Source organism: Calonectris borealis, chromosome 9 (assembly GCF_964195595.1).
Source record: "Calonectris borealis chromosome 9, bCalBor7.hap1.2, whole genome shotgun sequence".
In the NCBI taxonomy this organism is placed as follows: domain Eukaryota; kingdom Metazoa; phylum Chordata; class Aves; order Procellariiformes; family Procellariidae; genus Calonectris; species Calonectris borealis.
Genome location: NC_134320.1, coordinates 1,306,600 through 1,435,156, shown reverse-complemented (window position 1 = coordinate 1,435,156; position 128,557 = coordinate 1,306,600). Strand labels below are relative to the sequence as shown.

Sequence of the window (128,557 nt, the reverse complement as noted above, 5' to 3'; positions counted from 1 at the left end):
CGATGCCAGACGGCTATGCGTAGCCCCTTTCCCAGGCTGCTTTCCTCCTGGGGCTTTCGGCTGATGGCTCCAGCCTCTGGGACATCGCCAGCACCAGGATGCATCACAGTCTTTAGGGTCAAACGTGCAGTTAGTTATTTTTTGCTCCACACGGAGTTGTCCCCAAGTGACAATTTCCCCCTGATTTCAGTGCTTTTCCCCTAGCTGGCCACGTTACTTGTTTTAGGCTCTGGATGAAGATGATAATTATTGTATCTTCCCTGCCAGAGCTGGACGCATGGAGAAATAGAGTTTTCCTTGCTGATGGAGGGAGCATCGCTGCTCTTCCCGAGCGAGTATCTGCTCTAGGGACCCCAGGCAGAGACCCGGCTGCTCCCCCCAGAGCCGCTGAGCCCTTCCACCATCCCGTGTGCCACTCTCGAGGAGTCCCATCTGGCTCCCAAGTGAGACCCACCCCCCCATCAGCCACGGACCCCTGCGCCGCGGTGGTCCCGCACGCCTGACTCACCGTCGGTCTCCGAGAGTCCCCAAGGATGCTTTGAAAACGAGCCGTGCCGGATCCGTGCCTGCGGGCAGGCAGCTGCTAGTCTTTTTCCGCGACTGGGAAACGTCTGCCCTCACCGCTCAATATCCCCCGCTGAGGCAGGTCAGGGTGAAAGCAGGTCACGCCGAAAAGCCCCGCGGTGGTACTGTAGCCCAGGTGGAGCTTCGTGCCCGGGCGCAGCTGGCCGGCCCCAGGTGTTCGGCTCCTCTCCAGCACGTGTTTTCTCCAGCCTGGCGCTCTCGGCAGCAGGCAGGGCACCGGAGGGGCTGGCACGGCACGGCAGCCCTCCAGCAGCCAGGTTTAGGGGGTGAATGGGGAAGGGGGTGTCCCCACACTCAGACCAGCTGCAGGTTTGGATGCAGTTGGGGACAGAGGTCACTGCAGCCCCAACGCCTCATTTCTACCCAAAAAAAAAAAAAAAAAAAGCCTGGAGTGCCAAATTCCTGGGGGGAGACGGATAGGCACAGCCCCTGCACCCCGTGGGGGGGCAACCACCCCGCGCCCCGCCAGGACGAGCAGCAGGGGACGTGGCGACTGTGCACCCAGGCCCCCCGGCACATCCAGCCCCCCCCCCCAGCTTCCCCTGCCCCCGAGGAGAGGGCAGAGCACAAAGCCGCATCTTGCAGCGGAAGGCAGGCTGCCAGGTCCCCGGAGCGAAGAGGCATGAGGCGAAGGGGCCAGCCTCCCCCCGGGCTGTGCCCAGAGCGAGCGGGATGCTGCGGGGTCACCCTGCAAGGAGTGGTCCGGAGCATCAAGGGCAGCTTGCCTGGCAGCGGGAGCGCCCGCACCAGCCAAGTATGACAAGCGCGGCACGTAGGCGGCGAGCTCTGCTCGGGGACAGTTGTGCCGTCGGGGATTAACAGCTCACCTTCTCCAGCGGAGAGAGGAGGAACTGGAGGAACTGGGCCAGAGCAGCCTCAGGCCACGGCGATTGCTTCATTAACCCCCTTCACCACAAACGAGCCCTGATGACAAACGATGACGCTTGCTTTCATCACTCTCCTCCCAGCAAAGCTGGGGGATCCAGCACGCCCAAATGGCAGCTCCCCTGTTCCCCGACGCGGACAGGCGCGTCTTCTGCCACCGAGCAGGCTGTCGAGGCAGCCTGGGAGAGGAATTGCCCTCAGCGCAAGGGCAAGATGCAAACTAGATGATGGGTAAGTCTCTCGGGCCCTGGCTGTCAAGGGAAGTCTGGCATATTATAAATCACACTGGCCATTTAAATGCAGCTGGATTTAATGCAAAGGCAAGAACTAGGTCATCTGAGGAGTTAAAAGCATCAACAATCTTCACTCAAGTGACAAGGGTCAAGCTGTGCCCCCTCCCACCAAGGTCAAGTAAATAGGCTTGTGGGCACAGGGCTGTCACCATCCCCAAGGAGCGTTCCTTCCCGGTAGCACGACCCGGCACACAAGGGCTCGGACACCTGTACAAACAGGGAAAGCGGGGACACAGAAAGGCCACACGGCCCTGCGCAGCACCGGGGCCCGCAGCCGAGTGGCACCAAGGGCTCGTGTCCTATGTCTGAGGGGCCATCGTCCTGCCTGGGCAGGTTTTGCACTTCTGCGTGAGCAAGCGAGCTTTGCTCACAATCTCTTTTGCTTCCTGCGCTGGGTGTGGACTTGTGGCTGCAAGAATGTTCCCAAATAGCACAGGGCTTTTGAAAAGCAGCCCTGCAGCAGCTCGGGGCAGTATCAACCAGCACTGGAGGCGGGTGAGGCATTTCACGGGTCCAGCGAAGCGGGAGGGCGTGGGGGCCCACAGCCCAACTCCTGCTCCGCAGGGCTGACAATGCAAGCCGTGAACCAGACGTAATGGAGCAATGCCCAGAGTCAGTTGTTCTCACTATGTTTGCTGAACGCCAGCCACAACTTACACGTCCTAGAGGGGTCACTGGTTTTATTTGGTATCTCACAATGTTTTAGTTTGTATTTAATGGGCTCTGTAAAATCTTAGTAAATGCAGCTTTTCCAGTTAAAGAGAAATGCCACCGCTGATGCCTGTGCAAACTGGACAGCAACGCTTGGCTTGTTTTCTCCTAACTTCAAAACACATAGGGGCTTTTTACATTTAAGTTTCCTTAAGCTGCTCTAATGCCTGCAGGGGCACGTGGGGGTGAGAGTACAGCTGAGCATTCAGGACCTGGGAGAGAGTAATTTCTGTTTCACCTAGGCTGCACCGAGCTTTTCTGTGGGCCACCTGACCGCCAAGTCAGATGCTGCATGCGCTAACGAGGACCAAAAGTCAGGAGTTGAAGATAAGTTAAGAACTTGACATTGACCTTCACAATCTGCACCAGAGAGTTCTTGGTGATCATTTCAGGCAGTCTCTCCTCGACAGACTTCACAAAAACAAGTCTTTGTGGTAGAAGCTGCCTTCAGAGTCTACTACCCACAAAGAGAGGCTGGCCGAGGGTTAGTCTGACAGGGAGCCATCGACAAGCAGTGACCTTTCTAGCCGTCAGCAGGCTTTGCCATCCCCCTTCGATGGCACAGCACAGCAGCACCTCTCACTGCAGCCCTGCTCACTTTTGCTTTGTTGATTCCCCTGCAGCTCTCATCAAATAGCCCCAGCGACACGAGATACAAATGTTAAGGGAGCCTGCTACGCAAGCAGGAAAGCTCCCGAGAGCCAGATCAGGTGCTGCCAGCCCCAGCGTGATGTGCACAGCCAGGGGCGATGTCGGGAGCTATGGAGGCAGCCAGCAGCACCCCCTCCCAGCCCCTCCGCAGGGGAAGCACAGCGGGAAACGCCGAGGCCGTAGCCAGGGATGTGTGGGAAGAACGGCGCTGCGGGTCTGGGGCTGGCTGGTGCTCCAGGGAGGTTTGTAATGGGCACCGTCACTCCTCCTGCAGCTCCTTCTTCCGAAAGGCCTGGAGCCTCCTCCCCACCGTCTGCTGGATGATCTCCAGACCCTCCGCGTCCAGTTCCTTCATGAGAAGCAGGATGGCATTCAGGACATTGTTCTGTTGGCACAAGACAGGCACTGCTTTATACAAGCACGTTAACGCCGGCCCAGAAAAAGACACCTGATTTTCAAAGAGCTGCTCTTTCTAGGAACTCCACCGCCACCGCAACCACCGGCGGCAGTTTGCAACAGCCACCTGCAGCTACAGGGAGAGATCAACCAAGCCCTCAGGGCAAACACCGGCAGAGGCTGCATGTGACGAGGCTAACTGGAATGCAGGACAAACCCGTCCGCCCAGTCCCGCACAAACTGCCCACATGCCTCCTGGCCACCCTCCCAACTGGCTTCTGTAAAGAGCAGCCGCCCTCTCTCTCCAGCGTGACCGCATGCGATGGGAAAGGACAGGAACCCTCTGATCTGAGGAATAAGAAGAGCTGGTAGAATTACAAAAGCACGAGCTGGAAGGAACTCTTGAACATCCCCAGCCCAGCGTGCCACCGATGCAGGACTACTGCCAAGACCAGATCATGGCTCTGTCAAACCACATCTTGAAAAACTCCAGGGAGAGATTCCGCAGCCTCTCTAAATAACTGTCCTAGGGAAAATCTTTTTCCTAATGTCCAACCTGAACCCCCCCTTGTTTAATATTTTCTTTTCCCAAAGGCCAGAGCCTGCAGTACTACTGATGGTGCTGCAAAGCAATACACTCAAGCACGTTTAAAACACGAACGGAAGGGAGATCGCAGGCAACTAATATCAGAAGGAGGCAGAATGTGGTCTAGATCTCACCCTGCCGATTGAAGTGATGGCACTGAGCCCAGCAGACAGCAAATCCCAGCTGAACAGCCAAGATCCATGAGGTTCATCCGAGGCTACACCACGGAGGGGTCTGAGCAACCACCTAAGCTTTCAATTCAGCTGTCCTGTCCGCCAGGCCAACAGCCTGCCGGCTGCCCAAATACCACGTTCTTAGCTCATGTGCCCAGTGAAGGGACACACATGTGCTCACGTGCAGACAGATCAAGAGGACAAACCCCATCAGGCTTTCTTTACATTGCGTGATGTCTTAAAGATGAAAAGCAATTTGGTCTTTAAAGGCACTCACTCTCTTCTTTCGGTTGCAGTCTGTCTCTCGAGGTGAAAAGGAGGAAAATTTATCCCTGGGAACAGGCTTCATACCAAGCTCCTCTCGAATTTTGCTAAAGAAGGGGAGGAAGAGCAAATGTTATTACGACCAGCTGGCAGAACCTTGCTCTGCCAGGCCAATCCTTTCTAATGGTGGGCAACCATGCAAGAAGTATCCAGCTGAAGGACTCGGGCACATCTATTCACACACCACCACTGCCTGCAGACCACAACACTCCCAGCAGAACTCCCACACGTAGTAAGAGCCTCACAGCCATAAAACGTAAACGAGCGCGCTGCTACAAGGTGTCTGCTCGCAGCCCCACCTGGGACACATTCCCATGCCCGATGCTAGCTGGGACTGCAGACCGTGTAACACTGCACGTGGACAACACACAGTGCCACAGCGCTGACATGCGCCAAAGCGTGTCGCAGAAGCGGAGCTAAGCGGGAATGGACTGGAGCTCACACTTGAGAGAGGATCCATCTCTGTCTGCACATGCAGCTGACACGCTTGAGAGTCAGTACCCACCTACAGAAGAGCCTGTTTTGCAGATACAGAACCAGACCCACAAGTGCTATTAAACCAGCACAGCTCCACCGCGGTAACTGGAACAACAGGAATTTGCACCAGCTGCAGGCCTGGCCCATGGAATATCAGGGTTGGCTGGCAGGGTCCTTTCATGCTACACGCGAGTTCAGCCCAGAAATCCTAACAGCTCATGAGCAAGCCCTCACTTTGTCTCCTCCAGACTGAAGTTCAGCAGTTCACTCTCGGTCTCCGTTGTGGATTCAGCAGCACTGGATTCAGTGGACTCGGGGCAGCCGTTCTCCACGCTCCTCCTGGCTGGTGGGGCCGTGATCTCCTCACCATCAACCAGGGCCTGGGACAGTTCTTCCTCTGTCACAGCTGCAAAAGCCAAAACAAAACCCGGCTGCAATGAACTCCAGCAGCCCAGGAAGACAGCATCTGTAACGAGGCATGTACTACTGCTGCTGCAGAGCTATACCGCAGGGGTTTGGTCCAAAAATTGTCCTTTGTACTGGCCTTTTGCTTTCATCCTCCTCCTGCGGTAAAAGCCCTGCAGGAGAACGCCGGCAGCCATCACCAGTCTCTCAAAGTGGGAAAGATATCAGGGAGGGATGCAAACGTGCTTTGCCATTTCTTGTCTCTGGAGAAGGCTCCAAAAGCCACCAAATTACTGCTACCAGATGGAAAAGTTTCTCATTTTTTTTTTTACGACAGCAGATCCAATTACAGAATCTTTGTTTTGCCACAGCAAAGGAGAGAGCTCTAAAAAACCACTAATTAGTGGTACTGTCTCAGCTATAATGAGGCTCTCTCAGCTAGTGTTAACTCTGGCACTGCAGGGAAGGGAAGGGAGAAAACAGCTTAGAAGGGGCAGATCTTGCAGAGGGGACGCTCAACCTCCAACAGATCCTGACTGAAGGAAGAGTCAGAGGATGCCTTAACAAGAGGAACCAACGCGCCACTGCTTTCCAGTTCACCCGGCCCACGGCTTGGGGCTGTTCGTTTACCCGCAAACACCTACCTTGGTTATCAAGCTTCTGCAGGCTGGGTAGGTTACGCAGCACCGTCATTCGGTAGCGGTGGGGGTCCGACCCACAACAGGGATTTTCAGACAGCCACAGGACCCTCAGCCGGGGTAGGTTTTTGAGGTAGAAGAGCTCATTTAGGCTTGCAATGTTGTTCTTCCTCAGGTAGAGTTCACTCAGATTCTGGCACTGATTCAGCGGCTCGAGGTCCGAGATGCCATTGACACTGAAGAGAGATCGTAGGATCAGAGACCAGCGAGCCCATCCCTCCCTCGCTGTACTATTCAGGTGAGAGCACAGCAGCCCCTGCAGCACAGCAGCTTTCCAGCCCCCTTTCCTGCAACAGCTTCACTGAGGAGCCTCACCCCGGCACAGCACAGCAAGGGGCATTCAGGGGCCCATGTCTTTGCACAGAACAAAAAGACAGCATTTCGTCTTTTTAAACAGAGGAAAGAATTAAAACAGCAGGCTCTCCTCTCTGCTGAAGATGACAAACAGCCTTTGCTTACCCCAAACATCCATCACACTTGCACCCTTTTCTGTAGCAGTTTCTCAGACTCACTGAAGGAGAACCCATTTAAGATTCCCAAGCTAAAAAGCTCAAATTCGCAGACAGCATTGGCTCCGCAGGATCCCCAGGACAGATGAAGGACGGGTGTGTTGGGGGGAGGCTTACGGAAACGAAAAGCTCTGTGAGATCCAAGAAGCAGTTCAACAAGCATTCTGCAAACTGGCCCTATACGGAGGCCCAGAAGATCCCATTGAAACTACGGAATAGGACTTAGGGAGCAACAATCCTAAGAGGTTTTAACACTTCTCAAAACAGGGATTGTTTTCTCGAGTAGCAAAGGGAAAGGTGCAGAGGAGCTAGCAGAAGAATAATCACTTCTGCATCTCTGCCGCTTGAGAAATCAGGCACGAAGAGCCAGGCAGCTCAGACACACCACCACAGAAAGGTGGTAAGAAACCCACAGCCCTATGAGAAAGGCGATTTCCCCTGTCCCCCCAAGGCCGGCAGCCTGACATTCACCTGAACGTGATCACCTCGATGTTGGGCAAATCCCGGCATATCGATATCTGGGCAGGAAGAGACAGAAACAGCATGTTGGCACTCCCAGGGGGGAAAAAAAAAAAAAAAGCAATTTAAATCCCAAACAAGCAAGATAAAAGCAAGAACAGGAATTTAGGTTTGCTTCAGTCTAACCCAAGCTTAACACCACCACAGTCAGTGCAGAGTCAGCAGCTCCTCCACCCTCTCCGCCCAGGAGTGGAAGCACAGATACCAGCCAGCATGATGTCGTTCTTCTGCTCCAGCAACTCTGCAGTCTCTGAAATGGTTTTCCAGCCACCGCACACAAGAAGGGATCCCTCTTAACCCAGACAGCCCTCTCCTAACGAGAGCACATCATCCAAATTCCCAAATAGATGAGGTAGGACTCAGGGTCCTGCTCTCCGGGGGTCTGTGCAGGGCCTCGGAGAGGAATTTTCCAAGCGCTCTCTGGAAACATCAAACCCTTTTTTTTTTTTTTTTGTATGAGATGCTAATCAATCCTGAAAAGCAGTGCAGCTCGCTGGTACTAGGCCAGCCCAAACCCAGGCCTGCGCCTTCCTCAATGCCTCACCAACCCCATCCCTTCCCCGCTCCGGCTGCCGGCCCAGGCTAAGGCTTCCCTCCGGCAGCACCCCACGGGCTGCAGGCTGGGGCTCGACGATGGCAGCCGTGGGGCCCCTCCTCGCTGGCTCGTCCTGGCGGGCTGTGCGGTACTTACATCCGTCAGGTGGCTGCCCCTGTGGGAGGAGAGCAGGGGGTCACTGGGAGCACGGCAGGGCCCAGCCGCCCACCCGCTGCCCCCACGCCCGGGCTGCCCGGCCCCGGGCCCTGCGCCCCCACTGCCTCCATCCACCAAACTGCTCCGACACGTCCCACCATGGGCCTTTCCCAAGGCCATCTGCCCCCCCACCTCTAGCCCTGCCTGCCCCCCTAACCCCAGCCCTGCCTGCGCCCCTAGCCCCAGCCCTGCCTGCGCCCCTAGCCCCAGCCCTGCCTGCGCCCCTAGCCCCAGCCCTGCCTGCGCCCCTAGCCCCAGCCCTGCCTGCGCCCCTAGCCCCAGCCCTGCCTGCCCCCCTAGCCCCAGGCCTGCCTGCTCCCCTAGCCCCAGCCCTGCCTGCCCCCCTAGCCCCAGCCCTGCCTGTCCCCCTTCCCCAGCCCTGCCTTCTCCTCCCCTAACCCCAGCCCTGCCTGTCCCCCCTCCCCAGCCCCGCCTGCCCCCCTAACCCCAGCCCTGCCTGTCCCCCTTCCCCAGCCCTGCCTTCTCCTCCCCTAACCCCAGCCCTGCCTGTCCCCCCTCCCCAGCCCCGCCTGTCCCCCTAACCCCAGCCCTGCCTGTCCCCCCTCCCCAGCCCTGCCTGGTCCCTCACCCAGCCCTGCCTGCCCCCCTAACCCCAGCCCTGCCTGCCCCCTCATCCAGCCCTGCCTGCTCCCCTCAGCCCCAAGCCTGCCTGTCCCCGCTCCCCAGCCCAGCCCTGCCTGTTGTCCCTACCCCAAGCCTGCCTGCCACCTCACCCAGCCCTGCCTGTCCCCCCTCCCCAGCCCTGCCTGTCCCCGCTCCCCAGCCCTGCCGGCTCCCCTAACCCCAGCCCTGCCTTCTCCTCCCCAACCCAGCCCTGCCTGTCCCCCCAACCCAGCCCTGCCTGCCCCCCTAACCCTAGCCCTGCCGGCTCCCCTGTGCCCCCGGCCTACCCGTCCCCCCAGGCCCAGCCCCCCCCGGCCCGGCTGCCCGCCCCGCCTCCCGCCGGGCCCGCCCGGCCCCGAGCCGTCCCCCGCCGACGCCCACCAGCAGTTGAGGCGGCGGACGCCGTCGAGCGCAGCGGCCTTGGCCCGCGCCAGCACGGCCGCCCGCGTCAGCCTCATGGCCGGGCCGGGCCGGGCCGGGCCGCGGCGCCGCCGCCGCCGCCGTCGCCAGGGGCGGGACCCGCCGCCCGCGCAGGCTCCTCCCGGCCGGGGCGGGCCGGGCTGGGCCCTGGCACCGGAGCTAGCGGGGCACTGCCCAGCCTTCCCCGCCCCAGCCTGCCTCCGGGGAGCGTGCCCGGGGAGGGCAGGCCGTGAGGCGGGGACCGGCGGCAGCCACCCGGCCCCCCGGGTCTCCTGCTGGGGCTCTGCCCACTCTGAATTTAGCGGTCTCGCCTGCAGCGGGCTGCGCGCCCTGAAGCTCCCCGAGGTGCAGTTTTATTTAATTACCTCATATTTCCGTGTAAATTGTATTATTCATTTAATTACATCTTACTAGGGAATGTTCCGTACATATAGTTACATCTTTACGGATATATATTTATATCTAACTTTACACGTGAGTGCATATACCCCTGTATCTATATATATACACAAAGTGTGCATAAATAAAATATCCATTTATATATATTTCTATGTTATATATTAATATATAGAAATAACAGGTAGCACTGCTGACTGCACCCACACCAGGAGCCCCGAGGCCAGTCCTCCTCCATCGCGTTTTGGGGTAGAATTACTGTGATGTGCCTCGGTTTGTATCTTGGGGCTTAACACGCAGCTTGGGTGGTTGAACGGGGATAGCTGTGGCCTAGAGAAGCGGTGTGGTTAGCAAAGACTTACAGTTCAAAATAAAGGGTTAATGCAGAGTTCCCTGAGGTTTTTCTGCATGTTTCTGCCTTATTCGGCAACAGAAACAACTGCAGGATGGGGGCTGGCAGTTATTTAGTTGTTTACGCTGGTGTTTTGGTGCAGCGGTTCAAATACGTTGGAACCGAACGCTGGGTTGTGGTGACGGGCTTGTGCTGGGGAGAGGAGATGGGTGGCACCGAGCTCCCTGCCTTCCTCACTGCCACGCTTCTGGAGGAGCGAAAGGCCGAGAGATGCATTTATTGGGATCGATGGGCATGCGCTTTTCAGGAAAAATGTGGGATAAGCGGGTTAGGCAAATCATCCCTCTGCATTTTCTTCTTTCTGTCTCTCGGCGCTGGGCTGCCGTCACATCCATGGACAAGCTAGCCGGGACCTCGGGCTGGGAGGCCAGAGCGCAGGTGTCGCACTGAGGTTTTTAGGGTTGGATATACAAGCACTTGGAGGCAGTTGAAGCAATTTTTGGAGTTCCTGACTCTTCTGTGTGCAGCTGTTCACAGCTGGCATGAGGTGGCTGCTGAGACATGGGATTTGGCTGCTTGGGCCATGTGTCGGTGAAGGCAGCTGCAGGATCCGAATCCTGGGCATCACGAGAGGAACAGCAATGTACACGGCTTTTCTGTACTTTGGTTCTCCAAATCCCAGGCTGTTTTCGCTTCCAGTGGAATATGGAAACACCCAAGCACACTTTCAACGGCTCGGCTGCACAATCCCAGCCCCAGCCATGCTTTGCTGCTCTGTTGGCAGTGAAGCCTGGCCCTGAAACAGGCTAAGTAGATTAAGGAATCTTCTCTAGGTGCCACAGAGAGATTTTCCTACTCATCTCACTGACAAAAGTACAGTTCAGTCTGTTTAAACATACACATCCTCCTCTGTCTGCTCTGACTGAAAAGATTGTTTCGTTCAGGTTAATTAGATAAAATCCATTTTAATCCCCAGTTTAATATTGCAAGTAGTATCAATAACAATCTCAGGCAAACCTCCTACCCAGCCTTTTAAAAAGGACAGAGCTTAAATAATGCATATAGACTTGTAAAGCGCATTAAAGTAGCAGCCTGGAGAGAAGAACAAAAGAACCACTGAGGTCTGGGACCACATGGCCTCATACGGCTGCGTAGGATCACCTACAATCCCTGGCATGTCAACCTCCCGTTCGCAGGCCTGCAGCGTCACCTAACAGATCTTTCAAGGCTCCAGCGCAGAGATTGAATCTCCCCACTGCGAGCTCCCAAAGGTCTCAGCTTGTCTCATACTCAACTGTGATGAGGTCCGACTTGCCCGTTAATTCCTGGTGGCGGGTTGTGCTTGCTTCTCAGCTCCACGTGAGCACATAATCCTTATGTATTTTCTCATTTCAGAAAAGCTCTTTTTTTCTGATCAGTAGCTTTTGCCGTGACCCGTGATTCCTCCACGCAGGGTCTCATGGCTTACTTGCAATGCCCTCAGCAACTTTCACAAAGAGGTGTTTGGAACCCCCGAGCGTCCTGGCTACTAAACTGAATGTGCTGTGGGATTGCTGTTGGTGTGTGTCACGGCAAAGGGAATTTGAAGGAGCTGGAGCTGCCACTGATGATGATGACAAGAAGAGCTGCTGGTAGTAATCCCGAGTGTCATCGTTGCTGCCAGGATCAGCATCTTCATTCTTGTCACCACCATCACCTATGGGGTGTCTGCCGTCATGGTCATCAGCAGTTACTTCCTCCGTTGGCCGTGGTGGTATTCCCTAACATGCCCATGCAGATGGCAGTGCCCGTACGGACACCCTCCTCTTGAGCCTTGCAGTAGGCAGCCTCACTGCTGCAGCTGGGAGGGCAACCAGAGCCACCTCTCTTGGTGCTATCCCACTTGCAACGGTGGTATCTGATGACAGCAGTTTTATGTGGCCCAGAAGCTGACCCCTACCGAGCACCACCCTGGTCAGGAAGATCTGTTAAATGGGGTAGAAGGAGCAGGATGGATTTGGGGGAGGCATTCAGAGAACCTGTTTTACCCTGCTGGTATCACCAGAGAGGTGGTCAGCACTGCTGGAGACGGGCTCTGCTCCCTCCCCTCCTGCGTGGTGTGGGGCAGGGAAGGGTGAGCACGCCTTAGGGCAGCCACTGGGGTGTTTTCGGGAAAGCCCCACTTGTTTGAAAATGTCTCAGCAGTCGTCTCTGGGCAGCAAGTTGTTCCTGTAACTGCTCCAACGTAACTTAGCGTCATGGCAAGTTTGACCATGTTGTGGTTCAGAGGATGCTCTGCTCACGGCAGCCCTCCAGTAACTATTCCACCCACAGGACATTCCCTCTGTGCAAATGTCACTGCTCCGGGTTCAGCAACACCAGATGGGATCACGGTTTAGATGTTGGCAGGAAATGCCGTGGTTTGGTAAGAGCTAATAAAAAAATCTTGTTGTCATGGAGACAGGCATGTCACCATAGACCTACGCAGGCTCCATCAGAGGCTCAGTTGCTCTCTTTGGGAAGCATCCCGTTCAGCCCTTCTGAAGAGCCAGCCAAGAGGAACACCAGTGTCTACAAGACACTGCCAGAGCCAGTGAAGGAGATGAGCGCTCCTGGGGTGCCGTTTGTGCCAAGGTGACAGAGGAGCTTCTGCAGAAATCCTGGAAAAGAGCTTTGGAGAGGACTACCAGGAAAGCTCCTGCTACCTGCAATCTCTACCTGCAGAGGTTTTCCCGTATGTTCACACCAGCATTAGCACGGCTTCACTGGAGAGCTGTATGGACACCACGGCAAGCGCTCCCGAACCCACCTTGGGACATCAGATCACTAGGTCCAGTGATCTGACCAGGATGAGGGATTTCATGACAGCCAAGACCCATCTAACCCGACAAACACGAATTCTCAAGACAGCCATCCACAATAAAAGGACATCAAACTGGGCCACTTCAATAAACCATAGCTTAAAATTACATCCCTATCATGTCAAGCCAACTAAAACACAGAAAGCATTAAATCAAGAACTTGCAAGTTATTTATGTAGCAAATTGCTATATTATTAAAAGCTTATCTCATCGGAGCAGCTTGCTGTCCTCATAGCCAATTGGGTGGAACAAGTATTCAATTTACTGTGTGGACTAAAAATTAAGAGTGAAGAGGCAAAGGCCACTAGATACGTGGAAGACTTCTTTCTTCAGACTCTCCTTTGCAGGAGCTCTGTCGGTATTTCTTTCCTTTGTTTTATACACTGTCATTATACCAAGACAGAAATGGCACAGCAGCATCGCAGTGCTGTTGCAGTCTGGATTTTAGTGCTTTGCCGTGTCGACAGAGCTAGTCCCTGGTTACAGCTGAAATGCCAAAATAAGGACCATCTGCAATTTCCACTGCTCACAGTGCTCTGTAGAGACCGTTATTATCAGTTCCTTTTGTCAATAATACACATCATATGAATACATTTACATGGGAATTGGGATCCTGCCGATTTGCATATAATCAAGGTAGAACACTACGCTGCTTTATGCAGAGCGTGCGATGCTGTGAGATGCACAGGAAGGAGCCTGAAGGGATCAGGGTGACATGTCCCTCCCTTATAAAGAGACCAAAAACCATGCAAAAAGGGCAGAACATTAGACTCAAGGTGGGTCAGAAAGCTCCCTCTTGCCTTCCTCCTTTCGGAAGAAAAAACCCACAGAATTAGTGAAGCAGAGTGAAGGGAGCCAAAACACAGCAGGAGCTGTAGTGAACTGAATGCAGTCAACTTACTGCAAGGGAGGTGAATAAAATAACAAGTATTGGGGAAGAGAGAAAAGGGAAAAAAGCAGAGAAATCCTTCAAAAGGGTTTATTGATCATTGCAGACATGGGTGGATTATAGCACCAGCACTACAGCCACACATAATACTCTAGATTTTGAAGTCACAACCAAGTGGCAAATCCGGTAGTTTTTAAAATTACACTTTAAAAAGGATCTGGAGAAGAGCACAAGGAGGTACAAGGAGGTGAAGGGAGTTCACTGTCTTCTCCACCCGGATCTGCCAAGGACAATGCCACTTTGCAGGGGAAATGTCCCTTGCAGCCCAGTTGTTGTACCTCTCAATCCCGCTCCTTCCTCACATCCCCCATTAGGAGGTCAGTGTCATGGAATAACAAAGATTAAGTGAAGATTAAGAACATTTAAGTGAAGATTAAAGATTAAGAACAAAGAGTAAGTGAAAAGTCCCGAGGAGAAAACACCCTTTCGTGGCAAGGAGCTGCTGTAATAGCTCCCAGAACAGCACTTTCATTCTGTCCAGCAGCGGGAGTTACATATAATCCCCAAAATTGATCCTGAGTGGAGCAGAGTGGCTCATGTCTACACTGCTCAGGTCTCTGGAGCAGACTGCGCGGCTCTTGCTGCTTCAGAATCATCTCATGGTGGTAACCTTTCGGCTGTTCGCCAGCTGGGCAAAGTATTAAATTCCAACCGTAGATCCCGCTGCTCCTGCAGTAAGGTGGACTCAGCGCCGTTTGGACTGCCGCTGTTTGCATTAGTCGTATCCATGCTAATCCAGTTTGACTTTTTGGTGTTAATATTTTCAGGGTTTTTTTCAACAGATAGTGGACAAAGGAAAAAATGAAAAAACAAAGGTGGAAGTTCCTTAAATTCCTGATTTCAAGTGCATTTGAAGATTTTTTAATAAATCCACCAACACAGTTTCTTTTCAGGATTGATGGAATGAAAGTCACCTGATATATTAGATATGTTTTTATCAGTATTTTTCTGTTCCTAATCAGCTGTCCTACTGAATTAGCGAATTACGTGCTAATGGAATTTGTACACGCTGGGCACAGTACAAATGCAATAGCTCTTGTAAAACATGTCGCAAATGAGAGGTTTTTATCCTGTGCTGTTTAAGGCTGCTGAGCAAGAATGATGAACCACCTATGATCAGCTCCAAATGACTAATAGATATCATATGTAATTGGAGTAAAGGAAAAATCCACTCCCATGAGTAATGCAAGATGAGGAAAAACGATTATTTTGACAAATAGATCTTTATGATGTAAAAGGCAAATAGCGATGCTTACTCGGGGGTTGCTAATTCTTTGGCATTTACTTACTGCATTGCAGCCTATGAAAAAAGCCGCACTTCTGAAAGTTATGAAAACGCGGGGTTTTTCAGTGGCGCACTCTGATTCCAACATGTCTGCAGCTGCAGAGCCGACCTGACAGCTCCCCGCTCCCCCTCCGCCTCCTCTTGCCCCCGCACCGCCCTGCACGGCACGCCATCACGCTTACTAGAGCACACAGAAACCACATTAGGGAGTGAGCCAGCTCAAAAATAATTAGTGAACAGGAGTTAGACAGCTCTGCTGCCAAGGGTGACAGTCCAGTTTCTCAGACAGCTTTTCAGTGGCAGCGCGGGTGTGAGGTCCCACCACCACCTTGCTGCACCCCTTCCTCCTGGCTCTGCGCTACCCAGAACTGTGCCAGACCAAGCACTTGTGCGGTCTTCGCTGGAAAGGGATCAGAGAACCGATCCTGCTAAGAATAATAACCTTTTTCCCTGAGTGGCGTCTCACCTTGCCGCTGAAAGAGCAGATGGAAATGAGCACAGAGGAGAGAGTCACTGCTTCAACCAGAGGCATGTCTAAACATGCTCTGAAACCAGAGTGCACGACCTGAGCTGTTTGCGGATTTTGAGGGATCTCTTCTGAGGAATGAGTTGCACCTGAAGATGACGTAGCATGTGTGAGACTGCTACTTTAGCTGCACAAGTGGCTTTTATAAAATCTGTCAGGAATACGGCCATGGAGAACATAGTCAGGAGTCCCATGAATGCATATTCATCTTGTAGAAATGCAAGCTGGAAATGGCCCAAGCAAACCAGAAAACATCTCTTAAGTCCAATTGCCCTCCCCGCGCAAAGGGAAAAGAAGGGTTGCATCTCTGGGTGCCTCTGGGAGCAGGGAGATAATCTCCTTGGGATCATCTCACACATCTGCGTCACTGTTGCAGAGGCTAAGAACAGTGGGTTCAGATGTTTGCCGAAAGGTAGGTTGCTTCTGTAGCTCTTGGTTCATCAAGTTTAAATGTGAGTAGAAAGGATCAGAGCATGCTCTGATCGGCTGTCCCTTTTCCTTTGCACCCTGTTCTCCTCCTCAGAGCATTTTCAGGAGCGTCAGGGTGCCTGACCCTAGGACAGGGGAGCTGCAAGAGGCCCTCGTCCCTAGCAAACTCCAGCCGATTTATCCTTGGTGGTGTCTCCTCGGTCCTGCTGGTGAAGGGGAAGAGCTCAAGGAGGGGTGGGCAGACCCTGCCTGGTTCTGCAGTGGGTGTTGTGGGCAGAGATTTGGCTTTTACAGTCACAGGACCCTCTCTGAGGGTCGAGGACTACCTAGCTTTATAAATAGAGACCAAGGGCTGGAAAACAAGCGGCCAGTAACAGTAATTTCTGCAACAAAAGCGAACCAAAGGAGATTCCCTGTAGAGTTCAGGTGCTTTTAGTCAAAACTCTCTGCTGCACAATTTGGGCGAGTGTTACGGTTTCTAAAGACAACCCAGAACTTTGATGTCATGCTCCTGAATATTAGCCAGCTTTGACAGCTCGTGTCAGATGTATCTCCCTGCCCCTTCAGTACAGGATGCTGCTTCTCCCCCTTTTGTTACAAGCAGCATATAAGGAAAAATGATTTTTCTGAGCTTGAGTTCTCAGTGATTCAATAAACACAGTGGTGCTTTCTGTAACTACATCCTTCCACTCTTGCTTATGACATTGTACAGCGCAGCGTATCACTAACTGTGCTAGAACGCCAGCAAAGCATTGAGATTAAACCATTGAAAAGCGGCATTAAAAAAAGCTGCGGTATCTTTAAATCAGCAAAAGCTGCGAAAATACTGTTCACTTTCTTCTTTGGTTGATAAATTCATCTTTGTGTTCTGGGGCTGGGAGGGAGAAGGAAGGCAGCCAACCAGCCTCCAGCTCGTCTCTTCTCATGAGCGTCAAAGCTAACAGAAACGGACCTGGTGTCCCCTCTGGGTGTTTCAGGAGTCATCACCTGGAAATCTGCAGTGCCGGAGCTGCTCGCCACACAGCAGAGCTCACCAATGTTTAAAGCTGTCAGTCAAATTGCTGCCTTCACTTTGCAGTTTGCCGCCAGCCTGCTGTCTGGCATTTTCAGTTTTACTGCTCGAGCACGTGGCTGCCACCTTTTAAATCTAGCAAATGGCGCTGGGAATAACCTCGGCAGCAAAAAATCCACGTTAAAAGAGGTACTGAGCTGTTCAGCTCTGATACTGAGCTGTTCAGCTCTCTGCCTCGCTGCTTGTTTAACAGCACAAATGCAGGGGTGTGCAGAGCGTTATCCCAACTCTCACTATACAGAAAATGCATTTAAGTGAAGAAAAATAATTGCTGCTGGCGCGTCAAATGGTTATGGGAGCAGTTGTGGAGTGGGATCGCATCCTTCAGCGGCAGCGTGCGGGGTAACCGGTGCACTGGGATGTGCCGAAAGCGTGTGATGACTCCTTCTGTCTCCAGACTTCAACCCTCGCCCAGGGCTGTCGTTTCAAGAGCGTTGAGTAAGTCGGTATTCTGCTTAAACTGAAGGAGTGTCTTTCAAGTCATGGCGGTCCACTCCGTTTGGGTATCCTTGCTTAATACCTGCACAGTCGGAGCCGCGGTGACCCTCTGGGGATGATGGTGATTTACTCGTGCTGCTTGTCTTGCCAGGGTGAAATAAAACAGGTGTGACAACAGTCAGTGACAGCCGGAGTGCCTGTGATGGAGAACAAGGTGTTTGCGTCGCTCCTCGCTGACGCAGTGGTACGTGTCTCACCACGGAACTAGGACTGAGCAAAAATGACTCTTCCGTGATGCTACGCTGCCCTCACGTGGGTATTTTAGAAATATCCCAATCTTCAGTCCCAACCTGCACTAAACTAATGCTTTACAGCTCTTGGCCATCTCCTCACTTGCGATCACAGGGATTTTTTTTAAACCGTTTCCACGGCCCGCGCGGCCTGTGGAGGGTGAGGCCGGGCGAGAGAGGAGATCCTGGCCTTCCCCGCAGCCGGCCGGGCAGGACCACCTCCACCCGCACTGGAGCTGGCTCTGCAGGGGTCACTCGCCAGGCTGTGACCTCCCGGGACCGAGCAGCCCCCGAGCCCGGGGCGGGGGGACACCGGCCACCGGCCACCGGCCACCTGCCACCGGCCACCGCCGCCAAAGCCCACGGCCTCCCCCTCACGGCGGGGGGCGGGGCCTCACCTCAGGGCCGGCGGCGGGGGGACGGGGCCTTCACCTCCCGGGCGGGGCGGGGGCGGGGCCTGGCGCCTCACGGCTGGCAGCGCGGGGGCGGGGCCTGGCGCGCGCGCGCGCGGGGCGCGTCACTTCCTCTGCGGAGAGCGCTGGCGCCGGGGACGGTCGGGTCGGGTCGGCGCGGCGGTGGCGGGGAGCGGTGCGGCGGGACGATGAGCGACAGCGGGGAGCAGAACTACGGCGAGCGGGTAATACACGGAGCCTGAGTGCGCTGCCCGGCCGGGCCCCCACATCCTCCTCCGCCCTTCTCCGGGCGGCGCGGCCGCCCCCGTGTCCCCGTCCCGCGGCCTGGGCGGAGCGGGTGGCGGAGCCGCCGCGGGAGGGGCCGCCGTGGCGCGGCGGGTGAGGAGGCCCCGGCGGAGGCGCGGGAGGCCCGGCGGGGCCGCGGCTTGGCGGGGGGAAGATGGCGGCTGGCCCGGCCGGGAAGGCGGTGGGGGCGCGCGGCGGGGACGCTCTAGCTGCCCGCCCGCCGGCGCGCTCCATGGTGAGTCTGCCCGGCGCCATCTTGGGCTGGTGACCGGGCGCGCCGGAGAGGGACAAAATGGCCGAGGGCGGCGGGGCTGCGCGTCCCGGGCCCTGCCGCTGCGCCCCCGCCGGCGCGTCTCTCCCCGGCGGGGCTGCCTTGTCCCTGCCCCGAGCGTGGTGGGGCTGCCCGAGGGGGTGCGGGGCACGGACTGTGGCGGGGCGGCCGCTGCCAGCTGCCGCCGCGGCGCCGGCGGGCGGGCAGGGGGCGGCCGGCTGCGCTCCCCCGCGCCTCCCGCAGCAGCGCTGGGAATGCACGGTCCTTCAGCCCCCTCCGAGCTCGCAGGCGGGCCGCGGCGGTCTCGGCTGGTGCCGTGGTGCCTCGTCCTCCATCCCCCAGCCCTGTTGGGTAACGTCTGGGTAGGGAAGGAGAATCCCGAGCCGGTAGTAGTCTGAGCCTTTGTTACACTCTCTCCAAAGCTGCATTGCAGTTCACTTGTGGTGAATTACTTTCTAAATTGAGCTCCGATTTGCTGCTCCTCGCGCTTGCTTGTAAAATATTAACTCTGCTTCTTGATGTAGTTGCAGCCTTGCATCCAGGTGGCTTGGTCTCTAATTTAATTTTAATGTGATTGCAATAGTCGAAGGGTTAAACCTCAAACTGAACGCGCTCAGTGCTAGGGCAATATCCTTGCTTTGTGAAACCTGCAGTAGATGTTCTCTTAAACTGCATAGTTACTGCAAGGTGTTACTGGATGGAATTTTACTAATATCGCAGTAGATGACTTGCTAAGCTTCACATTTGTGATGTACATCTGCAATACAGATTACCTATAGTTGGTTTTTCTGTAGTGACTCAGTCTTGTTTTCCTTTGAGGTCTTTAATTTTTACTGCAACAGACAAGTGCAGCGCAGAGGTCAATACTGTATTTTGTTTGGTTTTTTTTTTTTAGCATCAGTCTTTTTAACTTATTGCAGCATCAGAGGGAGTTGTGGAGGTGATAAGTAGTTTCAATTTTAAACCTTCACTGGAGGTGGCAAAAAAAATTAGAGAATGTCGTAATTCTGAGCACAAAATTGCAGTGTCTTGCAGTGTCTTTCTTTGAATATGGCCTTTTCTTACTCAGATTCACTATAATAAGCTTTAATAGTATGCGTGCTTCTGCCTCAAGGTAGGTTAGGTTAGAAAAATTTGGTCTCCAGGAAGCTAAAAATGCTAGATGGAAATGAATGCTGAAAGATTAAAGAATAGAGCCCTACCACCCCCAGTATTACCTTTCCATTGATGTCTTCATGTCACTCTTACAACTGGTATATTTTTAATGAGGGAGCAGTACTTCTGAATTGCTCAAGGTGGATTTCTCTGTGTTAGTTTTTTAAAAAGTTGATTTAATTGCTATTGTGCAAATCAGACTGAAAACCAATTTAAGATGGTGGCCTAACTTTAGTAAAGTTTGCCAGGGCAACCTGCATTGTATTTTCAATCAGAATGAGTGGAAATGTAAAATCTTTATAGCAAAGTCTTTTTGAAACATAATTGTGCAGAGTATTGCTGCCCCACCTTCTTTTATCTTTTCTGTACTTTTATAAAAAAAAAATAAATCACGTGCAGGCAGTCTTCACCAAGGCTTAAAATGAGTTATGTCTGAACTTTTGTGAGTCGTAAGTAGGTAAGTTGTATGCAATGTACATGTTTGTAAAACTAAAAGATAAAAACATAGAGCTACAAGCCTGCTATTTCAGACTAGATCAGGGAGTGGCTTTTCTAATGCTATTGCCAGTGTTATTTATGATGGTTTTTGCTTACTTAAGGCTTACATTTTACCGAGTCAGCGGCTTTCTTTTTCAAGCTGGAAGCGCTAAAGTCTCCGCAGAGTAGAAACAGTGTTTGGATAAATAATCTAGGATATGACTTTACAACTGTCTGTTAAGCTGTTCCAAGTCCATGCTGCCAACAAGAATTGTGCTCATGAAAATGTGTTCCTGCTTTCTCCCTTGTACTAGTGTTTGTATAGTCAGTCATATCTGGGAATTAAATCAGCTGAAATTTTTTTTTTCTGATTCCGTTTCCAGCTGCATTGGTTTGCAGGCTTGACTTGATTGTGTAGCCACGAGTCCTAATGTCAGCATTGGGGATGAAGAAGAAATACCAGGTGCTTTTGCAAGTAATGGGACTTGCTGTTTCAGCAGTAACACAAACTTAAGCTGGCTTATGTCACAGTTTAAAAAGAAAAAAAAAAAAGAAGAAGAAAAAAAAAACCCAGTCAAATTCTCTTTTACAGCTTTTACAGCTTTAATCCATAGTGGAATTAAACTCTGGAAATTTTTTTTAACTGAAGAGACTATAAATTATTAAATGCTACCAATACTTCAAATACTGGAATATGTACTTCAAATACTGTCAGTGTGCTGTAACATAATTACCATGTTTTTCCAAGTCACTTTTATTTTGTTTTCATTCATTGAAATTGTGCTCACTGAAGTGCATGTGGTTCAGGCATGGAAGGCTTGGAAAGGAAAGGTTAGTTAAGGAAAAAATAGTGAGTCTCATTCTGTGAATTAGTTAATACTCATGGTGATTACTTGGTATGTGTCTGATCAGAAACTGTTTACTATGGTAGTCAGGTTTTTTGCTTGTTTTTTTTTTTATCAGAGTAACTTGAATGGTGTAAATGTGCAATGTATAGATCTACTTACAAGGTACTTAGCATTTTAGAAAATACATGTGTTGATTTTATTACTAAGTTGTGGAAAAAGGTTTAAGGAAGCGGTTTGAGGTTAGAAACAAATAGCTTGATGCCACCAAAAGGACAGGTCATTCTCTGTGTTCCTCCTTCATCAGCTGGCACTTGATCTGACTTCCTGGTGGGCTAATTCAGTACCCTAAGCTGTCAGAAAATCGTTTGCTTTTTGCTGATGGATTAGTTCCCTGCCCGCTTGGTGCACTGAATGAGCCCACAGGGTCAGCGCGAGGGGCAGAGGTGGTGGGGGGAAGCTGGGCTTCTGTGCTCCTGGTCTGTTGGCTTGATTTTTCAGAACACATTCTTGTCTCTTTTTGGTGGAGTTTGGAAACTGTTGTGGAAGGGCATTGTTCTGTTTTCCCTCTTGAGTGGATTCCCAGCCCCCCCAGCAGTGATCTGATCTGGTGATCGTGTGCTTCAGGGGGAAGAGGCAAAAGCTGATGTTTTTCTGTTGGATCAATTGCTAAATTCAGTAGTAGAGAGGTTGAAGGAATGTGAAGTGAGCACAGTTACACCTGAATAAGTCTGACTGCAGATTTGATAATGTGAGGCTGTACCTTTCTTTAGGAAAACAAGTGGAAATATATAAGTTTATAGGGATTTAGGATTTTAAAAATACGGATAATTTTGACTGTATCTTACATTGTTAAGTAGCTGAAATCTGTAATGTCTATTCCCGTGAGGAAAAACTGGATCCCAGAAGTGCAAAGAACATATGGTCCTCACTTACATACCTTACAACTGCTTCTGCCCATGGAAACCTTTTCTATCTACTGCCCCCAAAATAATCCTCCTGTTGTGACGTTCCCTGCTTATAGAGTGGATGGCTGTAATGTATCTTTATGAACGTGTTAAAAATATCACCCCTACAGTGTTACACATTGGTTTTAATATGCTTAAAGTATGGAAAGAATAATTTGGAAACCACAAGCCTGGACTTCAGGGCTACCACCTGAATTCCAGTAATGCCTGATGAAGGGGGAGAACTGTTGGTAAAGATCAAGGGATCTGGTGGTTTTTAAAATCTACACTTCACAAATTCAAGGTTAGAAAAAAAAATGGTTATTGAATAGTGAACACCAGTCTTGATCTGCTTACCAGCAGTGTTTGAATATAGGTAGGATAAAGAAGGTTGTTTCTTCTCTCTTCTTCCACATGTCATGACAGGAGCCTACTTTGGCATTTTTAAAAAACTTAAAATTCACAAAGTGAAAGAGCAAAAAGTAGAAAAAGAAAATGTATTAAGAACAACAAAACCAGCTAGTAGAAACTCTCCAGTTTAAGTGAGCTGTGGGAGTGGCTTATGTGAACACTCACATGAGTGCCAGTATAATGGCATAAACTAAATTTGGAGTGCTGTAGGTTCCTGGTGTTTGAAATTTTGGGTAGGGAGGATTTCCTGGGGGTTGGGGTGGGGAGGGTAACAACTTTGAAATTTTAGGGGTTATTACCAGTCTTAGTAATATCCAGAGCAGTGAGGTGCAATGAATTCCTTTGAGGCTGGAAGTAATAAAGAAGTGGCATAATCCTGTAAAATGTGGTAGATTGAAGATAAAGGTTTCGAAGAAGGATGATCTGGAAACAAAATGTGGATGTTTAAAAACTGGAAAATGTTGTAAAGTCCAAAGGAGCTAGGTGAAAATAAGCCAGCTGTTTAATTTTCTGATTTAGATAGACAGTTGTCTTAAGGTCTCTTGCTTCCTAAGTTTCTTCTCAGATCCTAGGTGTCCAGTTCCCACATCAATCTTAACACAATACAGCAAAGATCATCCAAAAAAATGTATCAAACGGTTGAAGACTTCAATCATTTGCTCGTGCTAATACCATTTCTCTACTGATTTCTTCAAAGCTTATTGACTTCTAAAAACTCTAAAAAGGGTATGGGCTATGTTTATGGGCAAGATCCTCCCTGCTGCTTCCCTCCCATTGTGCATTTCTTGTGTCCTTTTCAGTATTAGACCACCTTTATGTGGACATGGCTCCTTCTGTCTAGCCTGAATCTGTCAAGTGTTATGTTTTGTGAACGGAAGTATTTTTCCTTGGATGAAGAACATTGCTTTGTCTAACTCTTTTTAGGAGTTGATGGCGACTTATGGCTAAATTAATACATTAACTCAGAACTCATCTCCATGGATTGTTTTCTTTTGAAGGTAGTTAGGTTAAATTTGTTATTTGTAATTTAAATTAGTTCTCCATATTTGCACTGCCCTTTGCAGGGTTAGTATAGGAGGTGGCTGTAGTTTAGAACACCTCCTTAGGCATTCTGCCAGAGAAGAATATGGCCTTGATCAATTTTCCTTTATGTCTGTTGCTCTTGGTATTAATTGAAAATCTGCTTTATCCTGCAAGTTGTGTCCTGTCCCCCCAGTATTGTAGGGTAGCAACTGTAAATAGCTAAACTTTTTTTAAGTTGTATGGAAGTGGTTTAAGCACAATTAAATTTTGGTTTAGCAAATGAATTTCTGAATGCTTAGTATGGAATGTGCATTAAGTTGAGTGTTCAAGTTTGAGATGTTACAAAGATAGAACAAGTGATTTTTGAGAAAAGTCTGGCACTCTGGTGGTGTTAGTGAGCATTTTGGATCAGAATTGACAAAACTTGGAATTGTTTGGTTTTAGGAAAAAACGGAATTCTGCTGAATTTTAAATTTTCTCTAATATCTTGAAGTAAATAATACCTTCTAGTGTGTTCAAACCAAGTGTTTAAGCCATGTGACTGAAGTTAAGCATTATACTGATAAAAATATAAAAGTTGAAAATGCTAATTAGATTAAGTCATTACCAAAGAAGATTACAAGTAAATAATAGCGTAGGTGGGGTATTATTCCAGAACAGTGTTTGAGTGTTTTGCACAGAATTGCATTTTGGGTCAGTGGAAAATTATGATTTACTTGGAAGCATGAAGCCTGCATATGTAATTCCACTTGTGCAGGCAGTGTAGGTGTGAGTGTGCTCATAAACCTTCAAACTAGGCCTTTAAACTGCAAGAATGTCCCGAAAACTAACATAATTATAAGTCTTTGAAGGACCAACCGCATTGTGCTTTCTTGCATTCAAAAAGCACATCAGTTAGTCGTCTCTGGCCGCAGTAGGGACCTTACTTAAGTCACTTCTTGTTGATTTTGTCTAAGTATGTGGCTGACAGTGCAAAGTATTTTGAGTTTCCTAATGCTAGAACTCATTAGTAGGTATTCAGTTGATCCACTGTGCATTTGCTATTAAATATAGGCATAAATAGCGAATTCAGTTGCTTAGTACTAAGTTAAACTGAATTGACTGAATCTGTTTATAAAATAGTAGGGCATTTGGTAGATTCAATTCTTGAACTGCATATATAGTAAAAGTCCACAAAACATTTTTTTTCTAGTTTCAGTTTTGGCACTAGATTTTATCCTGGAGTTTTTAAATATTCTTCATCCTGTTCTTTTTCTATTAAGGTTAATGTTGAAGAAGGAAAATGCGGAAGTCGCCATTTGACAAGTTTTATAAATGAGAATTATTTGAAGCTCAGGAATAAGTGAAGCTGAAATTTGAAAAAAAAGAAAGTGAATGCATGCTAATTATCAGACCAGAAGTCCCACTTGTAGAATATTGAGCAATTTGTGTGAAGTGGGGAAGATGAAAGAAGTCAGAATTTGAAACGGAAGAATGAAGAAAAGGAATAAAAATGAAGTTAAGATAAGAAGTAATCTGGAATCTGAAAGCACTACGCTAAGTAATTACTAGTCTGTTTATGTGTCCCTGTATATTTTGCTAAACATGCATGCATTATCTGTTTAATAGCAAAAGTATATGCAGGGTAAAGAAGTGTCTACCAGGGAAAAAAAAAAAAAACCTTCTTAAAAATCTAGGCAGTTCTAATGCCAACTGCCCGGACACATAGATATGAATTTTTACCATTTATTTCACTGGAGCTTGTTTACAGACCTTAGGTAAACGAGAAATTGTGTACAAATTAGGCTTTCAATATCTGCGTGCAGGAATCCCGTTCTGCTTCCAGAAGCGGAAGTGCTCATGGGTCTGGCAAGTCGGGGAGACACACCCCTGCAAGATCTCGATCTAAGGAGGATTCCAGGCGTTCCAGGTCAAAATCTAGATCCAGGTCTGAATCCAGGTGAGTTTATTTCTTTTACCTCTTCCTCCTCTTCGCAAGTCAGATGGTTATGTCAGAGGTGAACTGACATCCAATGTAGCCCAATTCTGTTTCTAGAGATAACTGGTGATTTGTGGACATTGAATACGAAGGGGCATGTGTGGTTTTAGGATTTGAAAAGACAAATTGTCAAGTTGGATCTTTTTGCAGCTTTTTTAAGAGGTAGTCAGCTGCGTAGGCTTGTATCTCTGCTGATACAGTTTGGAGATGGCCTGCCTTTTAAGTCTTAGAATAATGGCTAGTTTCTGAGCATGAAGCATTAGGAATTCTAGATGCTAGTTTTTCTGTGCATTGAAAGAATTACATGCATCAGCAGATTTTCCATTTTAGGTCAGTTAATGTATTACATTTTCTCACTGGAAGCTAATGTTTCTGGAGTAGTGAACGGTATATTCCTTGAAAAAGAAGTAGTAGAGATAAATGTGAATTTCAACAGACATCTGTCTGACCTTTTAAATATATATTAATTTAACTTGAAAATTAACAGGCTGGGAAGTTTTAAAGATTAGACAGCTTTCCAAGCCCTCAAAAAAAGTTGTGGAAGAAAGTAGCTTGCTTATTGTATTTGTTACGTGGCAACGCAAATGTACGCTATGAAAATGCCTTTTGCACTGTATTACCTGTCCTTATACTCATCTGCTAAACAAGCTGTGCACAGTGACAGAATTCCTCTTGAAACTGTTAACAGACATAACTGAGACATAAAATATGCTGGTAGTCCAAAAATAAAGACTATAAACATCACTGCTAGCCACTTCACATTGGCTTTACCAGGTGTGCCATGTAAGAGGTACATATTTAATAAAGAATGAATAGAGAGGCAGCAAAACCTGTAAATGGGTAAATGACATTATTTTCTTAAGAGTCTAGGTAATTGAGCGCTGACTACAGAAATGAATGTGTTGATCGTTCCTTTACTCATTCATAAGCATTCAGGTTAAAAAACATGGGTTTTGGCAGCAGGGTTTCCAGTTGAGCTGTTCACAATGTACTTTTTATGTGTGTAAGCAATGAATTAGGCTTGCGAAAGCCTGGGGATCAGGCTGGAGGAAGGATGACAACTCTGGAAGACATTGTGCTATTAGCAATCACCCATGATGGAAAACACTATCAAATACTGTGTGTAGGTCTCCTTGCGAGATCAAAATGCTCAGTTTGAAAGGCTTTTGTGAGAAGGGAAATACTTGGGAAATTTTGACAGCAGAGGAATGGGCTTGTTTTTAATGTGTACTTCAGGCGCAGTCACAAGTGTCAAATCATGCACTTCACAATCCCCATAGTGCAAGAACAAATATGTCAAATTAAATGAATAAATACTTGGTAGAGTAATACCACTTTACAGAGTATGAAATTGGAGTGACCTCTGGAATTGCTACCAGCGAGAGGTTTGTAGGACAGCTGAGGAAAAGTCCAGTCCAAAACCCTGCTCAAGGCGGAGTTGGCTCTGGTCTCAGACCATGTTCTCAGGGCTTTACCCAGTTGGGTTTTGAAAACCTCAGAGGACAGAGACTGCACACCACCTTTGGGGAACCTGTTAATTTTAAAATAACAAGAGAGTCAGGGCCCAGCGCAGCATGTCCTTCAGCACCTTAGTCCATAACCCCTAGGGATTCCATACTCTTTAAAGCACCATGTTTCTCACTTGCAGAATAACCATAATACTGTGTAAGAATGCAATCACAAATTGTATAAAATGCTGGAAGAAGCAAATACAAGATCTAGAATTTACAGGAAACCTGGCAAATCATTTACTCTTACAAGAAATCACCCTTTAAATAATACCCTGGCAATTCACTTTTTAGTTTTTGATGAACAAAAGTAGAAGCTTACAACTACAACTTCCTGAGCATTTAACAGCTGTCTTGAAAATGCCTATGGCTGGAAATACTGGAAGTATATTGCAGAGTTAGAGTGTGTTCTTTAGCAGATTTGGGCAGAATTGTGTCAAGGCAAATATTTAGAACCAACATACTTGTATCTGTTTTCAGTGCCGTCACACGTTTGGATGTGATCATGAGCAGGTCATCTAACTCTGGCTCTCAGCAGAGAAATAACCTTGTGAGAACTTTCATATTTCTTGGCAGTTTCTGTTGCAAATGTATTCTTGAGTTACCAGCTTTATAAATTAAACTTTGATTTGAGAACAAATCTGTGTTCTGGCGTATTTATCAGTTGGGGTGTGAATGTACTTGATTTAAAAATCTGCTTTTATTGAAGTTTTGATCATCAGCATAGCAAGCTTATTCTTTTTGGCTGACTGTGTGAAATTAAACAATTCTTAATGAAGGAATAGGATTTTCAGCTGTGGTGGCTTTGCAGCAAAGGAGAATAATGGCAGTATGACATTTAAGGCAGCAATAGAAGCAGTGCCTATTTAAAATAAGCCTTGTTCTCTCACATAATGGATTGCCTGGTTTAGAAGTGTCCCGCTCTTGTTCAGTGTAATGGGTGCATTGTTACCTGGAACATCCGTTCTGTGTTTGCCTTCTGTTTTTTTTTTTCCTACATTAGCGGTTGAAATGCGGCTGTATGCATGTGTTGAACTTCTTTTTTTATTATTATTACTATTTATTCTTTCTTTACTGTCTTCCCTGCCTCGGGGAAGTTCTCTTTTTTTACTTTCTGTTGCCAAAAATAATTTATTCTTTCTAAATACATAGTTAGAAGTGTTGTAATGGGACACACTGAAGTCATTTCTCCTGCACGTGTATACATGCTTCAAGTTGAGGAAGACAGAACTTAGCTGGCTCACTTCTGACAAGGTGGAAGGCTTTTCTTTAAGGAGGCCTGTAATGTACAGAGTGTATATTGTGCAGTTTGGCTGTCTGGTGACACTTACCTAGTGAGAAATCCTGACTGTGGAAGAAGCTGTTAAATGCTCAGGAGTAAAAGCGGGTTCAGGTTAAGAGCTTCATTCATGCCAGCGTAGTGGTGGTGTTACTGTGAAACATGGTTGTGCAATGATGGTAGCTTATGGTCTCGGTCAGTACTTCCCACCTTGGCTTCCACAAACTAGAGGAAGGACATTTAAGACACAAACAAGAGTCTGAAGATTAACAATTTATGACTAAGAGCCTTTGAATATTAAACTTATTGCCCTTCTTAGCCTTGCAGTGATTTTCTTTGTAGTTGTGTGGAATGCAGATTATTCAGTGACTGCCATCAGCAGGTCAAGCTCAGGCATAATAGTCCCGTTTAAGTGGCTGCCCAGCTTTTCAACTAAGATTGTCTGTGTTGGGAGGGCTGAGGGTTTAGTAGAAGGAATTGAAGTGTTTCGGAACCCAATCTCCACATACCTAGTGCTGTCAGAAAACATTTGTGGAACTGTTCTGAGGAGGCCTGGACTGAAATTAGTAAGCAGTTGCACCTTTGCCTAAATACACTTGAAGTGTGAACATGTAAAAGTTCATAAACAGCTAATGTTAAATAACTGTTGAAATACCAGAAGGTAAATAAGCCTACTACAGCTTAAGTTCTTCAATTGTGTTAAGCTTTGTTTCAGGGGCATTTGCCAGACTTCTGTGCTTGTAATTATGCACTGTGAAAAATGTATTTGCTTTTCAGTGTCGCTGAAAGCAGTGCTATTCTGTGTACTAGAATAAGCAGAAGTGTGCACCTCTGCAATTGTGCATGCTTTATATTAAGTCATATTTACTCCTGTTCCCTTTTTCTGTTAAGTCTTTAAAAGAAAGCCACCCCAGCTATTTTTACTTAAATGTTACTGTAAATGCTGTGAATATTCTAAGCATATACTGTGTCAAACCAAGATAGCCTTGTTAGAGAAAGTTAAAAGCTATTGGGGAATTAAAAGCTAAAATGGAAGTTAAGGTTCCTCTTCTGCAGTAGAAATGCTCTGAGAGCATCTACAGTAATCTAATTCTAAAGATTTAGCACGCAGTCCTTGAGAATTAATTATAGCTGAATCATGTGGTACTGCAGGTTTTTAGAAAATGGTTATTTGGGCTTTTTGTGTATGAATATCTGACATATTTTTGAAGGGTTAGAAAAACCAAACAAACCCAACTGTACCTTTTTCTTTTTTTTTTTCCTCAGATCTAGATCAAGGAGGAGTTCCCGTAGACACTACACAAGATCACGCTCTCGTTCCCGCTCTCATAGGAGATCCAGAAGTAGGTCTTACAGTCGGGATTATCGGCGGCGACACAGTCACAGCCATTCACCCATGTCTACTCGCAGACGTCATATTGGAAACAGGGTATGTCTGTTACAGAAGCAGATGACTCATACATAGTCCTGAATATCCTGAAATCACTCGATTAATTGGGGTTTTCCAGAAAAACATTCTGCTTCCTGCTCAGGTCTATTTAAAAGATATTGTTGAGGTTAATTGTCATTTGGCTTTTGATAAGCCATGGATCTCCATAAGTTTGCTTAGGATTGTGGAGTGGAGGTGTCGTGTTTGTTTGTCTGCTTTTTAACAGATGCCTTTAGAAGTGCTACCAGTGCAGGCTGTTGTCACTATACCTGTTGTAATAAATGAGCGAATGTATGCAGCGAAGGGTGGGGGTAGAATTAGGAGGGAGAAACATTTGTGCTTTTCTTGAAAAGCCTGGAAAACTAAAACATTTCATTAAAAGCTGTTTTGATGGTGTCTTTATTAAGTGAGCATGCAAACCAGCTTGCTTTTAGCTGCTCAGGTGGCTGAGCGCGGTGTAGTTCAGGCTAAAGTAGCGGGGGAAAAGCGATAACTAACACAAATGAAGGTGTGATCCAGGCCTCCGTGTGTGTATGTATCTCTCCACATTCAACAGTCATCAGCCAGCCTTTGGAGGGAAAACTTTTTAAATACAGTACCTATTACATGCTCTAACTGTAGTTTGTACAGTACCCTGAGAAATGCAAAGTATTTTTGTGAAAGGAGGCTTGTGTATCTGTAGGTTTGATTGTAATAGTGTATATTAGAAAGTTAACCCAACTGGAATCTCAGCAGTATCTTTTTTTCATTTTTGTTTTGGCTTGAAGCTCTGACACTCAGAACTTGTGAAATACCTTGTACTGCAAAACCAAGCAATTTTATTCTAACACCTATCTATCTGTGCTTTCTTTTAGGCAAATCCTGACCCAAATTGTTGTCTTGGCGTGTTTGGACTGAGTCTGTACACCACAGAAAGAGATCTGAGAGAAGTTTTCTCCAAGTATGGTCCAATTGCTGATGTTTCCATTGTGTATGATCAGCAGTCCCGGCGTTCAAGAGGATTTGCATTTGTGTACTTCGAAAACGTTGAGGATGCTAAGGAAGTAGGTTGGGGTACAGAACGTATAGCACATTTGCTGTGTTCTCAGTTGCTGAGATACATACTCTGTAACAGGATGTAGCCTGGGGAAACTCGCTGTTTGACCTTTAAAATGGTATAGGAACCTTTAATGTTAATTCCTTTTGACCATATGAAATAATCATAATGCAAGCTAGTCCACAGTATCTTCTCTTCCCTGGCTTCTCAGGGCCTAAAAAATACTTGGCACTTCATAATAAATGTCAGAGCCTTAGTTCAAAGGATACCTACCTGCTGTGTACCAGGGGAGAGAGTGGAGAGGCATGGATACTGGTCCCTGTGCAGGCTGAGCTGTTGTGTAATTCACAGAAGCAAACTTCGGGCTAGCCATACTGCAAGCTATGCCAAAAAAAAGAAAATAGAAAGACAGGCTGTCTGTTTTAATTATGAGATGCGAGTTCTTTCCTAACTCCACATGTGATCTGGTATTTAATAACAGGCATGTTCAGAGTGGACCAGACGGCCATTTCAGAGCTCTGTAGGAGCGCTAACATGCATTTTGCTGACTTCTAGTGCTTCAGTCTGAAAGGGGGACGGGGGGAGGGAGGGGAATCTTTTCTGAAAATAAAAGGCCAGGCAAATGTACAGTGGCTTCCTGGTCCCTGCAGATGTCCATGGGAAACCCTAAGGGATTCAGTAAATTGAAACAGTGTCAATACCGTGTAACAAATTACGGGATTTGTGCTTACAAGTGCTACAGAATGAACAGGGAATTCTATATTCGCCAGGTGTCGAATTCTACACTCAGGGCAGCCCTTGGAGAGCAGTGTGCTTATGGGCTGCAACTAGGCTTATATTTTGCATAAATTCCACTACTTAAAGTTTCTAGTGTCGTCTTTTCCAAATTTGGCATGTTAGGTTGGAGCTTTGGGTGTAGGTTGAGTGCTTTTCTGTTAACTTCTAAATGCTTTGCTTCATGTTGCGTGTTGGAGTAGTTTTATTTCCCTACATAAGCATGTTCAAAGGTTCCTCTTAGTCGTGTTAGAAACAGAGGTACCGAAACAATTGTTAAATTATGTTCCTTTTAGGCTTTTTATGCAATATAAGTCACATTTTAAGTGGTTTCTGAAGCTTATATCCAGCTGGCCTAGAATGTCTTAGAGTTTAGGTTCAATGTTACATATAAGGCATAAGTGAAACTTGGATGTGCATTCTAACTGAGCCATTTTAGGACTTCTCTTAATACTTGAAGCAGTGGTTAGAAACTTGTGTTGGTAATAAAGTTCATATTTACAGCTAATTGTATTTTATCACCCTGTTCAGGCAAAGGAACGTGCCAATGGAATGGAGCTGGATGGAAGAAGGATCCGGGTAGACTTCTCCATAACAAAAAGACCTCACACACCTACCCCTGGAATCTATATGGGAAGACCCACTTAGTAAGTTACCTGTGTGTGGTTTTTTCCAAACCAGTACGGATAGGATTAATTGTCTTGTGTTCTGTTAAAAACTGTTCTGTATCCCCTCTAAGAGACCTGATTCTGTGTGGTTTTATCAGGCTTTTGCATTAATGCACTGTTCTGAAAGCTGTTCCCTTGCTTCTGACTTGTGTGCTGTACAGTATGTGGATGTTTCAGTACTAGAAACTAAGATACAAAAATCACTGTTGATGCCTAATTACATTGTTTTTGGGAAAAAAGTCTCCTTAACAAGAGCTGTGCTAACAATGATGTTGTTATCTGGCAAAGCTTCTGAAAACTAAAAAACTCAACTGGTAAAGGATGCTTTTCAGAATTTTAAAAAAAAAAAAAGGACTACATGTGGACAGCCGTCAGTAGTAATGCATATTTTTCCAGCTCTTTAAATAGGAGGGGTTAATTTATATAGCACTTGTCAATGACTGATCTACGGTCAGCCTGGATTACAGTGAGCAGAAACCTGTGTTCCTTAGTTATGCAGCCCAGACATGAGGCATTGAAACATTTAAATAAGTCTACAATAAGATTTTTTTTACAATTTCTAAATTATTTTACGTTGTTGTCCTATGTACCTTCAAATATTAATGTCTTTTGCAAGCTCAAGTTTTCAAGAGTGAATTAATAAATACTAGTTGAGCAGCTGTGTGGTGCAGGGTACACTTTTGACTTAAAGTTGCCAAGAATGTAAATTGTTTTCCCAAGTAATTTCCCAGTTGCTTTCCCAAGACTTTCAGCTTATGGTCCTGGTGGTTGATGATGTGTTGAGACTGCAGGTTATTTTTTAATGGGAAAGTTCTTCCAAAAGGAGCTTTCTGAGAGTTAAAAGTGAATGAAGAGTTGTCATGAGAATGGAATTTCTCATGTGCCTATGATATCAAAAGGTTAAGAGGTTTCAGACCAAGGAGGAAAGTAGCTGTCCTAAAGTTCAAGCATTTTAAAAAGCAATTATTTAAGTAGTTCTGTTCCCATCTGCACTGATGGGAGAGTAGGAGTGCTCACAATCATTTCAGCTGTGAGGACGCAAGGTAGTAATATAACCCAGTTAAAATGGTGTATACTTGACTGACTGTACGCCTTCAGAAAAGCACTGCAAACAATATCAATGTTTTATATTTTATTAAATGTAATTCTCTTTCACTACTTGTAGTGGCAGCTCACGACGACGAGATTACTATGACAGAGGGTATGATAGAGGGTATGATGATCGTGACTATTACAGCAGATCATACAGGTGAGGCAATGTTTGTAATATTCGACTGCTTTTTAAACTGCTTTCTCATCTGCTTTTCTACCTACATTAAGCAGTTCATCCTACATGCGTATGCCAAAACATTTTTGCACTCGCTGTCATTCTGAAATCTTACTATGAAATCTCTACCACAATGACTGCTCAGTACAAATCAGATTGGTCAGATTGAGAAATACTTTGTAATGTTTAACCTGTGGCATGAGTTAGTCCATAATGTGTTCTTAATTTGCATTAAGTTTTGCAAAACAAAGTATGTTCTCTATACTCTCACTTTAAAAGACTCTCTTGTTGGTTCATCTGTTAGCATTGAAATGGTGGGAATACAGGTGCAGATCTAATATTTGAGTTGGTATTACAGTGCCAACTTACATTTTGAGCGTAATGTAGTAGACAAAAAGTGGGAAGTTTTAGTGGTCACCAGTATCCCCTACTAATAATTAAGGCACCTCAAATGTTGCCAAAAATAAAGAATCAGGGATTGGAACATTACCTGTTCTGTACTGGACATGTGCATAAAAAAGCTCTTGTAACATACTCTGTCAGGTTGCATGTGCGTGTTTTACTTGAAGAACTCACACCTCCTGTTTCTGTCTGTCTTCAGTCTAAACTTCTGTGTTCGACAGCGTAGTAGTTAGCTGAAAGAGGTGAATATTCAGGTGGCAGTATACATTGTCAGAGGGCTAGTAAAGTTGATACAAGATCTGTTGAAAACATGGTTGGTATGTAATTGGTTTTGGTGATCAAGACTACCAACAAGACTTGTCCCCTGTGAAATCTTCACAATTTCTGGGACACTATTAAGTTGGACACAAAGATAAGAGTTCATTTTTTTCTGTCTGCAATTACCAAACATTTCTGTAATTGCAGAATTCTATGGTAGTACTACCTAAGTGGTTTGCAAAGCTTAAATGCATCCGCAATGGGTGGATTTATGATTGTTCCCTGATGGCAACCTCGTATTCATGGAAATACATGAATTCCAATTGCATTATCACATTATATCTCAAAGACAAAGGAAATAATAAATTCTGTGATCTTAGCTTTCAATGTAGTCTTCTGTTGCTTCCTAGGTGTAGAAGAAAGTGCCGTCTTCATACTTGCATTGATAGCTGTACGGTCATTGTCAGTGACTGAGGGCAGCTATCTCCTCCTTCCCCTCCTGCTACTTGCAGCCACTTTTCCTCCTTCCCCGGCTGTTAGCGTTGCTTCCAATCTGTTTCTCCCCTCCGTGCCTTGCTGTTGTCACTTCGATCAGGTGCCTTGCTTCTACAGCGCTTAAGTGCTGCTGTGGACAGGGAGGGGGTCAAGGTGCTCTGCATCATCACAGTGAACACATGAGACAGAAGTGTTCTGCTCGCATTTCTGGGAAGCAGTTATTAGGGTACTTCTCTGCCTCTAACAATCCATTTTCTTGAACATCTTGGAGAACTGTAGCAGCTAAAATCTGAAGTTGATACTGGGTGTACAAGAACCAAGACGTGTTGGGTTTCACTTTGCCAGCGCTTGTGTGTAGGCTTTCATGTGGTAGACGGCTCTTTGACCAAACCTCCAGTTTGTTTCAGAGCACAAGGTACAAAAACTTGCTTGGGATAGTTGTCACAGCCTCATCTCACTTAATGTACTAAAAGTAATTAACTGAAATTAAGTGGGTAAAGTAACTGAAGCAGCTCGCCAAAGTGTTGGGCAACAGAAAAGACTTGCAACATAGCCTGCTAAGCAGCCTGTTAAGTGGTGCTTCTAGCTTGCTTCTCCCACTTTCCATTTTTTTTGTATGGGGTTCTGATGTAAACATCAAAATGGCAAAGGCACCTAAGGACAGCAAAAGGTGTGGGGCTATGCAGTGTTTGGTAAGAGCTTTACACCATCGGTCTTTCTTCTTGCACTTCTCCATAGACTTCTTCATAGTACAGATTTCCTTATTCTTTCATAAAGGGTCAGTCAGGGTGTACTGGTTGTCCTTGACATCTGTTGTTTGTTGCTTGCATGTTCTTAAAATGTAATTTATTCCTTGTTCAGACTATGGCATGACCCTAAGTCTTCGGTGCTTAAGTGTTACCTTTTTCATTCCTGATAGTGAACAGTGGCTCAGATGTTTGTAAAATGTTATCAGAATTTGTAATTATGTCCATTCTGGGTGTGTGCTAGTGAGACTGTGATAGTGACTGAATATAAAGAAGAGTACGTGCATTAGATGAAGAGCAGACTAGTGAGAAGTGATGTGAGAAGATGGACTACATAGTGTACTAGTCTGCGTGTGGCATACCAGAATTTGTGGCCATGCTTCGGTCCAGCTCTTTGAGGCAGTCATGTGCTGCATGTTGTGACCTTCCTACATGTTCTCCCATCCTGTGTCTCCTGTGAACTAGGGCTTCGGGGTGGAAATACTCAGAATACTGACAATTCCAGCAAGGATGATTTCCATTTCCTATTTAAAAAAAAAAAAAAGCCATCAAAAAAACCCACACCCCAATGTTTTAAAGCTCACTGCAGAACTTTATAATGTGTTTTCATAGCAGATATTGAAAGGGTGAAAGTAAGCCACAAATGGTTTCTGTGTGGCTACTTTAAAAATATAATGGTGGTCTGCCCAGGTTAGATACCTACTTTCTCACCCAGCAGATACTGGTCATTTGAGGGAGAGGGAAGAGTAGTGTTATGTATGTCATGAGTGCTTCCTTGAGGAAGGGAAAGTTAGAATTGTTAAAGATGCAGCAGAGCATTGCATACTAGTGCTCCACCCTAGAAAATCAATTGGTAACAATTACTTTGCATTTTTCCCTTCCTTGTCCTTTGTGCAGTGAAGCCTTAAGGGAAATACAATTTCAGATGGGAATTGTCATGTTAAAACTTTAATTTCTCCTCATTGCCACGGGCTGCTTAATCTTGTCTGGAAAAGTATGTGTAAACTAAAGGATAACCTTAAAACCCCAACTTGCACACTGGCTAGCTACAAACGGAGAAGACTTAAAAAAGGAGACCTGCTGATTGAAAGTGTGGAATCGTGTTTTAGGGGTTCTGTGTCCTTCATATGATTTATGGCCTTTTGAGCTGCTGTGAGACATCTGTGGCAGTGACTGTTCCATAATCCAAACTTCATTTAGTCTCCTCCTGGTAATGCTTTGCTGTATCTAAATCTGTGGAGGTACCAGCCCAACCACTTAATATTGTTAAATACTGTAATGTATTGTTTCAGTTCTAGGCAGCTTCTATATAAGGAGAAGTTGTACCACAGTTCTTAAATGCCCTTGTTTAAACATGATTGTGAAGTTTTAAAATGTAAGGCTGTGGGGTTTTTTCCCCGGCCTCCACCTTGGAATCAACTTTTTCCTCAGGACAGTGAATAGATCTTGCTACTTTAAAAAAACCAAATAAAATTGCTTGCCTCGAGCAGGTAAGCATCTGAGAATAGAAATGGTGTTAGAAGCGAAGGCTATGTACTGACCTTAAATTGCTGCTCGTTGGCGAGCGTGACCGTAAAATACAATATTGGTAAGGTGGAACACGAGTCCTCTTTTAACTGTTCCTTGACACTGAGTTTAGCCCACTCATTCTGAGAATACATAAAAATGAACGTAGTGAAGTAATTTAGCATTATCCAGTGTAGGAACCAATGTTTTCTTGTCTTACATCATTTTCTTATGCTTGCTGATGCTTTTTGCTTGTAGAATGAAATTCTTTTTTATTTTTGAAATTTTCAAAAGTGATTCTGCTTTTGTATTCACAGAGGAGGAGGTGGTGGAGGAGGAGGAGGATGGAGAGCTGTTCAAGACAGGGATCAGTTTTACAGGTATGATAGGAAAGCTTTCAGCATCTGGGCAACAGTGGAAATATTCTTATACATGGTATTTTTGTAGTATTCTGTGAATCAAGTCTAGGGTATCTTTAAACACGTTATCAGAAACTGGGTGGATGCTGAGTGCTTGCAGCTCTTCAGTGAGCAGTGCAATTCATTTCAAAGGTTCCCTCGTCACTATGTGAAGGGGTGAGGTTAGTATACGGACAGGTTAGTGCAGGTTTGCCCAGGAAAAACTTGTGATTTATGCCAAGAAGTTAATGTCCTGAATGTTTGGGAACTTATTTTTTTATTAGGCCATTAGTGGAACTAGGCAAGGAAACACAAAACTTGGGAGTGCCTGGATTGGAGGGGTTTGGGGGTGGGGTTGGTTGTAGCAGTGACTGCTACTCAAATCAACTCTTCATCTCGAAACAAATAATTTAGATTAAAAGTTAAGGCGTGATTGGCTTACACTGCTTGTTTGGGATGCTTTTGGCTTGAAACACTAAAAATTGCATGTAGCCAAACTGTGAATGCAAGAGAGCTTATATGTCTTTCATGAGCCCAAAGTAGTATTGCTCTGACAAGGTAATAAAAAAAGCATCAAGAAAACTCACATCTTTGCTTTGTTATCCAGGAGAAATGTTGATCAGCTCTTTATGTGCTCGTTAGCTTTCCCAAGTACACTCTTGATACCAGGATCAGGTTGATCATCCACATCAAGCTGCTGCCACTTAATCTGCCACAGGCTTTAACGAAGGGATTGTTTCTGTTGCCCTCTTTCACAGGAGGAGATCACCATCCCCGTATTACAGCCGAGGGGGCTACAGATCTCGATCCAGATCTCGATCCTATTCACCTCGTAAGTAGTCTTAGAGCTCGCGTATCAAAAGGAAATTTCCACTTTGCTGAACTTGTTCTGTTGAGGTTTTGCGCCCACAAAGACTTCAACTTCAGTGTGGTTATTTTTTTTTGAACCAGAGTTGCCTTTAACGTTTCATTGAGCAACTGGCAACCTTGAGGACAGAGCAAATATTTACTTTGCAAAAAAACAAACTAGGTAATATCACTTGTTAAAAAGTCTGCGGTACCATTTCTTTCTCCGAAACTCTGTGAAAACAGGAGTTTGTGGTATGCTGACAGTTTGGTTACCTCTAGGACAGCAAGGCCGAATTCCCAAGCCTCGCGTAGTCTAACACTGAAACTAAATTTCCCAGCATAACTTGTTAAAAAGGAGGTTAACTTCATCTGAGGTCCAGATAGTGCTTTTTTTCTGAATTGCTTATTTGCATGGAAGATAAAGCTGCATTTTGATGGCAGAAATTTAATAAAACACAATAGCATTCCTGGCATTCTCCCTTTGTAATGGATACCGAGGGAATGAATAGGTGGTGTTCTCACGTTTACCCTTTGTGTCCAAATGAAAACAAGTGTAACTGCTTTTACCGATACGCGGAACAGTTACAATGCGAATTCTCATTGTGCGCTGAAACATCAGCCCTGGGCGTACGACGGGAATTGGGGTTTTCCTACACAAAGGAACTTGCTGGCAGAACTGTACTGACTGCTGGACTTTGGCATAGACAAATCGGAAGGCGCTCGAATTCGATGCGGATTTGAGGGGTGGCAGTGAATTTAGACAGAAATCTTAAAAATCTGTCAATCCTTGGAAGTCTAATAGTGTATGTATTTTGTTTTTTCTTTCAGGTCGCTATTAAAGCATGACATGTAGAGGAATTTCTAGCTACAGCCTTTGAGTTGAAATTGCAAGTTTGTGGACAATATTTTTATTGTCTCTTCTGTTTAAACAAGTGAACAGTGCCTAGTGAATAGGTGACTTTTACACCTTTTACGAAGACTACTTCTGTGATGTTAAATGCTGTTTCATTCTGCATATTTGTGTAGTTTGGTGCTTTGTTTCAAGTTGTGTTTTGAAAGGAGTATGTTTTGCATGTATTTTTTTAGTCTCAATTTTGACTCCTGAAAGGTTTCTATTGTAAAGACAAACTGTTCAGTTAGTTTTTTCTACTGATTCCAAGGTATCCTGAAGATCAAAACCTGTGTAAAATGCTTTCAAAAAGTGGAAAATAAAATAAAAAGAAGTTTGGTTTTTCTTTTCTTACTTACCTTTGCCAAGTATAAGTTATGGGTTGAAAAGAGACTACAACACTTACGCTGTGTATTCTGGAATAATGTTTCAAGCCCAGAAGTAAAATTCACCCTAATCTTGTGTTGCTGGGTAGTTGTTCTCCAAACACAATACCTTCAGGTATGTAAACCCAGTGCGTAGAGAATTCCGTGTGCAAATTGTACAGCAGCAGGAGCAGGAAACGTCATTCAGCAGCACTGTACGCATGGAGCGAGACTTGTAGTAAACTCTCGGTAATGCTGTTGAGCTTTGAGGTGGGCGAGCTGTCGGCAGGTTATCACCTGTAAGGTGTAGTCCTTGACATAAGGAGAGGGCTTCAGTGGAAGTAGATAACCATACACTTAGAGAAGGCTACTTTGATTTTTCTTATTTCTTCACTGATGATTGTCTTTTCTTTTAAAGAGTACATTTTTATCCGCATATGCGGCTAAAATGCAATACAACTCTCCAATGATACTTTCCTACCAGCACAGTACCATTTTGCCTACTCAGATTCATGAACTTCATGCGCTTACAGGAAAATTCTCTGCGAGATTCGAAAGTACTTTCGTCAGACTAGAACTTCCCTCAGCCTCGTATCGTGGCTCCAATGGTGACCAAGCATGGAGGACTAGAAAACAGTGCAAGAGCAGTGAGACGCTAGGCTACGTCTGCCACTGTTCTCTCGGCTTTTGAACACAAGTTCCTCTACTTTTTTTCCTGCATAGCAATTTCCTCACTTTTTTCATGGGCTAAGAGCAGTTACAGGACCCTGTGGACCTGCAGCCTCTTGACCTTTCTTTGATGATTTTCCCCTGTTCCTGTATGGGAATGGAACAGAAGCTGCTCTCCGTGCCTTCCTGTGCCATTTCTAACCGGCGGCCTCTGTTGTCTCTTGTGGTTTTCAGATCTAACGAGATCTGTGTATGGAAGTTGTCAGCAACTTGGTCTGTTCTTTTGGAGGGGGGTGAAAGGAAGGACCAGGATGGCTGAGGAACCCCTGGGTTTATAGAGTAACAGTGTTGATATTTCTCTGAGCACCATCCCGCTCTTGTCCCGGTCTGGTTCTGTTAAGTACTCCTGAGCTGAAGATTTTCATGCAGCCGCTCCCAAGGCCTTGCACCCTCGGAAAGGATGAATGATCAGGAGCCTCTGCAGTCTGCTTTTCGTTAGAGAATTTAAAACATGGCTGGACGAGCTGCTGTGATGGCTATAGAGAAGTCCACCAAAGCCATCGCAGGTTGGGATTTAAGCGGTAAGCCTGTTTTACCCCCAAATTTTTATTCAGTGGGAACTATTGCTAATAGTCCTGTGGGCCTAACAAAAAACCAGAGGTGAGTCCAGGGCAAGTGCTTGCATACTCTCAGCTACATCCCAGTCACTTGCTGTCCCGTGAAGGACAAATGTGTTCAAGGTTCTTCATTAAGTGCTTCTAAAGTCCATTTCTCATTTTTAAAGTCGGCACTGAATCAGTCACTTTGGTTTTCAGCTCTTAAGTTCTATATTGGATTTAAAAGATCTTGGGCAAACACTACATAGTATATGTGTCATCCTGCGTACAAATCTCTGCAGTTAGATATATGATCTAATTATTTTTTAATCTTGCGTTGCAGGAGATGCATTGAGCTTTCCGCATTGGTTTACAGTGAGAATTTTTTTTGTGTAGAAATAGTGGTATACTCATTTCTGGGCTGAAAAAATTATGTTCCCTACTAATGTAGGGAAGAAAATGCTTTCCCCTTCTGCTCTCAGACACAGTTTGGCAAATTACAGGCAATCGCACGAAGCAAGAGACTGAAGAAAGAAGCCCTGGAGGGGAAGGCGGCTAACAGCAGTACGCCAGGTGGCTCAGGAAGGCTTTTGCAAATACCTGGATTTTTTTTTTTTTATAAATCCATAATGGTTTTTACTGTCTGGATGTAAGACTGGACAACAGGATTTCAGCAGTAACTACTTTTAACTATATCAGCAGTAACATCCCGTCGCTAACCAAGTTGGTGTGCTCCCTTCTAAACATCCCGAGGGGATGCGCTGAGAGCATCCCCCATCCCTGCGCCAGGTCCCTGCTGGTGGTCCCGGGGCCGCGGTGCCACGGTTCAGGTTCCGGACGCGTGCAGGAGCGTTCCCTGGGAAGGTGGAGTCCCACCCGCTGGAGCTGACCTTTCTCCTGTGCGGAGCGGGCAGTCTCCTCGTTCTTTTGACCGCGTTTTCTTAGTCACGGTCTTACGCTTCCTTTGAATCACGCAGCAGGGGTTGACAAACGCGGAGTCGAGAACATGCGTCCTTTGGTAAGCGTCTTTATGTTTTAGGAAAATGAGGATTTCGCAACTCGTGGTGCAGTTCCTGGCAGCTGAGTTCATCTGATGGTTTGTAGCTGCCAGAAGAGCATCCTCCCACCCCTTCCCCGCACGGCGATACCTGGTCCTTCTGGAAAGGCTGCGGAGCCGTGCTCCGGTCCGGATGAAAGCGAGCTTTTCCCCCGCAGAGGCTATGAAAGGAAAGGGGGGATGTTGTGTCGGTGGGGAGGCGGCGTGCCGAGGCGCACCCTAAAATCCATCTTAAAGCTGTACCTAGGGTTTGGGAAAGCGTCGGCTCCGGCGCTGCCGCAGCCTTGCAGCGGGGAGAGCCTTTTGTCTGGGTGTTTCCTGCGGCTGAATCACTCCCACCGCTTGTCAGTCCAGAAAGAGCCCCTGGTCAGATGCTCCCCGGCGTGTGTCATGTTGCCCTGTTACGCGGGAATGACGGATTGCTGTGGTATGTGATGCGCTTCTAAACCGCCTCTGAATCACTGCTGGATGTCCTGACGCTCTGCCAGCGTGTAACGCGGAAATTCATCGCAGGGGAGGGGGGGGAAAGCGTACCCTGAACTTCGGCAGAAATCCCACCAGCCGTAGGGAAGCATCCTCTGCCGCGGCGGCTGCGAAAGCAACATCTGCTGGGGTGGATGTGAAATGCTGTGCCCCTTGCTGACCCGCTTTCCCGTCGAGAGTAGGACAAATAAAAAAAAAAACTTTAAAAGCACACGCGGGGGGGAAAAGGAAACCGGGCGATGTTTGTGCCGTTGCACCGCTGGTCTCTCCTCACCGTGTGCAGGTGGAGTTTCCTCCGGGTCAGTTTGTGCCTCTCCCGACATGGGAGATGCTCCAGTCCCTGCACAACCCCACGGCATCTCCCCGGTCCCCTGGGCACGAGGAGGGTCCCCACGGGGGGTGGCATAGCTGGAGGGAGCTGCTGAGCATCGGCACGCAAGGGTCGATACCCTCAGGGGTAGTCGTGGTTTTACGATATTCAGAAAAACATTAAAATCAACTCATAAGGTGGCTTACGAGCACAAATAAACTTGAAACTGGGTCTTAAGAGCATCTGGGTCCAGCACAGCGCTGGGCACGGGGAATGGAGACCGAGGGGCGAGCACAGGGCTGTGACTCTCCTGGCACCCCTTGCACAAGCAGTGCAGCAGCTTTCAGCTCTCTGCTCGTGAGTTCCTAAAAATCAAATTTTCATTAATTTGAGTTGAAGTAATTTGTTGTTCACGTTTCAGTTCCAGCACATCAATCGCACGAAAGGCGGGCACTCCCGCCCCAACAGCGCTGCTTTCGGAGCCAAGAGAAGCTGACCCTTTCTTTTTCCTGCTTCAATACGATGGGTGCGGCTCCGCAGGGCTCTCGTGGGTGTCCATCTCTGGCACCTGGCCTTTGCTCCATCACCTTGGTCCTCGACATCCACACCTTCAAGATCACCTTAGGAGAATCAGCAAAACTTTCAGCCTCTGGGGAAGGAGCTACTGGTACATCACTACTGGCAGTCTCTGTCCACCATTCCCATCGTTACAAACTTAGGAGTTATGTCTCAGTCATGCTTAGCCCCTGTCCAGGTGTAATTAACTGACACCCAGTTATTAATTCAATTACCCAGCCGTGATCGTTGCCTTGCACCTCGGCATCCCCGAGTGGTAAGGGCTGATGACCTGAAAGCTTCCAAAATTCTGTTAGTTAGTAGATTTTCACTCGTGTCCTAGCAAAGGGTGAGCAAAACGATTCCCCCGTGGCTTGAAAAGTACAGAAGCGTTTTTCAACCAAATTCTGAATTATTTTCTCAACTACGCTGTTTGCGACGGATACTCTCCCCCTACCGCGGTGGACTGCCGCAGTGCTCGGCACTGCTGGCTGCAGCCAGTTCCGTGATGCTCTTCCCTCATCTCCGCAGCAGCTGCTCGGTTTTCTTGCTAGGAGGTTTATAAAAGCCAAACGATACTTTTAATAAAGTTCATCAGCGCTAGATGAGTTAAATTTGGGGTTTACTCCAGTCTTGCACGAGGCGATGGAGGGCCGGCGGGAGCCGCTCCACCGGCGCACGCCGATCCCTCTTGCAGCGCATCGTGGTCGCCTCTGTCACTTGGTCAGAAGGAAAAAATACGTCCTTTTGTAAAGGAAACAAATGTAATTTGTAGTTAATTTGTAAGAGAGGGTTTATTTGGGGCTTTTCTTTTTTTTTTTTGGTACTGCCTCTCCGGCAGTCTCGTCCGCAGCCAGAGGTGCATCCCTGCACAGTGACGAGTGGCTGCATCCCATCTTCCTGCCAAAACCGAGCTGGGCCAGGCAGGGATGGGGCAAAGCTCTGCCGAGATTTCTCCTGCGCAACAGAAAACATCCTTAAGGATTCAGGGAAAACGGGCAGGTCAGAGAGAGACGAGGCAGGTTCCTCCTGAGCCAGGTAGCTGGGCTTTATCTGCCGGATTGATGCAGCCCCGGGGAGCATGGCGAGTGGGTGGTCCGGCCGATTTTCCTCCCATGGCGCAGCCCATTTTTCCAGCCCTGGGGCGCACGCCGGCAGCCATAACCCTGCAAAGAGCAGGCGTGTGATTTTTCTTGTCTGCTGGCAGAAAAGCCACGTGCTTCGCCAGCCGGGGTTTGACCAAGAGATCTGGCCAGACCACAGCCAGATGTTAGGTTTTTCCGCCGATGCTTTCGCATCCCCTCCAGCCGCGGGCGATGCCTGCGCTTCACTGATCCCCGGTGACAATGAGGGATGGCTGATGGAGGATGTCCCCCATGGGATCATCCCCAAATCCAGCTTGCTGCCAGCCCTGCCAAGCACACCACAACTTCTGGAGCCCCTCTGCTGATGGAAACGTGATGCCTTCACCGTATCCTTCCTTCTGACTCGGGGCAGGACCCAGCATCCCCGCGCTGCCCCTTTGTCCTGTTCCCAACACCCTCTGGGTATGGATGCTCCAGCTTAGCGGGATCCAAGGAGGGATCCCAACGCGGATGCCCCAGCGCAGCCCCAGCCAGGCCCCCCCGAAGCATCCATTAACAGGAGCCCAACTGGTGCCCTGACTGCAGGTGCCAGTAAGACCAGTCCATCAGAAAAGGGTGATGAAACCTGATTGATCTCTGCCCGCCCGCTGCGAGACGGGCTTACCAAAGGCTCGGGATAAAACCGAGTTGTGGGTCAACCCGTTTTTATCCCAACCTTGGAGGGGACTTGGAAATCCCTCGGGCCAGCCCCCGGCACCGCGGTGGATGTAGTAGACCCAGATGTTGGTCCTACCTCCTCCCAAAACCTCCAGCCAAGGAATGGCACCACCTCCTTCTCTTCCCAAGTCTGATCAACCAAACACTCAGGTTTTTTTCCTAATTTCTCCTGCCTTTTCAAAGCAGCCCTTCACACACACGAGCCTGTTATCTTGTCCTCCTCCAGACTAAACAAACCCTCCCTCAACCTTCCCTCGCTCTCACGGTTTTTTTTGCTCTTTTTATCAGTCTCGCCGCCACCTCCCGGACTTGTTCCATGTCAGCGTCTCTTCTCAGAGAGGAATGATCTCGCCGCCCTTAGAAGACGACCTGGCTTTCCTGCTGGGTCCTGCACCACCTTTGGGACCATTTACTCTGAGCTTTGCCCTGTGTGGTTGCTGCCTCGCCAGCTATTTTACATCGGTGCTCTTAAATCTTCCTCCCCAAAGCACGTACTTCCCTTGACCCTCTCATCTGGACCAAGACCAGTCCACCAAAACTCTGGGAAAGAGAGTACCAGCTCCGTAGGATTGGGAAAACATCTGAAGAAGGTCGTTGAGCTCCTTCTGCAAAGCCAAAAATCAGGGGCAGGAGGGATGAGATCATGCAGGTAATTGCAGGAGACTTCCTACGTTACATCCAGCTCCTGCAGAAGAGCAAGTGACGAGTCATAAATGAGTATTGCAACCTGTGGGCACTAATTACTCCAGAAACCTCGAGTTTCTCCTGCTGCTTCCCAGTGGCGATGACCGCACGCGATGAAACGGCAGCTCCCTGCCCCGTTACTGTCGATAGATCATCACTGAGGATGAATTAATGACCTGAATGAGGGTAAGCCTTTTTTAAAAGGACATTGTCAACACATTTTAGCCTAAAAGCACACGAAAAAGGTGCTGGGGATGGAAGACCCCCTGCCCCGCAGCTAAACGGCAGCCCGGCAGGAGCTGCGCTGAAAGCAAAGACGGAGAAATTGGAGGAGAAAAGATTCTTCTCGCTTTGCATCATCGCAGTCCAACCACATCTATTTTTGCTACACGCGTGGCATCAAGCACCCGTCACTGCTATTCCTACTCCATCCAGCACCTCCACATGACAGGGGATGGAGCGTGGCAGAAGGGAGCGTCGCTTTTAATTGTCCCGCCACGCAGCTTAAAATCTGGGGAATTCGATTACCGTTCTTCACCCCCTCCCAGTAAAGGACGACTGGCCCTAGGGCACAACGCTCCGCTCCAAGGACACTTGTCCCCTCCCGTCATCCAGTATTACTTCTGCACCTTATTTTAGCCTCTGGTCATGGCCCTGATGCACCTGCATAAAGATTTGGCTTTGTATTCTCAAGAAGAGAGAGAAAAAAGTCATTTAACCTGCAGCGTCCAGCCCTCAGCGGATGAGGCTGGTCGTGACACTAACTCTTGGACACTTGAGGACATCCTTCAGCAGAGCCCCCGACTGCCACGTACCCCAAAAGCTACAGCAGCCGTCTACCACCAGGCTGAGAACATGCAAAACTCAGTGCCGGGATGTCAGAGCACCGGCTCGCCGTTTCTTGAAGCCTTTTGGATGACGGGCTCGCACGTGGCAATGGCAAAATCGGACCTCGGTTGGGGCGGGTTTGCGCACTCGCGCTTTCCAGAAAAGCACATTTAATGTAGGCTTTTATTTATTTACTGATTTTTTTACCTTGGTTCCCGGGTGAGATGGTTTCCCTCTCCCTGAAGGAACTCCTCAAGTGGTTTCCAGCAAGGACAGCGTGGGATCTGCCGGCGGGACACCGGAGCCGGGCAAACTGCGGGAGATGGGGTGTGACGGGTTTCAGGGCAGAGGAGTTGGGGTGCGCAGGCGGGGAGTGCGCTGCAGGGCCGGGCCCCCCGACCCACCACCACTAAATCCCCTGAAACGGCTGGAACCCCCCTCGGGGGGGGGGGGGTGTCTGCGGGTCCCCGCTGGAAGCCGCTAAGCAACCCCCCCCCCACCCCGGGGAGGGGAGCTGGCTCCGGCCGCCCCGAGGCGGGGACATCCCGGCCCGGCCCCGCGGCGGGGGTCGTGCGGCTCCACCTGCTCCCGAGCCCCGCGACCCCGACGGGGCGGCCCCGGGGCCGGACGCCCCGTCCCGGCGGCGGGCTGGGCGGGCGGGAGCGGGGGCGGCGGCGGCGGGCTGGGCTCGGCTCGGCTCGGCTCCGCCCGCTGCCCGCCGCCGTTGCAGGCTCCTGCGGGGCTGGGGTTGGGGCAGGGCGGGTGGCGCAGAGCCGTACCCTCCCGTCCCCGCGTCTCTACCGGCCGCCGAGGGCGGGGAGGAGCCGGGGTGGGGGGGGGGCTCCCCATGAAGCGACGGAGGATGAACAAGCTGTACATCGGGAACCTCAGCCCCGCCGCCACCGCCGACGACCTCAAGCAGCTTTTTGGGGAGAGGAAGCTGCCCCTGGCCGGCCAGGTCCTGCTCAAGTCGGGCTACGCCTTCGTGGATTACCCGGACCAAAATTGGGCCATCCGGGCTATCGAGACCCTCTCGGGTAAGCCAGGCGCCGCAGCCCGGTGTCCCCCCCACCCCCCTCCCACCCCCCGCCGGCATCCCCCCGGCTCCCCGCCCGGCCCCCCGACCCCTCCGCCGGGGCTCCCCCATCCCGCTGACCCCCCTCCCCGGGCATCCCCGCCGCTCCCCCCCCCGCCCCCCGCTCCTTCCCGCGGCCGCCCCGGCTCTTTCCAACCTCGGGTATTTTTCGCTGATTTTTTTCTTCGATTTTATTAAGAGGCGACCGGGCGTTAAGCCCCCCGACCCACCGCCCCCCCGGCACCCGCTCCCCTTCGGGAACCATTTTACGAGGTGCCCTGTCCCAACTCACCGGGGGCTCGGAGCAAAGGGCGGCCGAAGGGGCGGCTGGGGGCCGGCGGTGGCGGCGACCGGGGAGGCGCAGGCAGAGCCCCGGCAGGGCGGGGGCAGGCGGGGGGGGGTGTGGGGGTAGGGGGGGCTGAGGGGTGAAGGAGGTGGGGGGGGGTAGGGGGGGTGGGCTGCCCCGGGGTGATGCTGAGCGCCCCGTTGTCTCCGCAGGGAAAGTGGAGCTGCACGGCAAAGTGATGGAAGTGGATTATTCCGTGCCCAAAAAGCTCAGGTAACCCCTCGCCATCACACACCATCCCCCTCCCCTCATCCCACCGTGAGGGGGGGGAGCTCCGGGAGCCGGGGAGGGGCGGGGGGGGGGGGGGGGGGAGGCGGGAGCCCCACCGGGTTTTACTTTCGCTCCGGAAAGCGGAGGCGGGGGAAAGGAGCTCCCGGCCCACGGCAGCGGTCCCACGGGTGGGCAGCGACTCCCACGGGGGTCCCGGCCGCGGGGCCGGGGGTGGCGGCGGGTCCCCCCCCCCCCCCCCCGCCGCCGTCCCCGGCCCGGTGCGGGGCAGGCGGGGGCCGCGGCAGGCGGGCGCTCCCCGGTGCGATGGAAAACAGCAGCTTTATATATATTTTTTTTTTTTGGGGGGGGGGGGGGAAGCCCTTTTTTCCCCACTTTCTCCTCGGGGGCTGGCGGGGTGGGCTGGGGGAGGTGGTGCGCAGCAGCGGGGCTGCCTGCGCTGTCGGAGGACGTTGTTTTTAATAAGTAATTCAGCAATTTGCTCTTTCCAAACGCCCCGTCCCCCCCTTTATACTGCCAGAGGATCCCAAAACTCAATATTGCGTCGAAGCGCGCCCTCTTATTTTAATCAGGTGTAGGGGAGCGCCGAGGCCGGACGGATGGGGACACGCTCGTTTAATAGAAAAAATCAAACCCGGGACCGCGTTGCGTAGCTGCCTCGTCGCAAGATTTTTTTGCCCCCAGCATGTGTCGGGATAAAAGGTCCGTGCGCAGGAAAAAACCCCATCGGATGGTCCTGTCGGATAATTTGCCGCTGCTTGGCGTGGAGGTTTGGCCCGTGATTGACGCTCGAGTATTAATTTTGAAATTACAGGGGGGGGGGGCGCAGAATGCTGTTGTGTAATTGAGGCTCGGTGGGGGAACGGCTCGTGCCCGGCATCACGTGTGCTGGAGCGGGATTTCTTCTTCGGCAGGGATCACACGCTCTCTTACCTTAAAAAAAATCTTCAAAAACAAGGAAAAAAAAAATCCCAGCTGTAATATTTCTAAGCTAAATCTCTGCAGCAGCCTTAGGCTGGTCCGCCGATGACTTTTTAAGAGTGATGGAGCCAGAAATTGGGAGTTTGGGAAGATAGTATGGACCCGGGACTCGACCTTTATCATGTGCGAAGGGGATGTAAACAAGGAATTCATCTGTACCTAAATTCTCCATCGGGCTGGGGTGCTGCTGCTTTCCCTTCCGAGTTTTAAAAGAAAAAAGACATTTAAACAGCCCGGAAATAAATGCTGATTTATTTTGTATCAGTCTGTTTTCAGCTGGCTACAAGTTTCCTATTCCAGCTCGGCTCCCCAGCTTCCTCAGGTTATTGAGATCTAATTTAAGCTGGTATCTTTTTTCACAGCTAAAAAAAATATATATTGCTTTATATTAATACATCCAGTTAGGGGGGCCGAGCCTTTGCCTCGGTAGATTATAGATTTTATTTTTATAACGTGATTTTTGGCAGGGAACAGAGCCTCACGTGGTCATGTTTTAGTTCCCCCCCCCCACTTTAAATTTGTAGAAAATCCGATTTTTGTAGTTGCAGTCGAGTCCCAGAGAGGCGCTGGGATTTCGGGGGGGCTCAATCGGGTAAAATCCCCCGGTTATTTAAATGAGTTTGTGCTTTAATTGGGTTTGGGGAACCCGAGCCCCTCTTGGCTCTCGTCCCCTGGCATTTCTGCGTCACGGGGATGGGAACCAGGAGGTGCCGATGCCCGGCGCTTCCCCTCCGTGCCCGCGTTCACCTGGAGCGCTTTATTTTTATAACCGAACCGAATATAGATCTGCTTTACCAATGTATTTATCCGCATATAAATATGGTTTGGTAAGAAATGGGCTGGAAAACACCTCCGACGTCCGTACGTAGGGAAGGGATTTCCTCGAGGTGCCGCCGGGAGTTGCTGGCGGGGGGGTTGTTTCTGTTTCTCCGAAGGCACGAATTAAACGTGACGGCGGTGGGAAGGAGCGTGAATCCTGCCCGCTCTGCCCGTCTGCCTCTCACGAGTTAAAAATCGGCCATTCTGCTGCCATGCAAATGGTTTGGGCTCCTATAGGAAGGATCTAACAGTGTCTCGATTGTTTTTTTTCCCTTGTATATGCTGTGTTGTGCCTTGGAAAATTAAAGGGGGGGAAAAAAAAAGTCACCCCGTTTTTTTAATCAACATTTAAACATTTAAAATTAATTTTGAAATTGATTTTTAAATTTAGCAGGAGCAGAGAATGCTTTTATTTTGCTTAAAGCAAGGCGATGCAATCTTGCTTCAAGAGTGTTTTGTATCCGGAGCGTGGCAGGGAGGGAAGCATCAGCATCTTGCCCCTTAAAGATAGGCTGGACGTCTCTGTACATCTCTGCAATCTTTGAAAATCCAGTTAATGGGAAAGGCAGACATACAAAAGAAATTAGGATTGGTTGTGAAATAGGAAAAGTAAAACCCAACCACCCCAATGCTGACTTTTGTACAAGGGTTGGATAAAAATGATGAGTTTAATAAGTAGCGGGGATGTAGCGAAGCTCCATTTGATGTCTCCAAACCAGGGGAATTTTCGGGTTCCCGATTGCGAAGGTGCCTTTTAATTTCTGCTTCTGCCGTAATTTTCAGCTATGAGAAATAAAAGCACGAGGGACATCTGAACAGCGCAGAGAGGGAGGCTGTCGGAGAGAGCTTGGGCTGGAAATCTCTGTAATATTAAAAATACTAATTTTTGCTATTTTAGTAAATGGCAAAACTTGGGTGGTTTTGCCCCAGACAGCGGGCGCTGGAGGGGGAGCGATGAAAATGCCTGCCCGAGCAGCTTTGCTGGGGGTGATTTTATGGGATCTGCAGGATTTTCTCCTATTTCAAAAGGAATTACCCTTAAATAAGTTTCCTCTCTTGAGCATCAATTCAATTCTCGTTTCCACGTATTTTGGCTTCCTTTATTAATTTATTGATTTTTCCCCACCCCCTTGTTTTTAAACCCAAAATGCTGGTGACATTAAGGCTCGGACTAAATGTACAAGTCCCTTTTGTAGGCAGCCCATCTTTTCTTTCCTGATTATTGCTTGTTGTCGATGAGATGCTTAATTAGGGGAGAGAAAATCCTCGTGCAAACCAGTTGCTTTGCCAGGAAAAACCGCCAGCACCTATTCGCGCGCGCGTCCGTAAATACACACGAGGAGCAGAAAAAATACTCCCATGGATCTCCACTCCTAATATCTCTCACTTAAAAAATATCTCTAATTTGAAAAAAAATTAGAGAAACCTAAAGAGCAAGAAGAGATTTTCTCCGGCCGCAGCGTGGGGAGGGTTTGCTTCGCTTCCCCAAGAGCATTAAACTTGCTGGAGATTTTCTTGGATATGGTACGTTGGGTTACACCGGATTTAAAATGGAGTTGAGAGTGCTGGAAGTGGGGCAGCCCTCGGTCCGGGTCCAGGTTTTAAATATATATTCAGTATCTTTTAGTATCTTTTATATTTAGATAAATTAATAACGTATCTTTTGGTATTTGAAGTATTTAGTATCTTTTTTTTATATATATAAATAAAAGATACTATATATAAAGATGCTATATATCTGATACTTTACTTTCACTATATATATAGAAAAGATACTTTTATATATATCTATTTATATATATTAAAAAAGATACTTTTTTATATCTGTATTTTTATATATATTCATATATATGACATTGCCAGGGCGATGCTGGTGGCATCAGGCATGGGGACCCCCCCCCCCCGCTGCCTGCGCGGCAGGTTTTCCATAGGTCTCGGTTGCTGTTCCCTATGGAACTGGCCAGGAGAAACCCGGTCGAGCTGATCCTTCCCTGGGCAGACTCCCACTTTTGTTATAGCTAGGTGTGACGCCGTCGCTCGCTTTTATTTTCGCTGTTTTCAGTTGTGGGTGAACTGGGAGCTGGGGGCAGTTGAAGGGTTTTATTTTTCTTTAGCCGCCTTTTCTCATGGCTCTTCGCTGGCCACCGGGATGCGGGGGTGGGAGCGGGGTGGCATCGGGGGTGGGAGCGGGGTGGCATCGGGGATGGGAGCGGGGTGGCATCGGGGATGCGGGGATGGGAGCGAGGTGACATCGGGGGTGGGAGCGGGGTGGCATCGGGGGCGGGAGCTGCGTGGCATCGGGGATGCGGGGATGGGAGCAGGGTGGCATTGGGGATGCGGGACAGGGCACAGGCGCGGAGGATGGAAGGGGGTGCCCGAGGCCATAGCACCCATAGCATAGCACCCATACCGTAGCACACCAGGATGCTTTTCGGTACCACTATGAAACCTACCTGGCTTTGAAGGTGTTGGGGAGAGACCAAAGCCAAAAGCAAACTAATACATGAATATTTATCATTAATTACCTATTATTTTTGTCGTTTTATAGTTCCTCCAGTGGTTTGAACTTGCCCTTCTGCCCCGTTGGGCATCACATCGATGCCCTGCCTCGCCATCCATCAGCCCTCCCCGGGGGGGGACGCTTGGGTGGCTTTGGGTGGCAGAGGAGGGGAGCGCGGCGTGGCCGACCTGCGGCAGCTCTGTGTCCCCCTGCCCGCCCGGCACACCGGGGCTCGCAGCGTGCCGGGCTGGCAGCCCTGCTCTTCACCGGGCTTGGTTTTCCCCTTCATCCCGCTGCTGAACGGGGATGCAGGGGGTTGCTTCCCCCCGCCCCCCCTTTTTTTTTTTTCCCCCTCTCTTTTTTTACCCCCCCTTAATCTTGAAAAGCTGTGACAGATGGGATGTTATTTCCCATGCATCCCTATTGTTAATACATCCCCAGCTCACGGGGATGTATCAATCACGTGCTGTCCTCGCCGTCCCCCCCCCCGCCGTCCCTCGGCAGGGCGTTCGTCCTGCGGAAGAGGACAGGGCTTTAACGTGAACGGATTTTAATTCCTTAAGAGCGTCAAGGCAAAGCCCCCGGGCTGGGAGGGGAACTGGAGCAGACACATCCGCGACGCTCTTGGCAACTGGTTGAAACTGGGGCAGCTCTTTAATGCTTATCCAGCCCGGCGCTGACGGAGCCGTTGCTTGTTAAGATCCGCTGCTGGATTGGGTTGGGCGAGAGCAAAACTTGTTGAGGATGACCCTGATAGACCAAAAAAATAAATGTAATAATCAAGAGAGGCAAAACCAACAGACGCTTCTTCCCTGCCTGGTGAGGGGAGCGTGCCCGTCTCAGGCTCCAAGTCGCTGGGGATGAAAAATTCAGGTGGGACGGAGTTCGGACCTCACCTGATGGGGAGCAGCGTTTTTTGTTGGTGTTTTCTTGCCTGGGGCAAATATTTCATAAAGCAGGCAGGGCCACCGGGGAGACAGTTGGTTTCCAGCACTTTTCCCCTCTGTTTTTTTTTCCCCAGTTCTCTTGAAAACGGGTTTTTATTGAAAGCAGGAGCTGCCAGACAGTGTTTTCTCTGCCCTCAGTACCAATCTGAGGTGGAAGGTGATGAAATCCCATTACGGCTTTATTACAGTAAGATAATGCAAAGCCTGGATAGAAAATAATCTTCATTTTTTAGGGCAAAGAGCAGTGAAGCCATCCCTTACATCCCCTTGTAAGGCTTATATTTAAGCCAGCTGAGTGAAATCCAGTTTCTGGTTGCCGGACGCTTGTGGGCCGGTGGGGATGGTGGGTGGTCCATGGAGCTGCAGCCCGATGGGCAGGGGAAGGATGGGCAGACGCAGGGAGGGCTCGTGGTGGTTGGGCAGGGGGTCCGGCGGCTTGTTTTCGTTTTGCAGCTTCGTCACACCTTTATTCTTCTTCCTCTGTCTCCCTGGACGTTGGGGGTGGCCGTTATCTGTTATTTCCCTGGGAGCTCTGGGAGGGGTAGCCACGAAGCCGTGCGAGTGCCGCTGCTTACCTGGGCTGCTGGAAAGGGGAGAGATGTGCCAAAAACCCCCCAATCCAGCCGATTCTGGGGTATAAACCGCAAGTTTTAAGGCATCTTCTGTTTTATTGCTTGATTTCAGCAAGTACAGATATCCGGCACACAGCACGTGAAGCTCTTGTTTGTGGACTGGTGATGCTGGCGGGGTACGGGTGGCGGCGGTTGCGACGTCGACCTCGCGATTTCGGTCTAACCGGTGCAGGAAATATAGCACAGCTCCGTTGTGGATTATTTCATGAACGCAGCTTACAGCCTCGCTTAGCGAACCCCCTCCTTCGTCCTGCGTGCGATGCCGGCCGGCGTGCGGTACCCGAAACCCAGCTCTGGGATGGAGGAGATGTTTCCTCCTCGAGCTGGAATAGCTGCTAGCGAGCAGGACCGTTTTTGGTTGAATTTAGAAGGGCAAAAAAGCAGGTGAACCTATATAAAATCTGGGTTTTTTAGCACTTGAGGCTGATGCTCGGTGGCCACCGGGCATTTCATCCTGGGCTGGGCACCGAGGTGGCTGGTGGGAGCGTGGAGGTAGGGAAGAGCAGGAGGGTGATGCAGAAAGATGCAGCTCTCGTGGTTGTCTGAGGGCAGGGCTAGCGGCACCACATAATTAAGTATTTTTCCACAAAGTCCTTGCCCGTAGTTACTGGTTATTATGATTTTTTGTATTTGTTGGTTTTTTTTTTTTTTTTAAATTCCTACCAGCCTGCTGCAAAACAGGTTGGGTGAAGCGCGGCCACTGCCTTCGTCACGAGGTCCTGCGCTGGCGTTGTGTGCGTGCGCTGAAATCAATCCCCTGTCTCCCAGGTTTTGGAAGGAATGAGGAAAATGAAAATAAAGGGGTTTTCCGCCCCAAAGTCCTCCCAGGAGTGGTGTTGGAGGAGGGTGGCCTTGAGCTCTGCTGCCCTGTCCTGGAAGGACCACGCGTGGTCCGTGCCCCAGCCCTGGGAATAACACATCCGTCCATCGTGGCTGCGGATGTACATCCATCACTCCGTCAGTGATGGCCGCGCGTGGTCCGGCACCGCTTCAACCGGGTGGGGAATGAAAAATACACCCAGGAGGAATAAGAACCTTATTTTGAATGCTGAGTGGTGACAATGAGCTGCTGGGAGACCTGCCAGGTGGTGGGGGTGAAGGCTTGAGCACCATTTGGGCGTCTTTAGATGCTCTGCGTCAGCTCAGATGGACGTTGGAAGTGGGAATATGCTTAGTGTCCTGTTGAGAAGTGGGATTAGGTGGCACCTTGCTGTGCTCCTTCTCTTTGGGTGTTTCGGGAGGTGGGCGAGCGGCACGGAGGGGTGAGGCAGCACCTCGGGGGATGGGGGCTGCCCTGGCATCTCCCTTGGCAGAGGTTAGGGAGAGGATGGCCCCGGTGCAATTCAATTCAAGGCAGAGGCTTTTCTAGAAGTCGCTGCCGACACCGTGACAAGGGAACCACGTGGTTTCGCTTGGATGAGCTGCTTCAGAATGTCCCGTGTCCCCTGGGCTCCTGGGCTTCGGTGACGGGGGGAGCCAAGCCGAATGAACCCCAAAAGGAGAGTGGCTTCTCCGTGGTCCAGCCTTTGGCATCCCGTGGGCACAGATGGTTCCCAGGCTGGGGGAGGAGGATGGTTGCAGCGATGCTTTGCAGCCGAGCGGTGGCATCTTGGGATAAGGCAGGTGAAGGTGCCACCCCTTCTGTTTTGGGGCTGGAAGGTGGTAGAAGTAACTGGGCAGCGGGGGAGAGGCCAGTCCTGGGCTTCCGTTGGGCGTTCGGAGCTGAGGAGGGCTTTTTCATGGAAAGCTTTCAGGTGCCGGTGGTTTGAGATTCGCTGGCGCTTGGACTGGGGTTTGCTGGGGCAAACTGGCCTCACCGTGTGCCACCGCTCGGCTCGGGAGCAGGACGCATCGCTCGGAGCAGGCAGGACTGGTCCCCTTGGGAGCTGAGCATGCAGCACCTCCCGGGACTGGACCTGGGCACCTTAAAAGAGCCCCTCTGGGAGATGTTCAGGGGTTTTAAAACTGAAACATGTCCTGTTTTCTGGAGTGGGCCCCGCAGAGTGTTTGTACCAGGAGTGGAGGTGTGGGGTCAGCCACGGGCGGGTGACAAGGACAGGCAGGAGAAGGGTTTCGGCTGTCGGTGAGTAGCACAGGGTTGTCGTTGTTGTGGTCCCCTTTGGGCCAGGTCCTCCTCACTGCCTCCTTCCTGGCGTGGGGTGGGGTGGGAATGGCTTGAGGATGGGATGGGGTGGGGTAGGATGGGCTTGGTTGGGCAGGGGTGGAGTGGGATGGGGTGGGGTGGGGTTGGCTGGGATAGGTGGCATGGGATGGGGTTGGCTGGGATGGGGTAGGGTGGGGTTGGCTGGGATAGGTGGCATGGGATGGGGTTGGCTGGGATGGGGTAGGGTGGGGTTGGCTGGGATAGGTGGCAGGGGATGGGGTTGGCTGGGATGGGGTAGGGTGGAGTGAGATGGGATAGATGGGATGGGGTTGGATGAGGTGGGATAGGATACGATGGGATGAATCTTGCTCCTTGCCTCACAAGGACCTTACAGCTGCATGCCCAGCCCTGAAATCCCTGGTGGCAGCTGGGGACAGAAGGGGTCCGTGGCTACCGCAGGAGAGGGTTTGGCACGGCTGCAGGAGAGCACCGTTTTCTCTAGCTCTGGCTTCCCCGCTTTTTTGCCGTGAGTGATTTCTTTCGAGGGGCAGAGCCATCCCTGCGGAGGGACAGGCGGCACGGGGGGCAGGTTGCCAACCAGGGAGGGTCCTTGGCCGTGGTGCGGAGGTGACCGTTCAGCAAGGACGGCCCTACGCCGGATCCCCGGGGGATGGCTGGGGAAGCCGGCTGTCGAACCCACGCAGGGTTTTACTGAGCACACCTCCTCGGCGAGCGTAGGGTTTGTTGTCCATCGCTGATCGCACCGCTGACCATGCCTGTTTGAGCAGCACCAGGAGATGTCAGGATCCATCGTGGTTCCAGCTGCTTTGCTTGACTCTGGCCCTTCTCGTGGGACGAGCTGTGGATTTTGTCTTGCCCTCGCAGCCCACATCTCAAGAAACGTCCTTTCCCTGCCGTCCCTTTCTCGCTTGGAGCCTGCGTTTTACCTGCCGTGTGGGGGGCGGGTGCCCCAGATTGCTGCTCCAGCATCCTTATAGTCGTGCTGCTCGTGCTGCGCCCCGAATTCATGTTTTACGAGGCAGATGGTTGTCCATCACAAGGGTCTGGTTGCCCTGTGCTATTAAATCGGGAGCAAGCGGAGCGTGCCGCTGCCTTAGAGGCAGAAGGATCGTGTCTGGAGAACACCAGCCTCCAGCTCTGGGGTGCACAGCTCTCCCCAGCCCTGGCTGCTTTGGGTCTGCATGGGCCAGCCTTTCCTCTGGTTCTCACCGCCCTGTCCCCGGTGTCTGCCCCCAAACTACCATAGAAGCTCTTTATCTGCCAAAATTGTTTGTGGGGTGCAGAGGTTTGGGGTGCGCATGTGCAATGAGCAGCAAACGTAAGGACCAGCCTCGCCACTTGGGCCAACGTTTGAAGGTCTCATTTTCCAGCTGTTGAAGACCGCTGGTGGAATCAAAGTGTTGGGTGCTGATGGTTTGCAGGCGAGCAGAGCTCCTCCCGCCTCCTCCTGCAGGGCTTGTCCTGCAGGATTTGGCCCAAAGCCCCTGTTGCTGGCTGCTGGGGCCGCTGGTGGCTGCTTGCACGTCCCCACGTAGCGTTCAGGCTGGTGGTACCAGTCCTTCCAAGCGTCCTCCTTGAGCTCATCCCAAGGAAGGGCAAAGCTTTGCAAAACCAGCTTCCAGCTGCCGATTGGCTCCCAAAACCCAGCTGTGTGCGGGTCGGAAACTCATCCCTGATGTTGGGAGAGGTGGTCCTGCTCTGCTCTGATGAGAGCATTAGGGCTGGACCAGGTGAGAACACAGGACGCTGCTTTGGTTGGAGCTGATTGACTACAAGCGGGGTTATGAACGCTGGTCTGGGTGGACAGTGGATGAGTTCATGGCTTGGCTGGATCCTCCATGGACTTGGGTGTCTCAAAACTCCCCGCTGCCCAAGCACGTCTTCTTGCAGCCAGGCTGGGGAGGTGGTTGGTGGTCGTTACCTCTTGGGAAGCCTTTGCAATGCTTCCTGTGCATCGGTGCCCCAAGGCTACACCATGGCGAGGTTGGGAGTGCAACCACGTGAGGTTGGGAGTGCAACCACGTGAGGTTGGGAGTGCAACCAGCCAAGGTTGGGTATGTTGGCCATCTCCAAGGGCAGGCCTCTGAGGATATGTATCTAGGTTTCTCCACGAAAAGCAGCTCCACCTCGCTGGGAAGCGGTGGACGTCAGTAGGACGCACCTTTGGAGAGCCCCCCCCTCAAGGGGTAGCAGGGCTGGCCGTGGTGGGTCTCAGGGTCCTGTCCCCCTGTCCCCCCGCGGCCGGGCAGCCCGGGGCAGTGCGGTCAGGGGTGTGCGTGCGTGCATCCCGGCCGTGCCTGTGCAGCCGTGATCTGCAGAGGCTCATTTCAGGAGGTTTCCTTGGAAACCCAGCAGCCAGCATGAGGAGGGAGCGTTCCCGAGACGGCTTCGGCCCCAGCAGGAGGTGACCGGGGCAGGGCTGGCAGGAACGGCTTTCCCCAGGGCTGAGCTGCTCCAGCTCGGATGCTTTGGCAAGCTCTCGCCTGCTGCCGTCCCATTCCCGTAACGCCTTTGCCCTCCCGCTGCAGCCTGCAGACCCTAACCCGGGGCTTTGTCTTTGCAGGAGCAGGAAGATCCAGATCCGAAACATCCCCCCCCACCTGCAGTGGGAGGTAAGAAGCGGACGATCCTAAAAACATCCCGTTCATCTCCTCCTCCATCAGTCGTGCTGAGCAGCACAAGCTGTGCTGCTGGAGCTGTGGTCTGCACATGGGCCACCCTTTACCTTCCCAGTAACCCCAGGAGGAAGGTGGAGCGTGAACTGGGCTCCATCTCCTGCCTGCTTGTGGGTCCCGGAGCCGCGGGGCAGCTTTGGGATAATGGGATGCAGGTGGGTGAAGGCATTTAAGCAGTTGGGTGACGCTGGCTCTTTGGAGGGTGTCTGCGGGTGAAGCCGGCTCTGCCCCTGCCTCTCCTGCCTGCCTCACCTGCCCCGTTTGCTGCTCTACCCCCAGGTGCTGGATGGCCTCTTAGCTCAGTATGGGACGGTGGAGAACGTAGAGCAAGGTAAGATGGTCCAACGTGGTGATCCCCGTCCGTGCAAAAGTCCCAGCGCCGCTCCCCAGCTCTGCCCACGCCGGAGAAAATCCAGAAACCTGGTTGTTCCCAGTGGTGGGTACTGGGCTAAAATGGTTTTCCCTGCGGACACAGGCCCTGCTGGCAGAGGTGGGGCCACCTCTCCGGTGGTGGGATGGTGGTGGCCATCAGTCCTCCATCCCCAGACCTTCTCCTGGTTGCTGGCAAATGAAACCCCAATTGTACCTGCAAGTGACAACAAGCCGAGCGTGGCTTGGGGTCTGCCGGTGGATCGGTGACGTCTGGCCTCCTTGGGGAGGGTGGCAGGATCTGGCCTTGGGACCTTCTGGTCCTTTGCCAGCCCAGCCCAATCCTTGTGCTGGGGGAAAATACAGCGGAGCACAAGCACGCGCCCTGGGTGGTGGCCGGGGTGGACAGGCGATACCCTCCCACCGTCCCAACCTGCATCCCCCCTCCGGGGCGTAGCGGGGGCGCCGGGAGCGGCGGTGACATCTCTCTCCTCTCCTGCTCTAACGCTCCTTCTCTTGCTTTTCCCCCAGTCAACACAGACACAGAAACAGCCGTTGTCAACGTAACGTACGCAGCTAAAGAAGAAGCAAAAGTGTAAGTGGGCTTTGTTTCCTTTTGTCCGTATTTTCACACCACCCGAACTTTTCCTGAGGAATCCCAGGTATCTTCCAGGCTTCTTCATGTCTTCTCTGTAAGCCTCCTTGGGTTGTTTCTAAGCTCTTGCAGTGTAAGCTTCAAGTGCCTGAAGGGCTGTCTGTGTATCTTCAGCAGGCAGATGTTGGTTTTATCTTGAGCTGTGTCATCTCACGTGTCTTCTGCCAGCGGTCTTCTCTTTGCCCCACCGCTGGGTGGTCTCCTGCCTTCTCCCCTCATATGGGAGATGGGGTTTCTCGTGGTGCCCCGTCATACACGCACAGGCACCGCTGGACCAGCTCGGAGCCATCAGCCATGTGGTTGTCCCCTCTTCCTCTGTGCCTTCTCCTCTTGTCTCCGAGGGGCTCCCAGATGTGCCATCTTGCAATTCCCTTTGGACGCTGTCCTTCCTACAAGGTCATCTGCAGGGTCGCAGCAGCCTTGTCTTCAGGGAGCAAAGCGCTCTAGAAAGCTGAGGGTCAGGTCAGATAAGCAGTTCGTCAAGGAGTCATCTTCCCAGGTTGGAAGTCCAGACCTAAACTGGGAATGCACCCGATTAATCACCAGTCCGACCACCCAGCCTGAGCTGCTGAAGAGGTGGAATATGGTGAAGGAGGTGGGAGAGATGGTGAAGAAACGCTGCGATGATGGGAGATGTAAGTACCCCCCGCCATTCGGAGAGGATTCAAGTTGGAGACCAAAATATTCAGGGACTGTCACCTCCTGCTTCCTGGAGCCTGGAGAAACCAGATGGTCAACTTCTCAAAGGCTTTCGGAAAGTTCTTCTGCCGTGGACAAGAGAGAGGGCCTTTGGGTGGATGAATAACTGGTTAGAGGGGCTGAGAGGGAGCCAAGGAGTCCACGGCCGGTTTCTGCAGGGGAGGGAGAGCAGCAGAGGGTAAATCACCCGCGTGTTGTGTCTTTTCCTAAAGAAATGCCACCCATCAAGAAAATCTTTCAAAGGACGGAAGAACCCGCTGAGGCTGCGCATCAGGGCAGCAGGGCTGTGTGAAGACAGGCTTCAAGGTTTATCACAGCCAGCAGAGGAAAAAAAAAAAATACAAATTAGGGGTTATTTCAGAAATGCAAGGACTCTTTCAAGCGAAACGCTTTGTTACAGGCTTGTAGAGACGTCAGCCCTGTGCTAGAGACCAGCACTGTTGGCGGTCAGTAAGCGGGGAGCACATCTCATCCTTAGCAGCCAGGGTAGTTTTGATACGACCAGGAGCCACCTCCACGCAGATCCCACGCAGGGAAGAGCCGGGTTGGTTCCCAAGTGCAAACGTTACCAGGTTGGGAGCAGCTCCGTGTTCTGTCGCTTAAACATCGGAGCGCAGGGCAGTGCAGGAACGGGATTGTGACGGAGAAGCTCTCGTAGCATCTCTTGATGCTGAGTTGATGTGCCTGGAAAGCAGGGTTTCCCAGTGCAAAGTGGAATATGAGCCTTGTCCTGGTTTTGGGAGGATGCTGCATGGTGGGAACAGGATGGTGGCAGAGATAGATATCCCAAGGCCATGGGATATGGGCCGTGTCCTACTTTGAGTCCCTTCGCTGATGGATGTTCCAGCAACTTCCCATCTGTGTTGACCCACCATGAGGTTGCACTTGTGAGGACAGAGATGGAGAGAATGATCTGCTGGTCCAGGAGGCCAGAGGAGAGTCCTCCTTGTGCCTCTTGGGGTGGCCACGCTGGCCACGCTCCAGCCTCAGCTAGCCGGAGGAAGGTGCCATGGACCACAGATAAACGCAGCATGAGCTGCTGTGTTTTGGGATGCGTGGCAAGAAAGGAAGACGAAGAGTCTCACCAACACAACAGAGCTTGATGCTTTGGGGTAAGAGGCGTCAGGGCTAGAGAAGACGCTGTGATCGGTCGCATCCAGCCGGACTGATGCCTGTCTTGGGTGGTGCTCAGCAGCTCGACGCAGAAGCAAGTGATGGGAGGAAAGTCAGGGTGGTTCGTGGGTACGTGTGTTTGGTTTAGAGCACCAGGACCAGGTGGAAGGAAGACCTCGGCAGAGAAATCAGATTTCGGAAAGGGACAGTGAAGCTGCAGAAGTCCTCGTTGGATGTGAAGTTCAGGCCTGGCAAGGAGCCGCTTGCAGCGGTGCATTCATACACCTGCCTGTAAATGGCCAAAGCGCTAGGAAGAGGGAAGAAGCATGGCTGAAGCCATCACTGCTTGCAGAAGTCATCACAGCCTCCAGCACGACCGAGCATCGCACCACCGAGGAGGGGTTTGGGGGGATGAAGAGCCCAGGTGCTGCCCCCTGAGCTCCACCAGAGCTGGAAGGGGAGTTGGGGTTCCCGATAGAGGGGCACCACGTGCCGCATCCTTCTCCTTGGAGCGGCGGCTCTTGCTTGGAGCCCCTCTGTCACCTTCTCCATGTCCAAAAAGCCCACGAGAGCATTTCCACACTGTGTGATAGCTTCTGGCCAGCACGTCCCCTGGGTGAAGTGGCAGATGCCCAGGCTGGCATCCCACCTCGGCTTGGGGGGACAAGCCGGGTGCCAGCCCTGGCATCACCCACATGGGAGGGGACATCGTCCCACCACGCTATGGGGCTGCTCCGCACGGGGAAAGCGGGGGGGCTCTGGCTTCCCGTGGCCACTTTCTCCAGACTGGGGAGGGAGGAAGATGCAGGGACCACGGTCTACAGGGGCAAGTGCTGGGGGTGCTGGAGGGGTACCCATCGACCACGGTCTACAAGGGCAAGTGGGGGGGTGTTCTCCCCGGAGAGCCCCTCACCACCCCTGCTTCTCCCTACCTTGCAGAGCAATTGAGAAGCTGAGCGGCCACCAGTTTGAGAACTATTCCTTCAAGATTTCCTACATCCCGGATGAAGAGGTGAGCTCCCCTCCGCCCCCCCAGCGATCCCGCCGTGGGGGCCACTCTTCCAGGGAGCGGGGCTCCTCCCCGGGGGGCTCCTCGCAGCCCAAACAGCTCGATTTCCCACTGCGGATGCTGGTGCCCACGCAGTTTGTTGGTGCGATCATAGGAAAGGAGGGCTTGACCATAAAGAACCTTACTAAGCAAACCCAGTCCAAGTAAGTACCTCGAATGGTTTTGTTTCCTTCCGTAGGGCGCTGTAGGTCCCCGGCATGGGTCCTTCATGCACTTGAGGCTTTTGAGTGCCGGCCAGCGCTGTTTTCTTGGGGTGCAGCCTTCAGGTGATGGTGGCAGAGCCCATGTCCTAAACGGTTCCTGCTGGCCAGGGGGGTCTGGGCGCGGCAGGAGGGGGATGCACACCGAAAACGGCCAGGAATGGGTCTCTAAAGCCTAATCACGAGAACGGCTGGGGATCAGGCTTTAGGGAGAAACGGCAAGTTTGGGGATTAGACGCCGAAGGGGGATCCCAGGAACAGCGGCCGGTGCCCGCGCGGTCTTTGCCCTCGGGGTTTGCTCATCCCGTGGTGCCCCGTACGGGCTAGAGCTGTTGTAGGGGGACAGGGGGCACCGTGGGAGCGCTGCCTGGAGAAGGATGTGCTTTTCGTAACTGTTTGAAGCCTTTTTTTTGCAATCTAACGTTTTTATTTTTGAAGGGGGAAAAAAACAAAAAAAAAAAAAAAAAAAAGGGAGGGGACTGTCTTGCCAAAGTTTTCCATGTTTCTCTTGTCGATGTTCACATGGATTTCACCTCTGATTTTCTGCATGGTTTTCCTGCATGGTTTGTTCCTGCCGAGATTTGTTTGTGTTTAACCCAAAGCTGTCTTCTCCCATGCTCATCATCCTGAACCCAGTGGTCCCACAGGACATAGGACTCCTGTACCAGAACATCCTCCAGGGCGTCCTGGTTCTCAGAGGAGCTTTTAGAGGCAAATTATTTGGTAATAGCCCGTCCGCTTGAGCAGGAGGTAGGAAGAGACGCTGCTCTGCAGCCGAGCGAGCCAAACCCCAGCGTTGGGTTTGCAGGAAGAGGTTTGTACGGAAAGGGGGCAGACGTGTAGGGAGAGGAGCTCTTCGAGCCCAGCTAGCCCTAGAGCGTGGCCACCTAGTAGCCATGAGCTGGTCCCAGTTGGCCGCAAGCCCTTCTTCTCCAGGTGAGTCCCCTGGTGTGAGGAGCAGTGGGTGTGTAGCTGTGTCCTTGCCACCCAAGAGTGGAAGGTTGCCCTTTGCAAGCCCTCAGCCTGGCGAGGAAGTGGGAGGCACCGGCTGCCGGTTTCTCCCAACCACGAGGCCGAACGCTGCTGCCTGGGGCAGTTTCTGCCACCGAGCTGTCCCTCCCTGGGGGTTGGCTTCCAGTGCCTGCCATGAAGACCTGGTGCCGTGGAGGAAGGCTGTGCTCCATGCTCTCACCTCTTCTGACCTGCCCGAGGAGGCCACGTGCCATGGCGGGCCACCACCTCCGCTCCAGCCTTGGGCAAAGGGCACCTCACGCAGCCGGCCCGGGCAGTCGCAGGAGACCGTTGCCTTCAGTTTGGGGTGTCAGCCCGCAGCTCTGTCACTGCTCAGGCCACCCTCACCCACCGGAGTGATGATCCTGGGAACGAGGGTGCTGGTGACATCCTGTTGCCCGGCCCCTGCTCCTACCCACAGCGACGTTGGGTCCTGGATTCCTCTGGTCACGTAGGACTTCGTCCACACACAGTGATGCCCAGAGATGCTCCTGAGCTCCAGGGGACAAAACTGTCCCCTGGTTGAGCCATCTTCTTCCTTGGCTGAGGAGGAGCCCAGACCAAGAGCCCACCCCACCAGACGACCTTCCACGGTGATTGCAGCCCTTGTAACTTGATGAGGAGAGGACCATTGCTACCAAGCAGCCGTGGGGCCACGATAACCCTACGTTGCACACCATACCGTCCACCTTGAGAGGGCTGTCCCTCATGGCCGCCGCTCTCTGAAGCGTTCCCAGCCCCCCCGTAAGGTCTCTTGGAGCTTTTTCCTGCTGCACCGTGGGCAAACCTGCCCTGTCGCTGTCCCACCGTCCCCGTTGTCAGCTACCCCGGTCTCCCCTGCCTGCAGCACCCCAGGGTCCCAGGCAGCTGCTGATGGGGTGAGGGGATTGAGGGTCCCCTTCTCCATCCTCCCGTTGGACTGGAGCTGTGCAGCAGCAGCACTGGGAACATGCTGGGAAGTCCAGAGCCCTCCTCCACCCTCCAGCTCTTCGTGGTGGGACATGCTTGAACGCAGCGGCTCCTTCCTGGTGCCTCGTCTTCTCTCTGCAAATTGAGCTCGTGCCTGCACATTTGGGCTGGGTTGGAGGTCAGCCAGAAACCTGGCCCGGGGCCCTCTCCTGGGCTTGTCCAGGGTACTCGTCACTTCGGTGCATCCATTCAGCCCAACCGTGGCTCTTGGCCCTTCTTCGGTACAAAGGCTCAGCTGCGTGCCCCATCTCCACCAGCCTCAACTGCCCATGGGTTCGAGAAGCTGCCTGACTCCCTTCTGTGGGGTTTGTTGGGGCAGCCATGGCTTCATCAACAGTTCCCCCTAGCTGGGAGCATCACCCCGGTGTGACGTTGCGGCTCTGGAGCGTGGACCTGTCATGGCCTCGTGTGGCACGTTGTGATGGGGGTGGCAGTGGGTGTCCCCGTGCCTGCTGGGCGCTGCCTCTGAAGGAACAGATCCTCCAAGTCAACCTGATGGAGCTCCACAGCTGGGAGCGCCTTAGAGGGTGTCACACCGCAGGCAGCCGGGTCACTGCGTGCTGTAGACGTAACCAAAGGGCAGGGAGAGCTCGGCGGTGCTGGTGCCTCCAGCACCTCTTTGCACAGTCTGAGCAGGACCAGTCTCCTGCCTGAGCAGCTCTGGCTGAAGCCGTAGGAGATCTGGAGAGATGTGGCCTGCAAAGGGCATCAAACGCTGTCTTCATTCCCTCTTCAATGCTCAGATGAAACCGCCCTGAGGTCCCTTTTGAAGTGGGTGAGGTAGGCTCCTCCCTTATCTCGGGGAAGGTTCACCCAGCGGTTCCCCCTCTACCTGCAGATGAAGTGTCCTTGTTCTACGCACTGGTTCATGAGCTCCTGGAAGAGTTGACCTGTGCAAACCCACCGTGACCCTGCAGATTCCAAATGTGGCACTGATCAGGGGTGACTCTGCACCACAAGCCTTGACCTTGCACGCACAGCAGCACCCATGAATGATCCCGGTCAGGATGGGGACCTGTTATGAAAACAGAGACGTGGCCGGAAGGCGCTGTGTTGGAGCTGAGCGCTGGTGGCATTCACTGAGTGGCTGAGCAGCCACTACTGCACCTTCTCAGAAGATCTGGGCCAGCCCAGCCCTGGCTGCAGCAGAGACAGGGTCGGCGAGGTGGTGGCCGATGGCAGGATGGCTCCACGGCATCATCCTCCGGTGGGAAGAGCGTGCGCGGACTCGCGTGGAGAAGACGGAAAGGTTGCTTACCCCTGTTCTTCAAGACGCGTGGTTGACATGCGGGAGTCTCCTACCCTGCTTTCCTCTCTCCCTCTTTCTCAGGGCCTTTGCCAGGTACGGTTGAGCAGTGAGGAGCGAGCTGGAGGCACGTGCCTCCTCCCCGCCATGAGCTGAGGGGAGGACCGGAGGAGCACGGTCCCTGCCGGTGCGCAAGGGAGAGCTTTCTGGTCTCCCGCGGAAGGGCGTGAGTACGAGTGCTGTTGATGCGTGCCTCCGTGTCGTGACAAACGCTGCCTACGGGTAAGTTGTCTCTCTGTCCCGAAGGACACGCAACGGTCCTGGCAGCCGCTGGTCGCTGGACAGCTTCAGGTGTTGTGCAGAGAGAGGTTGAGGTTGGAAGGGACCTCTGGAGACCTCTAATCCGGTCTCCTGCTCCAAGCGGGACTGGCGTCAAAGATGATAGACCAGGTTGCTCAGGGCTTTGTCCAGTTGAGGATTTGTTCTGCCCTCTCTTGATGCATCGTTTGACGTTGATTGACATCCCTCAGCTCCCAGGCAGACCTCGGGTCGTAAAGGCGAACGTAGCTCAAATCTGACCTAAACCAACCGAAGTGAAACGCTACCTGGGCTTGCATGAGACCAGGTGACGGTAGATGTACGTCAGCGAGAGCCAGGTTCACCCCAAAGCTTGAGCAGGTGTTGAAATGAGCTTTTTGGTGAAGAGCAAGCTCAGCTCCTGAGCTCTCGAAAGCCTCTGTGTGACACCAGATGCATCTCAGGGGGCTCCTCTCTGCTGGTTGTTTCACCGTAGGGTTGACATCCATCGGAAGGAGAACGCCGGCGCCGCTGAAAAGCCCATCACCATACACGCCACGCCAGAGGGGTGCTCCGAAGCGTGTCGCATGATCCTTGATATCATGCAGAAGGAGGCTGATGAAACTAAATCGTAAGTACGATACTCAGTGCCCCTGGCTCAGCGGAACGGGCAGGTTTGGGGGAAGGGAGGTAAATTTAGCCATCGGTGGAGAAGAAGCCATCTTCTGTTACCCCCACCCCCTGAGGGAACGGCTGGCATTTGGAGTTTCAGGATAGAGTCATGGGTCACTTAATAACTTACAACTTAATAACTTCTCCCTGGCGTGGTTGACAGTGCCGTAGAGACCAGGTGGGTCCAAAGAGCGCGTAGAAAAACTTGGAGAACAAAACCCCATGAAATACGGATGTGCCATCAGGCTTGGGAAGTCCCTGAGCTTCCATTCCCCAGAAGCTGAGAAGATACAGTGGTGGGAAACAGTGGTGGTTCTCCTCCTTCCACCACATTGCTACTGGCCTTTGCTGGAGGTTGGTTTTCCTGGCCAGACGGACCTTCAGATTTTGTTTTTTAATCCATTTTAGAGCAGAAGAGATTCCCTTGAAAATCCTAGCACACAACAGTCTGGTGGGGAGGTTGATTGGCAAGGAGGGCCGCAACCTCAAGAAGATCGAGCAGGACACCGGCACGAAGATCACCATCTCCCCGTAAGTCCTGGTGAACACCAAGCCGTCCCCCTCCGTCCAACACGGTACGGGCAACGCTGGAGCCAGAAAACAGAGCAGTTGCGTCCTCCCGTGCACGTTCCCCATCCCAGTTGGGTGTTCTCCATCCCAGGTGGATGGTGGCATTGGGCAGGGAGAGGGCACGTGGTCCCACGTTGTCTGTGGGGAGAACCCTCATCTTTGATACGTAACCACGGCTCGGGTTTTGTCTGTGGGCCAGTTTGCAGGATTTAACCATTTATAACCCCGAGCGGACCATCACGGTGAAGGGCAGCACGGAGGCGTGCTCCAATGCCGAAGTGGAGATCATGAAGAAGTTGCGAGAGGCCTACGAGAACGACGTGGTGGCCGTCAATGTAAGCTCCCAGCCCTCCCGCCTGAGATGCCCCTGCTTCAGAGCCGCTGCTGAGGTGGCCAGAAGAAAACTGGGGGGTGGGGGTTGTCGATCTGTTACAGCAAGGGTTGGCCCTCACCCTTCATGTCCACACTATGTGATGGGAACCCCAAAAACCCCGCTCTGCCTTTTACACGTTTCTCCGTGTCTTTGCGTTCCCAGCAACAAGCCAACCTGATCCCTGGACTGAACCTCAGTGCTTTGGGCATCTTCTCGACAGGACTGTCCATGCTTCCATCCACCCCAGGGGCCCGAGGGGCTGCGGCGGCCGCCCCGTACCACCCATTTGCAGTAAGTGCAAGAGGTTTTAGGGTGCAGGGGACGCGTTCTCGGGGGCGGAGTGGTCTGTAGACTCTCCTGCTCGTGGGTTTGGGCAGACACCGTAGCTATAGGAGCCATCTCATGGGGAGCCTTGAGCAAGAGCTCCGACTCTTGGCCATTTGGGGAAATCGTTCATCACAGCAGTGAAGTGGAGAAGACAGTGAATGAACATGGCTTGTCCCTCCTTGGATTTAGCTCCCTGGGAAGACCAGCTGCATCCCCATGTTGTGTGGGGCTCGGTCTGACATGTGTTTAAGGACCCATGTCCCCAGGGTGCTGCTCTCTGAAGGTGGCTGGGCGCGATGCCGGCATGGAAAAACCACGTAGGTGGTCTTCAGTCCTGACCCCGAACCCACCACCGGCTTGTGATGGTGTGGACTCGGTTGTGCCCTGCGGGTGCTGGTGGCCACGTGAACCCGCCGGCATCGCCGCAGGGCGTGCGGAGCGTGGCGTGAAAGGGGACGAGCAGCGTGCCCTGCGCAGCCATCAGCCTTGATCCCTGCCCTGGCACCCCAAGGGTGGTACTTGCTGGGAGCTGAGCTTCACCTGATCTTGTAGGCAAGGGTTTTCCTCTTTCTTGGGGTGCTGTGGCTGCCGAGATCTGGGGCAAAGCAATCCTGGGCAGCAGTTTCGATACGACTGGGGTTGCACGCGGGCAGGGACGAAGACTCGCCGGCCAAAAAGTGCTGATGGAGCAGGTCCATCCCCAGCCCAGTAGCACCTGCAGAGCTCCCCTAGGCTGGCCAGGCTCTGCCGTCTCTCTCAATACATCTGCTGAGACGCTTTGGGCGCACGGCAGCCGGCGCGCGGGTGAATTCACTTGTGCTGTTTTCTTTTCCTGGCGACGCCAGCAGCAGAGCGGTCGGAGGAGAACGGTGAGTGCCGGGCTGGCGGTGCGGAGGGGCGGCTGAGCGTTGTGCGCGTGATGGCCCCCGAGAGGGTCCGTCCGTCCGTCCGCGCACTGCCAGCCTGCGGACGGGAGGATGCTCTGCCTGCCTCGGCCGCCCGAGCCAGCGCAGCCTTCGGGAGACAAGCGCTGGGGCGTTTGTTGGTGTGATGGAGAGGAGCTGGGCAGGTCTCCTGAAGGGCAGCTGTGGGCTCCTTCACCCTAAAGCGGCCTTTTTCAAGCCACCCTGATGAGTCCGAGAGGAGCGATCGCCTCTGCCGTCATTTTTTATAGGAAAACAAGGAGCAGGCAAAAAAAAAAACAACCAACCCCTAATAGGAAAGCAGGTTGGCTCTGCGGGAGCTCCTTCCCCCCAAGGACTTCGTGTTTCGCACCTCAGGGTGGTCGTTTCTGGCCGTGTCCTCAGCAGGACCTGGGGCCGGTGGCTGCGGCTTAAACCAGAGCGTTAGAGACCTGGCAAGCGGGGGAGGACGGGGAAGGAGCCTCGTGGTGAAAGGGAGGAGCTGGGGACATCGGTGTCCTCCCGGGCCGTGAGGACTGGCTGGGCAGGAGGGGACACGTTGGTGGAGGAGACGTGGAGCAGCTGTGGCCAGAAGCAGAAGGTGGACACGGGGAACATGCGCTCGGTGCGAGGAGGAGCTCAAAACCTCAGCGCAGGGGGTTTAATGGGAGGGCTGGGAGCGAGAGCGGTGTCTGCCGTGGGCAGGGGAGCTGGGTCTTCTCCTCCTCCACCTGAGAAATGGTGGTTTGCAGGTAGCATCTGGTTGCACTTGCTGGAGTCCAGAGCAGGAGAGTTGTATCTACTGCCAGAAGTGTCTGATGTATTTGAGACACAGAAGAGTTGAAGAGTTGGGTTGAGTTGAGTTGGGGTGCTGGCACGCACCCCTTGCTTTTGGCCGTGGAGGGACCCACTGCTTTCTCTCCGTCCCCAGGCCAGGTCTTGGGGGAACATCTTCTTCAGCCTTTGCTTCTTCTTCTCTTGGAACTGGAGAAGGGAAATGGTGATGGAAATCGGAGCCAAACCAGACGTTTTGCTCGGTTCTCACCAAAACCCACCTTCTCCGCAGGGGATGATGGTGGTTACAGCACGGTTTTGGCATTCCAGGGTTGCAGCTGCTCCCAAAGGGGCCAGTTTTCCACTACAATGGCAGAACACAGCCAGAAAATAGCAGTGGGAGGGACTGGGGGTAACCGGGAGCCCCCGTCCACCTCCCAGCCCCATTGCGCTGTGCTGCAGGCGCAGGATCCGGGCTGCAGCTCGCCCCGATGCACCCTCGGCTGCGCCTGTGCTCTCCGGAGGGGGGTTCAGGGCCTGAAGGGTTGTCCCCGTGTCCCTGCCAGGCTCGTGGTGGTGGCACGCTGCTCCGCGTCGGGCTGGGGGTGGCCAGGAAAGGGCTGGCACGCTGGGGACGTCACTGATCCTCATTTTCTCTCCCGCCATAGAGCTCCTCGGCATACCTCTCGGGTCTGTACGGAGCCCCCCCAGCCAGCGCCTTCCCCCATCAGCACCCCGTAAGTGCCCCAGCACCTCCCTCCGTGAGATCTTCGCTCGGGCGCCTTGGGAGGGGGGGCAGCCGCTGCCCTGGGGTGCCGGCAGGGGGGCAGCCACCCCCCCCTGTCCGCCTGGTCCCCTGACCGTCTCGCTGTTCCGCGCCCTTGCAGCTGCCGGAGCAGGAGGTTGTGAACTTGTTCATCCCGACGCAGGCGGTGGGGGCCATCATCGGGAAGAAGGGGCAGCACATCAAGCAGCTGGCGCGGTTTGCGGGCGCCTCCATCAAGGTGAGCAGGGCGCTGCGGGGCTGGTCCCGGGCTTCGTGCCTCGGTTTCTCCTTCCGACTGCTGAGGGCAGCGAACGGGAGCCCCTGGGGAGCAGTTTTGCTTCCCAGATTAGTAGAAGCTTAGTCCTGCAACACCCCGGTTATCAGTGGTGCTTGGGTGGGAGGGGATGCTCCTGCGTAGGGGGATGCCCCTCCACGGGGGGAGGTCTTGCCAAAGCGGGGCCACGCTCATGCTCCTTCCCCCCCATTCCTCCGCAGATCGCCCCGGCAGAAGGTCCCGATGCCAGCGAGCGGATGGTCATCATCACGGGGCCGCCCGAGGCCCAGTTCAAGGTGCGCTGCCCGCGGGCTGGGGGCTGTGGTTGGGGCGATGCTAAGGAGCAACCTGAGCGCATCCCTTCGGTCGTCGCTGGGTTTGCCTCCCTGAGTGCCAGGGGAGCTCCTTGCTCGGTACCGAGGTTTTGGTGCTGCTGGACATCGGCACGTCATCACCCTCGGGGATGGGGGGCACGGGAGGCGGCGGCAGGACCGCTGCCCGCTGGTTTTACTTCCCTTACATCTCCTCCCCAGGCTCAGGGGCGAATATTTGGGAAGCTGAAAGAGGAAAACTTCTTTAACCCGAAAGAAGAAGTGAAGCTTGAAGCCCACATCAAGGTGCCTTCCTTCGCCGCCGGCCGCGTGATAGGCAAAGGTGGCAAGACGGTAGGTGGGGGTTGCAGGGATGCTCCCCCCCCTGCCCCGGGGCTGCAGAGCTGGGCATCGCCCCTGCCCGCCCCGGGGGGCAAAGCCTGGGTGCTCGGTGATCGCAGCAACGTCACAGCAGCCCCGTGTCCCCGTGGTGGCTCTCGTTGGGTGGTGACCGTCCCAAGGGGGGGGGACAGGGACCCGTGGTGCCATGTGCTGGCTCGGAGCTGGGGTGACACCAGCAGCTGAGGATTTTGGCTCTTCCACAACGAAACCCACCCAGGGCTCTGTCATTTGCTCCAGGTGAACGAACTGCAAAACTTAACTAGCGCAGAAGTCATTGTGCCACGAGACCAAACCCCGGATGAGAACGAGGAGGTCATCGTTAAAATCATTGGGCATTTCTTTGCCAGTCAGGTAAGGTTTGGCCATGGCTTTTCCGATATTTCCAGCCGGTTTTAATCCACCAAGGAAAGCCGCCGAGCACAGCGCTGCCTGAGCATCCTGCCGCTCTGTTTCGGATGGTTCCTGTGCACCCAGGACGCACTAAAGCTGTTCGGGCAGCTCTCCCCAGCTGTGCTAGCACTAAAATTAAAGATCGGCTTGATTTAGCTAAAATACGTGTTTTAGACACCATGCATAGCGGCATCCAGGGTGTGAATCGGCTCCTCCCTGGCGTCAGTGCCGGCGGGGAGCTCCCGCAGGCACCCGCACCCCGCCTGGGTGCGGGTACCACAGCCTTGTCTCCTGACTGCTCGAGGGAGATGGCAGCACCCCAAAAATTGCGGCTCTCGAGGAGCGATAGAGGAAGCACAAGTTAAAACCCGGCGGCGCTGCGCGGGGGCAGAGTGACCCGTCTTTAGCACATCCTTAATTACGGCTGCGCCGAATTGCGCGCTTGTCCCGTCATTAAAAGCTCAGAGGGCGATGAGCGGCGAGATGCTCAGTTGCGGCTGGAGGCGGGGGGGGGGAACGACTCCTCGGGCTGCTTGCGGTGCCTGCCCTGACCCCCGCCTCTTGCTTCCCCCCCCCCCAAGACTGCACAGCGCAAGATCAGGGAAATCGTACAGCAGGTGAAGCAGCAGGAGCAGAAACACGCTCAGGGAGCCCCGGCCTCGCAGCACAGCAAGTGAGGCTCCCGCCGTGCCGGCCAGCACCACCCGATGAATGTAACCCCGCTGCCGCCGCCGGACCCCCCAGCAGGTCAGGGGAGCAAACCAAAGATCCCCCCCTCGCCCCCCGAGGCCCCCCCGCGGCCGGGGCGCTGCGAGGATGCGCAGCAGAGGGGTACAGGGAGGGCTCTCTCCATCCCACAGCCTCCCCCCGACTCCATCGCCTCCTGACGCTATCCCTTTAGTTGGACTAACATAGGCAGAGAGAGAGTTTTTTTGGTTTTTTTGGTTTTTTTTCTTTTTAATTTCCTAAAAGCCACCCGTTTCATCCAGGCACGGCCGGAGGAGCTCGCCCGGCGTGGGGGGCTGCGGCGCACAGCGCGGCGCTCGTCGATTTTTAGAATTAATATATCGATAACAAAACTAACGCCGATTTTTAAGTTTTGTAAGAATTTTTTTTTAATTCTTTTTTTAATTTCAGAGGGGTCGGGGGGGGAGGGGGATGTTTGTTTTTAGCAAAAGCAGGCTTTTCTAGAGTTTAAGGAAAGGAGCTAGTCCATTGGTTCTCTAATGCACAGTAGAGCAGAGATGTAGGATTGCCAGCAGGGGGGAAAAAAAAAAAAAATACTAAATGAGTGTTAAAAAGCAATTTCTTAAGGGCTTTGAGAAGAGCAGTGCCTGTATGAGCCAACAGAAGGGATACCGTCTCCTAAAAGAGGAATCTCTTTCACACGCCCTTTCCTCTTTGCTTCACAGAGTCCAAAACTGGGGTTTGCATCTGTTCTGTCCCCCCCCGGCAGCTGTCCCGCTGTCCCCTCGCTCTCTCCGGCGCTGCCCGGGCGCTAACGTCCCCAGAAAATGATGGGCAGCGCCAGCCCTGCCCGCTTTGGGCAGGGATCTTTGGGGAAAGATCCCTGTTGTAGGGAGAGGAGGGGAAAATGGGGGGGGGGGGGGGAAACAAAGCAGATTTACAAGAGGTTGGAAAAACAACTGGCAAAGTTTTTTAAAATTTAAAAAAAAAAAAAAACAACCCAACCCCACACGACACACACATACACACACACACAAAAACTACCTCAGGTTTTCGTACCTCAGCACCTTGCGCTTGTGTTTCCCTTTTAGAGATTTTGTATGCCTTGTAAAACTGATAGTTGGAGCATTTTTTTATTTTTTTAATAAAAAACGAGTTGGAAAACGATCTCGACCAAGTCAGCTGCGAGGCAGGAGAAGGAAACCATCCCACATCTCCCAGAGCTCTTCCGTAGTCTCCTTCTGCTAGCTGAGAGCCAGTGGCCATTCCTTCGGAGAAAGCTTGAGAAATGTTTAAAAAGGAAAAAAAAAAAAAAAAAAAAGGGAAAAAAAAACCCCAACCATAAAAAAAAAAAAGTAGGAAAAAAAAAAAAACCCAACGAACGAAAGCGGTGAAGCCCAACAGGCACGAGGAGGGACGGGAGCAGCCTGCCGCCGGCGGGTCCCGCGCCGCTGGCTGAGCGTGCCGGGGTGAGGTGCCGGTGCCAGCGCCAGACCCACGGGCTGCGATGCCACCTTTTCTCTACGGCAAAGTGTTCTGTGAAAAAAACCACCCAACGACAACAACAAAAAGATAAATATATCCAGCTAACAAGAGCCAGACTTGCTATCTGTTGCTTTCTTTCGAGTGCCTTGCGTTGGTGACGGCCAAGCTGAGCTTGGGTGGGGGGTTCCCCCACGGGCACCCCATTTCCCTGCCTCCGGCACTGGGCAGCCAGAGCCGCGCTGCCAGGGGGAGAAGGGGTGGATGGGGGGAGTATTTTTTTTTGGGGGGGGGGGGGGGGTGATGTTTGCCAAGTGTAGTTTTACCCAGTCACCTGGGGAGGTGCTGCCATCGCGAAGCTGCCTCTCCCCGCACTAGACCAGGCGCTGTGGCTCTCCACGGTTAGCAAAACTGAAACCATGGCGTGGCACTGCTGCAGTTATTAACGACGCACTAATTAAGCTCGTGTAGCTGGAAAGCTCAGGTGCCCCTCCCCACAGCAGCTTCCCCAGCTAGCCAAAAAGCGCGGTCTCGCCAGCAGCAGGGACGGGTGGAAGGGCAACACCGGACGGGGAAAGGACCAAAACAGCACTCGGTCGTCCCGGGCATGCAGCGGTGGCAGGGGTAGGCCCGCGCCCGGGCATGGCGTGGGGTGCCGACGGATGCCATGATGAGGGAACCCCCCGCCACAGAGCTGTGCTCCTTCCCTCCCACCCATCAGGCGCCAGGGACGCAGTGCCACTGGCGAGGTGGCCCCTGGGGGGGGGGGTGGGCAGGCTCTGGTGCCACCCACGAAACACCTCAAAGCACCAAACCACTTGTCACGCCCATGTTTTGGAAAGGTACAGGCAGGAAAAAAGTTCCTTCCCCACCTACAGCACAAGCGATGGCAAAAAAAAAGAGCATCAGTTTCCATGTTTGCTGTCCCCCCACCAGCCCCCGGCAGGAATGACTCCGCTCCTGGCAGGACCGGCACGGAAGAGCCGTGCTCACCCGCGCCGCAACGATGTCTGAGCCCCCCCACTGTGAGCAAGGACGACGTCACGGGGCAGACAAGCGCGCCAAGCCGGATGACGAGCATCCCCCCCGCCCAGGGTAGCGGCTGGGGGACGGGAGCGTTACTCACGCTGTCGTGGCCCCAGGCCATTTGCTCGTGAGAAGGGAGGCCCAGAGCCTGCACACAACTTCATCCAAAGCCCAAAAGTTAATAGCCCGTTGCCGTAGGGCGTTCTCAGAGCACGTTGTAGGGGCACAAGGAACCAAGCCACAGCTGAAGGGCCAGAGCCCACCAGCTGACCTTGCAGACAGAGGGGTAGCGACTGGTACGTGTACAATTTCCCCGCCATCTCCTACACGGAGGCTTTCAGCAGCCATAAGCACCCAGGCACTTTTAAGTGGCCTGCAGTGACCCGCGCGGGTGTCCCCTAAGGGGGTTTACACCACGGAAGCGCTTTTCGGTTTGTGTAGAGGACGGGGAAGGCGCTGGCTGGCTGCGCACCCAGGTAAGCTGTTCACGGCAGCGTCACCCTGCTCCTTCCAACGCCTGAGCCCCCTCTGCTTAAGGGGCATGTGCAGGGAAGACCTGGAAAGCATCCTTACGCCGCTAGCCCCTCTGCAGGGGTTGGTTTGTTGTTGTTTTCCCCTCCCCCCAAAAGAAAAATTCTGCTTTCGTAACCAGCAGACCGCAGGGTCGGCCTCAAAATTGCATCCTTCAAACAGCGAGAACCGAAGCAAAGGGGAAAGGATACGTAAAGCATTCAGCTAGTGGGTCCTAGTGTTAATAAACAGCTAAAATCCTCCAAGTCCTCAGGGATCCAGGGAAGATTAAGTATCTCATGTAAAGACAAAACCCAACAGATTGCCTTTGTAATAGTTCTCTCTTTGGAGAATCTCCTCTGATTTTGTGACGGATTAAGCTAATCAGTTTGAAAGCAAAGACTGATGCAGCCGCTGACCCGCAACACAGATAAACCACCTTACCAGCTTTCCCCGAGAGCAGACCTTCAGGCAAGGAGCAGCACCGGGAGGGCTGACCGCACCCACAACGCGAGAGGGGAGGACCCCAAAATCACCATCTTTCCCCCAGAGCTGAGGAGAGGAGATACCTCGTCACCAGTCAGGAATCACCTTACGTTATGGTAACTATGCCATTACAGGAACAATCTGACATGGTTATTTATACAAGCATTCCAACATGCAGTTTTCAAACCAGCTACGGGGCAATCTTTCCTCTGCAACGGTAAATGAAAGACCTGAAATCCCACTCTGGTTCTGGAGCTAAAGGAAAAAAAAAAATGAAAGAAAGGGGGGAAACACCATGTTTAAACTAATCTAGCTCGGTCTGACCGTAACAGAGTGAGAATTCACACAAGCTCTCCATTCGGCAGACGCATGGAGGCAGTACCTGCGGGAGGGGCAACAGGCAGTAGCAGGTTCCAGCCCCACCACCGAACCTGGCAGGACACGTGTCCGTAGCCCAGCACATCAGCGCTGGCCCATTTTATTCCACTCCCGCAGCAGCACACCGCAACACTGCGTGGAGACGCCCGTGGTAGCCTTAAACGGACTCCAGTAGCGGACAGCCCGCGCTCTCCAAGCTGCGCAGACGGGCTTGCTTTGTCTTGCCGAGAAGTCTAGTGAGTTACCCCAAAGAGGAATCTCCTGCTTCGGTGTTACCAGGATTGCGCTTACTCCTCTCGCTGCTGAACGACATCCCGGTTGCCCCTTCAGGATTTTGTGACAATCGCTTAGAGGCTTTCGTGCTCTGATCCGCATCCTGGCTAAAGTCTTCTTCCTCATAGATTGTAAGTGAGCTAAAAAACACATTGATAGGACAAACTTTTTTTCAATTAAAAAAAAAATAAATCACTATTTCATTACCAGGTAGAGTTTCATTCCAGTAAGGCTCTTTATATAAGTTACATATTTATTTTAATAAAAAGAAATAAATACTTCTCTTTTCACATTAGATAACTCCCTGGAGACAGAAAAACAAACAAATAAACAAACAAACAACAAACCAATCCCAACCACAGGGGCTTCACTATGGATTTGTTACAAATCAAAAGATGGTAAATGCTTGCTTTCTATGGTCATCACAAATCCAGTTTTAGGAATCAAGTAGATTGTAGATATTCCAGAAACAGAAGAAAACTCTCCTTGAGGAAACAGTAGCTAAGCACATTGTCCTTGGGAAGATAAGTTCAGCTGACACAACTGTTACCGTCACCACAGACGAGAGTCCCGTTTGTCCATAACGCGGCCACGAGCGCTGTGGGGTATGAGCACCCATCTCAGCGATGGAGGTTCACAGCATTTCTTCTTAACCGTTCCCCTGGCGAGGTCACAGCAATCTTTCTGGCTTGCACTTAAGGGGCATTAGCTAATTTCAAAGAGAGTTACTGTCTCCAAAATCGGGAAAACAAAAAACTTAACCGCTACTTCATAGCCTAAAGAGGAAAAGTTGTGTGCCTGCTGCCTTTTCAAATAAGGTATTAGAAAAGTAACGAAAATAAGAGTTAGTCACCCCAAGGTGATCACAGTGTTATTCTAATAGTGCACGTCTCACAGCAGCTGCTGATGGATTATTTCCCACACCATCTTCTTGCGGAAGTAAGGCATGTGATTCTGAAAAGAAAAGAAAAATCCAGTAAATACGAAGTCATGGCAGAAAGAGGCAGAAAATACGCATAAACACCCAGTTAATTCTTTAATATGAAGTTCCTTTTAAGAACTGTCAACACCTGCCATTTGGGTACAACATGGGTTTCACCCACACAGCTCCTAAGAGGGTGACATGACAACCCGACAAAACCAGATTTACTTGGCTACACAACAGCTTACAAGCACTTTAATAAAAGACCACTGCACTGGAAAATTACCAGTGTCTTAACTGGTCAAAGGGTGAAACCCATTTCTCCAAAAGATACAAAGGCCAGATATCACAAACCCACTGGCTGCAGTATCTTGCCCAAGAGGAATCTCACGGATTGAACTAGGAAGCAGATTCCAGGCCTAAGGATGGAGAATACAGCTCCGCCCCGCTGAGGCCACTTCAAAGTTCCAAGCCCAGCAACCACGCACCAAAAACAGAGAGAGGTACAAAACCTCAGCCCCTGCCCCAGACACAATTAACAGCTGCTGCCTAACTTCCCTGGCTCTTCTATCTGTGCGAAGAAGTCTGGAGCTGTTTATAACCTTCACTCACCTGTGTAAAGGTTATTGGTTTGTCTCTGGAGATATAATCTGCGTATTTGCACATAAAAACCCCGCAGTCGCTTCCATTCAATTGCTGAGGGATTTCCTAACGAATGCAAAGAAGATGGAGAATTTTCTTCTATCTTAAAAGCAATTTGGAAGTAGCAGACATTACCCACACCAACAATACACTAACCAGACACTCAGGAACCTGCTTGCGTAACCCACTTACTACTCCTGAACGCAAGGAATAGACCAATTAACTGCACATCACCCCTCCCCTCTGCTTCCTTTACTTGGATGTTACAATCCAAATTCTTGGCAGGCTGATAGGGATAGCAGCCTTCCTCCCTGGAAGGTGTCTTGAGGTTTGCACAGTGTCGTGTTTCTTAAATCGAGTCTTCAGATACTGCTTTTTACTATTAACTTGTGGAGAAACATCAGCTCAACCCTTTACTTTGTCACGTGCCAGGATCTGCGCTCCAAACAAGAAGCCCCTACGTTCTCTGACAACAGCTGAACAAATTTTTAAATTTGACTTGCGAAATGGGGGCAAAGCCAGATTCACCTTAATGTGTCAGACTAATTATAAAAAAAAGAAAGTATTCAGCCAGCAAGGAGAGGCACTGCTTAAAGACTTCACCCCAGCACGGTTTCCTGGTCCTGACGTGGTACCGTAAGAACACGAGATGCTTATGGCTGTTCTCTAAAGGCTTGGACTTATTAGAAAGTGTTAAGACCTTTGTGACGAGGAGTTATAGTTCACATTTCAAATCCAAGTAGTGCTCACATACATGTGACTCCATGCTGTGAAGAGTCCATTCTGAAAAAGTCAGCTCCAGATTCCTTTTTTCCCGGCTTTCTTCTTGCAGGTATTGGCTGTTTAAAAACAAAACAAAATCACTCTTCATCTCCGTAATTTAGGCCAACAAAACAAGAGCTGCGAAAGGATCACAGGAAGATGAATGGCAGGACAGTCAAATGTCAGAGGATCCTCACAGCAGCTGATTTAAGGCATTTGGAGGAAAAATCCAAATCTTAAATTTATAAACACAGTGAGAGGCTACGAGCTAATGGTCAGGAATGAGACCAATTGGTCAGGAATGAGACCAACAGTTCCAGTAGAGACTTCCACAAAAGCGTAATCTCGTTGCTTAGTAGAGGTCAAAAAACCCCGAATCACATGTTATCAGAGGAGGAACCGAAAAACCAAGCAAGGAACCATAATGCCGTAATTCCACCATGTGCCTTAATCCCACATACTGGGTGCACCTCCGGAAGAACAAATACAAAAGCTTTTGGGCTAATACCTCTGGCTGAGGAAGCTCCCAGGCCACCAGCCGCTGGAAGAATACTCTTGAGGAAAAAATTATTCGATGCAGACCTGTTACACCCTTTCCCAGCCATCTGCTGTTCAGAAGAGCACTAAAACAACACTTGGTTTGTCTCTGGGGGGCTGCTCTCCTGCTCTTGGTCTACAAAGCTGTTGGATTAAGGGTTTTTACTACTTCTGCATCAATGGCAAAGACATCTAAGGACGCTGGCTTGCACAACATAAAAAACTGTACCCGTTACATTTGAGACGTATGTCATGCCAGCTGATACATCTGGAAAAGCTTGCTACAAGACATCTGTCTTGAATGAGAATGTCAGAAATACAAATAACACCCAGTAAGGACACGAGGGTAGCCTGCTGCGGTAAGCTGGAGGGAAATACGGTGCCTTTGTTTAAAACACTGAACAGAATAAAAGAGGTATAGACAAACTGAGGAGAAGCATGTTACATCGCTCACTACAGTAGAAAGGATGAACATTACAAGTTGGGGGGGAAGAAGGTCTCAATACAAGGATAAAAGAGCTAAGGAATAAAGGGTAGAAGTGTATGTGCAGCTGATCACAAATAGGAGTGTATATACCCTAGGACACCAACATTACTGAGCTGCAATCTGAAAGCTCTTAAAGAAGGGGGAGTTAAAGAGCTCTTGGAAGACCGTAATCCTTTTACAGTCAGGTTGGTATTTTGAAACACTTCCCTGAAATTCTTCCCTCTCGTCAATAGCCCAGTTTTATTGATTACTAACAAAGTCCGTACATGTGTGCCACGGGGCTGTCAGGCATTTGACAGTAAGGCTTTGTCTGTGCATATAGTGGGAAGGTGGCAGAATCCAGGCATCCAAGACCCTGGGTGGAGGGGATGACGTGAGACTAGATAAGTAGTCAATGTCACACAACTCGCAGCAAGCGAATCAAAGATTTCTGTTTTGTTATCTACAAGAAATGAGAAAACTTGCAGTCGTGTTACAGGGACAAAATCCAAAAACCTTCTCATAATTCACAACATAAAAGCAGTGACTGAGCAGTTACTTACAACAAAGCTTCACAAATCTTGTCCCCTTTTTGTCCCATTGAGTCAAAGTATTTGACGGTAGTCTTTCTGACATCTATGACCTGTTATTAAAAGGTGACCGTTAGACAAAGCACAACCTTGTGCTGCACACACACCAAAACCTAAATGACTTTTCTTGCTATTTTTTTCTCCCCATCCAATTCTGAATAAAAAGCCAGTTTGACTCACCACTAGCGCCCAGTGCACTCTCAAGTGAATGGGCACTAAGATGAGGTCCTGCTTGAAGAGATCCACACCTCTGGTCCATCTTCTTACTGCTTTGTACCCCCCAGAAATTAGTTTGGGATAAAAGAAAGTACTAAAAGCATGGACTGCTGGATATCCTTCCTTCTTATTTCTTTCCACCAGAAGACTCATGTAGAAATTAATGACCTGTACCACAAAGAGTAAGCTTGAGATGTAAAATAAGACGCCAAATGAAAAGCTTACCAAATGAAAAATACAGCAACATGTCTTTGCTGGCCACCCTTAAGTATGCAGCTGAGAGAACTCCAGCCTCAGCTGTCAGCTTTTGTTCTGAGAATTTCGCACTTGGTTACTTCTGCAGTTTGATAAAAACACCTGCCACCCACTCCAATAACCTAGACTAACTCCTGGAAGCTGCATAATTCAAGAAGTAAAGGAACTTCCAGAAACACTAGACCATAAGTGCCTAAAATAAGAACTGTACAAATACTTCTAGGCTCGGCAGTGGAGGTCATCAAGTAACTTTGAAAAGACTTCTGTACACAGTGAAGGGCTATTTTTAAATAAATGCTGAATTAGAATATCACTGTACTGCAGCTAGTTTTACCTCATCATTTAGCCAGCGAAGGTTCCTTAGCGTTTGGATGTCCTCACGAGTGACCTTTAGTTTGAAGGCACTGCTCATGATCTCATCCGGCTCACCTTTGCCAAATGCGGCAATGACCTCCCTCTCCATGGCCTGAAACGAACAATTAAATGGGGAAGGATTTGTGAAACAGAGTATTGAGCACGCTAACCCGTGGGCAGCTTTCAACTGAAGCAAGGCCTGTAAATTAAGCTCAGGTGACAGAGCAACTGGCTCTGCCAGTTTTTTGCTAAGTTAGCAATAGCACTTGTTTGTTTGTTTGTTTGTTTCAGCATCCTAACTTCGAACTTTAGAGCCCAGGTTTGCTTCAATGTGTTTTCACAAAGGAAGCTGATATAACACACGTGGACTAGGAAACACACTAAAGCAGCTGAAAAATGAACAGAACTGGAGCAAACACCTCTCCCACGTGACGCTGCAGCCCTCACAATAGTGAGGTTTAAGCCAACCCACAGCAGGCGTTCTCCACACCAGGGCAGCTAAGTCAGGAGCCTGAAAGAACTTGAAGGCCAGGGTCTTTTCAAAGGGAACTGAAGGAACAGCAAAGGGGGAAACTGAGGCAGCTACACTGGAGTCAGGCAATCAACAGTCCAGGTTGTGCTTGCAACTGGTTGTAATATGGATCTTTCCATCTAAGTCTGCTTAAGGAATGCAAATAAACCACTAGGTATAAAATACTCTGATCTGCAATAGCATCTCCTTCTTGGTTGAATCTGGGCCAGCAAAATGGGAAAAACACCTGGTTTTCCTTGTACTCAGCATCACTCTGCAGACTTTGTAAACTCTGGATTTGCCAGCCCTTCCCACGTCAACCCTCAACGGGCAAAAAAGGAGGTGCTCAATTAGATCAGCACGACTGCAACTCCGAAGAATAAAAGCAGCCAAAATTCTTACAAGTAGGGGAACCTGAACTCCCACTCCCTGTTGAATCGTGTAACTAAGTTAACTCCTGTGACCGCTGTTACACGCACTGCAACCATGCCCAGCGCACATAGGTGACTCTGCGAGATCCTGAGGATGTACACAAGATGCTCAGGTCCCCCACAAGCAATGCAACACCGTGGATCAGCAAAAGCTTATTTTTCAGATTCTATCACCACAGTAGGACAGGCTAAGAGGCAGAGCCAATATAACTGTATGAATCCAGTTAGCACTGCTCTGGGATACTGTTGTTAAACCTGGACTAATTTTTATCCTGGTAGCAGAAGCCCCACAAACCCTTAGGTTAGCACAACTGAAGGAGAGTGTGGATCATATTAAATCCTTAAAACCAGCTTTATTGCTGACCCTTGCACTGTGAAGTCACAGCTGCAGGTTAAATGCAAGTTATTAAGATTTCAAAAAGCCGTAAGAACCACCTATAATAAATGGGGTTCCTTGCAGCTGTTTCACAGCCTTCTGTTTCATCTAACAGACTGTCAGCTACGGTACCTCTGTGAGCGGAGAAAAGTGTTCTACTGTTTTTTCTGAGCTTGGGAATTTCTTTTCTTCCACATCAAGGGCAGATGACTTTCTGGACCGAACAGGTGCCAGATGTAATTGGAATAACACCTCTTCTGAGATTTCAGCTCCATACCGCCTCTGTTAGACAAAAGGACATTAAACTAGCAAGCAAGCACAGATTCGTTTGCTAGGGGATAGTGCAGAAAATCTTCCTCATGTATAAAACTGGAAGGGTTTTTGTACAGACATTCACCCAGCAAGCTCCAAAGTTACTTTTTAGTGATGACTGCATTCCAACTGTGCACCCATGTAGTGCTGCACTCAAAACTAAATGGAGGCAAGAGAGGCAGAAAGTTAGTTTGGCTTGGACTAGCATTAAGAACCCCAACAAAGCCTCCACATGTAGGTATCAAGTTGAGATTGAGATTAATATTCCTGATTTCCATAATTAAAAATTTTTTTTTAACTCAATCCTGACCAGAGATGAAAGTCAAAGAGATGTACTTCCTATCTCACAAAACAAGACAAGACTAAAGATACCGCAGTCCAGCTTTGCAGGTCAACTAAGTCTGTGCACTAAAGATTTTGAAGCTATACCCAACGTATTAAAGGGAAAGAATAAAAATAGTATAGTGTCGTGTGCTCATAATAGTCCAGAAACAAAATTAATGGCAGTGGGAAACCCTCTGTGATAGCGCTACTCATCAAATAATGCTCCCACTTTCCACAACAGGGACACATATGTTGTTGAGTAAGTAATGTTTTTAAGTGAAGGGTGCGAAACTTCCTGATCACAAATAGCTATATTTTCCTAACAAGTGAAATAATGAGTAACACAAGCTTACCCCTGCAATGGCTTGTTTCACTGGCCTTCCCTGTTCATGAGAGTTTTCTGCTGGTGTGTAGTACCTGCGAGGAGAGGGAGAGAGAAGGAGAGAGAGAAGTGAGCTGTATATCCGTACTGTCCCATGTAATTCTCAAGAATTCACCTTCTGGGTAAGAAATGCTTTTTCAAGGCTGATTCTCACTAGAGCCTCAGTTGCACACATGAACGTGACAACATCGTCTCAGCTTCCAGCACCATTCTTTCGTAGCAGCAAGACTGGGAGAGGATGAAGAGCTGGGAGCTTTGCAAACTTTCTTCCATCTACATGTGCAAGACTCCTTTTGTTTCTCTTTATCAGTTTCATTATTTGTAAAGCAGGCAAGCAACCAGCACTTCCTCTGTCAAGTGCTTTGTGATCTATTGGTGATAAATACTGCATGCTAGGTGTTATACTGCGAGGTATAACATGAACATCTGCAACTATACTTGCATTCAAGTTAGCTTATGGAAACTAAGACCAGCACATTGAATTAAAAAACGGGACAGCTACAGGATGTTTACTTGCCTTCTATAGGCTAGTCAAGAGAGTGACTATCCCCATTTGGAGAGGATTATCATTAAAACCACTGAAGAGCAAACAAATACACAGACATTAAAGTTGTCCATATATATGTCCCCTTCTTCAAAAAGAAGAATTTGCATTGTCAAAGATCCCCTTTTTCAGGAGGGAGACCTACAACAGACTCTCATGGTATCCTACACTCATTGTGCTTTAAAGGCTTTCAGTCCAGCATGGGAAGAGTAGGTATCACAAGCCTTGTCGAATGACTTCAGTTAGTAGCTAAATCTGCAAAAAAAAGGCAAGGAAGTGTTCTTTTTACTTGAACTCATCATACTCTCAGTTATTTTATTTCCTTCTCTCCCCTCGAGCTTAGGGGAACCGGTGACATTTTAAGCACAGGAACAGTGCTGCACAGCTAAATATAGCGCTAGTGTTTAAAGCAAGGAGAAGAACAGGGATAGAATTAGCTAAAAACCAGGACTGCCACAACTGAATCTCTCTCTGCTCCCATCTACGCTCTCTCCTCTCTCATTTAAGGGAAGGTCACTGCAGAAGGATGCGTGCATCTCCCTGTAGCTGCACTTACTGCAACCAAAACCCCATTTCCCTCAACAACACAAAGCCATCTGAACTCATAGTCCTGCCAGCTCAGACAGCCAATACAAACGAGTCCGCTGGCCTCTCAAACAGGCAGACAACCCAACTGCATGCCTCCTTCTTGCTCTCATATTCAAACCCAAGGCATCCTGTAAGTCACAAAAACTGCTCAGTCCCACCAGGCTTTACATCTCTCTAACCCTTATGCTTAGGATCCTAGGTTCAAAGCGAAAGAAATGAAATGTCAGCTCATTAATGGTTTGGCAGAAAGACACTCGCAAGCAAAAATGGATTATGCAAATCCAAGGAGAACTTGGTACGGCCACCACTCCCAACCCTCACTGGCTTTCTTCCCACAGCAGAGGACCCAGCGAACACCACACCAGCACAACCCTGTTTGTCACGCAGCGCGGCTCTAGCAAAGGGAGCTGTGCTTGAGATGCAACCGGCTTGCGAGTCGTTTCAGAGCCACAAGCTAGCTACTCCTCTTCCACAGCACAGAGACAATAAATATGATGTGTCTTCTTCTGGACACCATTGGAGGCTGAAAGAGACATGCACACAGAGCCAAAAGAAACAAGAACCGTGATTAAAAGAGACTCTACCTGATCATATCACTTCTCTGAGACCACTGTGGGCTGCAGACATCTGCACGTTTGATACCTGCACAGAAAAGGAGTAATATGAAAACAAGAAGTCAACTTTCAATTACCATCAGATGTATGTAGCTCTCGGCTTCTGGGTGATAAATACACTGTACGGTTATGAAGTTCGAACTCTGGCAAACAGTTTGAACTTTGAATATCATGTGCGAGTGTATGAGAGCTGAAGCAGGGAATTTATAAAGTTTTAAATCCTAGATGCACATGACTAAACGAGTGATTTTTGCAAAAACAGATGCTCCTCCAGGCTCAGAAGAATAGCTTGTCATTTTCCACGACAAAACAAGCCTTCCCCAAATTCTAGCACCTGCTCAGAAATAATTTAAAACCCATATGATTGCATAATAAAGTCATAGATATGTAAAAAGAAGTATTGATGAAAAATTATTTAAGTAACGAACAGGGGAAAAAAAGACTGGGACAATATTAAATGTATACACACAAACACGTGGTATTGTAACACACTGCTAGTACAAAAGAAAATAGCTTGTCAGCAAACCAGTTTAACTAGCCCACTCTGCAGAAGTTACGTATCTTCAACTCGCCAAAGATGATCTACAAAACAAGCTGACTTGATATAAACAGTGGTACTGTATATTAGTTGACTTGGTTTCAAAGCTCTGCTATTGTAGAAATAGTCATGTATAGCATTAAAAAGGGATTAGAGTAACCCAAACCACAACTCTCAATTAAGTACTGAGTATCTAAGGGTGCGCAGTAACGTATCACCCTCCACTAGTACAAACAGCCAGATACTACGAAGTTCTCCTGTATAGCGCAGTTCCATCTGCAGCTACAAACATCACTGCCTCTCAAGTACAATTTTAAACAAACCTTTTCACTTCAACAACCACCTTACCATTTTAGCCAATAAATAAAGCCATTTTAGCCAATAATTAGCTATGGTTTGGAGAGGGCGTTCCCCGCCTCTTTTTTTCCCCCCTTTCTTTCCAGAGACAACTCGTTTCATTCCAAGAGCTGACATAAGCTATCCTAGCATAAACACGCTGACTGATTTAGATTTCCTTATAAACAGACACAGATTAATGACACACTAGCACTGACAAATCTTTTTAGCATAATCTATACCTTCGAGACTTAAGAAAACGCCCAAATTTGATTTGAAGTCTACCTACAAAGTGGAACAGATGTGAATCATGGGGATACTCACTGGTCCTTAGTGTCATACATGGATAGACATCCCCTCCATATTTTTGTTCTTCCAGGTGACTCACAGTCATCACTGGTTCCTTGGAGTAGGCTTGAACGCTTTGGTGCAGCAAAAAACAACAGAGAAGAATCACAATTTTTATACGTATGGCATCTGTTATCAGTGCATACCAATTCACTAGAAAGGATCCAGTTTATTCGTACGCAACGGTCTACACTGGAAGCCGTAGTTAAAGCAATAGACATACGTAAAGTAAAGTTAGGCTGTTTAATCCCTTGACAGAAACAACCTGTCTCCCGCACTGGTTTCATGACAAAATGCAAAGGGCATTTCCACGAGGGGGCAGTTCACATTCAGAAGCTTGATACTTTCAACTCGGGCGTACTGAAGATACAGGAGTCAAATTTTCTGTCTCCAGAATTTCAAGAGAGACTAATCAATCATGAAATTTGATTCCTTTACCTTTTCACCAGCAAATCAGTGGCTTTTTTGGTTTTTCTTTAAAAAGAAAAAGTATTCTTTGCACATCCTACAAGTATCTGGATTCATTTGAGAAGACCACTTTGTTTTATGGGACAAGACAGCATTCGTTACAACCATCCTTGACCAATCCTTTTCAATCTATTTATTAACGATTATGCTGACACTGAGAATGCAATGTTCACAACGTACATTCTTCTGGGACGTTTTACTTCAGACCTGCTCTACTCTGACCTCAGGGACAACATGCTCATTAGCAGTTGGAGTGCATTAGACACATTCCACAGGAACACTCTCTGGTTTAGCTTCATCTGAAAGAAATCCATTTCACATGCTCCAGGCCTGCTCTGAGATATGAGCCAAACCACAATAATCAATGACTGGGAGATCAGATGCCAAAAGCAGAGTCTTGACCCACCCTAAAATGCTATTGCCAGTGCACCTAAAATCACATGAGATACTGTTTTCCATATCATTTTCATGCACCAGAATGTTTAAACATGATACGCTGTTCTGAAGTCGTGTGCTTACATGTTTTCTAGCTGCGAACCACTGAGCGGAGATTGGGATTTTTCTAAGCCTTGGTAACAACCCATGTTTCACAGCATTTAAAGGAAACTGCAAAAAAGCATGGCATTTTCTACCACCTTACTGTGTAGAAAGGCATGCTGGAACTTCAGCACCATCTTGGCATCACTATTTTTACAAGAATTAGGCCCCTTCTGCACAGCTTTGAAATGTAGTTATTCCACTAAGATAACAGCTTCTGTTCTTTTTGTGGTTTTTTACTTGTATCGTTAACATTGTGCAATCTCTTGACACATTTATAAGATATCAAATATACTCATCACTGGTAATATATGAATCAGAATTACACACAAGTTCTCTCTCAGGTTGCTTTAGGAACTGAAATTCTACACGAGTGGGATTTTGTCAAGTTAGTGTACTGCAAAGAGAAAACTTCCTATAATTTGTGGGAGAAGGACTGGGGGAGGTGGAAAGGAACACAGAAAATTCTGGCATTCCCTGTGTTTACCTTAAGTTTCACGTTCTCAGATAAAACAGGATTCCTGACCAAGTTAAAACTCATCAATTGCAAACAAGAGGAAGATAAATTCTTTTTAATGGTGCTACAGAAAAACCAGTGCTGTGGATTTTTAAACTAGAAGTTACACTGCCAGCACTAGAACTAGATAGTACCTTTCTTAACACAGAGACAAGAAAGGAGTATCAGAAAGAGAAACACATCCATATCAACAAAGGAATCTTCACCTTTAGAATATACATTCAGAGAATTTTCACGCTTCATCGCAGGGAGCTGAAGGGGGGTGTCGGTCTTTTAAAAATTAGTTTGCCCCAACACCTGCCCTGGGACACTGTCCAGAACCCTGAGAGCAGGAAAGATTAATTTCCCACCACTTCCATGTACAACAGCTACAAAGTTACCACCAAAAAGTTAATGGTTATTTTTCCTATAATTACTTGCGGAAGCTTGTTGGCTGTGGATTAGGGCGGCTTCTAGGATATTTTTCCTTTACCAGTTCCAAGAGCTGTTTGTATTTCTCCTTTTCTCCTCGCTGAACATCCTAGCAGAACGGAGGGAAAAAACAAACAGATTAGAACCACAGCATAGGAAGCAAATGTTTTTAATCTGGATATAGTGCGGACTGCACAGGCTGTTCCCAAAAATAGTGGCACATTATTCAAGTTTACTTTAGCAGGAATTCCCACACCTTCGTTTTGTGTTAGCCCTGCTCTAGGAATTTCTGTCCCGCTATAAACCTCCAAATTCCTTCTGCAGCTTTCCTCAAATGGGGGCCTCTTCTCTTCAGCTGTGGTCTGCACCTCTTGCATAATAATTCAGGCTAATATGCATTCCTGTCAATATACATAATGATTGGGTGCTACGAGTCCCCAGGGTATCTTAATCATACTCCACAGCTTGCCATGGCCTGCTTCTCCAGTACTTCAGTGTAAGTTCTTCTCCCATGTAAGCTAGGTTTATCAGGAACTTTCCAATAGTTGCTTCAGATATTGGAAGGAAAGGACAGGGAAAGACCTCTCAGATAGTCCTGTAAGGAAGGATTATCAGCAACTGAGTGTTTTTTTGCCAACATTATCCTTTTAAAGTTGCTATGTAGAGATCACAGTTGAGCTAGGTTAAGCAGAAAACAGTGAAACAACTTGGCAACAAATATACACTTAGTGACAAGGCAGTACAGCTCCACTTACGAGTGAAACTGGTCCTCCCCAGTACACCATTTCCATGAAAACGGTTTAAAATTCAACCTTTTGGCAACAAAGCACCGCTCTGTTCCAAGACTTGATGCATGTAAAGGCAAATAAAATGCTATACGCTGATTTTCCAGAAGCATTCCTTCAGCTTCCTTAACTACACCCACCGCGCTGTTACAAACTGCCGCTGCAGCGTTTACATACAGCGTTGTTGTAACTGCTAAGTTGTTTCATTTCAAAAGACACCCCTCTCACCCAGCGTACCTCTTCAGCAGCACAGAAAAGTCTCCCCATTTTGCTGACTTCTGAAGTCGTGGATTCTGGCACAGTGCGCTCCTTGATGGGTGGCCTCAGCGTTAAGATGCCGTCTGGAGCAGGTTTGATGTGGTGTTTGCCATTCCTGCTTGTGCTAAAAACATCAACGGCAAAAGAAATAGTATCAAGAGAACATTCAAATATGCACCTCCTGATTCGAGCTCCGCCACCAACGATCTTGTAAAGCATGTACACTGATGATGGAGACAGACACGAGATGTTTATGACTTTCAGATGAAGACCTGCTGTCTTCGACTGGCTAATGGGAAAGTACAAAGAAGTAAAAGCAAAAATCGGAACAACTGCCTTGAATATACACTGTTGTTTGGTCGCACGTCACAACTGCATTGAGAGGCACGAGTTATGCCCATGGCAGTCCAAGCCCTGAGTCAATACAGAAGACTAAAGAACCACGCAGGCACGTCACTCATACCATCCAACCCTCAGCTCTTCTAAAAGCTAGCACGCTGGCACCCAAGTGCATCTGCCGCTTTCCTGACAGAATCATTCTGGCAGAGATCTCTGGAGATCGTCTGGTCCAAACCCCTGCTCAAGCAGGGTCACCAACAGCAGGTTGCCCAGGATCGCGTCTAGTCGGGTTTTCAAACATCTCCAAGGATGGAGACTCCACAACCTCTCTAGGCAACCCGTGCCAGTATGTGACCACCCTCAGAGTAAAAAAGTGTTTCCTGATGTTCAGATGAAATTTTCTGGTTTTCAATTTTGCCTCTTGTCCTGTCAGTGGGCACCACTGAGAAGAGTATGACTCCACCCTCTTCATTTCTTCCCTTCAGATGTTTATACACCCTCTGAGCTTCTCTTCTCCAGGCTGAACAGTCCCAGCTCTCTCAGCCTCTCCTCGTATGAAAGACGCTTCGCTCCCTTAATCATCTTCATGGCTCTTTGCTGGACTCGCTCCAGTAAGTCCACATCTTCCTTGTGCGGGGGAGCCCAGCACTGGACACAGCACCCCAGAGGTGGCCTAAGTAGAAGGGAAGGATGACCTCCTTCGACTAGCTGGCAACGCTGTTCCTAACGCAGCCCAGGGTGCTGTTGGCCTTTGCCACAAGGATGTACCACTGGTTCGTGGTCAGCTTGTTGTCCATCAGGACCTCCTCTGCAGAGCTGCTTTCCAGCTGGTCAGCGCCCAGCACGTACTGCTGCGTGGAGCTGTTCCTCCCCACATGCAGGGCTTTGCATTTCTGCTTGTTGAACGTCAGGAACCCTCTGCCCAGTTCTCCAGCCTGTCCAATTCTCCAGCCCATCCAATTCTCCAGCCCATCCAGGTCCCTCTGGACGGCAGCACACCCAATCGGGTGCATCAGCCACTCCTCCCAGTTTCGTATCAGCTGTGAGCTTGCCGAGGGTGCGCTCTGTCCCATCGTCCAGGTCATTAATGAAGATTTTAATAGTGCTGGCCCCAGTACTGATGCCTGGGATACGCCACTACCGACCGGCTCCAGCTAGACTCTGTGACTTTGTCACCATAGCACCTCCAAGCTGCTGTACACACCAGACTACCAATGCAATTTTGACACCGTAGCATCAAATCACGTCATGACCCATTCCCTCCTCCTTCCAGCTATTTCTGACTCGGAGGTAAGTGTACCAGCAGTGACTCAGCATCCCCCAAACAATAATTCAAAATAAATGCAATGTAAAGGCTCGTCCTTTTATCAAATCATGGAGGTTTTTTTGAGAGAAGGTTGTTGGTTTTTTTGTTTTTGTTTTTTTTTTTAAACAATAACATTTTTTCTGGTCAAATTAACTGTTTAGGAGCTTTTAACAAGCATTCCTGGCCTCAGCCTCTTCTCAAGTTTAACACTTCCTCCTACCACAGACCTTTAATCTTTATCTAATCTCCTGTGTCTGTGAAGTACCTGGATTTAAAGAAGAAGTTTAAAGTCGGTTGGAGGAAAAAAAAAAAAAGCAGCTGGAGACCTCTCTTCGTATAGCAGCCTGGAGGAGTTCCAGAATACCTTGGAAAAATATTATTGTGTGGACACAGCTACAAGTGTTAGGCAACACAGAGGAAGTTCCAAGAATGAAAGTGAAAGACAGCAAACCTTTCAGAGAAGAAGTCAAAGAAAATGGAAGGATTTTTACCTCAGACATGGAATTGTCTTGTGAGAAAGGGATAGTGTTTCCTTATTCAAACAAGTATTGGTTCCGCAAGGCATTTTATCTATGAGAGAAGAGCATAAGCCATCAGTAACTATAAAAGGAAACTGAAGAGTTTTATGAGTTTACAGTAAAAAGCTTCACTAAAGATAAATTATTTTCATTTTCTCTCTTACATCACAGTATTATTTGTGTTATGCTACTTCAGGATATTTTCAGATTTTCATATTGGCAACGACAGAAAGTTGTGCACGCAAGGTATTGCCAGCCTAAACCTGAAATAAAAAAGGGTTATCAGGATCTACTACCTAGAATTAGTATTTAAACCGATTTACTTCCGGCAAGCTAACAGTGGACATATCAGAACTGGAGAACTGCACCCAAAGTCGCTCTTGTACTGAGAAGACAAGATAAACGCCTGGCCCCAATCCCAGAAGCAATGCAAGGATGCAGGGAAGAAACAGAGTTCACACTCCTAGATGCTGCCTAGATATTGTGCCTGCAATAATCTGTACATGAGCCTAGGGGTAGAGTTGCACGGTACACAAGGCAGGGTGAAAAAGAAACGAGTTAATAACTTCATGTCAGACTTACCAATTTGTAGCATTTCTATTTCTAGCACAGAATCTGTTCGTCTTTTAGATGAAGGGTCAGAAGAAGTGGACCGAGTCTTAAATAAAAACAAAAAAAGTATCAACGTGAGCATAACCTGAATGTGAATCCAAGCAAACATAAACTTCCTGAAATTTAGTCAGCTCTATTATGACTTGGGGACCATGATTTGTTGGTTCAGATTGTAGCAGAATGCAAATCTTTGCGGGATCTCTGACAAATACACTTTAATTTTTTAATACAAGCTCTCACATGTTCACTGATTGAAACAATACAAGCTTATCGCTGAGTTCTCCTCAGTCAGCTTCTAAACATTCCAAAGTGTGATAGCTTAGCCCTTGAAAAATATATTCTGTACAAACAAGAGTTAACGACTTTCTCTGGAACGAATAATTGACAATTTCTTATTCCTCTTATCCTATGGGGCAATAAGAAAAATAACACTACACCTTTGAACCAAACTACAGAATCAAGCAGCTCATGACTCATTTTTACAGAGCCAAAGTCCTACAGGAATCCTCTCCTGGTGGACTGGTGGATAACAAACCTAGCACAAAGAGGTTTAACCAGAGGAAGCATGCAGTGTTTCTTATATTGTAATGTATTTTGACTCTTTAACTAGAAGCTTGAGAAAGAGAGTAACAGTTTACAAACACACTAAAACTAGGAATTTGAACAATTGTAAAGTATCTGGAAGACTCCCTCCTCAGCTGAAGTGCTACAGCAGAGTACGCAAACTTGAGTAAGGCAAACCCAGCCCACAAGAGCCACCTGCTATAAATGGAAAAGAAGAACCTACTGCTGTACAGGCTCAGAGCAGGCCCAACTTCAAGATGCATTAGGGAGAGCCGCTTCCTCTTTCATCTCGCACAGATTCTGCCTACTTTCAAAATCCTTGCTAACCTCTTCTGCAGACTCTGTGATTGGAGCGGCATTGCTGACTGAAGCCTTCTGGCGTTCACTTGTTGCCTTGGCTGGCAACTTCACCACAGCAGAAACTTCTTCAACTTTCTCGTTATGCTCAGAGATAGGGCAATCTAAAAAATAAAGACAGGCCATATAAGAACGTGATTTAAAAGGGGATTAGGATTTCTATTTGCATTAAAGCCCATCTCCTTAATCCCACCTAAAGCAGCGTAACTCATTTCAAGTTACACACCCTTCTTCCAACAGCAGTTGGTGGTGATATTTGTATTAGTTGGCTCACTGCACAGTCCTTCAGAGACAGTGCTCAAAGACTAACCCGTGAGTCTGCCAGCCGGACCTGCAAAAACACCCTGCTTTTGGGAACGTTCCCTGTTTCTGGAGAAGCAGCACAGAGTGCAATTTATCCTCGTCATCCCCTCCACACGTGCACGCACTCTTGCAGTTTATTACGTGTCACTCTTGTCTAGTTGAGAGAAGCTGTTCGCTGAGGTCTAGAAACCAAAGCTACCCAAGCCTGTTCTTTTCGGTATTAAAGAAGCAGAGACATGCAAGCCCTCAGACAGTATTTCCAAACACCAACAAGCCAGGGCTGCCTAATAAGGGGTTGTGTTAGAGATTAAATCATATTAGACAATAGCATTTGTTTGAAGATAACAGAATGACATTTTAGCAGATGAGGGCATAGATGGTACCACGTTCTTAGAAGCAGATCTGGCCTATTTACTAAGACGTGGGAATTGTTCCTACCAAGAGTTGGTCATGTTGCTAAAAGGAGGAGGGATAGCGGAGCAAGATATCAATTTGACATTATTTTTCAATTGTTTTATGCTCTTAGGCTTGAAAAGCACACTAACAGTTCAGCAGCCCCTATCATTAAATAAGGGGCTACACTGTTTGCCAAGCAGTAACTAGGAAGCTCCACAGCTCCCCGTAGAACTTGTGCTAGGAAATGTCGTACAGCCTAAAGAGCATCATTTCTCCCTCTTTATCAGTAAAGACAGAAAAGGGGAAATGTCCATCTCAAATCATGACCAATGCAGCTGGCATCCAGAGGCACCAACATGGCTGCAGGCAGCTGCATAATTTTACCCTTAAACACTTTGTGGAGGGGGTATCAAAGAAAGCCTCACCAAAGAGAGCACTTCTCTCCTATACCTGGCCTCTGCTGCAAATCCATCCTTCTTCACTCAGCCTTCCTCTACCTTTTCAAAATGCACATGCCAATATTTTCAGACTCAGATTAAACTGACTCTTCTGTTTTCAGTTCAGCTTTTTTTTATCCCCCACCAAACTCACTAGCTCACAGAAATACCATTTTTCCCTGCCTGCCATCAGTTGAAAGTTACCTTCCTTCATATCCCAGATTCTAAGTGATTTCTCGTAAGACCTACGGGTATTTTGAACTGACAGAGGTACTCGCGAATAGAGATAGGAGGGATTTAAAATACTCTTTCCGCTGACATGCACGGGCTCACCGCCAGAGAGACCTGGGATATCTCCTGCTGGCAGTAAAAGCATTGTGCCCTGCCACAGTCAACACAGATAACATCATATATAGGGCTAGGCCCTATGACACACCCTCAGGCCACTGGCTACAGAGGTGGCCAGAAGGAAAGAACGGCTCAAAAAGCCCCAGTTTCAGTAATAACGCTGAAGTACAAAAGCCAGAGTTTTCTAAGGTACATGAAACCTACGAAAAATCTGGCATATTAAATACTTCCATAATGTGCAATACCTGATTTTTGCTTTTTTCGTCGAGCGTGGTCAGGATCTTCCACAGATGGCCGAACGCTGAGGAAAGAACACACAGAACAGTGTTTTACAACCACAGGTAAGCTTCTAACAGGCTGACTTCCCTTCACAGGGCCCAAACTTCCAAAGTTAGTTTTCATACCCCGAAGGTCTCCCCCTCCAAGCGCCCTTGGGATCATCTCAGACACCCCCCCCCTCAACTGCCACTGCTGAGCACGTCTCATCAACACCCCCCACCTCACCCCTCAAAGGACCGCTCACAGAGAGCTAATTATCCCACGAAAGCATACTAGGCCTCTTTTTCTCGTTCTGTTAATGCTTCCTAATGTTTTACGTTTGTTCCTGTCACCAAAAAATTGCTTAAGTTAATATGTAAACTTTCCCTCTTTCCTCAAGAAAAGCAGCATACCAGAGATTACTAAGCCGTCTACGTTCGTAAGTCACTACGCTGAGTTGCAAACAAAAGTCTAAGTAGGACAGGAAATAAAAGGTGGGAAAGCAACTCATGCGTACACCCACTTAAATAACTTACTGCTAAATCAGTGCTTCGGAACCAGATCTTGAAATAACTCTTAACTGCACTCTTTCTTACGAAGCCTAAGTCCAAGTATTGTATCAGTTGATAACAATGATAAAATCCAGTAAAAATTTTTACTTTGGGAACAGAGCGCAAAGGTTGTTCCCAGGTTTGTGTTTTGTATTTTTTTTCTATTTGCCTCCAAAAATGCCATGACAGACGGCAAGGATTCTTTGATGAATTCTTTAGTCTTTCTTACACAAAATAGTTTCTTTTGAACCGTTATGCTCCCAAACCCTGCTAGTATCATCGCTTCTGAACTATCTTGTCTGTATCAGAAGCACAAAAAATAACTGATATCCTTAACGGCATCCTTCATACAATATAAACAATATTTGCTATTACTATGCTATTAAAGTCAGGCAGAAAATATTGGGGGGCAGGTGTTAAGAGCAAATACATTCCTATAAAAATGCATTCTTACTCAGCATATTTGATATTTCAGAATGAAGATGACAAAATATTTGTATCCTCCTGCTCAATTTTTAGCAAGAGCTAACTAATTCTAAGCTGCTCTTCAGTGAAAACTTTCCAGCATCAGTCTTCTGCAGGGATAAAGCACAATTCAACCTCCTCAAGGCTACGTTCCGAGATAAGCACAGTTTAAACACCTCACTGCGGTTACAATAACTGTTTTTGGACAGAAGTGCCTCTTTCTCCAGCTTTAGCAGAGCACCCAACCCCTGTGAGAGCATTGTTTTGTCCTTTTTTACTTTACCAACCACTTGGAGGTTGAGTTAGCTTGATCACAAGAAAAGATGAATTCTCTCTCAGTAGTTCAGAAATAAACTGGGAAATCTTTGATGTTCTGAGGTAGGCATGGCCAGGGAACATGAATGGGCAAAAGGCAAGGAAAAAATGAATCTATGCTCAGCTACCTCTGCCTCCGACAGGAATGCACAGCCCTGTGAGAAGGTTAAACTGTGCTGTTGCAACGGGGGTTTTGCCAAGGGCCTGGGAGAAACAGGTAAGCACACAGGGTGTTGTGTAATATTTGAAACATGCTGAAAAAATGGGCCAGAAAATAAAAGCAATTTGAGACCGCTCTCCGTGTAAACATGCGTTCATGTCCTTCTCCACGTTCTAGAGAAGACAGCACCTACTTATGCTCAGCGTTTTACTTGCCTCCTTAGCCACTACAGGAACAAAATAAGGTATTAGAAAAAAAAATCAATAACTCTGCATACACCCATATAAGCTCAGGCCCTCTTCTTTTCCAAAACTCCTCTCCCACCAGTGTTGAGGACAGGTCATTAAGATTTATAATTTAAATTTGTAAAAAATTCAAGTTTCCACAGGTAAACTCCCCCCCAAAATTGCACACTGCACTTCAGTGGTGCAGTACAAGAGCAGCTAATGCTCATCTACTTTCCCCACCAGTTTCACCACCCGTGCCCATAATTTTTCATCTGTCTACCATGGGAAAATCTCAAGTGGCAGAAATAACCAGCTTGAGGAGACTCACACAGGGGAGCTGGGAACACCTTTGCCATTTTACAGCATATCTCAGAGAGCGCTGCTGGAAAACTTATTTTCAGCAGGACAGCTTCTGAAGCCACCTAACGCAGTTTCACTTGAATTTCATCCTAATTGCTTCGCCTGCCATTCCCAGAGATCTCTTAGCAAAACTGGGTCTCCTGGTCAGGCCATGACGCGACAGCCTGCAGCGTCTACAAAGGCGCATTCTTCAGTTTGGGGCTGTGCTCTGCACAGCAGCTGTGAACAACTACTTGTGCAAGAATTGGCTCTTCCCAGAAGACGTTCACTTTTCCCATTCACTCTGGAACACGAGCCACGAAGCAGAGCCTCCTCGAGCAACAGTTTCTCCCAGAGAGAGCAACCATTCTCCCCAATACATGGCAGGTAATCCATACGTTCCCTCTCTTCAGCAGACGCAACAGGCACGGAGATGGCTTAGCCATCTGTCACTGGGAGCTCTGGGGCACCAGCAGTGGTTAACGCCTGGGAAGGCATCCCCCTTTCTTCCACTCCACATACGTACCATATCCCCATGCCATGACTTTCCTCCATCCAATATATCCCTATATGTATATATATACACTGTTCTCTGCTCCTTCAACACACGTACTCCAAGTCTCCACCCCTTTTCTTCAAGCCCCCACTGTGCGGATGGAAAGCGAACGAGGGGGTGGGTTTGCCAGTATCTGGGAACATCTGGAACCCACAGTCAGCTCAGCGTCACACGTGAACAACTGTCACCGTGGGCACCGGGTGACGCGACAGCGGCGTGAGCAGCCACACAGGCCAACAGCCGGGCCAGGAGGGGCGCAGCCTGCTCGGCTTCCCCCGCTCCCGCGCCAAAGCGGGAAAGGGCGGTGGATGGCACGGACCTCCTGGGAGCCCATCACGAGCCCCACCGCCCTGGAGAGGGGTTTCTGGGCGGGCAGAGGGGCCGAACCCAGCCCAGGGGCGGGCAACCGGAGCGAGAGGAACCGCCGGGCAAGACACCACGCTGCACCCGAGCTCACGATGCAACACAGCGACTAACGCCGCTCCCGCCCTCGGCTCAAACACCTCAGGCCGAGGAGAGGCGGCTGAGGCGCCGGGTGGGCTCCCGCTCCCGGCAAGCAGGCCCTGGGGGTCCCGCAGGCCCCACCCCGGGAGGCCACGGGGGCTGGTGATGGGGCGAGGCCCTGGGGCGGCCGTGAGGCGGCGGGGCGGCTCGCTGACCTGGGGGGCGGCCTCTTGCGCGGCGGCGGGGCCGGGGGCGGCGCGGGGCGGCGGGCGGCGGCGAGGAGGGCGCCGAGGGCCCCCAGCAGCCATTGGTACATAGGCCCCGGCCGCCCGCGGCGGAAGTGCGCCCATCCCGCGCGACGCCCGCCCCGCCCGCGCGCGCGCGCGCGCGCAGCGCCCCCTTCCCATTGGCTCCCGCCGTCGCCGGCCCGGGGACCGCCCACCGCCGGCCCGGGGACCGCCCACCGCCCCTAGGAAGCGGGGGGCGGGGGACAACGTGCGCGCGCATGCGCGCTGCTGCCCTTCCGTTGCTCGCGCGGGGCGTTAACGGCCCGCCCCGCCCGCGTCCTGCCCGCCGGGCCGTCCCGCTGCGTCCCGCCCCGTCCCGCACACCCCCGCCGGCCCTCGGTGCCTCCCCCCGCACCTGGGCAAGGGGCTTTCCCCCCTCAGAAAGCCCCGAGGCGGGCCCTGGCAGGGAGCTCGGCGCCGAGCGGGCCCTGCCCGGACGCGGGGAGCTGCTGGGCCCTCCCCGGCGCTGCCGGCGGGGAGAGGCCGGTCTCCCCTCAGGGAGAAGCCCCTCTCGCCCCACACACGGGCCAGAGAAGCCTTTCCGCGTCCCGAGGGACAAAGGCAGGCGAGACCGGCCGGCGGCGCAGGCCCCTGCCCGCCCCCTCCTGCTTCCTCTCCCCGCAGGTGTTGAGGAAACGCCAACCCCGGGCTTACCAAGCCCTGCCCTGCTTAAGCGACCGACGCTTTGCGCCCCTCCTGCTGGCCGCTCCCGCCGCAGCGGCCGCCCGAGCCATGGCTGAGGTGCGACTGTGAGGGGAGGCGGGTGGGTTCGGCGTTCCACCATTGTGACTCAAGCCGTGATGCAGGAGCGCCCAACCGCCCGCCTCAGGGAGCCCAGCCGCTGGCCCCGCTCCGCCGTCTGCCCCGGAGCTGGCCAACAAGCCTCCCCGTCGAGCTGTCTGCCGGCGGGTTCGGCTGGCTGTGGGGGCGATCCCTCGCCCTGCCCCGCTATTAAGGGGGCTTTTTAATGCAGCGCTTCCCGGTCATTTATCGGCTGTTACCTCTGGGGTGGAAACGAGCAGGGGAAGCCGCAGGTGTTGCTGCAGCCGCGTCCTGGAGAGACTTTTCCACGTGAGGAGTGAAAATTACTTTTGTTTTTTTTTTAAGTCTAATGAAGGCGAAGAAGGAAGCTGCGGAGCAAACTGGGCAGATGAAAGCGCTCGGGGCAGGAACGGCACTTCGGGGCAGCCCTTGTCGCAGGAGGTCCCGCTAGCTTTTCACGCCTGCAGGGAGTCTAAGTGACGGTGGTGTCTGGTTTAATTAAAACGACCTTCCTCATTACTTTAGTGACCTAATTACCACTCCACTTACGCTTCCGGGCTTTGGCCGGAGGAAGATGCCTGAGCCCTGGACGCAGAAGTGCGATGTGGCGGCAGGGCGCGGGCAGGGCGCCGCGGGGCCGGGTGGAAGCAGCCCGGCAGAGGGCACGGCAGCCCCGCGCAGGGCCCGCGGCTTGGAGATGCTCCTTCAGTCGGCTTGTCCATTTGTCTCCTCTCCGCGTCCCGCGTGTTTTAGCTGAATCCTGCAGCCGGCAGCTGGAGGGGGCGCAGGGCGTTTGTTCAAATTGCTGCGTAAGGAAAGACGCGAGGTTTTTCTCGGTTTAGCTCTGCGAAGCTAAGGCTCATCTGCAACGCTCCCGCTGTTCCTGTCCACGGCTCTATCTTCGGAGAGAAAGCAAGAGCGCTGAACCCACCGGACGGCATCCTACAAGCTAGGAAAGGAGGAAGGATGGTCTTTTGGGGAAGGGGTCTTCCCTGCCCGCCATTCAGACTGGCACACATGAACTCGTACAGCTGCCCTGCTCCGCTTGCTGCCCTGCCAGCAGGCGCTGTGCCGGCAGCAGGCAGGGTGCTGAGGCTTCTCTCCTGCCCTGGGACCCCCCACCCCGGGCGCAGGTGTGGACCCAGCCCCGGGTCTGCAGGATTACTCCGACGGGCACGTCCCCCCAGTTGCGGTTTACCTCCACTGCGCGGGAGAAGTCTTAGGGCTCAGAAAAAAATAGGAGAAATCTCGGGAATTGTATTTGCTATTTTAAACAAGCTCCTCTGTGCCTCCTGGTAACACCACTTCCTTATCCTCACCAGGACAGTGTAAGGACAGGGATTTTAATGCTGTTAAATTCTGTGGGAATGGCTTTGCGTGTGCTGGAAAAGTACCTGATGGTGACACCAGTGTCAGTGCGACTGCGGTGCCCATCCGATGTCCTGTGCAGCCTGAAGGATTTGTCCCAGGCATGTGAGGACAGTTAATGTGGAGTTACATGATCTGATTCTTTTTTACATGGCGTTTGGTATGAAGACTATTGCAATCTCTAAAATATCAATAACCAAATACCTAAAGAAGTTAGAATTTCATTAAATTAATGCCACCAGACTGAGAATCTTTCTTCTTGGAGTTGGGTGTCTTGCCGCACCTTACATTAAATGCTTTTTTTTTTTTTTTGGTTCTCAAGTATATGGCAAAAATTTCCTTTTTTTTCCTAAAGGAAAATATAGCAATAGCCAGATGTACGAGAGGCTGTGTGTTGTAACTCCTGGCATGTCTTTACAGTGCAGTTTTACATCGGTTAAATTTCTCAATACCTGTAATTTATGCAGCTGATGGTTAACTTCATGACTTAATTCTTTACTATGCCTTTGAGCTTCTTGCTCAGTACATTGATGTGTAATGACTCAAAATTATGACATTTGGTGCATGTAAATCCAGAATCCTGTTACCGGCCATTTAAATACACATGGATTACCTGTCCCCCATCTCCAATCCAATAGTGAATGCAGATAATTACAGAATCTGGGCTCATTAATTGTACGTTACCCAAAGTCTCGACCTTTAGAGCAGCTTCAGTGTGAAAGCAACGTTGTTTGCGTACCTGGATACCAAAGCAGCGTGTTTCAAATTAGTGTGATAACAAAGTAATGCCACTGAATAATTAATTTTAGGGCTAGAGGAATGATTGGTAATTTTAGGTATATACATAATTTTAGGCATATAAAGCATAATATACTTAATCTATCATTAAAATCTCTTTATTTTACACCTGTTCAGGATGATGTCCAGTGGCACAGCGCTATACCGAAGAGCTGTTTGCCAAAAAGATGTTTCCCCGCTCCCCCGCTCTAAAACCAAGAGGGCCCAGGTTAGCTCAGCGGCTACGATCCCCGTCGTCGCACGGCTCTGGGCACCGCACCCTACAAAAGCTGCCGCTGCCCGTGCTTTCGCTTACTGCCTGCAGACAGGGGCTTGGCATGTGGGTCTGGAGCTCAGCGCTCCCAAACCAGCACTGCGAGTCTCAGCAGCGTGCGTTTGCTGATGCTTTCACATCGCTCGCTCACTAATCTTTGCGATTCTTTGCCTCGGGTATCATCCCACTAAATATGGTTCAATTTGTCAACAGAGCTTGCCTTATGACTCGTTGTGTTTAGCCGGTCAGCCCATTTTGTACAGTCACTCTCTATCAAGTGGGATCGCATGCGACAGCAGAGCGCTTGGAAAAAATAGCTTAAATTTCACCCCAGATAGCTCTGAGGCTGAAACTTGCTCACTCTTTCCCACTGCCCCAGTTCAGCGAGGTTACGCTTTATAATGCAGTGCCTGTTGTTAAGGTGCATTTATAATACTGGTTCACATTGGTTGCATTTTTCGTTCCCTGTAATTTACATAGCTGAAGGTTAAGTTCATGGCTTCGCTGTGTATTATCCCTTTCAGTTTCCTGCTCGGGACGGGAATAGCTCTAAGCACATCTCTGCCCAGCAGCCCGTTTAAGCCTGTGTTTACGGTGCATCGTAGCCGGTGGGGCGTATTTCACCCGAGCGCCCACGTGCCTGGCTGGGTAACCTCACGCACATGCGAACACGGCGCCTGACAGCACGTCGTGGGAGCAACGATGACTTTCCTTTGAAGACCTCGCAGCTTGTCCCTGCTTCCCACCCTAAAACAGCCACTCCAGGATGCAGACTCCTCGTGCCCAAGCGTCAGTCTGGGCAGTCTTACTCAGGATGTAAAATTGCAGAGCATTAACTCCTGAAAAGGGCAGATCTGAGTTCATGCCTGTCTTCTCACCTGCCCACTGACGCCTCCCGGACATTCCTCCTTCCCCACCTCCACCACTTTGTGGACTGAGAAGGAGTCTGAGTGCAGGGCAGGGGCCCCTCAGCTTCCCATCACCGTTGCCTTGGCAGGGGCTTGCGTGGCGGTGGCACATCATCTCACCGAACCCCAGCTGCGTAACAGTGCGGTGTCTGGTCCACGTCTGATCTCGGCTCTCCACCATCCTCATCCTGGGGTGACGCTGCTCGTAGCAGGGACTGTGAGATGCCACACTCCCACCCAAGCCCGGAGACCCGGACCCCTGCCCACAGCCCCTGGGCCTATGCATCGAAAGACGAGATTGGTGTGCCACCCTCAGTGCCCACTCTGAACACAGCTGGTGGTGTGGTGGCCGTAGGACCTTCTCAACCTCATCCTGCTGTGCCTTCAGGGCGGGTGGTTAACGTTGCCTAAGTGAAGCAGAAGAGGAAGGCAAGGAGTGGGAAGGGAAGGGAAGGCAAAGCAAGGGGTGGGATGGGAAGGGAAAGCAAGGCAAGGGGGAGCAAGGCAAGGGAAGGGAAGGCAAGGCAAAGTAAAGGAAGGTGAGGCAGGGCAGAACTGCCTGGCTGGGTCTCCCAACCCCATTTTGAGGTCAGGATGGGAAGTCCCACCTGCCCTAATATTTCCCCACCTCCCACCCCCATGCGCTCCCAGCCAGGAAACGTGCCCCAGGGGGGCAGCAGCGATGCCCAGGGCAGCCATGCCAGTGCTGGAGGCCTCTGGGAGAGCCCAGAGGCATCTCCCCTCTGAACGGTGTTTGGAAAAGGGCTGCAAACCGAGACCTTGGAAAGTCTTGGTGTGAAGACAGAGTGCTTAGCTGAGGCCTCCACCCTGCCCAGCATCTGCTGTGGGTGACAGCAGCGGTCCTCCTGACACCAGGTCTCCTGACCATGGTGCTCCTGGGGCTTTATCCCCGACCCTCTCTAGCGCAAGCGAGCGATTATACTTGACCACTTGCTTCCCAGATCTTTATCATGTTTCATCTGCGGCTGCTGGATTCATGGGACCCTCTGGTCCCAGCATGGCGCTGGCCTGAGCAGTGTGTGTGGTGGCCATCTCCCTCAGGATGGCTCCTCTGCTGCACGGTGTGACTTTATTTACCTTTTCCTAACAAGATGGGGCTGCGACTAGTGGGCCAGGTGCCGCTGTCATGCGGCGAGCTCAGTTGTGTCATTCTTCTGTGGTCGAGGGCAAATGAAAATACCGTGGCGCTGAAAACAACGCTGGTGATGATGACTCATGTCCCTGCGATGCCACGTTAAACTTCCTAAACACAGCCAGCTTTTTTTTTTAAGCAGATGCTGAACTTTGCAGATGTGAATTGCCAAGTTAGAAGCCTCAGAGGACTTGCAAAAGCCCCGGAAAGGGAAGATGCTGGCAGGATCCCGGGAAGGGACTGCACGCTCAGCAGAGCCGCGGCCGCGTTAGGAGGATGCTGCTGGGAAAGCTGACGTGGAAGCAGGGTTAAACTCGTCTGCTGGTTGGAAGGGCACAGGTGCTGACACATGCGGTCGCAAAAGAAATGCAAAGCCACGCATTAAAGCCAATCCTATTTACTGGGACAAAACCAGTTTCTGAAGGACTCATTCATGTCCCAGCCGTGAGCTAGCTGTCGAAAGGTCTCCCAGACTTCTGCTGCATTGGCTGGTGATGAACAGAGGCAGGAAAGAGGGGAGGACCACAAGGAGACTGCTTGCAGTAATGTTATGATGTACTGAGATGCAAACTCTCAGTAATTTGAGTCGTGCTCCCACATCTGGATCCCATGGAGCATCCTCACAGCCACAGCGAGCTCTGTGAAAGCTTGAGCTGCAGGAGAGCAGCTGGGGCGAGCTTTTGGGGCGGGCAGCCCCACTCATGCCTGAGCATGGGCTGCAATTTGGGATAAATGCTCAGGGCAACCTGCATCTTCTTAGTGCATGGCAGGTGACTTGCTGAGTGTGTAAATGAGGATTTTATTCTAGGATAATTACTGCATTCAACTCTGGGGCGCCCAGCACGAGAAAGACATGGACCTGTTGGAGCGGGTCCAGAGGAGGCCATGGAAGTGGTCAGAGGGCTGGAACACCTCTCCTGTGAAGAAAGGCTGAGAGAGTTGGTGTTGCTCAGCCTGGAGAAGAAAAGGCGCCGGGGAGACCTTATTGCAGCTTTTCAATATATAAAGGGGGTTTATAAAAAGATGGGGAGAGACTTCTTACCAGGGTCTGTAGTGACAGGGCAACAGTTTTAAACTGAAAAAGGGTAGATTTAGATTAGATATAAGGAAGAAATTATTTACAATGAGGGCGGCGAGACACTGGAACAGATTGCCCAGAGAAGTTGTGGATGCCCCATCCCTGGAAGTGTTCAAGGCCAGGTTGGACGGGGCTCTGAGCAACCTGATCTAGTGAAAGTTGTCCCTGCCCATGGCAGGGCGGGTGGACTAGATGGGCTTTAAATGTCCCTTCTGACCCAAACCATCCTGTGATTCAATGATCTCAAGCATGTGCTTCCCTTTAACTCTCACTTTCAGCAGATGACTTATTTCCTTATCAGTCCCCTCTGCCGCTCTTCTGGGAGTGGGAGCTGGAGCTTCCTGCCGGGACAAGCCACTGGCAGCTGGAGTCAGAGCAGAAGTGGACAAGCCATATGTAACCAGGCGAGGTTGAATTCCGCTTTCTGTGGGGTGGTTTGCAGAAAGATGAAAAAGGAGCCTTTATGCAGCAACTTATCCTTTCAGAGGGGAGGATATTTCCAGCTTACAAAAATTTCTGAGCCTTCTCACTTTCTTGTCCTGCAGGCATTCTTTCTCTTCTTCACCTGGAGAGATTCAAAGCCCAACACAGAGTCCAGATTATCCCACGACACAGAGTCAGGACTAACCGCACGATTGTGAATTCGTTGCCCAGATAACTTGACAAACAGGAGCAAGTTCTGGGAAACACAGCCAGAGAGTGAACTCCCTTGAAAAATTGTTTCAAATTGAATAAAGGAAGTTCAAAAGAGCATCAGAGAAAGGGGAAGCAGATCATTTGGACTGATTTTTTTTAAAGAAACCAAAGTGCTGTTTCCCTCCTGCCTTTCTCATGGTCCCTTGAAAACCCATAAATGAAAAATATCGCTGCTGTTCGTCAAACAGCGACAGTCGGGGACCAGCCAGGGAGTGAGCTGGTCAAGCAGCCCAGCTGCAGAAGCAGCTGAACCCACCAGTGGGACTGGACCTGCTCTAGCCTGCCCGTTTCTCTTCTCATTCCACACTGATGATGCTCAAGGGGTATTTCAGCGGAGGCAAGCAGTTGCAGGGGCATTGCTGCTCCGGGGTTGGCATTTGCGACCAGGGAGGATGGGAGTGTTTCCACTCGCTTCAGAGGGCTTTAGGGAAGGATGGGAGGTAACGGGTATCGACCCAGCACAACAACTGCTGCTCTCAGGCCAGGGGTCTTGGCGGTTGGAGCTGGAACAGTGGTCATCTCTGCTCCGACGGGCTCGGATTCGGCGTTGCATTGATTCAGTGACCCCTGCCCGACTTGCTAAGGAGCAGGGCTGAGCGTTTCCAAAGGAAAACTCACATTAAACTCTGCCAGAAGGTTCTGGCGACCATATGGAGCTGGGAGAGGGCTAGGGGCCAGCCCTGACCTTTATTGTACGGAGGGCATGGCCGCTGACCCTCTCCCTGCCCCCCTGGGGTGGCTGTTCCCATGCAGCTCAGGTTGTTCCACGCAGCGCTCAGGGCTCTCTGCTAAATAAGACAATTAAATCCTTGAGTTCAGGTTTTAGTGTTTCCATGTGCCGCCAAGTATCTTAATCTGGGCTGTTTGGGGAATTTTTATCCCGTGGATCCCTTGGTATGCCTGGAATGTTTGCTTTTCCTACTGTGTGCGTGTGTTTGAGGCACTCCTGTAAAAACAAGAGCTTCCTGCCTGCCTTGTAAATCTTTCCTTGATTGGCAGAGTCGCCTTTGGTGATTAATCAAGGGGCGAGCCGAAGCTGACACCCTCGGGAGCTCGCTCCTTGCAAATGCCCGGCGCACCGGTGAGAGACCTGAGAGGGGGACCAGGAGAGCTGGCTGGTCTCCAGAACCTGCCGAGGAGACACATGTGGTGACACCGGTTTTCGGTAAGAGCCTGGGAGAGGAAGAAATAAACGGAAATTCCAGCAAGCTAAGGAAATGCTCCAGAGGGCCGGGACTTCGGAGGCCTTTTCTATTGTATCATCGAGTGCACAGCTAAAACATGCGGCTCCGCTTGAAGGTCTTTGCTCAGTGGCCAACCTAACCTTTCCACCTCGGGATGGGGAAGGTGAGGTTTACCCCATGCACGGATGAAAGTTGCTCCAGGAGACGGGCCCAGGACATCGTAAAAGGGGAGACTGCTGAGAAGACCAGGACCACCTTGTTGTTGCATTCAGGCTTCAACCTCCATCTTCCCCTTGGAGGCTTCCAGGTGTCGCAGGCTCTGCCCGTGTGCAGTGCAGGGGTGCCAAGTTAGCTCTGGAGAACAGGTCACGGTCACCTCCAGAACAACAAAAATAGCTCCAGCATCCTGGCTAAAGGAGCTCTAATTTGCCCCAGCTATTGCTCTTCCGACACCCGAACTTGCGTGCTGGCACCGTCCTTGCCCAGAGCTGGCTGTGGGATTCCTGAACTGACGCTGCGTTGTGCAGGGCAGGTGTGTGGATGTGTCCCCATGTCCTCATCTTCCCAGAGGAGGCTCACCTTGGCAAAAAAGCTGGCTCATAGAGCAGAGTTGCAGGCTGCCAGCCGCAGGGCCAGCCACAAACTCCTTTCCACGAGCAAAAAGACCTTCAGCATGGGAGTCTGGTGGAAACTTGCCACCAGGGAGTTCAGTACCCATCGTTTTCAGGTCCTGGTCTTCCCACTTTTTTCTTTGCTTTTCTCCATTGCTAAAGGCAGCATCCGTGCTGCGTGTCAGGGGAGGGATCCTGCCAGGACGAGAAGGTCCAGGAACAGAGCACTTAAGCGTAGTGTCACAGCTGAGCAGTACATCCACCCCCGCTGAGCCGCAGGAGGAGGGACAGGTAGCAGCACAGGAGTGCTGAGGACACGCATCCCTGCACAGAGCCGCCGGCGTGGGTGCTGGCTGCTCCCTGGAGCTGAAGTACAGAAGGAAAGAGCGTTTCTGCCATGCCCAGCTGTGACAGTCTGGGCAGAGTCCTCCAGCATCTCCCCGCTCTGAGACAAACTGCTCCCGAGGCCCTGCCTCTCTTTATCCTGCCAGATAATAAATAGGTGCCAGGTATGGGTGCTCCTGGAGCCCATCTCTCCACGCCCGTCTGTGTCCCCCTGGCAGACAAGACCAGAGGCAACACAGCCTGTGGGTTTCTCCCTGCTGCATCTTTGCTGGGCAGCGCGGGGTTTGAAGCTGCTGCTGCTGCTCCACCCTCCACCTTTACACCCTTTGCCTCAGCTATATCTCCTCCATGCATTTGCTGGACTGGAGGGAGCTATAGAGAGAGATGCTCTTCACCGCCTCCTCTCCACATCCGTGCCGATGCCACCCCAGCCGACGACCATCACCATGTGCAACAGGAGAAGCTCAAAAACTCATGATGAGGGGGAAAGGGATGTTTCACAGCCGCTTTGTGCCCACGCAGGGTTCGCCTGGAGCTGCATCTGAGTAATAAGCCCTCTGGTAATCCAGCTGCGTATTAGCAGTGACCAACCTGGTGACACCCTCACTGCCACCCCGCCGGGGGATGTTCAATGCTGTTACGGTGTTACCTTTATGTCTGGCACACTGTTCGCCTGTGTTTTCACCACAACGCAGCTCCCAGGCATGGCTCGGGTGTTTGGATGCGGCTGGGATGGATCGCAGCGCTGACACAGAGCTGGGATCCCATGCTTTGTGGCCTCGGTGCCAGGGGCATTCCCGGACACATCTAATTTATTAACACAGGGAAGCCCTCTGCATTGCTACGAGACCAAGCGAGCAGGAGCGAGCGTGGTGGCAGAGCCCTCAGCCAGGGAAGCTCCTGCAGACCTCTGCCTCCTCCTTCAGACTGTCAGTCTAAGAGGTGCCAGTTCTTACCGAGGCTTTTCCTGCCATCCTCCTGAAATCCTGCTGGATTTCAGTACCCACAGCCTTCTCCTGGACAAACCGGCAAGACACAAACTGGATGGGTGGTCTGCGAGATGGGTAGGAAATCGGCTCACAGGCCCTGCTCAAGAGGGTGGTGATCGGTGGCTTTGACTCCAGCCAGCAGCCTGTCACAAGCGGGGTCCCCCAGGGATGGACACTGCACCCCACGCTGTTCAACATCTTCATAAATGATCTGGACGATGGGATTGAAGGCACCTTCACCAAGTCTGTTGATGACACAAAGTGGGTGGTGAGGTGGACACATCAGAAGGGAGAGCCATCTTACAGAGAGACCCAAACAGGCTGGAAGAGCGGGCTAGCAAGAACTGAATGAAATTTAATGAAGGCAAGCGTAAAGTCCTGCAACTGGGACGACATAACCCAAGAGCCCAGCACAGGCTGGGACCTGTGTCGCTGGGGAGCAGCCTGGCTGAAAGGGACCTGGGGGTCCTGGTGGGCAACGGGCGGAATACGAGTCAGCTGGGAGCCGCTGCAGCCACGAAGGCAAGTTGGATCCCGGGCTGCGTCCGCAGGGGCGTTACTAGCAGGGATGGAGAAGTGATCATCCCACTCTACTCAGTGCTTGTCAGGCTACACCTGGAGTACTGTGTCCAGTTCTGGTCCCCACAATTTAAGAAAGATGTGGACAGACTGGAGAGGGTCCAAAGGAGGGCCACAAAGATGACTGAAGGGCTGGAGAACCTGCCCTATGAGGAAAGCTTGAAAGAGAAATCCCCAGAGAAGAGAAGGCTCAGGGGGACCTCATCACAATATTCCAGTGTTCAAGGGCAGCTACAAAGAGGACAGAGGCTCCCTCTTCACAAGGAGCCTCATGGAGAAGACAAGGGGCAATGGGTACAAGTTACTTCGGGAGAGTTTTCATCTCAACATAAGAAAGAATTTTTTTATAGCAAGAACAATGATTCACTGGAATAACCTCCCCAGGGACATGGTGGAGTCCCCATCCCTGCAGGTTTTCCGGATGCAACCGGACAGGGTGCTAGATAATCTCAGCTAGGCTCCCTTTCCCATGAAAGGTTGGATCAGATGATCTTTCCAGGTCCCTTCCAACCTGGGCTGTTCTGTGATCCTGTGATCCTGATCTCCTCCACTCCCTTCCCTCCCTCCTTTGCCCGCCGTGTGCTGTTTCTGCTGTCCCTGCCGGGCACGGCCAATGCCTCGGGGAGGACATTCATCATAGCTTTCTCCCCTACCCACCACCCCTTTTTCCAAGGTTTGTAGGAAACTCGTATTTTTGAGAGCTCCATGTCTCTATGGGTGCAACGGGGCAATGATTTCTAACTTCACTGGAGGGGACGGGCTGACCGCCGCACCCACACCCTCCCACCCCAGCCACATTACCCGCATCTCCCGAGCAAGCCATGGAGAGCTCCAAGAGGGGCAGATCCCGTGACTCTCCCAAGCCTTTGTGGCTCCAAAACCCAGAGATGCTGAAAACACCACGGCAATTGTCAGCTTTGGGCTTCAGAGGGAGAGCAGCAGGGAAGCCGGGAAGCCCATTGCCATCCGTCGGAGGGATGCCCACCCCTCTGTTTGGGGGGGATGCTCTGCCATGGAGTTGCGTGATTCATCTCCATGCTGTGACGAGCTGCCCGTGCTGGTGCCTTTGCCACCGACTGAGTTTCCCGTGTCGCGCCGGTTCTCGTTCCGCAACAAAACCTCGTTAGACACAGCACGAGCCAGCCAGCTCCTGCAGCATTCCACAAAGAGCAGTAACATTTTAATCTGACCTGTGAAGAGAGCCAGCAATAACACCACCCAGCCCGATCTCCAGGGTTTCTCTTTCCCCCCAGGGATGCCTGGAGGCAGGCTGCCTGTCCCTAAGGGATGGCCACCATCCTGAGGGACCTCGAGGTGACAGAAATGCTGCTGACCTCCCTCTTCCCGAGTTCAGGGGGCATGGCGTGATGCATGCCAAGAACTGGGGCACCCGTCACCCTCTCTGCCCTGTTCTGCACCTCATCCCAGTGCCTCCCCTTTAACACTTCTTCCCGTTGAGAAGCGCTCATACCCATCTCCTCCTTTCACGATAGCTGAGCAACCCCTAAAGAAATGGAGGCGTCATCAGAGCTTTGAAGAGTTTGGCCTTTTTATTGGTGTACTGATAAGACATAATTATCTCTATGGCATAGAGGAAGATCCTTCCTTCTTTCCATCCATCCATCCATCCATCCATCCATCCATCCATCCATCCATCCATCCTTCCCACTGTATGTTCCATATTCTCCAAAACAAAGTTTGTCTTTACGATTTCTCAGGCAGTTGAAAACCTGCTGCTAGCTAAAAAGACCAGCCTAGCTGCCCTGAGAAGGTCTGTGGAGCGTGAGTGTGGTGAGGGCTTGGGGGAACACCTGGTCTTTCTCCTGTTTGCTTCTGTTATTCTGTACTTGCATGAAAATTTAAAAGCAGGTTGTTTGGTGGCTGCCATCTCCCTTATTCCCGGTGCCAAGCTGCTGTACGAAAACGCCTCTCACTTCTGCAGAGGAGCTGAGGAAACAGAAAACAGGGCTGTGGGTTCAGCTCCAAGATCCCGCATAGCTGTCCCCCCTATACGCGGGAGACGGCCACGGGTGTGGGTGCACCAGGACACGCTCCTTGCATCAGGCACCAATTCGCCCGGAGGGGAGGTCCGAAGAGCGCCTGGTGCTTCTGCTCTCACCAGAGAATGGGGAAAGCAAAGGCTTCCCTCCAGATCCCTATCTCCTACGGCTTCTGAGCAAAGGGCAGATGGTGGCAGGGATCCAGTGGGAGCTGCTCCAGGAGGCTGCGGTGCTCGGGTTTGGACACACTCCCTCCTCTCCTGCTGGAGCCACGGGATGAGCCACTGCCAGGGAAGTCCCTAATTCAATGCCGCGTTCCGTGGTGGAGCCCTTCTACAGCAGGACAGGAACACCACACTCACACCAGGAGCCTGGTCCCACCTTGGCCGCCCCAGAGGGTACACCCCAAAACCATAATGTGGTACCCAGAAACGAAGGGCTGCTCCCCGGCTGATGCTGTCCGACGCGCCTGCCCTTGTTATCCCTTGACTTTCCTCCTGTGGCTAACACCTTGAGGTGGGAGCGCCTCTGGGTAAAGCTGCGCAGCACGGGGTAGGATTTGGGATCCCGGACACCCCGTGTGTGGGAGCCAAATTCCTCCCAGAGAGTGGCCTAAAATCCCTCCAGACAATCAGGTCTCTACCAGGGCAGGCAGGAGGCAGGAAAGGCAGCAAGAAGGCGACAAGTTCCTGCTGCACTTGGGGTCCAGCGATGAAGAACAACCCCTGCCCAGTGCTCTCCTTCCCACTTCTTATTTCACTTAGCCTGTCCATGCATTGGAGACAGCTCTTTGACAGCCTGTTTCATAAAGCGTCATCATTAGGCACAAGAGTTAACAGCCTTTTTTTCTGCCCGCAACCACTCCAGCATGACTCAGCCAGGGCTGCTCTTCCAGGATGGATAGTTCTCACTTCTTCCATGTTTGGGAACACAACGCTGAGCTGATTTTGCCCCGGCTGCGTCCCCGGCAGGTTATCCTCACAGCTGGGAAGATGCCAAGCTTCCTTAGGGGTCCAGATGGGTGCGCTTATTTTCATCACAAAAGAGCGATGGGGAGCAGGGTGGCTGGTGTCCCTCTGCCCCTCTGGTTGCTGCCCCCCTCCTTTTTGCAGGTGGTGGCTCCAAATTAGGGTGCTGATCCCCCACTTGGCCGTGGGGAGGGGCTACAGACAAGGAGGCCACATCAACCTGGAGGTGCTCCGGAGCAGAGACAAGCGTGCAAACGTGGCCAGCGAGAGGACACTGCCTGTGGCCACCTGCCCGTTGCACTTTCCTGGGTGGCACTGTGTCACCCCACGCTCCCGCCCGGTGCTGGGGCAGGGGACAGAGCTGTCCCCACTCCCGGTGATGCTGGAGCCATGGGGGGGTTCCCTGCCAGCCCTCCTGCGGGCAGGAAATCGCACCCAGCGCTTCACATTTCTCAAGAAAGAGTGAAAATGCCTCAAACGTGAGAACGTGGCCAAATGACCGCGAAGGGCTTTGCTATGGAAATGCCGAGCCGTGTCCCCCGGGGCTGGTGGCTCCCGGCATCTCGCTGGGACGCGGCGGGTGGCCGCGCTCGACCTTTGTTCTCGCTGGCATCTCCTTGGCGGATGCCGGCGACTGAAACCAAAGCCCCGGGTCCCACCGCACCGGCGCCGGCAGGTCAGGAACAACGAGCCCCTTTCAGGAAACAGGGAAATACAGGAAAGCAGAAAAGGACAATTTAACATCCAGGAATGGAAATGACTCAGGGGGTTTAAAATGCAGAGGAGGAGGAGAAGGGTCCCGGCCCCTTTCCGATAGCCACGTGGCTTTGTCACAAGTTTGCGCGTTGTCCCTCGCGTTTCCTACCTTGCCCCTTACATCAGGGTTTGGCCCGTGCTGCCCGTTCAGCAGGGCTGGAGGGCACAGGGGCACCCAGCCTCGCTGCCTCCTTGCTGGGCTCCGGCGGTGACGGCTCCCCAAAGGCCGGGCAAGGCTTGGGGCTGTCCCTGCCGCCGGGAATCGATTTTGGTCCTGCAGAGTGGCTGCCGGAGCCGGAGCCAGCAGCGGGGACGGCTGGGAGGGTGAAGCTGCGGCACTGCAGAAGGTACCGGTGCGCACACCCAGGAGCACGTCCCTGTGTCACGCTCACAAATCCGTGTTATCCCGTGGATGAGCAGCAGCCGGGGGGTTTCCAGCCGCGCTTTTCCCCTCCCCGAATTCCTGAGAAGAGGCTGAACACACCCGTGGCATAACCTCCCTGGGTGTCTGATCGATGGAAAACCATCGCAAAAGTACCCTTGCCGGGGAGCGGGGATGTCCCCTGGGTTACCCAGGCACCGGTTTTGGGACGTCCCAGCTGCACAGCAGAAGAGGAGAGCGCCCAGGAGAAGAGGAGAGTACCCAGGACAAGGAGTGGGGGGAAGCAGAAGTGCCCCAACCTTGTGCGACCCTCACCTGGGGCCAGACCCAGCATCCCCCCAAAGAAGGGGGAGTCTCAGGGCTCCGGCTGCGGGCCAGACATCCGAGGGGTGGAGGCAACCTGCTCCTTCCCAGAGCAATGGGGCAGGCAGGAGCAGCGCCGGAGCCATGGCTCGGGGGACGGCTGCCTGTGGGGACGTCCTCATCAGTCTCTTTCCAACGGGACTGATCCCCCCATTGCTCCAGCTGAGCCCCCACCGAATGGGCAGGAAGGGATCTTTCCTTCCTCCACCGAGGAAGAGCCTTATCAGTCACCAGCTCACGAAGCCGCAAGAAAAGGAGGGAGGGGACGGGGCAAAAGCCAGCAGGACCCCATTGCCACCTGTACCTTCCCCAAGCACCTTGAGGAGTGTTCCCCGTTTGGGTGGTGGCCGTGGGAAAGGTCTCGGGAATGGGGTTCGCCCTGTCGCACAGCAGCACCCCAGGCCACGCATCCCCACGGGGGGCAGAGCTGGGACACCCCCAAAATAACGCGACTCCCATTTCAAGCTGCTGGAGAGAAACCGGTATCAGAAGAGGAGTCGTGATCAGGCCTGGCATCTTGTGGGGGTGTCTCCAGGACTGGAGCACCCGGCTGGGATGCTGGGTGGCGAGAGGAAGGGCCTGGGCGCTGCCTTTGCTCCCTGCCCACGAGGATGCAGCATCCCGGTACCCTCAGGGGACAGCCCGGGGGCTCCCCCCGGCCGTGCACCCCACACGGATCCTGGCACCAGGAAACAGCAGAAGAAAGGCGCTCGTGTGATTCCGTGAACTCCAGCTCTCCTTCCTACCTGGTTGCACTTTCAATCGGGAGCATGGGAGAGAAGCAGGTACCTGGAGAGAGCTTTACAGGGCAAGCGGCCACGGAGCGGTTTGGGGAGTTCAGCATCCCGCAGCCCAGCAGCAAAGCTCGACGGTGGGGGGAAGCTCTCACCACCACGGCCATTGCCCCGGGAGATGCACTGAGCCCAGCCTAAAGCCGGCTGCAAACCTCCTCTCCATCGCAGGCACCTTCAACGGCCCGCAACGCCCCGGTTATCCAGGCTCGGCAAGGCCGAGGCATTTTGGGAGCCGCAAAGACAGCCGAGGTGATCTCATCCCGCGAGTATTTTCTTGGCTCATTCGTCTCGCTCCAACGCCTCGCCGATAAGGCTCGGCGGTGAGGTCAGTGGGAGGGTTTTGCATTGCGGAGCCATGTGTCACCCGGGGAGCCCGGGACGCCGGCACCTGCGCTCGCCCGCTGCTGCCGTGGATCCAGCCAGAGCCGCGAGTCCCTGCCCCACAGCAACGGCCCCAGCGTGGGCTTTCCACCCACACGCTCCCACCTGGGCAGAGGGTCCATGTGGGCAGCCCCCGCCGCTGCCTGCTGCCCACGGGTCCAGCCCGGCGCGGGGCTGCCGACTGCTATTTCACCTTCTCCGGGGGAAAACAAAAAGATTGAGGCTTTTCTGACGTCCAGCATTAGAAAGAAGAAGAGGAAACTCTTCAGATCACTTTCCAAAGGGGTGTTATCAGCCCAGGAGGGGTTTCCTGCTGCCAAAAATAGAGCGGTGTTAAGATAGGAAGGGAAGCGGGATGACGCAGGCATAGATAAGGCCGGCGGATGAGCCGGGAGAGGCAGCACGGCTGCTGGAGGAGCTGGGCTGGCTCCCCCGGGGCTCGGGGTGGGGCGCCCCATCCCCTTGGCTGGGTTCTTCTGGAGGTGCTGCCGCCAGGCTTAGTATCTTGGAGCAAGACGTCCATCCGTCCATCCATCCATCCATCCATCCACCCATCCATCCATCCATCCATCCATCCATCCGTCCATCCATCCATCCATCCATCCACCCATCCGTCCATCCATCCATCCATCCATCCACCCATCTGTCCATCCATCCACCCATCCGTCCATCCATCCATCCATCCCTCCATCCATCTGGCCTGGGATGGTGTTTCCAGGCTCAGCATGTGCTTGGGGACACAGAGGTGAGAGCCATGCCCTCCTCTCCTCCCCATGAAGACCTCCCCAAGACCCTCGCCAGGGTTTCAGGGTCCCCCCACCCCCGCAGGGCCTATTCCCACCTCTAAAACTCCAGCCAGGCGGATTTGACTTGTCACTGGTCAAACTGGGCTGAAAAACTTGTTTCTTGAGCCCCATTACTGTCTGATGAGCTCCCGGGCGCTAAGTACAGGCTCAGGACCTCCTGGGTGGGGATGCTGTTACGCTTTGTTAAGCCTGAATCCAGATTGACCACGCCAGGGCCTCGTCCTTCATCTCTGGGTCTGTAACACGGCGCTCCTCTTCCTCCAGGCACCGACTCCTTCTCCCCGTGCACCTTCTCTGCGTGCTCCCCTGCCTTTGAGTCTGTAACCTGCTCCACATCGGGGATTCATTTTTTTCCCCCATTTTTTGGAAGAAAACCCAGAGGGAGAGAGCTGTGCCTGCAGCCCCCTGCCTGCTATCGCATCCCGTGGCTTTCGGGGTACTTGGGGTGGCCCGGGGGTGATGCCGGGGTTGGGATGGGGTGGATTTCACACCAGCAGAAGCAGCAAAGCAAGGAGACGAGGCTGGAGACCACTGTGTCCCCCCTCCCCAGACCTGCCTCCCGGGTCTGCGCCGGTCAGAAGATGCCGAGTTCCCTCTCGCAAGAATGGGAGCTTAATGTCCCGTAGCTAATTAGCAATTTTCCCCTGCACCTGCCTTGCCGCCGCCGCCTCCCCTCCGACCATCTGCCGCCTCGGGGCCCCGCAGGCGGCCGCGGCTTTGGGCTCCGCACCGGCAGCCTTGGGCGCTTGGGGCAGAGACGGGGCTTGTGTTTCTCTGCTTTGGGGTTGGGGTTCTCAGCATCCCCCCGAAGATGAGCTGGGGCTCTTTGGTGTTGAAAGGGGAAAAGGAATTTGGTCCCTGATGGCTCCCTCCATCCTCTCGTGTCCCCCAGCGTGGTGCGTGGCCAAGCCCCGCCGCGGTCCCGTGGCCGTGCCGCAAATGGCACCTGCCCAAAAAGGGAAACTGAGGCCAGGAGAGAGGCCCAAAGGTGCCGAACCCAGCGCCCGACAGGCAAGAACTGGCAGGGACGGCTGCACTTGCAGCGAGCCGCCATCCCCCCGCCGGGGGGATGCAAGGAAGGGGGGGGGCGTAAGGGCAGAGCAGATGGGGCCGGCAGGTTTTTGTGGGACTGGCTTGGACCCGCAGACAATGGCGCGTCTCTCCGAGCTGCGATTAAACAAGAAGATTTATGTTGCCGGACAGCTGGCGGGCAGAGCTCGCCGGCCCCCCCATCCCGGCAGCTGCGAGCTCCCCGCACGCATCCCGGCCCCCAGTGTGCTCCTGCCTCTGCCCCCCAGGCCTCCTCGCACGCCTGCGGGCACCCGTGGCAGGAGCGTGGCCCCTTGCACACCCCGGGCACACGCTCCGGGGCCCAGGGTGGCCGAGCACCCCGAGCACCCCCGCATGCCCATGGCACCGTCCCCGCGCGCTTGCGGGGCTGGGAGCAACGCCGTCGGGGCTCACGGTACCGGTGGGCTCCGGTGGGCTGCGGGAAAGGCCTAGGCGAGTTTTGGGGTGATTTTGAGGAGAGTGGGAGTGGGGAGTGGGGATGCACATCCCGCTCCCTCCCCTCCTCGCGGGTCTGAAGCCACCAGCCCGGGCCAGCTGCGGCTGCCCCACGACCCCCGTGTCCGCGTCCGTGTCCGTGTCCGTGCTCCCCCTGCCGGCAGCGGCCCCGGCGGGCCGGGGAGGGGCGGTGCGGAGCGGAGCGGGCGGGTCCGGCCCCTGCATTCCGGGCATAGCAGCGCCCGGGCCGGCCCCCGCTGCCGGCGGGACGCCCAGAGCCGCCGCCGCGCTCCCCGGGCAGCACCGCCGCCGCCCCGCTCCGCCATGCCCCGGTAAGTGCCGCCCGGGAGGGGCTCCCACCGGCACCGGGACCCCGCCGGGACCGGGACCTCCGTGCGGGGCCGGCTGGGCTCGCCCTGGCCGCGGGGGCGGCGGCGAGGGGGGGTCCTGCCCGCCTCCCGGGGGCTCCGAGCCCGCTCCCCCGGGGCCGCCTCGTCCCCCACCCCCGGGCCGCGGGGCAGCGCCGGTACCTGGGGGACGTCCCTGGTCCGTGGGGAGCCGGCCCCGGAGCCAGCCCCAACCCCCGAGCCGGCCCCGGCCCCGGCCCCCGGAGCCAGCCCCGGCCACGGGTGTGATGAGAGCGCCAGTGCTCAGCCACCGCAGCGGGGAGGCTGCGTCCCGCTCCCACCACCACCGCCACGGCCTCCCGCCCGGTCGGCACGTCCCGGCCAGCCTGCCAGCGTGCTGAGAGGGATTCCTGGAAAACAAACCCTCGTCAGTCGGGGTCTGCCCTGCGTCCCGCCTGGGCCGCTTCCCAGTTATCCCCTCTTTTCCCCGCACAGGTGCCTCGGCGTGGCCGGTTGCTGCTAAGGTCCCCGGGGACGCCCTTCTCGGGTGGAAACGTGGCTTTGCCGACGGCGCGGGCGGAGATGAGGACGGCGGAGGACTCGAACGGGACGGTCCTGCACCGCCTGATCCAGGAGCAGCTGCGCTATGGGAACCTCACGGAGAACCGCACGCTGCTGGCCATCCAGCAGCAGGCCCTGCGCGGCGGCGGCGGTGCCGGTGGTACCGGCAGCCCCCGCTCCTCCCTGGAGAGCCTCAGCCCGGAGGAGAGCCAAATGGTGCAGCAATCCACGCGGCAGGAGCCCCAGGGCCAGGAGCATCACTCCGACCACGTCTACTTGGAGAACAACGTCTATCGGCTCTGCCAGCCCCAGCACAAGGGCGAGGAGCTCCCGACCTACGAGGAGGCCAAGGCGCATTCCCAGTACTACGCCTCGCAGCGGGGCGGGCAGCAGCCCGGAGGGGCCAGCCTGGGAATTCGGGGTGAAAATGGTCTGCGCGGGGCCGAGAGCAGCGCCCGACGCCCCGACGAGGGGCTGAAGGACCTGAAGCACGGCCACGTGCGGTCACTGAGCGAGCGGCTGATGCGGATGTCGCTGGAGAGGAACGGGGCCAAAGCACAGAGCCCCATCAGCGCCTCCCACAGCTACCCCCAGCTCTCCCGCCACCACCAGCTCGCTGCCCTGCGAGGGCAGCACCCCGAGGGGCCGGAGCCGCGGGGACCCCCCCCGGAGTATCCCTACGTCATCCCTTCCCAGGACGCTTACCTGGCCGAACCCCGACCCTGCTCCCAGGAAGGTCCTGGATTTCAGCATCCCGAAATCAGGTAACCCACAGCCCCTGGGCCCCGCTTTTGGGGTGCCCGCCGGGTACCTCCCAGCCACGGCACCCCAGGAGCGGCTGGGATGGATGCTCGGAAGATGTGGGATGCGGAGAGCGGTGGGGGGCCTGGGGCAGCCGTTGCTGGACCTCTCAGCCTCGTGGGGCCAGATCCAGAGCGGTCCCCCGGTCTGCGGGGACCCCTCCAGTCCTCTCCTCTCCCCAGTTTCCCCCAGCACAGTTGGGTTTTTCCAACTGGTGATGAAAATCCCGCTGCCTCTTCAGACCCTGCCCCCTCCCCATGTGCTGGGAGGAATTTGGGGTTAATTTAGGAGCTGGAACCAGCTCAGGAAATGGCTACATTTAGAACAGGGTGGAAGGCGAACGCGCTCCCCACTCCGTGGAAACCCACCCCGGTTTGCTCCCGGTGCTGCGGGATTGCTGCCGAGCTGAGCCCCGGCCGGTGCGGGGCCTCAGCGGAGGCGATGAGCAGCGCCGGGCAGCCCTCTCCTTCCCTCCGGCAGAGCCCCAGGTTGTCTCCGAGAGGACCATGGAGAGGTCTGGGGAGCCCGGAGGTCCAGGCATTGCTTGGGGAGGGCTGGAAGCAACTTCTTCCAGTGCGGAAAACGATGGGAAGAAGGGAATTAGAGGCTGGATGGGAGGACGCACGCTGCTCCCAGCCCTGCTGACCTATCCGGGCGGAGAGCGATAGCATCTCCAGCAGGAAAACCTTCTCCTTCCAGGGAACAAAGAGGGGAAGGGGAGCCGCGAGGAAGATGTATTTATTCTTCCTCGCTCCTATATCATCCCGCAGGAATGCAGGCCCTTGGCGGGCGGCCCGCGGCGGAGCGGGGCCAGGCCGTGCGCAGCCGCCCCGCTCGGGGTATTCGAGGCGGCCGCGGGATGTCGAGGAACTCGGAGCGGCCGCGCGAGGGGTGGCCGGGCTGGCCCTGCTCCTCCGAATACAGCGAGGATGTATTAATAGTTTGGTGGTGAGGAGCCGTGCCAGGAGCCCTCACTTTGCCCAGAAAACAAGGAAAAGGGGCGGCGCTGCCGGCTTCCAAGGTGCATCCTTGGCTGAGCTGTCGTCCATCCGCAGCACCCCCAGCCATGGGGTGGGCCTGGGGGTCTGGGAGCCCATCCTGACCCACCATCCAGGGGTGTCAGGTCAAGGCATCCCTGCGAGACGGGGTTTATTTCGTGTTTGAGGGTGCTCGGGCGAGCACCTTTTAGAAAGCAAGCGCTTCCCAGCTCTGAAAAGCAGGATAGGTGCTTCCCGGAGCCTCCCTCCTGCTTTGGGGTGACCTGGAGGCACCCCCTCGGCCGGTGGGTTTGGAGCGGTCGGTGGGACGCCGGAGATGCGGTCGCCTCTCCCACCCTGCCAAGCCCCTTGAGCATCCCTCTCCTCCCGCCCCGCAGGGTGCTGCCCACCCACGTCCCCGCCGCTTTCCTGCCGCCGCCGGGTGCCCTGTGCCCGGGCACGCTGGGTCCCGCCGGCGTGGAGGCACTGGTCAGCGCCCAGGCGGTCTCGGCCGGCAACCGCCTGGCCCGGGCAGACGCCGTCCTGCGGGAAAACGAGAGGCTCCAGCGGGAGAGCGAGAAGCTGCGGCGGGAGCTGGAGAGCTGCACCGAGAAGGCGAGCCGCATCCAGAAGGTGAGCGAACAGCGGCAGCCCCGCGGCCAGGGCTGCGTGGCCCCCCGCCCGGGGGGATGCTCAACCAGCTGCTGTGAAAATTCACCCCCTTTAGCGTTTTAATCCCTTCTCCCCCTCCCTCCGGCCGCTTATTCCCCTCCGAGCAGCTGCGTTTCGGCCGTGCGGCAGCCGGGACGGGGGAGAAGGAGCCCATTCTCCGGTGACCCCCTCCCTCCGCCTGTCCCCCAGCCCCGGCCACCACAGAAAGCCCTTTGTGCGGCCGTGTACAAGGGGCGGCTGTTCCCCACCAGCCAGGCTACGGCGGAGTCAAAACCTGTGGAGGGGCTCTTCTGCAAGAAGAAAGGCAGAAAAAATTAGTTTTCCCCCAAAACGTGCGCTGGGGGTCAGGCCGGGGGGGTCCCATGGGTGCGCTGAGCTCCTCTGGCAGCTCGGGTTGGGCTGAGCGACCTGGGTGAGCTTTGGCCAACATCTCCCTTTCCTTTCCTCATTCCACGAATATCTAACCCCGGCCTGTCCCTTCCTCCGCCCCAGCTGGAGAGCGAGATCCAGCGCATCTCGGAGGATTACGAAAACCTCGTCAAGGCGTCTTCCAAGAGGGAAGCCTTGGAGAAAGCCATGAGGAACAAGAGAGACGGGGAGATGCGACGGCTCCAGGACTTCAACCGGGACCTGAAAGGTGAGGGACCCTCCGTGTCCCCATCCCCGCGGGCGCTCTGGCTTTTCCCCCCGGGTCTTTCCACGGGTAGCCAGGCTTCTCCCACTTCCTCCGGCCAAAATCTTATATTTAAATCTTAATTGGGTTTAATTGCTTTTCGACCAGAGCGGTTGGAATCGGCGAACAAGCAGCTGGCCAGCAAGACCCAGGAAAGCCAGGAGAGCAACCAGGGCAGCGTGGCCAAACTCCTGGCGCAGAGTAAGTCCCCGGGGATGCCCGTCCTCGCCCGGCTCCCCGCGGCACCCGTGAGCGGGACGGCGGGGCTCGGCACGCTCCCTTTTGGCTGGAGGAGGAGGAGGCGGGTGGCGGGCGGCAGCTCTCGCCCTTCCCCGGGGAGGATGGAGCCGCTCTTGGCGCTGGACTCGAGCCATTAATCCCGGCCGGCCGGCGGCGTGACCCGCATTCTCCGCATTCCTGCCGCCGCGCCGGCTCTTCCAGCATCAAGCCCGCACTCCCGCGCCAGCCCGGCTCTTCTCTGCCTCCTCCCTCCTACGCCTCGCGGCTGGATTGGGGAAAATATACCTAAATCCGTCGTTTTAGCAGAGAGACACGGTGTTGGTGTTACGTGGGAGGAACCGCATCCCCTTCCCTAAGGTGGCTGGATTGACGCCGGGCAGCTTTTACCCATCACGAGCCAAAATTTGGGCTGGAACGTGGCAAATGAAGGCTTTTGGCCGTCTGCCCGAGCGGCTGGGATGCCTCTGGGCATCCACATATAGCACGTCTGCTGGGGGAGGGATGGCACGGCCAGGTTTTGGGGAGCGAAGAATCCCCGTGGGGTTTCGTGGACCAGCGGTGAAGCTTCCTTGGCCGAGCCTCGGGTGCTCTCTTGCAGGCTACGAGCACCAGCAGGAGAAGGAGAAGCTGGAGCGGGAGGTCTCCCTGCTGCGCAGCGCCAACGAGGACCAGCGGCGGCGGGCAGAGCTGCTGGAGCAGGCGCTGGGCAGCGCCCAGGCGCGGGCGGCCAAGGCGGAGGCCGAGCTGCGGAAGAAGCGGGCCTACGTGGAGAAGGTGGAGCGGCTGCAGGCAGCCCTGGGCCAGCTGCAGGCCGCCTGCGAGAAGCGGGAGCAGCTCGAGCTGCGGCTCCGCACCCGCCTGGAGCAGGAGCTGAAGATGCTGCGGGCTCAGCAGGTGGGTGCCGGCGAGAGACGGCCGTGGGTGCCGGCGAGACGTGGTGGGTGCCGCATCCTCCCAGCACCTCCTCATCCTCTCTTTTTGGGTTTTGTTGTTTTTTTTTTTTTTTTGCCGCTGCAGAGGCAGGTGGGGGCTGCGGGCGGGGGGACGCCGGAGCTGAGCGCCCACACGCTCTCCGAGCAGCTGAGGGAGAAGGAGGAGAAGATCCTGGCCCTGGAGGCTGACATGACCAAGTGGGAGCAGAAGTACCTGGAGGAGTGCACCATGCGGCAGTTCGCCATGGACGCCGCGGCCACCGCAGCCGCCCAGCGGGACACCACCCTCATCAGCCATTCCCCGCGGCACTCCCCCAACAGCAGCTTCAACGAGGACCTTCTCTTGGCCAGCCACAAGCACCAGGAGATGGAGAACAGGTAGACCCACCTCGCCGACAAGCTCGCGCCGTGGCCTGGCCGGGCAGCGCCCGCATCCTCCTCCCCTACCTCTGGCTCCTCTCCCAGCTTCTGCCTCTTCTCCTCTCCAGGTTAAAAGCCCTTCATGCCCAAATCCTGGAGAAGGATGCCGTCATCAAGGTCCTGCAGCAGCGCTCGCGGAGGGACCCCAGCAAAGCCCTCCAGGGCTCCCTGCGGCCAGCAAAGTCCGTGCCCTCCGTCTTTGCCGCCTCCGCCGCCCCGAGCTGGCCGGGGGCTGGCCAGAGCGACCGGCTGGCCGAGGGCAGCTCCCGGGGCAGCGCAGGTAAATAGAGGCACCTGCCCGTTCCCTGCCTTTGCTCGGCGGCGGGGAGTTGCCTGCAATTTCCCCTGTGGTTTTGGAAGTAGAGAGAGAGATTGGGGAGGGGGGATTTCTCCGGTGAGCCGTCGGGACGGGCCGCGGGAGCCGGCAATCCCTAACGGCGTCTCCTCCAGCAGGCAAAGCCACGGCCGAAGGGGCGGCAGCGCCCGCTGTCCTCCCCCTGCCCTCCCACTCCAAGCACGGCAGCAAGGACGGCAGCACGCAGACGGATGGGGCAGCCGAGAGCAGCGGCCAGGGTGAGGGCACCGAGCGCCCGGCCGCTTTGCTGGGTGAGTCCCCCGGGGATGGCACGGGGGAGAGCCGGGGATGCTCCAGCCCGTGGGCTTGGCTTGGCATCCAGGAGGCTTTGCACAAGCATCGGTGATTTTTCAAGGCATTTTAAAGACCCCAGTTGAGTCTGGTGGGTTTGAATCCCTGCAATCACTCGTTGCTTTTTTATTTTCAAGGTGCAGAGCTTTTTTCTTGAGCGCCCTGGGGGGAGGCTGGACCAGCGGTACGCTTGCTGCCGGCCCTTCGGTGGGGTGGGCACCGTGCCGATGCTCTTCACCTCTCCTCCAGCTCTCACCTTCTTTCTCTGCAGAGAGCTCGGCCGCCGCCAGAGCCCCAGACCTCTCCAACATGGTGGAGATCCTGATTTAAGGCCGCCCGGGGGCTGCACACCGGCCCCTCTGCCCTCCCTGCCTGCTGCACAGGCAGAGCCACCCTGCCTGCACGTGCCGGGGACGGAGGAGCCTGCGGGAGGGAGGACCGAGCCTGGAGCTCAGCGACGTCCCCGCGGCCGGTCTCCACAGGTGGCCCTGTGCGTGGGAGGGCCACCGACCCCGCTCAGCACCCGCGCGGGTCCCCAGCTGCGCGGGGCGCGCTGGAGCCCGGGGACCCCGCAGCGGCGGCGGGGGCTCACGACCCCTCTGTAAATACACTTGGGTTTTGTACGACGGGAGCAAACGTATTTATCGTTTCAGCCTCTTCTCCTTCCCGAGGCGGGGGGTTTCTTCCCATCCCCTCCCTTCTCAGCTCCATCCCCATCCCGGTCTTGCTGGGTCTTCCCCATCCGCATCCACCCAAGCGCTCGGCCTCCGACTGGAATTTCCCGCTCCGCTCGCCCAAACTGTACCCACGAGCCGACGTCTCCGCGCGAGGGCAGAGCCGGGAGGGATCCTCCGCAGGTCCCATCGGCCGCCCAGATCCACACGGCCAAGCCGAGCGCCGGGAGCCCCAAACCTCCATCATCCGCATCCACCGTCTGCACCCTGCCGCCGGGATGGGTGAGGGGTTCGGGATGGGGTGGCGGTGAAGCAAAAGAGAAAATGATAATCGAGGGAATGAAAGGTGGAGGAGAAATCCCCTTGGAACCGGAGGTGAGAGGCTGGGAGTGAACCGAGGACGGGTGACGGAGGCGGTGGGACGGGACGCGCCGCCCCTCCCCTGGCTCCGTCCCACCGCCGCGTCCCCCGGCTACTGGCAGCTGGCTTCTGCCCGTGGCCAGCGCCGACCTCTCGCTCCTCTGAGCTCGGACGCTTCCCGTCCCTGCCCTTCGTGTATGTATATATATATATTTTTTTTTTTTCTTTCTTCTTTAAACGTGTGCATTTGCTGGACAACTGCATTTTTTATTTTTCTCTCCCAGACATGTAAAAAATGCGTTCGGTTCTCGTGCATTGTTTACAAAGTGGAAAACAAACAAACAAAAAATTATGAAAGAGGAAAAAAAAAAAACCCCACAACTTAATATATTTTATATTAATATTGGTATTTCTTTTTAAGTATTTTTTTTTCGTGCTGTGAACTTTTTTTTTTTTTCCTGCCAAAGACGATGAGTTCTTGTTTGTGCGTTTTAAGTTATCTTAAGTATTTAAACGTAAACCTGGCTGTTTCGTTATGCCGCCCTATACCGAGATTGCTGTAGCATTCCACTTGGTATAACAATATTTTAATAAAAAAACCCAAATATTGACCCACAGGTACTCTTTTTTTCCCATGCGATGGGGCGAGACGGGTGGGGGGAAGGGGTCGAGGGGTGGTGACCCCCTGGCTGAAACGCTGCCCTTCCCCGCTCCCCGGGGCAGCGATTTGGGGCGCAGCTCATTGGGAGAGGGGAAATAAATGCTCAAAAGCATCTCTGCGTCCCCCGAAATCCCATTGGGATCCCATTTCCCCCACCTCGATGGGGGAAGAGGATGGAGTTGCCTAGAAATGTCGATGTCGTTTCCTTCCTGCGTGTATGCTCCGTCCTGTGGGAGCCTCCTCCTCTTCCTCACAAGTCCCGTTCCTGCCCTCCTAAGCCCCCGCCGCAGGGACTCCTCAATGGCATCTCCAAGCGCAGCTGGACCTTCCCGGTCCCCAACCTCTCCCCTGGCTTCGTCAGCCACCTCCAAGCCCTTCCCACCCTGCTCAGCTCCTCGGTCTTCTGGAAGACCAGACGTTCTCCTGGTATCAAGCTAGGGTTGCCTTAAGTCTTCCACAGCCATGCCGTGCTGCTCCCCAGCCCTTCCCCTCTGAGCTTTTTGTTTGCTGCTGTCATTTGACTTTTATTTTTAATTGCTGTCACATTAATGCTTCCCAGGGAGCATCCCCGGGGACTCTGCTCCGGCTGCTTGGGTGCTGGCGGTCTGGCTGGAGCCATCACCAGCTGGGCTGGGGCTTTCCCTTCTGTGCATCACTTGGCATTTATTGGCAGCTTTTTTTTTTTTTTTTTTTTTTTTTTTTAAATCCTGCTGCCCCTGGGGACCAGGAGATCTTGTGCAAGACTCTGCCATGGGCTTTAGCTCGGATTACGCAGAACAACGGCATAAGAACCCAGCTTTGCTGCCAACTGCTCCCTGGAAGGCGGCTTAGGAACTCCGCTGAGGATCACCGGTCTTGGTGGGACTGCGATGCTGAACGCCGGCTCAGCTCTACCCTTCCCACTCAAGACCCTGGAAGGAGTGTGTTTGAAAATTTGGGGCTTCCTGTGGCCATGGGACAGGTCTCCATCCCTGCAAGAGCAGGTTAGAGAGACTGGGAGCAATGGGAAGGTCAGAGCCGAGCTCCTCCTTCCACCCATGGCTTCTCCTGGGTTTTGCAAGCAGGGAAACAAGTTCCCCCCATACACGTCTGAGGGGGACCCTTCTGCCCTCCCCGAAATGGGGCCAGCGACAGGGAGGACTGGGTGGGAGCTGCTGCTGCTGGGAATATGTCGGGGGTCCCAGGGACCCCAGCCGGGGGCCGTACCTGCCGTGCCCCCCCCAGCTCCTGCTGCCCCAGAGCTGAGGCAGCCGCCCGGGAAGGCTTGCAGCATTCCTGGCATACCGCAGCTCTCACGCCCCACGCTTTATTTACCCGAATCCGGATGCGGAGCGGCCTTGTGGCAGGTCTGGCTGTTTGCAGGCAGCTTTCCGGGTCCGGGGATTCAGGGAATGGGGTCCTGTTGAGACCTTTGCCCACTGCTTGGCCATCCTCCGTCCTCCCGCCCGTTGCCCTGCGGACCCCCATCCCCAGGACTTTCACAGTCTCCGGGAGCCAGAAAATGGGCGAGCGCAGCCCTGGATGAGGGAGGCGGCAGAGAAGCGTAAAAAAAAAAAAAATGGGAAGGGAAAGGAAAACCCCAGAGCCCATCGGTGAATGCGGGAGTCCGGCCGTGGGGAGAGGATGCCCGAGCCCGGCGGGTCGGGGCAGGAGGTCAGGGCTCCTCCTGCTGCACCCCCGAGGAAGCGGCGGCAGCGCCCCAATTCCTTTGTTTTGGTAGGGTTGCTTTTCAGGCAGAGCAACAGCCTGATGGAGCTCCACGCCTTGGCGCAAGGAAGGCTGGTGTGGGTGTCTCTTATCACCTGCTTTATCGCTCTGTCGTCACAGGCATTTCCCTCCGCTCTTTCCGCACCGTCTCACTGGGTTTCACCATCAGCATCGCTCAGACCCACAGTCCTTTATCCCACGTGGCTCCTGCTCAGGCCAGGACATGTCCCTGTCACTGTGGGTCCTGCTCAGGCCAGGACATGTCCTTGTCACTGTGGCGCAGTTGCCGGTGACTCTTCTGCTCTTCCAGCTAAAATACCATGCGGGAACCAAACCTCCTGCTCCCGCTTCCATCCCTGTGTCCATGATCTCTGTGTCCTTGATCCTTGTGTCCCAGCACCCCTGCATCCCTGCATCCTTGACCCTTGCACCCCTGTGTCCCAGCACCCTTGCATCCCTGTGTCCTTGACTCTTGCGTCCCCGTGTCCCTGCATCCCTGTGTGCTTGGTCTCCGCATCCCTGTATCCCTGCATCCCTGCACCCCTGTGTCCTCAGCCCTTGCATTCCTGCATCCCTGCTTCCCTGTGTCCTTGACCTCTGCATCCCTGTGTTCCTGCATCCCTGTGTCCTCAATCCTTGCACCCCTGCATTCCTGCATCCCTGCGTCCTCAATCTCTCCATCCCTGTGTTCCTGCATCCCCGCGTCCACAATCCTTGATCCTCGCATCCCCGTGTCCTTGATCTCTGCATCCCTGTGTCCCTGTGTCCCCATGACCCCAAGACGGGGTGGCTGGAGATGTCTGCCGAGCTGCTGGCTGGGCTGGTGCTGGATGCGACACCGTCTGTGGGCTGCACAGCCGCAGCCCTGGAGAGATGGAAAAGGGCCAGCGGGCTCTGCTCTGAATGCCACCGCTGTCACCCCCCTGGCTTTGATGAGACACCCTGTCCCGGGGCAGCAGCTCTCTCGTGGGTGAAAGGGAGATGGCTCGTCTGGCCTGGGGGCTGTTCGGGGAGGGACGGTCCCTGCCGCGGTCACCGCGGGCTGGGACAAGGCTGAGGATCTCCTTGGGGCCCCGTGGCTCTCCAGTAAGTCCCAATCCCAGCCAGGAGCACCTCGCTCCCCTGGTGCCACACCAGAGCAGCACCTCTGCAGCGTTGGTTCCTGCTTTTCCCCATTCCTCCTTGGAGCCTGGAGGTTGGAGCTTGGTCCTCGGAGCATCCTTGGAGGTTGGCAGGTCCTTCGTTGGCCCTGGTCCCTCCTCATCCTCTCCTCATGCATCTCCTTTCCTTTTCCACTTGCCAAATCCTAGGGCTGGACAGGCAAAGACAAGCTGATCACAACCTCCTTATGATGGAAAACGGCTCTTTGGAAAGCCAAAAAATCCCCACCGGGATTTGGGAGAAAGGGAATTTCACTCCCCTGCCAAAGAATCCTGATTCTGGTGGGGGAAGTTTGGCAGCGCTGCGGGCCAGCCCCGCAGCCGGCTTCCCAGCAAACCAGTCGGGCAAACCGCCGTGCTTTCGCCCGCCTCAAGTCCCGGCTTGCTCCTCGGGCCGGCAGGAATGAAGCTCTCCCCGCCGGGCCTGCTGAACCCTTCC

At 52.1% G+C, this 128,557-nt stretch overlaps 5 protein-coding genes across 9 annotated transcripts; 3 read left to right on the top strand and 2 right to left on the bottom strand.

Moving 5' to 3' along the window:
- Positions 1–2,426: 2,426 nt before the first annotated feature.
- CFAP410 (cilia and flagella associated protein 410) lies at positions 2,427–9,095 on the bottom strand. The gene is made up of 7 exons (XM_075157815.1): positions 8,969–9,095; positions 7,904–7,922; positions 7,165–7,211; positions 6,131–6,360; positions 5,316–5,487; positions 4,558–4,651; positions 2,427–3,510 (listed from the first exon to the last, which is right to left on the bottom strand). The coding sequence occupies exons 1-7, from the start codon at positions 9,043–9,045 to the stop codon at positions 3,385–3,387; spliced, it is 765 nt and encodes a 254-aa protein (XP_075013916.1). The 5' UTR covers positions 9,046–9,095; the 3' UTR covers positions 2,427–3,384.
- A 9,011-nt stretch (positions 9,096–18,106) lies between these two features.
- TRA2B (transformer 2 beta homolog) lies at positions 18,107–39,247 on the top strand. 2 transcript variants are annotated; one of them, XM_075157813.1, is made up of 9 exons: positions 18,107–18,221; positions 25,217–25,350; positions 29,443–29,605; positions 30,460–30,648; positions 31,947–32,062; positions 33,249–33,332; positions 37,075–37,137; positions 37,914–37,987; positions 38,833–39,247. In XM_075157813.1, exons 1-9 carry the CDS (start codon positions 18,186–18,188, stop codon positions 38,841–38,843), a joined length of 870 nt encoding a protein of 289 aa, XP_075013914.1. In that variant the 5' UTR covers positions 18,107–18,185; the 3' UTR covers positions 38,844–39,247. The 2 variants fall into 2 exon arrangements, with proteins under 2 accessions (XP_075013914.1, XP_075013915.1); XM_075157814.1 differs by lacking the exon at positions 38,833–39,247 and having other exon boundaries at positions 37,914–37,995.
- Positions 39,248–46,961: 7,714 nt separating this feature from the next.
- On the top strand, positions 46,962–74,247 carry IGF2BP2 (insulin like growth factor 2 mRNA binding protein 2). Of its 3 annotated transcripts, XM_075157808.1 has the most exons (18): positions 46,962–47,279; positions 47,816–47,876; positions 58,459–58,507; positions 58,850–58,901; positions 59,471–59,534; positions 62,346–62,618; positions 66,695–66,829; positions 67,279–67,401; positions 67,640–67,775; positions 67,976–68,104; positions 68,986–69,009; positions 70,485–70,553; positions 70,704–70,820; positions 71,078–71,152; positions 71,390–71,521; positions 71,807–71,920; positions 72,541–72,706; positions 73,738–73,813. In XM_075157808.1, the coding sequence occupies exons 1-17, from the start codon at positions 47,090–47,092 to the stop codon at positions 72,634–72,636; spliced, it is 1,839 nt and encodes a 612-aa protein (XP_075013909.1). In that variant the 5' UTR covers positions 46,962–47,089; the 3' UTR covers positions 72,637–72,706; positions 73,738–73,813. The 3 variants fall into 3 exon arrangements, with proteins under 3 accessions (XP_075013909.1, XP_075013910.1, XP_075013911.1); XM_075157809.1 differs by lacking the exon at positions 68,986–69,009; XM_075157810.1 differs by lacking the exons at positions 68,986–69,009; positions 72,541–72,706 and having other exon boundaries at positions 73,738–74,247.
- Positions 74,248–76,882: 2,635 nt separating this feature from the next.
- Positions 76,883–98,689, bottom strand: SENP2 (SUMO specific peptidase 2). 2 transcript variants are annotated; one of them, XM_075157812.1, is made up of 18 exons: positions 98,536–98,689; positions 95,251–95,306; positions 93,492–93,625; positions 92,571–92,646; positions 91,962–92,040; positions 89,805–89,949; positions 88,788–88,891; positions 86,826–86,923; positions 85,598–85,655; positions 83,853–83,916; positions 82,996–83,145; positions 81,526–81,657; positions 80,901–81,104; positions 80,694–80,773; positions 79,120–79,204; positions 78,336–78,431; positions 77,655–77,755; positions 76,883–76,941 (listed from the first exon to the last, which is right to left on the bottom strand). In XM_075157812.1, exons 1-17 carry the CDS (start codon positions 98,634–98,636, stop codon positions 77,693–77,695), a joined length of 1,725 nt encoding a protein of 574 aa, XP_075013913.1. In that variant the 5' UTR covers positions 98,637–98,689; the 3' UTR covers positions 76,883–76,941; positions 77,655–77,692. The 2 variants fall into 2 exon arrangements, with proteins under 2 accessions (XP_075013913.1, XP_075013912.1); XM_075157811.1 differs by lacking the exon at positions 76,883–76,941 and having other exon boundaries at positions 77,013–77,755.
- Positions 98,690–118,159: 19,470 nt separating this feature from the next.
- Positions 118,160–125,201, top strand: AMOTL2 (angiomotin like 2). Its single transcript, XM_075157807.1, has 9 exons — positions 118,160–118,959; positions 120,372–120,606; positions 121,138–121,282; positions 121,427–121,519; positions 122,157–122,452; positions 122,576–122,868; positions 122,979–123,190; positions 123,361–123,516; positions 123,828–125,201. The coding sequence occupies exons 1-9, from the start codon at positions 118,217–118,219 to the stop codon at positions 123,884–123,886; spliced, it is 2,232 nt and encodes a 743-aa protein (XP_075013908.1). The 5' UTR covers positions 118,160–118,216; the 3' UTR covers positions 123,887–125,201.
- Positions 125,202–128,557: the final 3,356 nt, after the last annotated feature.

What these genes read in the sequence shown, in the direction of transcription:
- CFAP410 (XM_075157815.1), bottom strand. Translation starts at nt 9,045, where the DNA reads ATGAGGCTGACGCGGGCGGCCGTGCTGGCGCGGGCCAAGGCCGCTGCG. An exon ending in GCAGAAGCTTGATAACCAAG is followed by an intron (nt 5,488 to 6,130) that starts GTAGGTGTTTGC and finishes TGGCTTTTGCAG; the next exon opens with CTGTGACAGAGGAAGAACTG. An exon ending in ACTGCAACCGAAAGAAGAGA is followed by an intron (nt 3,511 to 4,557) that starts GTGAGTGCCTTT and finishes TTGTGCCAACAG; the next exon opens with AACAATGTCCTGAATGCCAT.
- TRA2B (XM_075157813.1), top strand. Translation starts at nt 18,186, where the DNA reads ATGAGCGACAGCGGGGAGCAGAACTACGGCGAGCGG. An exon ending in TATATGGGAAGACCCACTTA is followed by an intron (nt 32,063 to 33,248) that starts GTAAGTTACCTG and finishes CACTACTTGTAG; the next exon opens with TGGCAGCTCACGACGACGAG. An exon ending in TATTACAGCAGATCATACAG is followed by an intron (nt 33,333 to 37,074) that starts GTGAGGCAATGT and finishes TTGTATTCACAG; the next exon opens with AGGAGGAGGTGGTGGAGGAG.
- IGF2BP2 (XM_075157808.1), top strand. Translation starts at nt 47,090, where the DNA reads ATGAAGCGACGGAGGATGAACAAGCTGTACATCGGGAACCTCAGCCCC. An exon ending in AGAGCGGTCGGAGGAGAACG is followed by an intron (nt 69,010 to 70,484) that starts GTGAGTGCCGGG and finishes CTCCCGCCATAG; the next exon opens with AGCTCCTCGGCATACCTCTC. An exon ending in CCTTCCCCCATCAGCACCCC is followed by an intron (nt 70,554 to 70,703) that starts GTAAGTGCCCCA and finishes GCGCCCTTGCAG; the next exon opens with CTGCCGGAGCAGGAGGTTGT.
- SENP2 (XM_075157812.1), bottom strand. Translation starts at nt 98,636, where the DNA reads ATGTACCAATGGCTGCTGGGGGCCCTCGGCGCCCTCCTCGCCGCCGCC. An exon ending in TCACAGAGTCTGCAGAAGAG is followed by an intron (nt 92,647 to 93,491) that starts GTTAGCAAGGAT and finishes TTTTTATTTAAG; the next exon opens with ACTCGGTCCACTTCTTCTGA. An exon ending in AACCAATAACCTTTACACAG is followed by an intron (nt 77,756 to 78,335) that starts GTGAGTGAAGGT and finishes TTTTCTTTTCAG; the next exon opens with AATCACATGCCTTACTTCCG.
- AMOTL2 (XM_075157807.1), top strand. Translation starts at nt 118,217, where the DNA reads ATGAGGACGGCGGAGGACTCGAACGGGACGGTCCTGCACCGCCTGATC. An exon ending in TTTCAGCATCCCGAAATCAG is followed by an intron (nt 118,960 to 120,371) that starts GTAACCCACAGC and finishes CCCGCCCCGCAG; the next exon opens with GGTGCTGCCCACCCACGTCC. An exon ending in CTTCAACCGGGACCTGAAAG is followed by an intron (nt 121,283 to 121,426) that starts GTGAGGGACCCT and finishes CTTTTCGACCAG; the next exon opens with AGCGGTTGGAATCGGCGAAC.